Genomic DNA, 114,672 nt, shown 5'->3' with positions numbered 1-114,672 from the left:
TAGACTCTTTGATATATGTTTATTTTATATTTGTATAAGAGTCACGATTTTACTTTTTAAAAAAATTACTCGTTAACATTAGGAATCAAGTTCCCATGAACCTTCTGATACACAGCAAATTACTTTTCATGAGTCAAAACTACGAAGTTAGATTTTCTGCCGTTGAAATTCCAAAGTAAAAGGGGCTGCTGACATTTTCTGAGTAGCAACCAGGTCTGCACACCTGTGCAGGGGGTGGGAGGGCGTGAGAGAGGGCTTTGGCCAGGTCCCTAGTCTCCAACAGCCTTCTCCGGATAGGCAGCCGTGTAACTTGGTCCCGAATCAGGTGAGATGGGGCTCAGGTGTCCTGGAGGCATGAGCAGGGTTCCAGGAGGAGATGGCAACTGAGGAGGATCTGAGGCAGAGAGCGCTTCCCCCGCTAGATCTCGAACTTGGCTTCTGTATTGTGGACAGAAGCCGGTCACTGCAGCTTTGGGACTGGGAAGTGACATGCGGTGAGATCGTCTTCAGGAAGACTGGGAGGCAGGCCCTGAGAGCCTGGGGACCTGGAGAGGCCGGGAGGCCTGGCGGGGCGCTGGGGTCAGAGGAGAGGTCACAGGTCTGCGGGTGGGGTGCACAGACCTGGCCAGACTTCACCCCGGCCTGTGGCTGGGCCTCACCACACCTTGTCCCCTCCTCCTCCTCGGCTCACCAGGAATGGAGTGGGCAGAAAGAGCAGGCAACTTGGGCCGCTGCTGGACAGCAGCACGGGCTGTCCAGAACATCTGTCACCATGGGAACCCCTCCCAGGGCCCAGCCTCCACTGCCCCCGACCACCAAGTGGCGGGATCTGGGACGCTGTGACGACCAGCCTCAGAGGCGGACATTGCTCCCTGGTCAGGCCCTGTCGACCCTGCAGCTGAGATGGGTGGAGCTCTGCGACCTGGAACGCCCTTGAGCCCCGTGCTCTAGTTTCCCCGCTGACCACGCGGCTCCCCCAGACGCCCACCCTACTGGGGCCCAGCTGCTCCCTCTGCTCCACAGCTGGAGGGGCCAACAGGCAGGGCCCACAGGCCAAGTTTTCATCAGAAAACAGGTGTCCCTAGCAGTTAGCAAATCGTCGGCTCCTAGCATGCCAGGACAGCAAGCCCGGAATTCCGCTCATGCCTCTCCAGAAGCCAGGGGTGCTCTGCGTCCCAGGAAATGTGCAGCTGTCAGCAGAGCGAAGAAGTGTCTGCAGACCAAGACGGGCTGCCTGGCCTCCGCAGCTGCATTGTTGGCCCTGGAAGGGACTCACGTCCCGGCGGCCACGCTCTGAGGCCTGGTGGGGAGGGGAGGGGGGCAGTCCAGAGGAGACACAGGAGGGACAGCGACTCAGGACAAGGTGGCCCCCCTTCCTCATGGCCCACAAAGATCAGAGAACGTGAAACCCTCTTAGGGACTTCCCCGCTGGTCCAGAGGGTAAGACTCCATGCTCCCAGCGCAGGGTGCCTGAGTTTGATCCCTGCTCGGGGAACTAGATGCCCCACGCCGCAACGAAAGGTCCTCCACGTGGCAGCGAAGATATCCCAAGTGTTCCCACTGAGACCCAGCGCAGCCAGAAAAAGAAAGAGGCCCCTTACTTCACAGTCAGGGAGACTGATGCCAGCAAGAAGGGGGCCTATGTAACAGCTCTGCTGGCCCCCAGACTTGAGCCCAAACTCTGGCTGGGACAGCTGTGTGACCTCGAGCATGGCCCTCAACCTCTCTGCACCTCCAGTTCTTTTCTGAAGAATACCGGTATTCCCACACCGGTCAGGGATGTTGGAGAACTAAATAATAGGTCCCCATCTCAGAAAGCACCCCCTGCACACTGTGTTTCTCTGCACACGCAGTCACACGGCTAGTGAATAGTAATGTCTGCGGCCCTGGAGACAGAGAGCATCCCACGGGCAGAACCTGGCACACACCAGGGCTCCGAAAATGCTTCCTTTATGCCAGCAAACATGGAAACCTCAGCAGTGGCCACAGGGCTAGGAAAGATCAGTTTTCATTCCAATCCCAGAGAAAGGCAATCCCAAAGAATGCTCAAACTACCGCACAATTGCACTCATCTCACACACTAGCAAAGTAATGCTCCAAATTCTCCAAGTCAGGCTTCAATAGTACACGAACCGAGAACTTCCAGATGTTCAAGCTGGATTTAGAAAAGGCAGACAAACCAGAGATCAAATTGCCAACATCTGCTGGATCTTCAAAAAAGCAAGAGAGTTCCAGAAAAACATCTATTTCTGCTTTATTGACTACACCAAAGTCTTTGACTATGTGGATCACAACAAACTATGGAAAATTCTTAAAGAGATGTCCTCCCTCCTGAGAAATCTGTATGCAGGTTAAGAAGCAACAGTTAGAACTGGACATGGAACAACAGACTGGTTCCAAATAGGAAAAGGAGTACGTCAAGGCTGTATATTGTCACCCTGCTTATTTAACTTATATGCAGAATACGTCATTAGAAACGCTGGGCTGGAAGAAGCACAAGCTGGAATCAAGATTGCCAGGAGAAATAATAACCTCAGATATGCAGATGACACCACCCTTATGGCAGAATGCGAAGAAGAACTAAAGAGCCTCTTGATGAAGGTGAAAAAGGAGAGTGAAAAAGTTGGCTTAAAGCTCAACATTCAGAAAACTAAGATCATGGTATCTGGTCCCATCAATTCATGGCAAATAGATGGGGAAACAATGGAAACAGTGAGAGACTTTATTTGGGGTGCTGCATAATCAATACAGATGGTGACTGCAGCCATGAAATTAAAAGACGCATGCTTGCTTCTTGGGAGAAAAGCTATGACCAACCTAGAGAGCATATTAAAAAGCAGAGACATTACTTTACCAACAAAAGTCCATCTAGTCAAGGCTATGGTTTTTCCAGTAGTCATGTATGGATGTGAGAGTTGGACTATGAAGAAAGTTGAGCGCCAAAGAATTGATACTTTTGCACTGTGGTGTTGGAGAAGACTCTTGAGAGTCCCTTGGACTGCAAGGAGATCCAACCAGTCCATCCTAAAGGAGATCAGTCCTGGGTGTTCACTGAAGGACTGATGCTATGAAGCTCCAATACTTTGGCCACTTGATGTGAAGAACTGGCTCATCGGAAAAGACCCTGATGCTGGGAAAGATTGAAGGTAGGAGAAGAAGGGGACGACAGAGGATGAGATGGCTGGATGGCATCACTGACTCGATGGACTCCGGGAGTCTGAGTGAACTCCGGGAGTTGGTGATGGACAGGGAGGCCTGGCGTGCTGCAGTCCATGGGATCGCAAAGAGCCAGACACGACTGAGCGACTGAACTGAACTGACTGCCCGCAGCTTTGGGTCCCCGTCCACAGGAAGCACTCACTCTGGTCCAGCCTCCCGTTCCACCTCCACGAAGACCCCGAGAAACAACAACATGGAAGGGGCGGAGGGATATTGAACTGCATCAAGGGATTCCGTCGAAATGGGCCTGAGCCTCCACTCCTGTTCCTCCGGCTGAGGCCCTCTCCCGTGCCAAAGTGTCTGATTAAATCCCGATTTTACAGGTGAGGAGGGAGCTCCCTGGCGGTCCAGTGGTCAGGATTCGGCGCGTTCCCTGCGAGGGTCTGGGTTTAACTCCTGGTTGGGGAACTAAGATCCCACAAGCCACCACGCGGCCAAAAAAACCCCAAAACAAATCCGCTTTGCGGGTGAGGAGAGTGGGGCCCAAGGACCTATGTGAGTGGCCCCCGCCGCGGCCTGTGGGCCCCGGAGCCCCTCCCTCAGCCGCCAGGGCCCGCCTTGCAAACTAGCCTCCCAACAAGCCTGTACACACCCCAAGGCTCCCAACACACCCGTGTCTCCTCTTTGAGAATCAATCTCGAGGCTCACAGGCCTTTTTTTGAAAAATTCTCCCTGCGAGGGTAGCTTTCAATTTGGGGAGATGTTAAGCAAAGGGGTGAAGAGGGCGGACCTAAGAGTAAGAGCCCCTTACACCGCGTGGAACCCAAAGCACGGCTCTGTGTAAACACGCCGGGGTTGCAGGAAGCCCTGAAGGTGGTTCCGAGGAGTTCTGGAAAGACCCGGAGGAAGGACCAGCCTGTTGAGGAGACATAAGGCACCCTGGGGGGCTCATTTGACACTGGGTCAGCAGGCCCACCTGTAGCCACAAGAGGGGCCGGGAGTGGGTTGGCTTAGCCGCGGGAGGCCCGGGGTTCCAGCCAGAACCAGGCTGGCCTGGGCCTGGTGAGGGAAGTGGGCCGTGGCGGCGAGGGGCTGGGGGAGCAGCGGGCTTGGCCATGAGGCTCGCTGGCCTGGCCCAGGCCTGGGGTGGGGGTGAGCACTGCCCGAGCTCAGTTCGGTCACTTGCCCACCCTGGGGCCCGGCGAGACGGCCGTGCTCCCGGCGCGGCACGGGGAGAACACGGGTCCCAGGCTTGGGTCCGCAGCCAGGGGTCAGAACAGCCAAAGGCCTCCGGCCGGTGGGCCCGGGCAGACCCGGGCGGCCGTGACAGTGAGAACTGCGGCCAGGGGCTCGCGCAGCCGGCACGGGTGTCCCATGGATCTGGAGCCTAGGGTCAGAGTGCCGTCGAGGTTGGTTCCTCCCCCGGCATCTCTTCCTGGCTTGCGACTTCTCTCGTGTCCTCACACGGCCTTTCCTCTGAGCAGCGGAGAGAGAGCTCTGGTCTCTCACGCTCTTTTTCTCCCCTCGAGCCATGCCTCATGGCTTATGGGGTCTTAGTTCCCCAACCAGGGATCGAACCTGGGCTCTCAGCACTGAAAGTCCCACCAGTGGACGGCCAGGCAGCCCTCTCTCGTCCTCTTCTTATGAAGCCATCAGGCCTGTGGATCAGGGCTTCACCCTTAACCTCTGCTGGGCCTTAGGGCTTCAGCACTTGAAGCTGGGAGCACAGCTCCATCTGTAACCACCTGGAGCGGTGGAGGCTGGAACTCCCGGGGAGGGGTGCAGGGTTGGGGCGGGTGTCGGAGGCGGGGTTACACCAGGTGGCCTGAGACTCAAACGGCCAGAGGCCAGCCTGCCTGGTGGATAGGCTCCTGCGGCTGCCTCCCACCGACCACGAGCCCTCGGAGTCTCTTCCTGGCGGTCACTGTAAAGCACCCTGCGTGGGGAGTGCCCCTCAGGGGTGCATTATCTTAATTGGGGAACACAGACAAAAGTCAGGTGTCACAGCTTCACACCCCCGAGTCCTGGGGAGGCCCCAGGTCTGGGCCGACCACCATCCAGGCACCCCCCCCACCACCCCGTCCCCAGGGGTGGGGGTGGGCTGCTCCTTTGTAAACCCCGCCCCTCAGGCCCCTTCCTCGGCCAGAATCCCATCTGAATCTACCCTTCCCCAGCAGCTGCGCTTCTTAGCTGGTGTTCCTGGTAAAAGAATCCGCCTGCCAACGCAGGAGATGCAAGAGATGCAAGTTCGATCCCTGGGCTGGGAAGAGGCCCTGGAGGAGGATGTGGCAACCCACTGCAGCAGCCTTGCCTGGAAAATCCCCGTGGACGAAGGGACTTGAAAATCCCAAGGAAGAGTTTCCGGTCAGGTCCGCCACAGGAGGGGAACGGAAGGGAGCTGGTGTGCAGATCGAGCTCTCAGTGGTCTGGCTGAACAGGCCAGAGAGGCTCCCAGAAGGTCTGTCCCAAGACACGTGGCCTGTGATACCGGGACACACGGAGGAGCAGCCTTGCCCCCGCCGCCCACAAGCAGTCTCCCTTCCCAGCCTGGGACATCTCAGATGCAGCAGGGCCCCGTCTTATGGGACCATGACTGTGGCCGCCTGCCGGCCACGCTTTACCTGCTGTGGGCTCCCCGCCCCGGGGTGATGCACGGGCCCCATCCTGCCCGCTGACCCAGGGCATTCGCTCCGGGAGGCCGTCTGGGCCTCAAGAGCCGCTGTGTCTGTCGCCCCTCGCTTTTTCTGTTTATCTTTTCAGAGTTGTTGGGAACAGCCCATCATTTGCTCCATCATGGAAATAATTCCTTTTAAGGCCACTGGGGCCTTCTTTTCTTTTTTGGGGGGCTGAGGGGTATACAGGCTCTCCTGAGGTCTCTACACAAAATACTGCCCGTCTTCATCAGCCCGGGGTACGTGCGTGACACCAGGCCTTGGCTCGAGGCCAGCATGGTTGACCACGTCTAGCGTCTAGATGGAGAGAGGGAGCTGGCCTGTGGGGAACATGGAGACCTCGTGTCCCCAGCCTGTCTCTGCTCTTCAAACAGCAGAGACAGCGGCGGGGGGCCTCCGTGCAACCTCCGTTTACCCACCTACCAAGCAAAGGGATCGACTCCGAGGGTCTTTGAGGTCTAAGGCCTCAGACCCCACAGCAGCGAACGGTCCCACTCCCTGGCCATGCCACGGGCCTGGGCCGGGCTGGACAAAGCCCCTGCTCTCAGCAACAATGGGGAACCATCAGCTTGTCCCCAAATCGATTCCTCATGAGAGAGAGGTGTTGGAGCTTTTCATCAAAGGTTTTTGAATAGGACCCGGAAGGCAGGAGTAGAGAGATACAACTAGACTTTCGGGAAGACTCCCCTGAAGGAGGGAATGGCAAACCACTCCAGTATTCTTGCGTGGAGAATCTCACGGACAGAGGGGCTGGGCCTGGCGGGCTACAGGCCAGGGGGTCCCAAAGAGTCAGACACAGCTGAGCATGCACGCACACACAGAACTGCCTTTCGGGGGCCAGGTCCGAGGTGGGGGGCCCGAGGTAGCCCTTTCCTTGTCAGCAGGCGTCAGGAGGGCAGCAGCACAGCGTCAACGCAGCTCTGCAAACGCCAACCCTCACGCCTCAAGGAAGGCGCCCCGGAGGAGCCTCGGGGTGACGTTGGCAGATGTCAAGGATGGCGATGCAGGTCCCCGTGGCTGTGGCCCAGTTTGTCCCCACCTGGCATGCCCATCTCCACGGGGGCACGGCTGCCCTGGACACTGGGTCCCTTTTTCTGAAGGCAAGGCTGGCGGCAGCTAAGGGGCCCCACGCCCCGCGGCCAACAACCCAAAGGCTGGGCCCGGGAGCACCAGTGGAGCCCAGAGGCTGAGGGGCTCGGGCAGGGCTGGGCTGGGCGAGGCTGGATGCCCGCCCCCGGCACTGGGCAATGCCCGTGTCCCTGCAGCTGTTCAGCCCGAACCAAAGGCCCCGCGCTCGGCAGGGGGGCCTCCTGGCTGCCTGCCTGTCCACTCCACCCGCTGCTGCTTCCAGCCCCAACGCCCACCCCGCCCTGGCCCATCGGCCCCGTCGGGGCTGCCTGCCTGTCCACTCCACCCGCTGCTGCTTCCAGCCCCAACGCCCACCCCGCCCTGACCCATCAGCCCGTCGGGGCTGCCTGCCTGTCCACTCCACCCGCTGCTGCTTCCAGCCCCAACGCCCACCCCGCCCTGACCCATCGGCCCGTCGGGGCTGCCTGCCTGTCCACTCCACCCGCTGCTGCTTCCAGCCCCAACGCCCACCCCGCCCTGGCCCATCGGCCCCGTCGGGGCTGCCTGCCTGTCCACTCCACCCGCTGCTGCGGCCCGTCGGGGGGGCTGCCTGCCTGTCCACTCCACCCGCTGCTGCTTCCAGCCCCAACGCCCACCCCGCCCTGACCCATCGGCCCCGTCGGGCTGCCTGCCGGGGCTGCCCCAACGCCCACCCCGCCTGGCCCATCGTCCACTCCACCCGCTGCTGCTTCCAGCCCCAACGCCCACCCCGCCCTGGCCCATCGGCCCCGTCGGGGCTGCCTGCCTGTCCAGTCCACCCGCTGCTGCTTCCAGCCCCAACGCCCACCCCGCCCTGACCCATCGGCCCCGTCGGGGTGCTCCAGGAGCCCCTGGTCCCGGCGTTTCTGTAGCAGGCACCACCACAGACACAAATTGCCTCAAGGAACTTTAATGAAAGTGTCAGCAGTCTTTCCCTCCCCACCCCCAGTGGCGGGAGAGACGGCCGAGCTGGAACTCAGACACGCGGCTGCCTAGAGACCCACCACCAGCCCCAGCGTGTGGCCGGGCTCCAGATGCAGGGCCCGGGCAGCGAGGTGGAGTCCGGCCACTGAGCCTCGTGTAAGGTCACATCCGGCCCCCAGGCGGTCACCCGCCCGCCAGCCGCTGACCGTCAGGGCCGGAACGTCAGACGGGCGACGGGGATGCCTGGGGACTCAGAGCGACCGCCACCACGGTGGGCCGGTGAAGGAACGCCTTGACGGCCGTGGAAGAAACAACAGTCATCCCGCCATGCGACGGCGCGCATCCTAAGTAAAGAAAAAGCTCGAAGAGGGGAAAGAGGTGCAGCAGGGAACCGGAATTGGCACAGACGCTGAGAGACCGCTTTCCAGTTTCAACGCGATGGACGCAGATCACGAAGGCTCCGGGGGAACAGAGACCAGGCCAGGGCTTTCCAGGCAGAGCGCGTCCCCGCCCCCCCCCGCAGGGCTGGACGGGATGGGAAGCCAGGGTAGAAGAGGTCGGGGGCTGGAGGCTGGGAGACCCACCGAGTCCAGGGAACATTCAGGGACAGAGGACACCCCCCCGACATCCGCTACACCCTCATCCCCAGGGGGACCACGGCTCTCCCCACGAGACCAAAGTACAACTAAATAAATACAGCACGAGGACGTAAGACCTTCGAGTGGCTTGTGTTTCCGTCCCCCGTGTCAGCAGGTCCGCGAGCAGACAGGAGGGGCAAGTGGCCCCACGTGCCTGGAGCTCCTGCCCAACAACACGATGGGGGAGAGCCTCCCGCCCCACAGGGCACACGGGACGGGGCCCGGGCAGTGCCCCGCGTGACTGGTCTAATCGCATGACAAGCAAACGCCTTTTCCTGAGTCGTGCCTCCGCTTCCCTCCTCTGGTTCAGCGCATCCTCTCTTCCCACAAGTCCAGCCTGGAAGCTTTGCCTGTTTCTTTTCTCCTTGCCCCCAACCTTCTTAGAAAGGAGCGATGCAATTCTTCACAGACGCGCGTGTTCAAAATACCTAGAGGTGCCCCCAGTTCTGTCTCCTCTAAGTCAGATGGTTGGGAGGGTAACCAGCCACGTGCTGGCTTCAGCACAGGGGCGTGGAGTGTGTGAGCAAGGCGGGGTCGGTCCCTCTACCTGCTCTGGGGCGGGCGCCCCCACCTTCAGCCTGTTCCCAACCTCCCCCCCAATTCCGGGTGCCCAGGAGACTTCCGGAGCAGCTCCCGATGGAAAGAGGGCTGGCGCGTGGAGGAAGACGAGATGCCGCTGTGGACACCGCTTGTCCACAGAGTACATTCTAACATCTTAGTGGGTATCTGAATCTTCTTAGGAAAAAAAAAAATTAGAAACTGTATAAAACTTAAAAATATTCAAGTATCAAAAAGCTATCCGGATCAAAGTTTAAAACAAGCTGTCGGCAAGTTGCCACCGCCACCAAGAGAGGAAAACCTTTACAAGAGTCTGTGGGGCGCGTGTGGCGAGGGGGCGCAGCCGATCTGGGTGTCAGGGGCTTGGGGGGGCCGGGGCGTGATCAGGGGAACGGGAGGGCAGGGGGCAGACGCGCCACGGGTCGGAGGAGGCCGGCCTTCTGAGCCGACGGCGACTGTGCGTCCCACGGGCCGGGGCGGTCTTCTGGACGGTGGGCGGGTCCGCCCTCCCCCGACGAGCGGCGGTGAAGTGCGCAGCCCGGGGGCTCCCCTCCCCTGGTGTCCGGGCCCTGCGCGTGACACGGGTCGGTGGGCGGCTGCCCACGAGATGGGAGGAGACAAAGCAACGGAGGACCGAGCAGGAGGGAGACCCGTGTCTGCCGCAGAGCCTTCTGCAGAGAAACAGAAGCCAGCAGGTGAACGGGGTCAGGCGCTGCACGGTGCAGGCTCGGCTCCGCCAACCCGGTTACAAAACAGGCGTCAGGCGTTCTGATCTGGGAAACCGACACGCTCCCACCGCACCGGAGGGGGCCTGGCCCCCGGGCGTGAAGCGGCGGCGGCGTTTATTCAGGTCGACGACTCGCGGGTCAGGGAGTCCGCTCCTGCCTGCTCACTTCGCCGCGAGATGCGCAGGTGACCCAGGGGAAATCTTTCAACGCTCCCAAGTTAGGTTTCGTAACCACCGCTTCCTCCGCCTGGTCCCGCCCAGGCCCGCGACGGGCGACGCGCTGGCTCGGGGCGCCCTCTGGCGGTGGCGCGGACAGTCTGAGGCCGGCGCGGCGCCCGCGCGGGCGGGGGCGGGACTGCCGCGGCCGCTTCCGCCAGGGGTCGCTGTCTCGCGGCAGCAGCGTGGGCCCGCGGTGGGGGGGCCCAGCGACTCCTCCAGGAGGCGCAGCTCCCGCCCTGTGGCTGGAGGGCCCGTGTCCCTGGCACGGTCCCGGGCCGTCCTCTGCTCTCTCGGGGCGGGCCGGGGGCCTCTAGACTTCGGTGGAGAAGAGGACGCTCTGCCTCCTGCTGTCCGGGGCGGGGATGGCCTCCAGCTGCAGGAAGTACAGCAGCACCTGGACCTGCGGGCGGAGCGGGAGGGGCCGGCGGCTCAGAGCGGGGGAGCCCCCCACCCCGGCGGGACCCGGGGCCCCTCACAGCAGGAGGACCGCCAGGTGGGGCAGGTCCCGGGAGCCCCAGCCAAGAGCAGAGGGCGGAGCCGCGGCCCTGTCCCCAGACCTCGGCCACCTCCCCTGCGCGGCTCGGTGGGAGCCACTGCCAGGACACGGGGGTTCGGGGCCGGCAGGCAGGGGCCACAGGTCCAGGCCAGGTAGGCGAGGCCACCGTACCTGGGACATGACCTCCAGGGACCAGCTGTCGGTCATGGAGATGGCCTGGCTGGGGTTGGCGGGCGGCTTGTTCTCCTTCTCCGAGGGCCGGAGCAGCGTGGGGCCGAACACCGTGGCGAGGTTGTGCAGGGACATCTTATTCACCGTCTCCTTTTCCGCCACCCTGTGGGGGGGTGGGGGGAGAACTGCCGTGACACCGCCTGGGGGATGGGGGCGTGGAGGTGGGCGGGGACTCCTCCCCAGCTGATGCACCCTAGCCGGGATGCTGAGGGCTGGCGGCCCGCAGGGGGAAGGGAGGGTGCGGAGGGGACACCCGAGCCGCGGCTGGCCACGGCGCAGGGGGACGCGGATGACGGTGGTGCTGCTACCCGGAGGGGCACCCACAGATGGGGGAGCACCCCAGAGGGAAGGCCCCGGGTGCCGGGGAGTCTGACGGCGCAGGCGACCCACCAGAGCCCTGAGCACCCCAGAGGGGGGCTACGGGCTACCTTTTCAGGTGTTCCAGGAGGAAGAGGAAGGTGAGCAGATTGGCTTCCGGGAGTGACAGCAGCAGGTTAAGCATGCAGCTCTCCTTCGCCACGGGGTCCGAGAGCGCTGCGGGGGGCGGGGGGTGGGTTACTTCTCACAGTCATGACCCGGGGCTGGAAGGCGCCCCCAGGGCCCGGGCCAGTCACCGTTCCGCCTCCCACGCTGGCCCCCGGTGAGGGCCCTGGGTGCGAGCCTGGCCACCCTGGACGCCTTTTCTGAACCTCAGAGTGGCGGATGGCACCACAGGGACCAGTGGCGGGGGTGCCGGGCACAGCTGCCCTCCCGGCCCCTTGGCCCTTCCCACGTCCTGCTCAGGGGAAGCGGGGGCCACAGACCCCCCATCACATGAGCCTCTGCACCTGGGTGGGGGTGGGTGAGGGCAGGTCCTCTGCTGAGCGGCCCTGGGGCGGGGGGTGGGTGCGGAGGCTGCAGCCACCCCGAGTGCCAGCGCCCCCCACCCTCCAGGTGGGCCTGGGGTCAGGGTGTACTCGAAGGCCCTGACCGAAAAGCCAGCGTCTGGGGCCAGTGAGGAGGACAGCGGCCTCCAGACCCCACACTGGCGTGTCCACAGCGGCAGCCCCCCTCTCGGCGACCTCCAGGGAAGAGTGCGGAGGTCAGCCCGTGGAGGGCTCCCAGGGCGGCTGGGTTCCTGGTCCCCCACCACTCGCAGAGTTTCTGCTGAAACTCGGGTTTCCTCCCACCAAAGGCGGACAGGAAGGGGGACGGGAGACGCCCCGCGCTCACCGATGCCCTCGGCGAAGTTGGGGTAGAACTCGTCGGTGAAGAGGGGCTCGGGCAGCTCGCGGAAGTAGAGCTTGAGCGTCCCGGCGATGGCGTTCACGTCCATCTCGCTCATCATCACCGACACGTCCTTGTTGTCTGGGGAAGAGCGTGGAAGTGGAGCGGACCCCGCCACGAACCCCGAGTCGGCTCCACCCTCTGAGCCCCAGCCGGCCCGTGCGGGTCACCTGACGGCAGCTGTAACTACGGTGGCGGTGACTCCCACCCCGCGCCATACCTCCAGGGCAGCAGGCCCCCGCGGCAGGAGGAGCAATCCACCGAGGACGACCCTGGGGTCCCCCCCCACATCTGGCAATCGGGGCCTTTCCACCAGCTTCTTGGCACCAGACTAGCTGACCCCTGGGCTTGGGTCACACCCACCCCCGGGGCGGGGGTCAAGCTGAGCCTCCGGGGGTAGAGCAGGGGGCCGCCCCACGGAAGCCCCTGGTCCGACTTGGCAGGAGCCACGCGCGTGGTCAGGACAGGTTAGGAACAGGCTTCTGCGGAACCGCCCTCCCCAGCGGCGCACGCACCGCGCCCACCCGCTGAGACACTCACTGACGTCAAAGGCCGCCTTCAGGGCCTGGATGTCCGTGGCCACTCCGGACACGCGGTAGATGCCCACCTCCTCCATGCCCCGGCGCTCGATCTCCTCGACACACTGGCGCACGATGTAGGGTACCTTGGACCGCTCCCTCCTGTGGGGGAGGGGGGGAGGGGGGCCTCAGCGTGCGGCAGCCCCGCCCCCTCGCCCCTCAGCACGGGAGCCTGCCCTGTGTCCCCCTGGGCTCTGCGGTCTCACGATCGGCACTGCCTCCATCTCATCAGGGTCTTTCCAACAGTCCCGGTGGGCTGGACACCCTCCGAGCACACCCGCCCTGGGGGCTTGGTCGGGAGGCCTTTCTGAGCGAGGTCGGCTACCGGAGGTCAGTCCGGACTCCCCGGGCCCTGGGTTAACGGGCAACGGACAGCAAGGGTCCTGGGAAGCGGTCTGGTCTCTGAGTTGGGCGGGGGTGGGGGGACCCCTCCAGGCCTCAGGCAGAGGTGAGCCCAGCGCCCGGCAGGGAGCCGGGCCAGAGGACGGAGTCCACGGGACCGCCTTGCCCCTGCGCTCAGCTTGGAATCCTGTGAAGCTACCCCTCTCTCTTCCGCGTCCTAACGGGACAATTCTAGCCCCTGAAGGCAGGACACCAGAGTAAGAACTCTTTAACTCTTCAGAGTAAGAACTCTGTCTGGAGGGTTGGTTTAGTCTAGTTTAGCAACTGGATCCAGGACCCAGCAGAGTCCTGTCCCCAGCCCCTCTCATGAATGGTACTCATTCGGGGGTCCCTGCTCCCGCCCAGAGCCTCCCGGAGGAGCTGGGGGGACGGCTGGGGTGTAGCCGGGGGCCAGGCTGTAGTCAGGTGTCCTGCCTGACCACCAGTGAGGTCAGGGCCAGGCCAGGCTCCAAACCGGGGAAAGTGGATTCCGGAGGAAGCGGCTGTGTCCCCAAGGCCCGCCCTGAACCTGCACACAAGTGTCTCCTGACGACTGACCCGTGACGCCCGGGGGCAGGACAGGAGCTCGGATCCTGAGAAATTCCAAGGCAGGGAAGGGAACCCTGGCGAGCCCGGCTCTGGGGGCAGCACAGGCAGGGGGCTGGACAGCCCCGAGCTGCTGGGGACTCGTCCGTGGTCAGCTCGGGAGGCAGCCACGCACAGAGTGCTCCACAGGCCTGTGAGGGGCGACCGCGCAGAGAGGGAGACCCATACCAGGTCCGTCCTGCATAGACACGCGGGGAGGGAGCACCCTCCGCCCCCGGGGACGAGACGTGGGCGCCCAGGCCACTCACTTGGTGACCACAGCGATCCTGACTCCGAAGACGCCTGTCTGTTTTCGGGAAGGCATCCTCTTCAAGCTGAGTTCCCTGCTGGTGAACTTGATTGACAGCTTCACTTCGATCTGCAGGGGAGGCAGGGGGCACGACCCTCTCAGCCTTCTGGTCCTCAGAGCCAGCTCCCAGGGCCCCGCAGGCTAGGGTCCAGGTTGGGGGCGGGCCCTGGTCCAACTCAGTGGCAGCCGGGAACAGCTAGGGCCGTCTGAGGACCCGCTTCTGCACAATCTCCCCCCAGGACCCTGTGGCTTCTGCTTCTCATTTAATCCTGATTAAAAAGAACGATGAGACTCCATGTTGCATGGCAGCCTGGATGGGAGGGGAGTTTGGCGGAGAATGGATCCATGTATCCATATATGTATCCACCGACTCAATGGACATGAGTTTGAGCCAACTCCGGGAATTGGTGATGGACAGGGAGGCGTGGCGTGCTGCAGTCCATGGGGTCACAGAGAGTTGGACATGACTGAGCGACTGGACTGAAATGGACATACACATGTGTGTGGCTGAGTCCCTTCTGTGTTCACCTGAAACCATCACAAAACTGTCAGCTGGCTACATCCCCAGACAAAATAAAAAGCCAAAAAAAAGACACTAGAGAAAATGTATAGAGAAGGTAACAAAACGCCACCAATCGCCTATCAAATGTTGGCACTGTGTCCTGCATGCTAACTCGCTTCAGTCATGTCCGACTCTGTGCGACCCCAGGGACTGTGGCCCGCCAGGCTCCTCTGTCCATGGGGCTCTCCAGGCAAGGATATAGGAGTGGGTTGCCACGCCCTCCTCCAGGTATGCCCTACACGCCCAGAGCTTTTCTGGTGAGTGGCAGTGCTTTTTCTTAAGGTCTCAATTCTTACAGGGCACTGGAGTCTAGTCAGGGGTCTCAGTCTCTATGGGCAAACCCCAGGGTCCAGGCCCCCTCCATCCCCATGATGCCCCTGAACCCCCACTTGAGGAGGGACGCCCAGTGCCTGGCAGGTGACCCGCACTCCAGCCACAAGACTCTGGCCTGCGTGGACTCGGGCCCGCACGCTGTGGTTTCTCTGCCTCCTCCAGCCCTGAGGGTCTCAGCAAGGACTGGCACCACCCCAGCCCTCTGCAGGAAGCGGGAGCCAGCACAGCGCGGGGGCACGTACCCCGTTCATGGCGATGGCGGTCCGCTGCCAGTCTCTGTCCTGCAGGGTCTGAGGGTCCAGCTGAAAGCAAGGCGTCGTGATTACCGGGAGCCCTGGGCGTCCGGCAGGGCCTGGCCGGGCAGCGAGCCCAAGCCCGCGACTCCCCCACGTCCAAGCAGAATCAGCGGCAGGCCTCGGCTGGCACTTGTCCAGGGGCCACGAGGGTCCCGACGGAGGGCCCGCTAGAAAAGCCCTGGAGCCTCAGAGCCCTCCTGCCCCCACACCCTCGCGGCCTGCAGCCCAGGCTCAGGTGGGGGCAAGTCAGCGACCACTCAGGCCCTGCACCCTGCTCCCCCGGGAACCCTCCCTTCCCAGTGGCGCTCACGCCCGCCCTGGCAGCCTTGGGGGCTGGGAGCTGTTCTGCTCCCCCACCTCCCAGCATCACAGGGGGCTTCACACAGCTTGGAGAAGACTGGCCAGTCATGTAGGCGACACTTTGGGAAGCCTGGTTTCAACAGCATCTTCTTCTGGGGGGTGGGAAGGTGTGCTGTGTCATCTAAGAGCTGGGGACCCTGTCTTCCCCTTAGTGTGGCCCTCTGGCGTGGGGGCCTGTGCAGGCGGGGTCTTTAGACCAGGCCAGGCCACCCACGGCGGGGCCTCCCCTTTCTGGGAGGTTCTTGGGGCCACGCTCTGGGGCGGTGGGGACCCTGGCCTGTGGGGCGGGTATGCGAGCAGAGAGCCGGCGCAGACCACTGGCCCGTAGGGCTTCCCCGCCCCCAGCTATGGTCACACCTCCTCGGAGGCACCTGCGGGCAGGGGCAGGAGGGCACTCAGGGCCCTCGCAGCTCTGGGGCGAGTGGAGCTCCCGGGTCCCAACCAGGCCAGGTGTGGCGGGAGCAGGGAGGTGCCGGTGTCCTGGCCACCCAGGAAGCCAGGGGGCAGGCTCAGTGCCCCCTGCTCCTAAGGAAAGGGACAGGGTCCCTCCACTGAGGCAGTTTTATTATTTTAATTAAAACAGAAACTTGTCTAGCCATGTTGTGTAGCGTTTGGATCTTAGTTCCTTGCTTAGGATCGAAGCCTTGCCCTCTGCAGTGAAGCGTGGCATCCGAACCACTGGACCTGCCGGGGCATCCCTACGGGCAGCTTTAAAAGGGGAGACAGAGCAGCAGAAAGACGCCCTTTCTGGTTCCCTCCAGAAGCCGGCGACCCCTGGGCCCTTCTCCCCATCCCTCCCTCCCCTCCTCTTCCAGAACTGAGACCAGCACAGCCAGCAGGGGGACAGGGTTGGGAGGCGGGGGGACAGAGCCCGGACCCTGCCTGGTGCCGCCCACCCCAGGGATCCCCGGCCCCCGCAGGCCCACCTTGCCCTTGCGCACGAGGCTTCGGATGTGGGTCCACAGGGCGGTGCCGCAAGCACACACGTGCTCCTCCACCGAGGCCGCCCGGCTGCGGCCCGCCAGGCCAGGGTGGAGGTGCCGCAGGAGGGTCTGCAGGGCAGCCATGCCCGGCGTCTCCCGCATCCTGGGCCCTGCTGCCCGAGGGGCTGGCGGCAAGGCAGCGGCGCGGTGGGTGGGACAGCGGCCGGGCAGCAGCATTGGGCTGGAGTGTGCCGGGCTCCGGCCCCGCAGCCTTTTGACCCGGTTCTCAGGAAGCCCCGCCCCCGCAGGCTTGCCCAGTCCCATCGCGCGGGTTCTCCGTTTTGTTTGCGTGGGAAAAACACCCCCACGGGCGGCCCGTTGGTTACGGGAATCCCGATGCGTCACACTTTCCCTCCAGAGCCCAGAAAAGCCACGCTTCCTTCTCAAGTGGCCGGTTTCCTGCCGGGCAGTTTGGAGACGCTGAGTAACCCGTGTCTGCCCGGCCAGCCCTCCGCACGGCTGGACGGGCCCCCCGCTCCTAGGTCCTGCGAGAGCCACAGCCGCGACCGCATCCATCCCTGCCGGGGCCGGACTCGGGTGGGAGAACGCCCACAGCGCCCAGAACTGGCCGCTTGGCCCAGGGACCGGGGGCTCAGCGCCGCCGTCCACCCCTCCACCTGCCTGCCCTCCGCCCCGGGGGTGGGGGGCAGACAGTCCACAGGCTGGCCCGGCTCCAACAAACACAGCGGGCGGAAGCCACGTGAGGACGCCCCCCGCGGCCGGGCTCCGTCCACAAACAGCGCTCGCGGCGGACGTGCTCCCGCCTGGGCTATTTACAGTACAGGGAGGTAAACAAGCGGGGAGCCCGGGCTGGGAACGGAGCGCTCAGGGGGAGGACCAGGAAAGGGCCAGCGCCTTCGGGAAAGCCCAGGGCGCGTGGGGTCCCGGGAGGAATGCGCCAGCCGCTCAGGACAACGGGGCCGGGCAGGCGGGGTGCCTCCCCAGACGGAGGTCAGCGTCTCCACTCGCCTCCCCCAGGGCTGGGCACGGGGCACCCCCAGGGAACAAGGGTGGGTGGCAGGCCTGGTGGACGGCTGCCCCCAGCGCTGCCTGGAAGGCCGAGGCGGCCTGGCGGTCAGGGATGGACGGCCTGACGGACACTCTCAGAGCATTCTCTTGTTCACCTCCCCGGGCAGCGGCAGGACCAAGACAGGGCAAGTGGCTCCCTCCTCACCCGCCTTCTTAGAGACTGTGGCTTCCTCCGGGATGTGCTCAGCACCCAGGACGGGCCAGCAGGACCTCCCCGGCCCTCCAGACCGAGCCCCACATGTCTCACCCTGTAACCTGCTCCCAGGAGTGGTCCCAAGAGGGGACCAGAGATGCCCCCGCCCCCCAGAAGGGGACACGGCCCTCCAGCCTCTGTCTCTCTAGTGCATTCCTGGAGCTCTGACCTCTGTGTCCTTAACTCCTTCCTACCCTCCCCCGACCTCAACCACACTCCAGCATCACCCCAAGACCCAGAGGACAGCTCTGATCAAAAAAAAGACAGGGGACCTCCCCGGGCGGTACCATGGTTGAGAATCCGCCAGGCAAGGTAGGGGATGCGGGTTCGAGCCCTGGTTTGGGAACTAAGCCCTCAAGCCACACCTAGGGAGTCCACGTGCGGCGATGCAAGAGCCTGCATGACGTGGCGGGGACCCCAAGTGCCACTGCAAAGACCCGACGCACCCCAATAAATAAGAAGCAAACAGTAACGGGCTTGTCGAGGATGCTGAGAAACAGGAGCCCTCGGGCACCTCCACGGGGACGTGAACTGCTGCAGCTGCTCGGGAAGAGCAGGTCAACAGCTCAGAGCGCCAACCTTGGCGGCGACCCAGCGACTCCCCCCCGGCTCTCCACACAGGAAGGAGGAAGCCGTCTGTTATCACGCCGACCATGCCACACTCGCACGGCGCTCACCGTCACGGCCACGAATGGGAAGTGGCCCAGGTGCCCCCCAACTGGAGAACAGACAGAGGAGCTAAACGTGCCGTGTGGACACATGCGTGAGGCAGGGCCCAGCCAAAAAAGGGAGTGTGGTGAACGCACCATGAGCGCGTGACCCTCAGAAATGTTTTGCTAAGTGGGGGAAGCCAGTCACGGAAACCGTGTCACAGAGCGCGTGTGTTTACACAGAACACGCAGCGTGAGCAATCGTTGAGTCAATACGTCGTGTGCGCCTCTTCGAGAGCCCATGGACTGTAGCCCGCCAGGCTCTCTGTCCATGAGATTCTCCAGACAAGAATGCTGCAGTGGGTTGCCATGCCCTCCTCCAGGGCATCTCCCCTCCCCAGGGATCGAACCTGCATGTCCTGCACTGCAGGTTGGTTCTTTAGACTGAGCACATCCATACACAAAAAGCACATCAGCCTGGGCCCGGGGGTGGGAACAGGGAAACCGCTTTGAGAGGACAGAAATATTCTCAAACGCGATTGTTGTTAACGGTCGTAAAACACTGTAAATTACTAAGATCACTGATTATCTCCCTGGTGGCTCAGACAGTAAAGAATCTGCCGGCAATGCAGGAGACCTGGGTTTGATCCCTGGTTCGGGAAGCCTGGCAGGCTACAGTCCAAGGGGCCCCAAAGAGCCGGACACGACTGAGTGAGTAACACTCTCACTTTTCACTGGCTGCTTCTCTACTTGAAAGGGAAGCGGTGGATGTCAGTCAGTGAAGAAAAGATGCAGAGTCCCACACGGGACCGCAACTGGAGCAAGGAGGTCCCAGGCCTCGCCGCACCGCTCCTCGTGGCGGCAGAGGCTCTGGGAAGCTGAGTCCCCGAGGGGCTCTGTGGCTCCACACAACTTCTACAGCCTAAAACTGACCTCAAACGGTTAACAACCATCTGCACCCCTCACGTTCATGGGGCCGGAGACCCCGCGGACCTGCCCACTCCAAGGGGCTGTCACCGTTGATGCCCTGAGACACGTTAGCACCTCATCCATCTCTGACCACCCCCCAGCACCCCCCGACTTCCCAGCACCCACGTGGCCCTGGCACGTGAATGACCATGGGGAACAGATCGTGGCCAGCCCTGAGATAACCCTGATGGCAGGTGGGCCTGGGGACTCTGTGGCACTTATCTGATGCCCACTGACCATCTTCCTCCTGCCCAATCCGTCTCCAGGGCTCCCACCCACACTCTGGCTGGCTGGGGTTAGAGGAGAATGCAAGTGCCCCAAGGACCGAACGACAGCAATGTAAAGTCACCCTCTGAGCAGAAGAGACGGACACTGCACACAGAGGCGAGAGAAGGAAAACGGAAGGAAGGGATTCGCGACGCCTCGAGGCTCCACCTTCCCTGGGCTCTGCCGACCCTGCGACGCCCCCTGCTCCCAGGCCAGTGGTTCCTGAACCCAAGACTCCCCAACACAGTCTGGGGGATCGGGTGGATCCAGAACCCTGACCTGGGGGGTGAGGACCCAGCTCCCCGGACGACTGTGACGCCTCCGGGCCTGACAGCGTGTTCGGTTTCCGCCCCTGGCCCCTTGGGGCCCGCTGACCTGGGCTGGCTCCAGGTTCTCCCCACGCCCCCCTCGGACACTGCGGGGTGCTGTGCCCGCCCTCTGCTCATGGGAAGGGCTCTGCACTCAGCTTCTGAGTTGAGGTGTGTGTGACGGAGGGGGAGAGGACTCGGGGGGTGGGGGTGTGTGGTGTAGCCACCCCTCCCCCACAGCAGGACAGGCAGGGCCACCCGCCCCTCGCACGTGGCCAGGCTGGGAGACCACCTGGAATTGCTGGGAAAGCCCCCATTTAGGCAGGCTGGGCCCGGGAGTCACCGACAGCCTCCCCGAGGTGCCCCCCACAGAGATACGCGTCCACGGGGGAGGGGGGCGGCTGGCTGGGGTCCCGGGCTGTCGTCAGCATGACCGGCCTCCCCTGACTGCCTTCCTTCCTCCTGCTGAGGATCCAGACTCGTAAACAAGCCCGGCCGCCCCCAGCCTGAGTCACAGACCCCCTCCCGCCCCTCCCGGACGTCCCCGGGACTGATGACAGCTCTGAGTCACCCCAGGTCCCAGGAGGGAGCGGGGCTGGGGGACCCGAGTCTGCAGGCCCCTCTGACCCGCTTTCCAGCTGCAGACAAGCCCTCGTTTTCTGTGCTCCGCCATTCGCACTTTCACAAGCTGAAGGTTTGGGGCAACGCTGCGTTGTCAGACGCTGGTTGGCACTTCTGAGGAATGAAGTCTTGTTTTTTTCACTAAGGCACCTACACTGCTTTTTCCAGGCGTGATGCTATTGCACACTCTGACCTCAGAACAGTGTCGACACAGCCTTTACACGCACTGGGAAACCGGAAACCTCACGTGACCTGCTTCCCTGCAGCACCTCTGAGGTATGCCTGCAGGTCTTGTCCCCAAGAGACGGGTTTTAGCAAGAACCCTGCTAAGACAGAGTCGGACGTGACTGAGCGACTGAACTGAACCGCTAAGTCAGTTAAGCAAAAATCCCCTGCCCTGGGGACTTGCCTGGCGGTCCGCTGGTTGAGAGTCCGCCCTGCCGTGCCGGGGGTCGTGGGTTCAAACCCTGGTCGGAGAACTAGGATCCCCAAGGGCCACAACACAAAGTCCAGGCCCTGAATGAGAGCTCTTCTGTGCCGCAACTAAGGCCCCACGCAGCCAAATAAACAGAGGGTAAAAATTTAAGAAAAAATTAAAACAAACAAACAAACAAACAACCCACTGTCAATATTTAACCATCCTCAACCTGTGACCACGCTGGTCGTCCCCGCCTTCCTGGTGACGTCCGAATGACCCGGGCCTGTCTTCAGCAAGAATCCCACTAGAACAGCGCAGCCAGAAACCCCCTCAGTCCCGCTGTTATCTGACTACCACCACTCTCTCCTGGTGGTTCAGACGGTAAAGAATCTGCCCCCACGCGGAGACCCCGGTTCGATCTCTCTTTCCAGAGAGAGCCTGACTCCATAAAGGAGGAAGACGACTGTTCCCTTTCCTGTCTGAGACCCCCGGTTACCCAGCAGCAGTGCTCGGAGGCCGCGGTTCAGATCCCGCCACCCCCGGGACCCCAGTCCCGCAGGAGGACACAGAGGAACCAAAGTCGAGAAAAGGAATCGGGCGCCCAGCCTGCCAGCTCACCATGGGCTGGGCAAGGTGTAGGCAGAGCCTGGGTGTGGGGGCGGACGCTGGGGCAGGGGTACAAAGGAGGCCAGCGGTCCTCGAGCGCGGAGGCGATGACGGAGGCCCCGAGCGATGACCAGCGCGAGGCAGCTGCCTGAACACCGCCGCGCTCAGAGGCGTCCGGCTCGGGACGCCCACGGAACAGCCCTGCCTGGGCAATGCCCTGCCGTCCATCAAGGCCACCGAGGCGGCCTCCTGCCAGGGCGGGAGACACGGGTTCGATCCTTGGTCCGAGAAGACCCCACCTGCTGTGGAGGAGCGTGTTGCGTGCTAGCTGCTCACGGCCACCGAGCTTGTGTTCTAGAGCCCGGGGGGCTGCAGCCGCTGAAGCCCCCGCGAGAGTCCGCGCTGCTCCGAGACGAGAGGAGCTGCGGCGGCGGGGAGTCCGTGCCCTGCAGCCACCGTAGCCCCTGCTCACTGCAACCAGAGAGGAGCCCGAGCTGAGACGGAGACCCAGTGAAGCAAACGATATGTACGTATATATAATAATAACAAATTAAATAAATGTTTTTTAAGTAACCACTTAGAAGAAAACAAAAACGGGATGGTCAGCAGTGAGGTTGGAATCCCTGGGATTCCACGCAGAGTCACAGCCATCCTGGGCTGCCCCTGCCCGAGGAGCACCCAGCCCCAGGCGCCGTCAGCTTCCTGTCCTTGGGTCTCGGCTCGGCGCAGCCAGGACTGTCCGTGCCAACCCCCCACCTCCCCCAGCGCCCTTGCCCCGTGGTGCCAGTCCCAAGGCATAGGGGTCCCTGGAGGCCGCAAGCTGGCCAGTTCCCTAAGCAGCTTCTCAGGCACCGTGCCCCTCCCAGGAAGCCAGCCAGACAGCCGTGGCAGGGACGGAGCCCCCTGCCAGGCGAGGACTCCCCAGGGTCGCAGCAAGACGAGGAACTCGAGGAGTGTGAGTCACCTTCTCTGCCTGGAGGTTTTCACTTCCTGCACCGGGGAAGGGAGCCCTGTCCTCCCACGGCTACCTGGCACGTCCAGCCACTCCCCCAGGAGGCCTCATGGCAGGGGGCTTCCCAGGGCACTGGGGGAGCAGTCAGGGCCCACCTCCAGGGCGGGGCAGGCAGGAGCCCCCTTAGCTGGGTTCGGTCAGCTGCCCCGTAAGGAAAGAGGGTGCTGGGGCTTCCTTCTGGGGTGCAGAGCCGTGCAGGTGAGGCTGTGAGAAGGACAAGGCGGGTGGTTCTGCAAGAGCTGGGGGGCACGTCCTGTCCTTGGAAGGCTGAGGGCCCAGAGGGCTTGGACCTGGGGACCCCTCCCCAGTCCTCTGTGAGACTTCCTCCTGACCCACCAGGGGCTCCTCTGCCAGCTCCGGGGGGCCAGCGGGGGGACCGGCGCCCGCCCACAGAGGGAGGCGGCTGCAGGCCTGGAAGTGGGGTCTACACGCCAAAGAGGGGGTGCCAGGCGGGGAGACTCAGAGTCTCAGGTTTTTCCAATTAGAGGTGGCTCCTGACTGCCAAGGGCAACCCTGCAGGGCGCCACCTCAGGCTCTCCAGAGGCCAGGGTGGCACAAGGCCTCCTGGAAAAACAGGTAGAGCTGGAATTCCTTCGGGGACGAGACACTGAGTGACAGACAGGCTGGGGCGGAAAGGGACCCACGACGGCGCCAGCCCAGGTCTCCCATGCCGACGATTCAGAGCCGGGCCTGCCTCACTGTGTCCCCCACCCCCCGCCTTGGTGTCTCCGGGCGTCAAACAGGAAGAGCACAGAGCACCCGGAGGCGGGGAGCCCACGGGGAGCGGAGGGGCCACCTCACCTGTGCCTGGCCCTTGCCCACGATCCGGTCCGTGCTCTCCCCACCGTCCTCCTTGGCGAGCCTGGTCTTGTGGTAACACTTCTCGTAGCACAGGATCCTCAGGGTCTGCGAGCCTTCCAGCTCGATCTCAAACTCCTGCGCCCCGAGAGAGGAGGAAAGCCCCCAGGTTACTGGGCAGGCCCCGCGGAGGGGCGGCCAGCGCTGCTGGCCAAAGGGGCCTCTGAACAGCAGCCCCTTCCCGCACAGACAGCTCCCCTGAGGCCCCGCGGCGAGACCCTCCCCACTGTCGCCCCACAGTGCAGACCCTCAGCAGCCGGTGCCCCGTGAACATCACACCACCGGCTAGTCTGGGAGCTTCCGGAAGCTCTGGGCGCCTCTCATGCCTAACCCAAGCTCCAGGAGCCGGCATCTCGCACAGGGTGGTCCCCGAACCACCTGCAGCAGAGGCCCCGGGGCGGGGTGTGGGAGTGGGGGGGTGGCTGGTTACAAACGCAGACCTGCTGTGGGCTCTGGGGGCCCACTGATCACGACCAGCGCCCTCCAGGTGGGTTGACACCTGAGGGCCAGGGTCGGCGGGCAGGGGAGCGCTCTGTCCTTTGCGCTCAGCTTTGCTGAGCTGCTCCGAGGACAGTCTATTTGAACGGAAAAAATAAACATCGACCCAGGGAGGCGACCCAGGCGAGGCGAAAGAGGGACCCGGGAGGAGGGCTCTCCTGCAGGCTCTTGGTGTGTCTGCCGTGGGTGCGTGGGGCCTGCTTCCTCCTCCATCATCCCCACGGCACCTTGGGAACTCCAGTGCTTCCCAGCAGGGTTTCACTGGCATGGGTTCTTGGTGGGGAGACGGGGGTCGGGGGTTGGGAGAGCAGGTATTTCTGAGTCTGAATTGGGAACCTGCGAGGACCTAGACAGCCCACACGTGCAGCCAGGGTGGTGGGCCGCCCAGAAGCCCCTCAGCCCAAGCTCGGTCTCTGCAGCCCCTCGGTGGTGTCCAGAGCCCGGCATGCGCTGCCTCTGCAGGGTCACGCCCTCCTGCATGGGTCCGCCTGGCTCCGACACCCCCTGCCCCACCCCGGACAGCCCTGGCGCCCGGTGTTCTCACGACCAGGCAGGTCCGCCGGCTCCCCAGGCCCGCGCTCTGAGGGCGGCGTGTGGCACGTCTAATGATCACAGAGACCAGGGTCCTCTCCAGCCCAGCGAGGCAACCCCCACCCCAGGAGCAGAGCTCCGGCTTCCAGGCCTCGAGTGTCACGGCGCCCAAGGCTCATTCCAATTTCCAAGCAAAAACACCATGGAAACCTTCCAGATAAACACTCGGCAATAATAGGGGCCTTAATGCTAAGAAGCCCTTCGAAGCTCTTTTTCCAGATGCTCTGCCAGCAAAACAAGTGTCTCCGTCACTGGCGGTGGGGGGAAGAGGGGTGTGTGTGTGCAGGCGAATTCTCAGGAACACGGAGATAAAATCTCCTGGCCCGCCTGCTCCCCCGGGAGATTCCGGGAACGGCTGCTGGCACAGAGGCCGGCAGGGAAGCCCTCAGGGTCAGAGCCCGTGGACGGAGCACCTCGTTTGCCGGGAAGTGGGGCCTCACCTCGTTCCAATTGGGCTCGGCTGTGTCCCTGTAGACGCGCGTCTTGGCTTTATTTACAAAGTAGCCGAAGGAATCCACCTCCAGGGTGCAGTACAGACCTAGGGGGCACACGGAGAGCGGGACTGACCACATGGCCCTTTGTCAGCCATCTCTCTCAGAAAAGCAGGTGTTATTTTCTAAATCATAAAGAAAAAAAGTGTCTTGGGTTTTTTGGTAGCGCTCTGACGCCTGCGGGATCTTGGGACCCCAACCCAGGATGGAAGCGGTGCCCCCATGCCCTGCAGTGGGAGCGCGAGACCACCTGGAGAGTTCTCGGTTTTCTTTCTAAAACAAGACACCAAAACGGTGCCATCAAGACAGCCTCACGCCACACGGGTGCAGCCAGAAGCCAGCACCCGTCACGACACTCGCTCCACTGCTCACGGACAGCAGCTCAGCACTGGGAGGGAAGTGGGGTAGGGCCGTGGACGGGGGCTCGGTTCATTGGGGTATTAATGAAGTTCTCCAGGCAAGAGTACTGGCGTGGATAGCCCTTCCCTTCTCCAGCAGATCTTTCCTGACCCAGGGATGGAACCTGGGTCTCCTGCATCGCAGGCAGATTCTTTACCGTCTGAGCCCCAGAGAAGCCCTATTAATAAAGTTACTATAGGGCAAAGCGAAAATGTGTATTTGAATAAGTATTCAGGCTTATTCAAATCTAGTTATAGTTTTAACTTATCCACCAGAAGTTGTGTTGCTTCCTTTAACGAATGGCTCTACTGAGGTATGAACGACTGTACCTTCACACTCACCCACTGTGAGCGTCCAGTGGGTGCTCTTGGGTGAGTTTACGGAGTTCTGCAGGCGTCACCGCCTTCAGTTTTAGTGCACTTCTGTCACTCCTAAAAAGACCTCTTCCCATTTTTCCCATTCAACCACAAATCTATAAATCTGCTTTTTCCGTCTATCCAAATCTTTTGTTCATTTTTAAAAGGCTGGGCTGTCTCAGGCATCGCACTGTAACCCTTCTCGATAGATCCTGGATACAAAGCCCTGATTGTATCCACCCGGCCTGGAAACAGCTTCTCTTCTGGGGCTCGTCAGGCACGTCTGGTTCGGTTTTGTAGTGACGGTGGCACGGTCAGAAGGGTGCCTGCCTCGTGTCCTCCTCCACGGGGCCCTAAGAGCTCGGGGGTCAGGCTGGCAGGCGAGTGTGTGCCGAGCCTGCGCTGCAGCGTGACCAACCCTCACCGCTCCCGAGTGGCTGGGACAGATGGCCCCGAGGGGAGGGATTAAAAGGGTACCCCTTTGGCACATCAGAGCAGCAAAATCTCCCCGGCACCAGGGTCAGGGTGCCAGCCCTCAGCCTCCTGGAGACCTGGGCTGCACTGTGTTGATGTTCAAGTCGCTCAGTCGTGTCCAACTCTTTGCAACCCCATGGACTACAGCACACCAGGCCTCCCTGTCCATCACCGACTGCAGAGTTCACTCAAACTCATGTCCACTGAGTCGGTGATGCCATCCAACCACCTCATCCTCTGTCATCCCCTTCTCCTCCTGCCCTCAATCTTTCCCAGCATCAGAGTCTTTTCCAATGAGTCAGCTCTTCGCATCAGGTGGCCAAAGTATTGGAGTTTCAGCTTCAGCATCAGTCCTTCCGAGGAACACTCAGGACTGATTTCCTTGTCTGTAGCGAAACCTGACCCTACAATTGCACGACCTGCCTGCAGGGGGCAGCTCCCAGCTCCCAGAGTCTGAAGAGACAGAAGCAGGCAGAGGCAAGGTCCACCCTGGAAAGCAACCCCACTCCCAACGGGCGTGAGCGAGCACCACACCTTCGGGCGGTCAGCCACCTCCCGGGTACCCGCGCCCTCCGGCTCAGGGTCCAGCCACCTTACTCCCCACACCAGCCACCTACTTGAACTCTGCTTAAAGCCGCTGGCAGAGTGGACGATGACATTCAGGAACCCGTAGAGCCCAGGAGATTCGTCATCTGTGCAAGAGACCAGAGAGGTGAGCGCCCGTCCTCCTGGCAGGGGCAGGCAGGAGCTGGGCTCTGCTTCAGGGACCCTCTTGGGGCTGGGCGGGGGGCACCGCGTGACTGTCACTCGCTTAGCGGGGGACCAGGCGACAACGTGAGCAGGACCACATCTGCTGTGGCCTCCACTCGGCCTTAGGATCGAGTGCTACGTTCACAACGTGGGCAAACCAGGGGCGGAGACGAGACGTGACGGGCTCTCAGGACAGGAGAGGGGCTGGGGAGCACGTCACGTGGATGAGGCGCAGTGTGCAGAGCACGCTCTTGTGTGCAAGCGCGTGTGCACGAGTGTAAGAGTGAACGCAGGTGTGGCACGACCACACGTGGGGGGATGGGGAGCAGGGCCAGACCAGAGCACAGAGGGTCTGGGGAGCCGCTCGGGACTCAGGACCAAGTCTCCGGTCCCCTGGGTCACCCCAGCTTGTCCCGTCCACTCCAGGGAGAAGCCGACAGGAGCACACACAAGCCCAAGCATGGAGGTCCCCAGCCCCAGGGCAGCCCCAACAGCAGTAAGGAACGGCGGCCTGGAGGGTGCGGGGTGGGGGCGGCCCACCTTCCTTGTTGATGGTCAGCGGGATGCTGTGGACGGTCTGCAGTTTGACACATGAGTTCGTCAGCATCTGCAGCTCCACGGACGTCAGCGAGAAGCTCTTGAAACCTGAGATGGGAGCACAGGGGTGCCAGCCAGTGAGTCCACCCGGCTCCTCAGAACCCCGGGACCCCCTGGAGCATTTTTTCCAGCTACCCTCACAGCGGGCCCTCAGCACACCCTGGTGAGGAGGCCCACAGCGTCCAGGTGCTCCCAGGGAGGAGCCGCTAAGGGATGGGGAGGCGTGGCCCGGGGGGCGTGGAGGGAATCTTAGCAAGATGCTCACACAGGGTCGCCTGCCACCTCGGCTTGGCCGTATGGCGGTCATGAGGGGCGACCCGGGCAGCTTCCTGTGGGGTCTCCCCAGACACCCAGTGCAGCTCTATCCGCTGCGCCCCCATCTCTCCACCAGGTGGGGGAACAGAGCTCACTTCTGAGCAGAGGACAGACGCTGTAAGTGGTCTGGACCTCTGGTTATAACTGGACACCCGTGATGGGAACATGGGCCGGGTCCAGGCACCAGCTGTCAGAGCCGCCAGGAGCACCCCGTCCCCAGAGACGGTGCCCTGTGGGGGACAAGGCAGAGGCATGTGGAGCCCCCCGCCTACCCGGGATGCGGGGCTCAGCCTGGCTGCCCCTGCAAGAGGCACAGGCGGGAAGTTCTCAGCAAGAACAGCTCGGGAGTCCCGAGTCACGGGGTGGGGGGCGGCGGGGAGCAGAGGAGGGAAGCAGGCGGCCGCAGCCCCAGGTCGGGGGCAAGGCCTGCCCTCCAGCCCTGAAGGCAGCCAGGCAGCACGGGACAGCTGTGAGCTGAGCAGAAGAGACCCGCTAATACACAGGGAAGCGCCCAGAGAAGGGCCCGTCCTGGCTCGGGCTGGGTGCCCCGGCCCAACAGCGGTCAAGCACAGGGGAGTAGGGCCAGCAGGGTGTGGCCGCCCAGCCGGCATCTGCGGGGTGGGGGGCAGGTGAGGCGGGGGTGGGGGAGCCCCAGGGGCAGGCAGGGTTCACGGGGGGAGGTCAGAGGGCAGGCTGGTGGTGGGCAGTCACGGAGGGCACGGGGTCCTTTCAGGACAGCCCCTCCTCAACCATCTCGTGTGTCAGGGCTCCAAGGCACACCTCACTTGGATGAGTCCCACAGCCCAGCCCGCTGGGGAAAACGAGGTCAGAGACCACAGTGCCAAAGTCCTGAACCCACACCTGGAGCCCACAGCCCGGCCCGGGGGCCACTCACATTTCTTCTGCTGCTCCCGGATGTTCTCTCTCCACTCGGCCCGCTCGTAGTCGGAGGAGATCAGGAACGTGTAACTCTGGGGGCAGCGGGAGAGCACACCCCAGTTATCGCCACCCCGCTGACCGGGCACCCAGGGGACCGGGCTCCATCCCGGCCATCACGTGCAGCCGGCAGCGAACCCGCTCGGGGCGCCCACAGCCCCGCGCTGCAGGCGTCAGAGCTGGGGGGTAGTGGGGTCTCAGGGCGACGCATCGCAGCACAGGGCCACCGGGTCCCCAGGATGGATGTGCCGAGGGGAGGGCTGATGCCCACCAGCCCGGGCCCTGACGCGGAGGCAGCGGCCCCCGCAGAGCCCCTGGGCAGGTGCGTGACGCTCACAGAGAAAAGCCCTCAGGGTAGAAGTGAAGCAAGCCCTCAGGGTAGAAGTGAAGCGTCCCCTCAGGCCCACGGGCTCCCAGACTGCATCCTTGCGCTGAGAGCCTGTGAGCCCCCAACGCTATGGAGACGCCCCTGGAGCCCCCGCCATCTCCCAGCTGTGGGGGTCCGTGTGCCAGGCCACACAAGCTTCTGGGGCCGAAAAGGGACCACAGGCAACCGGAGGGGTGGGGCGTGGGTGTGGCTGGCGAGTCGGGCGTGGTCTGTGGGTGGGGCGTGGCCTACAGGGTGTGATCGGCAGGTAGGGCTGAGACTGGCGGTAGGGGCTTGGCCTGTGGGCGTGACCGGTAGTGGGGGGGCGCGGCCTGTGGGCGTGACCTGGCTGTCATATGGGCGTGACCTGTGGGCAGGGCGCGGCCTGTGAGGGGCATGGTCCGCAGAGTGTGGCCGGTGGTCACTCACCTTCCCGTTGCGGCTGTGCACGCGGAAGGCCATATTCGGGGACATGAGGAGCAGCAGCGACTCCTGCTCCGAGAGCTTCTTCCTCAGCCTCTCGATGGCCTTGCTGCCCTTGTTCGCTCTCTGCGGGGAGAGGGTGCGGCCACGTGTCCAGCCCCGACCCAGCGCTGCGCGCTCCTGCTCAGCCTGCCCGCGGGCCTGGACCCTCGGTCCGCAGAGGACAGAAGCCCGTGGACAGGGCCTCGGCCGCACTGTCCAGGCCGGGCCCGGGCTGCCAGACGTGCTCAGTGCATGCTCCTTGAGGGTTACAGGCCTTCCCCTCACGGACCTCCCTTCTGTCACTTTGCCCAAACTTAGGGCAATGTCCAGGGGCCCGTTGTGATCCTGAGGGCCCCTCCCTGCTCCCGGGTCTGCACATTTTGACCTCACGTCTCCTGGGAGTGAGGGGCCTGTGCAGGGCGAGACGTGTCCCCAGGACCTGGCAGGGAAAACCCTCTCTTCTCCCAGCCGTGCACCGCCCTCCTGAAGCCTCCGTCCCAGGGGCACAGCCTGGATACACGCAGCAGTGGACGGGGCTCGACAGCCCTTGGGACACTCTGCCCCGGCCAGACAAACAGACAACCCAGAGTTCACGCCAGCCCGGAGCTCCGGGGACCCCCCATCCCCTGGGGTTTGTGGTGCAGCAGGGCGGGCAGGGGCGGGCTGCGAAGGACGCCTGTCCCGCTGCACCCACCGCAGCAGCTGGTGTCCCTGGACATCAACCTTCTGGGGACCCACCCCGTCCTTGGCTGCCACACAGTGCCTATAGACCGACCCTACAGGTTGGGGGCTCACCCTCGCTGTTCCTTCAGAACACTGCTCCTCTCCAGAAACAACCAGGGGTCTGCCGGGTACAGGTCAGACCCTCCGGAGGGGCCGTATCCCGCACCTGGGACTCGCTCCCCATCGGGGCAGTTGTAACAGGGACAGTGGGGCGACCGCCCCCCGCCCCCCACCCGATCCTGGACGGCTCCATGTCTGATGGGATGCCTGGTGCTCTGAATGCTCTCGGGGCCCCAGCAGGTCCCAGAGACCCGCAGTGGGTCAGAGGCCCAGCAGAACTCGCCCGCTGGGAGGTGCTGCTGCCCCTGGAGCTGCAGAGCCAGCCTAGCGCCCACCCCCCGCCCCACGCACCTTCTCTCTCTGGATGTCACTCTTGATCTGGGAGATCTTGACCTTCATGGCATCCAGCTCCTCGTCCAGCACCAGAGGGATGCTGGGTGCAGCCTCCGACTCGTCCACCGTCTGGAAGCTGAGGTCCGTGAGCGGGATGTACCACTTGCAGTCGTACTGCTGGGCTTTGCTGGATGTGGGGCGGGGGCACGTTAACAGGCTGCCCACCTTCCTCCGCTTAAGTCACTGTTTCCAGTCTAGGAGCCCTGAGGTCACGGCCATGACGTCTACCTGACCTTCAAACCCTGCCCGTGGTCCCCGAGACAAGCGGACACTGGCGACCGGGCCCCGGTGCCCCTGTGCTGGGGCACTGCTCGCGTGGGACCCAGGCCCAGGGTCTGCCACGCCTCATCCACTGTATCCTGACGCGGTAGACCTTCCAGGCCCCCAGTGACAGTCAGGACAGGACTGCAGACGCCCCCAGGGCTGCAGTTTGAGGGGCTGCAAATCCACCCAGTATAAGCCCCCTCTTGACAGACAGGGAAGATGAAGCTCTCTTCTGATTGAACCCACCCAGCACGGCGACAGCAGGGGGGCTGAAGAGCCCAGCTGAGTGACTGGTCTCTTCCCCCGTTGCTGCCCCTGCACAGGCCACCGCGTTCTCGGCCATCAGCTGGTGATGTCTGCCAAGGGCCGGGGCGGGGCAGGCACCATGCGTGCCCCACCTACAGCAGACCCTGCACCCCCAGACCTCTCTGGGTCACGACCTGACAGCCCCCCTGAGGTCACAGTCAGGCTCCCCTGTTCCTGTTAAGAGTCAACAGCCCAGTCACTCACGCTGACCCAGGACATCTGCTAATGATGACCTCTGACCATGAGCCTGGCACCGCGTTCCAGGTGGAAACAGACTGTAGCTTAACGACAGTGGCCTGGCCCACAGGGGGATGACCTCTGCAAGCTGACTGGCAAGAACACCCAGTTTCCTTATGTAGAAACCGCCCCGGGTGCCCTGGACCCTCCGCCGGGCCGGGGGGCCACAGGGTCACTCACCCCCCGCTCTGCTTCTTGAGCTTGGTGCAGAGCAGCAGGTCGGTGAAGAGGAAGACGTGCCGCAGCTTGCGGGCCCCCTCCACCAGCTCCACCATGAAGCTGTCCTTGAGCAGCTGCCGGTGCTGTGGGCAGGGCGAGGGGGGCGTGGTCAGGGCGAGGGGGCGTGGTCAGGGCGAGGGGGCGTGGGCAGGGCAGGGGTCGGGGCTTCCGACCCCCACCTCCACCCCCCAGCGCCCCCTCCGCCTGCAAACACCTCAAACCCCTTGCCCTCTGTCCATTAAAGTCCCCAAGTGCCCGGGGCACACGGCCTGTGGGGGAGGGTGCGTGGACAGGGTCTCGGCCGCCGGCGTAGAGGCCGGAGGGCACGGCGCAGCCCGGGGGTTGGAGAGCCCGTCTGAGCAAGGGCGGCCCGGGCCTCCCTCCCCAGGACAGCCCTGGACACCCGGGCGGGAGGCAGGCCAGAAGAGGGGACAATCTCGTGTGGGGGACCAGTAAGAAGGGCCCGTTGCTGAGGGCGGACAGCCGCCTGGTGAGTGGGGTGGGGCAGGGCCGGGAGGACTCAGAGAGGGGGGCGGTCACGCTCAAGGCCAGGCCCGGATTTGCAGGCATCAGAAGGCCAGGCAGGGGTCCCCCAATTGGGACCCTGCATTCCAGTCCTTCTCAGGTCACAGCCCGCTGATGGACAGAAGCCCACACAGGGGTCACGTGTCTAATGCAGGCCCCGAGCCCCAAGGAGGCCTTGAACAGCAGGCGGACTTGAGGCACCGGTGCCCCGGCAAGCCCTGCGCCTCTGTTCCGGCGGCTTCCCTGAAACAGAGGGGCGGGTGTCCCCAGCTCACACAGGTCCAGGGCGTGGGGCGGTAGGTCGGTCGCCAGCCGACAACCAGCGGCCACCACCTCGTCACCTGGATCAATGCTGTGCCGTGCCGAGGACAGGCGGAGAGGCTGCCCCACCACACCCTGGGGGAGGGTCCTTGTGCCCATTTTACAGACCGGGAGCTCCGCCACCCGCCCCCGCCAGTGCAGAAAGCAAGCAGGGACTCAGGGCTCTGTGACCAGGGGGAGAGAGACCCTGCTCACCCAGCCTCAGGGAAGGCCCCTCAGAAAGCGCAACGCCTCCCCCCAAGTCTGCAATGGCTGGGGCGGGTGTGGGGCGGTGCAGAGTGTCAGGCCCGCTCATCATGCAGAACTCCAGAGCCGCCTCACCACAGCCTCCCCAGCAGGTCTGGGCACCCGTACCCTAGATTCTTCTTGGGGAGGCTGTGCCTCTCTGAATCCCCTGCCAACGCTCGGCCAGAGCCCCCCCAGAAGCGAGTGCAGCCTGGGCTGGCCACCCCCCCCCCAACACCCACGTCACCATTACGTTCGGGTGGGCTCACAGCAGCCCGCCAGGCCCTGGCACGGAGCGCGGATGGTTCACACGGGCACTGCCCATGCTGACCGCACCGTACGTGCGAGGGCGGGAGGGCTGCCCGCAAGCCAAGCCACGACATGGGGTCACTGCCCTCCGCCCACCTGTGCCCCCGGGGGGTGTGGGGTCGTGGGCATCTAACGGCGGGGTGTGTGCAGGTCCCGGGATCTGAAGTCCTCGAGGGACAAACGGGGCGATGTCCCCTCGGCAGGGACTCGGCAGAAGGTTCTCCAGCCCAGGAGGCAAGACCGGGGGACCTTCTGTGAGTTGGAGGGGGACCCGAACGGGCTCAGCTACTGGACGTCGCCAGCAGAGGGCGCCCAACCTCCAGCTGAGAGGCGGACCGTCCCCCAGCCGTGGTCCCCGCGGAAGGAGGCCGTGACTAGAGACCCAGGAACAAGGGCCAGACTGCCGACTGCAGGCGACACCTGACCAAAGGCAGCTGCTTCCAGCGATCGAAGGAGCAGGAAGGCTCGTCTCCTCGGGGATGCCCGCTGCAGCGGGAGGCACGGCACAGACTCGACGTACCCTGAAGCCGCTTCCCGGGAGGGGAGACAGCCATGGCAAGGCTGTCTTGGCGGAAGCAACTCTCATGTCTGCTGAGGTCACGTGAACTTGTGACCAGGGAGGCTGGGCACGCATGCACGACTTCCCCCAGAGATTAGGAGCTTCGGGCCGAGAGCCACTTGCCGGCTGCTCAGAGTGCCCGGCGGGTCAGACTGGGCACCACCGAGCCCGGGGGACTCGAAGGAGCAGGAAGGGGAGGAAGCGGCTCCCAGCAGTGGCGACCGTCAGGTTCACCGCCCGGCCCACATGCCCCGTCCCTGCCTGCTCCCGCCCCGGCACACGTCCAGCAAAGGGTGCTCACGCTGGACGCCAGCCCCCTGACTGGCACACCTCTGCCATCTTACTGCAAGCTGCCTGGCACGGGCGGGCCCCTCCCGGGAAGGGTGGAGGCAGCCAGGGCGGCACCTGGCCCCTCTGCGCCACACTCTCGCCTCCAGGGACAACGGAGGGCAAGAGGGGCTCTCGGTGTGGCAGGGGGAGAGGAGGGGAAGGGGAACCCCCCAGGAGGACGTCAACCCCGTTCTCAGCTACGAACATACCACGCCCCGCTCCCTTTCTTGCCCGGGAAGTCCTTAAACCCGCTGTCAACCGTCTTATTGTGAAAGAACACCCAGGGGAGCACGGAGCGGTCTCCAGGCAGACAAATGCCGTCTGCCTTCTGGCCCATCTCTGGGACCCCGATCCGGCAGAAGTGTGGGGGGCTCTGGACACAACCCCCGCAGCAAGGCCACCACATCCCTGCAACCCCACCTGGACGCCCTGCCCGCCGGCCGGGGTCCACCCTGCCAGGGTCAAAGGCCCCCAGGGTCAGGCGTCTCTGCTGTGCTGAGCTGCAGGGACACAGGGGGGCCCGGTGTCCCCCGCCGGGGCAGTGGCCACTGCACTCACCTCTCCCTTCTTCACGGTCATGGACTGCCGGCGGGGCGTGATCTCCTCGTTGATGCTGGACAGGAAGTTCTGCGAGATGCGGAGGGCGTCCTGCAGCAGCGGGTGGTCAGGGTGGCTGGGGGGCGTGTGTTTCAGCAAGTCCTGCATCGGGGGAAGGGTCGAGTCAGAGCCGCTGGGTCCATTGGCCGTGCGAGCTGCAGACACGCTGGGGGGGGGTGGGGGGGACCCGGGGCCACCCTTCTGACAGCCGGGGCCGCGTGGTGCACCACCCCTAGGGGAGGTCCCGAGCGGAGCCCACAAGCCAATGCTGTTTGCACGCTGCTGAGAGAGGCTCCACACTGCGGCTCTGGGGCAGGTTTCTGCAGCCAGGGCCAGGAAACTCTGGGTGGGGGCGGCCCCATGCCCTGCAGGAGACTGGCACCATCACTGGCCTCTGCCCACTCGATGCCAGTGGTGCCCCCTCGTGTGTGGCGGCGTCAAGCGAAACCGCCTCTGGATGTGTTTCGTGTCCACCGAGACCACCCGGGGGGCGCTGGCCTGTGTGAGGTCAGCAGAAAGCCCCCAACCTTCCCGACTCCTGCTCTCTTAGATCAGAGCCTGGGAATTCCTCTCCATGGGGGATGCCCATAATCTGAGCTCAAAAGTCAACGGCTCTCTGGTCCAGAGACACAGAACCCTCTTGGCTCCCAAATCCTATGGCAACAAGAGCCTGGGGAAACGAGACAAGTCAGGGGAGACTCCGGCGTGGGGGTCCCAGGCCAGCCCCTCTGCCAGGCCTGAGCTCATCGCTGCCAGGGGGTCAAAGGAAGGGCCTCCAGGGCTCCAGAGCCAGAGCCTGGCAAACGTGTGCAAACCACCAATCTCAGCTCATCTGCCTCCATCCACGAAGTCTCTGAGACGTAAGACATTACGAAACGAGCAGTGCGTGGGAAACCGCGCAGCTCGGAGAAGAACAAGGCAGAGCGGCCTGGGGCGCCACCGGCCTGACGCAGCACACGGGGGCCGACGGCGGGCACGGAACGGCGGGCCCAGCACGTCTCCGAGTGATTAAAATACGTCACGTGTGTCAGCATTAAGGACCCTCCGGTGGTGGGTTCACTGTGGGCAGGGAGGAGGAAAGGAAACGCACACTTTTATAGGCTTCTGCGAGCTGGTCGTCCGTTTTTTAAAAAATGCGTGCGTAAGACTTGCTCTAAAGACCTATGGATAGGGTCGCCGGGCAGTAGGGCTGGGGGCCTTCTTTCCTCTGCTTTTGTTTCTCGGTATTAAGATGACCAGGCTGCCCAGGCGGCGCGAGTGTTAAAGAGCCCACCTGCCAACACAGGAGATGTAAGAGACGTGGGTTCGATCCCTGGGTCGGGAAGATCCCCTGGAGGAGGGCACGGTAACCCACTCCGGTATCCTTGCCTGGAGAATCCCACGGACAGAGGAGCCTTGCAGGCTACCGTCCAGAGGGTCGAAAAGAGTTGGACATGACTGAGCACGCACACACTGAATGACGGTCACTTAACAACGTGTGACTGACTCCCCGCTGTCCTCAGGAGCAGCCCCGCTGGGCGGGCCCTCGCCGCGCTGTCCATCTGGTGGAGGGTGTGGTCCAACCGCAGCCCAGGCGGGCACCTGGCATCCGTGCCCTGCCCCCTCCCTTGGGAGAGCGTCTCCATTCTCGAGCCCCTCCCCACCTGTGCCTGCTCTGATGAGGCACCGGGAGCCCCAGACCACCCTCACCCCAGGAGCCCGGGAAAGGAGAGGCGCCTCACTCCTGCATGCTCAGTACAGCTGCAGGGCAGAAAAGAGGGCAGGTGAGCAGAGCTGACCAACAGCGGCCCCAGCCCCAAGACAGCAGAAGCCAAGAGCCCCGGGGACTCACGTGCAGGACCAGCGTGCTCCGGGTCACCCGGTCCACGGGCTTGTACAGCAGGGCTGTGGGGAGACAAGGCAGGGGATGAGAGGTCACACGTGCAGGAGGCCGACCGCCCGCCCTGGCTGCAAGGGTGGAGGAGGGGGTGGCCCCCAGCCCACATCCCCAGGGTACCCCACCTCCCCTCTGCCTGGGGACCGGCGGGGAACCCGGAGCCTTGGAAGGCTGGGGATGTCACTGTGGGCTTTCGGTCCGTGACGTCAGCGCCGGGTCTGGGGCTGATCCAGGACCCAAGCCTGCGAGGCTGCCTCGGCAGCAAGCACTCAAAGGCGGGGGTCAGGGAGCCAGCCGGCTCCCTGGGAGGATGGGCCGGCGCAGGTCCCTGGGAGGATGGGCTGGCCTGAGTCCCTGTGGGCAGAACAGCCAGCTGGTCTCCACGCGGACCCAGGCCTGGCGCTGAGACACAGCTCCCGGTTGAACCGGTGGGTCAGCTCATTTGCTTTCTAGTATTCACGCGTGCAGGCTGTGCCGGCCTTGGCCGAGCGAGCAGCATCTTCAGCTGCCTTACGGGCGCTTTTGGACCCCTGGACGCAGCGGCCTGGAGGCCCAGTGGTCGGGCTGCCCCCTCTGCTCCGTGGCTGGCATGGCCCGTTGCGGGCATGGGACTCGCTGTGTTTTCCTGTGTCGGGGGCACCTCTGCCCGTGACCCCCTCGGGCAGCGCAAGCTGTGCACTCACCCCATTTCACAGACGTGGGGGAGACCGGCTCGGAGCGGGGTGGAGCTCTGGCCCGGCTCCTATCACACGTGCTGTGCTCTGTGAGTGAACATCCTCCCGAGACCCTAACAGCCAGGAGTGAGGAGGACCTTCTCATTCCTGAGCCCACTCTGCCCAGAGGGAGGAGGGCAAACACTGGCCTGGGGGCCTTGCCGCTCGGCTCTGACCCCTGCCCAGCCACTCGGGACCCGCCCTCTACACGGGTCCTTCTATCCTAAACCCGCTGCGTCATCTGGAAGAAGGGACAATACAGTCCCCCACAAGGTTGCTGGACGACACCATGGCGCTGAGAGGCCCGGGGGGCGTCCCGCGTGATCCCTGGCGGCGGCCACAGGTCCTGCCCGCTCCCTGCTCCCTTCCTCGTGACTGGAGGTCTGCAGCAGCGCAGGGGGGCCCGGCTGGGCGCCCTGTCCCCTCGCAGCAGCCACCCCCCACAACTCCCCCAGGGAGCACGCAGGGGCCTCGGCACTGAGAACTCACTTTCCAGAGAGTTCTTGGTCGTCTGGTCCTTGGCCTCCTTGTTGCTCCTGGCTCGCAGGTTCTGCAGAGAGAAGAGCGCGTTTTCATGCGGGGTGAACAGAGCGGCCTTGATGGTGGCAGAGAGCTCACCCCCAGGAACCTCGGGCAGAAACCTCAGCATCCTTTCAGCCATAAACCTCAGGGGTGTGTCTGGGTCACAGCATGAGGGGCGAGGCCGACTTCAGCATCGGAAAGTCTCTGTGAGACGCCCTGGAGGCTGAACAGCCCCCTCGTGCTGGGACGTCCCCAGGGGACACAGTCGGCCCTGGCCGAGGCCTCTGGCGCAGAGTGTCTTGCAAACCCAGACCAAAGGCAGCACCTGTCCTGGGGGCGCGGACCGGCTTCCTCGCCCCAGTTAACAGTGTGCTTGGACGCAGGGGCCGGGGCAAGGGCGGTCAGAGCACCCCGCGTCGGGGCAGTCACCAGCAGGCAGGCTGCCTCCATCCCTCTCCGGACTTTGCAAACGTCCTTGCCCAGGATGCAAGCAGAGCTTTTTTAGCGGGTGGGTCATTTTTCAACTTAATTGCGTTCACAGGGGCTGCCAATTCGGTCCGAGGTACCAAGAGAAAGGGAATGAAAGGGCCCTGTGTGCCTGAAATCGTCCCTGAAAAGACGCTGTGGTTAATCCCAGCGCGAGGACTGGGAGCAAGAGAAACCCCAGCTGGAGACTGCGTTCCTAACCTCTCGGGCCACAGGAAACCTCCAGGGCCAGCCGCCCGATAAGCCCTGGTGCCCCTCCTGGGCGTTTAGTTCTCTGCAGGGGCTCCTCCATCACCTGTCTCAGCAGCTCCCAGAGGGCAGGAGAGGGGGAGTGGGGAGCGTGCGTGAGAGCTCAAATCTGCAAAATTCAGGTGCTGCTCCGGTGAGCCGGGGCAGCAGCCCACGCTGGGCGCCCCTGGAAGGCACGATGCATGTGGGCCCCTTCATCGTCTGGGAGCTCGGTGGGGGGAGTGGGGGGAGGGACTGCCTTAAGGAAACTTACAAGTTTGGTTTAACCCCACAGCTCCCAAACCAACTACAGACTCCAGAAGCCCTTTGCACTTGATTCCCGTTACCTATTTATCAGAGGCTTCCCTGGTGGCTCAGATGGTAAATGCAATGCAAGAGACCTGGGTTTCATCCCTGGGTCGGAAGATCCCCCTGGAGAAGGGAATGGCTACTCGCCTGAGGAATTTCACGGACAGAGGAGCCTGGCAGACTACAATCAATCCACGGGGGTCACAAAGAGTTGGACAGGACTGAGTGACTAACGTTTTCACTTTTTCCCCTTGTCACACCGGTTTATTATCCGGGGAGCTCGGGCTCATGGAACCCAGCACGGGCAACTCTGGTCTGACCGGACGATGACGAACACGGATTTCTCAGGCTGGTCCCGGGAGAGATGAAGGACCACTGCTCCATGTCCTTGGAGGTGGAGCTCCCGTCCCCACGGCCGAGCTCTGACCCCCACCCCTGAATGCAACCCCCTACACCTGTGGCCTGCTCCTTCCGTGTCCTTGTGGCTCATTCCACGTTCCGTGTGGTTCTAGTTTCTCTGGGCCTGTTTTTCTGCTGTTTGTTAGTTATCTGGCTCAGTTGCAGCACACAGATCTTCATTGCGGCGTGTGGGATCTAGTTCCCTGGCCAGGGATCGAACCCTGCATTGGGAGCACAGAGTCTCAGCCACTGGACCCCCAGGGAAGTCCCTCTCTGGGTCTTTTTTGAAACAGGGATGGAGAACCCGAGTGGACACCGCCCGATGGTACAAAACTTCACGGCAGCCTGGCCGCTGGCTGCCCCCGAGCACAGTCCTGTTTCCCATGCCCGGGTGGGGCTTGGATCCCCTCCTGCACGTGGTCAGCGGGACCCCGTAAGCCCTGGGTGGTGTCCACCGTCACTTCCTCCTGTTTCTGTAGAAACCTGTCTGGGTGGACGTGAACGCGGCCCCGTTTAAGTGCAGCCGATCTTAAAACGTTACGACTCTTAATTTGTCAAGGTCACCTAGGGACTCAGCGCCCGCACCCCAGCTGTTGGGGGCGTGAGGGCTGCTAGTTTAATGAGTGAACGAGAGAACAGACCCAACGCTCCAGGCCAACTGGGGCAGCTGTGGAGGGCAGCGTGGAGCCAGCCTGCGGCCCTGGGTGCGGGCCGCATCTGCGTGACCAGCAGCACCATGTTTCTGGCTTCCGTTTCTCTTCCTAAAGCTGAGTTCTTGGGGCTTCCTTGGGGGTCCACTGGTTAAGACTCCGCGCTACCAATGCAGGGGACACGGGTTCGATCCCTGGTCGGGGAACTAAGATCCCACAAGCAGGCAAAAGTTAAGAAATTGGAAAAAAAAAAAAAAAAAGGCAGCCGAGTTCTCACTCAGAGGTCTTCCCACGCAGAATCCTTGCTTGGCGGAGCAGGCAGGTCAGGGCTCTGAGGAAGATGAACCCCAGGAAGAGGAAGGTATCCCCCCACTGCAGGGAAGAGCAGGATGGGCAGGGCGGGGAGGACCCAGCACGGTCACCAGCAGCCCCTGGTGACTGGTCTCCTGCCTCCGGGGGCTCTTCCAAGGCCCCTCCTTGTACTGAGACTCCAGGGATTGAGGTTTCAGAGCTGCTGGGCTGGTGAGGCTGGCAGCCTGCAGCTTCCCCCGTCGTGGGTGGGCAGCCCACCCTGCGCTGGCTGTAAGCCCCAGAGGAGCGGAGCATGAGGCCCCCACCTGCTCTCCACCTGCAAGGTGCAATGTCGGCCTCTGGCTCGGGTGTCAAAACCCTCTGTTCCTGGGGACCTCATAGACAAGCGCAAGACAACATCTGTCCAGGCTGCCCAGACGGACCCCCGAGCCGGGCCCTCGCGGCTGGGAGGGCAGGGAGCGTCCGAGGCTGCTCAGGACTGCAACCCCACCCCGGCTGGGGCTGACAGGGCCCACCCGCAGGCATCTGGAAACAGAGGTTCACGACCAGACCTCGGTGTGCAGTGCGTGTTCTCTGGGGTCACGGCATGCCCACGATCGCCCACGGCGCTCCACTCCCCCGGCCCCACCCAGGGAGGTGGAGGGGCACACCTCTCTGAACAGCATCACGCGTACCTCAGAGATTTCTGCAAACTGAGCATTGGCTTGACAGCACTTCTCGGCTGTTTCCATGGCAACTTCATAGTTGTCCACAAAGGCCCGGTACACACCCAGCTGGCTGGCCTGCGGGGAGGAAGGGAGAGACAGTGGGACGGGTGCCGGGCAGGAGCGGGGCAGGTGGTCTCCGACCCTCAGTGCTGGGCTCCCCTAAGCCCAGCTGCAGCAGCTGGCGCAGGGCTGCAGGGACCTCAGCTCCCCGCCCCCCGCCGCCCACCTCTTCCCCTGCCCACGCGCTGAACGCACTTCTGCTTCCAATGTGACATGTGGGGAGGTGACTCACAGCCCCAGGCAGGTAGGGGCTCTCTTCCCAGCAACCTCCTCCTCCCACCCTGTTCGTTTAAAACTGGGCCACCAGCAAATGGCTGGTGTTCCAGGATGTCAGTGAACAAAGATGAGCGTCTCCAGCAGGTGGGAGGGGGCGGCCCCTGCTCGTCCCAGCTGCAGACGCCTCGGCGGGACCCATCCCTGGCCCGACGGGCTGCACTGCTGCTGCTGCCGTTCAGTCGCTCAGTTGTGTCCGACTCTTTGCGACCCCATGGACTGCAGCATGCCAGGCCTCCCTGTCCATCACCAACTCCTGGAGTTTGCTCAAACTCATGTCCATTAAGTCGGTGATGCCATCCAACCACCTCATCCTCTGTCGTCCCCTTCTCCTCCCACCTTCAATCTTTCCCAGCATCAGGGTCTTTTCCAATGAGTCAGCTTTTCTCATCAGGTGGCTAGAGTATTTGAGCTTCAGCTTCAGCATCAGTCCTTCCAATGAATATTCAGAGTTAATTTCCTTTAGGATTGACTGGTTTGATCTCCTTGGGTCATAAAGAAGGCTGAGCACCAAAGAATTGATGCTTTCGAACCGTGGTGCTGGAGAAGACTCTTGAGGGTCCCTTGGACTGCAGGGAGATCCAACCAGCAAGGAGGGGCTACACAGCTCTGCTCCTCTACAACCTCTTCAGACATGTGAGAAATGCGCAGTTTAGCTGCCCACGGAGAAGACGGGCTCCCACTGCCCAGTTATGAGCTCCATCCAGACCTGCGATGGGGCTGAGGTGTCACTCGGCACCCTGGCAGGCGGGAAGCCTCCGCTGCCAGCTGCAAAGCAGGGGCGCTGTCCTGCTCTCGGCCAAAGGCGTTAACAGGAGGTCTCCTGCCCCAGCTCTCAGCTGAGTCAAGACTTCCAAGGTCGGGGCAGGTTTGTCTGCGGCCACCACCATCACCAGGGCCTGGGTCACCTCCAGAGGCAGGAGGGAAAGCCCAGCCTGGGCAGGTGAGGGCAGACCCCATGACCGGCTGGGTGGGTCTCCTCCACTGCAGCCCACTGGGAGCCAGAAGCCCAAGACTTCTGCTGATCCTGGCGTTTGCTCTTCGTCGAACCTAAATTTTATTTCTACGTGCATTTGCATTTGTATTGAATTTTAGGTTTCTTCAGATGGCAAGGCCAGATGCCCTCCGCACTGATCTTCTGGCCCCGCTCCCTGTGGGGGTTGCACCGAGGGTCTGGGGGCACGTGAGAAAAACAGCAGCTGGAGGAGGCCCCGCTCGGCCCTGGCCACAGCGTTCACCTGGACAAGTCGCCGCGTCCAAGACCCCAGGTCCCCCGCCACACGGTGGGACCCAGAGCCCTTTCTCCCCCGACTGCCCCGCTCACTGAGGGTCTCCCACCCAAACAAAGGCCCTGCTTCAGGCACTGTCACCACCAATCATTCAGACAGTGCGTGTGGCCGGCTAGCAGAGCACACGATAAATAAGTCAAGAAACGCGTAATGACAGGTGGCTGAAGGCAGAGCAGGGGAGAAGAGCAGGGCTACAGTAGATACTGTGGCCGGGGTGACCTCTGGGAGAGGCCACGGCTCAGCCTAGTCCTGAGGGGATGTTACTACTGAAGTGTGTCCCCTTGGAATCCCTAAGTCGAAGCCCTGAGCACGGAGAAAGTGACTGTAGCTGGAGATGGGCCTAAAGAGGTGATGGGGAGAAAATGACGCGTTACGGGACTTCCCGGGTGGTCCAGTGGTTAAAACTTCACCTTCCAGGGCAGACGGTTCACCCTCTGGTCAGGGAGCCAAGATCCTACATGCCTCGAGGCCAAAAACCCAAAACATAAAAGCAAGAGTGTAACAAATTCAATAAAGAATGTAAGAATGGTCCACATCAAAAATAATGTTTTAAAAACCATGAGGCTGTTCGAATGGGCCTGATCCAATCTGACAAGGGTCTTTAGACGAAGAAAAGATTAGGACACAGAAACAGCGGGACGACCACGTGAGGACACAGGGAAATAACAGCCATTGACACATCGAGGAGAGGCCGTGGGAGAAACCAGCCCTGCCAGCGCCTGGATCTGACTACCAGCCTCCAGAAATGGGAGGAGATAGACCTCTGTTGTTTGAACCACCTGGGCGGTAGCAACCTAAATACATCAACACAGAACCGCTTGTTGGTTACTTCTGCCCGCTCTTCCAGGAGCTCACATCTCCCACGTGGCTTTAGAGAGGTTTAGGCAACTCATGCACCAATAAGAATCCGAGCTGCACGGATAACCAGACAGATGGAGATCAGGTGCACCAATCAAAACCTGAGCTGCATGTAACCAGGTGCACCAATCAGAACGTGAGCTGCACAGGTAAGGGGACAGATGGAGACCAGCTGCACCAATCAGAACCCGAGCTGCACGGGTAGGGGGACAGATGGAGACCAGCTGCACCAATCAGAACTGGAGGTGCATGGGTAAGAGGACAGATGGAGACCAGGAGCACCAATCAGAACCCGAGCTGCACGGGTAACTGGACAGATGGAGACCAGGTGCCCGCCGTGCACCATGTGAGGCCCCAACAGGACACAGCATCAGTGCAGTGGTTAAACACAGAACCTGAATCTCTTCTGGAAAAAAATCCGACCCAAACTGGTGTACCCTTAAGAAAAATGTCAAGGTTGTGGGAGACCAGCACAGGTCAAGCAAGCGGTGCAGATGGTAAGAAACTACAGAGACCTGACGACCACATCCGGACTCAGAGGAAAACGGCCACAAAGAACAGGGCACCTAACCTGGAAGAGATCCGTAGGATCGCGTATTAATTAGCAGTATCACATCAGCATGAGCTGCCCCTGATGGAGCACTGTCCTGTGGGCTGTGGAGGAGCATGTCCTCAGCAAATACACGATGACGTACTTAGAGATAGAAGGCAGGATCAGCACTTTACTCTCAAACCATTCACCGTGTGTGTGTGTGTGTGTGTGTGTGTGTGTGTGTGTACAAAGGAGAGGGAAAAAGAGAAAGATAAAGCAAAAGAGAAAGAAAGATAAAGCAAAATGTTACAAGTGGTGCAGCCGGCACAGAGACTTCTTTGTGCGATTCTTGCAACAATTCAGGAAGTTTGAAGTGATTAGGAACCAAAAAAACTGAGCTAATAAAAATTCAGCCAGAAACAAAGCCCCAGTTGGGCAGTGATTAACCCACAGGAAGGGAGTCAAGGCAGCGGCAGGAAGGGGCTTCCCAGCAACGAGGTGTGGCTCCTGAGTTCCTGGGGAGCGATGGTACCAGGGCTGGGGCATTGTGGGCTCCTGGGGGGGGTCCCGAGACCCTCCCAGCTGGGGAGCCCAACCCCACTGTGCTAATCTGAAAGCGGTGGGGACAGGGACCCGTCCACCTGTCTGTGGGGATGCCCAGCGCCCGGCCCCGGGGGCACACAGGTGAACACACGGCACAGAGCTCCCCAGCAACCACCTCCCATGGCGGCTCCTCTTCCGTAGGGCCGCGCCTTCCCTGTCTGCCTGTTGCAGCACCTCATGCACGAAGGTAGCTCCAGGACACCAGGGAGACCAGAGCAAATGCTGCAAATTCCCGTGTTTGTCAGACTATTAAACTTTTTTAAGTTTCTGGGTGACTTAAGTGTTATTTGAGGAAGAGAGTGGTTGCGGTTTCTGCCCACAACCTGGGTCTTCAAAGATGGGGGTTTTGAGGATGGGCAGTACCGGTCTCCCTGCTCTCTGGCCCTGGGAAAGGGGTCCCAGGCGGGGAAATCTGAACCAAAGAAGCGTTCCTCCCCTTCCTGAAGCCCCGAGCAGTGGAGGGAGGGAACAGCTCACAGGAAAGCCACGCCCGAGCAGAACGCCAGGGTCTGGCATGAGCTGAGGCAGGCCAGCTGGGCGTCCGGGCGGCCCAGGAGGGCCGGGGACTGGTGCTTGGTCTCCGTGCGCTCTGGGCACTTAGAAGGGGGCCCAGCGACCTCAGCCGCCCCGGCCCACAAGGCCGGGTGCCCTCTCAGGGAAAGGGCACGCATACAGGGGGCCAGGCAACCCGGGAGCTGGGATTTCAGGTCCCTGCAGGGGGAACTCCGGTCACACGGGCCGGCCCGGCACCTGCCTTCGAGGAGTCCCGGGGCGAGGACTCGCAGCGCTGGGAGGCCGCCTCTCTGCCGGGCCGGCCACACACAAACCAGCCCTGCTGCCTCCCCACCCCGTCCACGGGATGTGCTGCGTCTCCAGGGCGCTGCGACCACCGTCCCTAACGGTAAATACGGCTCCAGGTCCTAAAACGGCTGCCACGGGAGCTGGGGCCACACAGGAGCTCTGTCCTCACCACGTCCTCAGTCAGGGATCCCCCTGGGGACCAGAGGGCTCCTCGCCCATGACCAACCTTCCCTCCCCAAACTGCCTTTCTCTCGTTCTTTAAGAAATCCTTGACTAACCCTTTAACTCAAGAGAAGTGCAGACACGCAACGAAGCTCGAGGAGTCCCGCTGTCCCACCTGCAGGGGCGGCTCCCGGCTCCCCGCCCCGTGCCCGTGCCTGGAACCTCAGTCTTGCTGCCCGGTCCGCAGCCTCTTTGTGGTCCAAAGAGGGCCCCGTCTGGAGCCTGGGAACCCTGAGCGGAACTCGGGCGGAGCCGGAAAGGACCAGAGATGTACGCGGGGTGGGCCACGGGGAGAGAGCCTGGCTTGGCGTCCTCGCCTGGGGTTTGCTGCACAGCGCCCACTCCGCGCGGCCCGCCCTGGGCGTCTGGGGCGTAAGATGCGCCTGGACTCCCCCTCCCCACCACGCCTCTGGCAGGGGGTGGGCGTCAGGCTCAGGGAGAGGCCGGGCCCGCCGCCCTCCACCCCGTCACCCCCGAGGCCCCCGGGTTCCTCACCAGCTTCTGGAAGAGGTCGCCCACGCGCTGCTGGCGGCTCCACTGCTGCACGCGGGGCAGGAGCCCGTCGTAGAAGTCCTTGTGGATCTCGTAGAGCTCAGGCACTTTGAAGAAGATGGTCTCGATCTGCTGGCTCGTCAGCACGGGCTGAGAGGTGGTGGCAGCCGCCTTCAGAGGCTTCATGGGCTGGAAGAGGGCACAGGTGGCGGGTGGTGGGGGGGTGGCAGGGGACGGGGCTCGCCACGTGCCAGGTGTGCGGCGGTCACGTGAACGCACACACGCTTCGGTTTTTAAATTTCAGCAGCCACAAAAACGTGAAGCCGGCTCAGCTGGGCACGGTGCCTCACGAGTGCACCCACCGCCCCCTCCCCCGGGGAGGGCCGACCTCTGCGGCCGAGGCCGTGTCCCGCCCTCCTGCGGGTGTTGGCGGGGATTCCAGGGGGCAGGCGGGGCTGCTCCCAGGCCTCCATGGCAGCGCTGCCCGCCGCCCGGCACCCCTCCGCCCCCTCACCAGCAGCAGCGCCTCCAGATGGCTCAGGTAAGTCTCCTCGCTAGCCAGGATGCCAGACAGGACCCATTTTCTCATCTCTGAGCCCTTTTCCAAGTCCAGCTCACTCTGCAGGACAAAAGGACAAACGTCAGGCCCGAGGGGGCGGGTGGGGGTGGCGGGGAGAGCTGTCAAGGTGGAGGAAGCCGGAGAGTGGCCCTGAAGATCAGCTTCCCGAGAAGGTTCTGGGTGGGATGAGACTCGGGAGGCCTGGGGCCCCCCCGCAGGTCAGCCCCCGGTTTCCAGTCCTTGCAACATCTGGCCAGTCATCCAGCAAAGCCGGGGGCCACCCTTGGCCTTGACGCCAGGCAACGGGCAGTGGGGAGCTGGGTGGAGCGGCAGGCGAAGCCCTCCTACGAACCTTGAGCCCGTGAGCAGAGGAGTTGAGCCCAGGGGGTGGGGGGGAGGGGCATCGGGCCCAGCACACGGCCGCCGCGGCCTCTCCGCCACAATACTCCCTGGCCCGGCACCTGCCCAGCCAGCCTCACTGGACCTCTGGACCGGCCAGGGCTGGGCAGCCCGCCTTGTGCCCAGTCACAGGGCGAGGCTGGGCTGACGCCACCTGTCCAAGGGAAACCCCGTCTCCTGGGTCCAGGGCCTTTGTCCCTTAAACCTGCTGTTCTGAGCCTGCTTTCTAGACGCTGGGACCCACATACCTGTAGGCTACAGCAAGGACCCCCTCCTCCCCACTCTGAGGTCTTTGCCTTGAACACAGAGCTGGCAGGGCCCTGGATGCAGACAAGGGGGGCCGGGTTTGGAGGCTGCAAGACGACACCGCCGCACTGGGTGTGACGGTGTTACGCCAGGGATGTGTCCCCGGCGCCCCAGAACGCGACTGTCCTCGGAGATAAGGGTCTTTAGAGACGTAATCAAGTTAACACGAGGTCAGTGGGCTGGGTCCTAGTCCAAAACGGCTGGTACGCCCTTCTAAGAAGAGATCAGGTGATCAAAAGGCACAGACTTCCAGGAACGAGCCAAGCAAGTCTTGGGGATGTACGGAACAGCTCGGTGACCGTGTGTTGCCGCTCGGGTGTGGCCGCCTCTGCGACCCCAGGGACTGCGGCCCACCAGGCTCCTCTGCCCACGGACCTTCCCTCTGAGCGGGTTGCCACAGTCAGTACCATGTCGTACACGTGAAAGTTGCTCAAAGAACAGATCTTAAGAGTTCTTAGCACACAAAACATTTATAACCAGGCGTGGTGATGGATGTTATAACCAGGCGTGGGGATGGATGTTGAGTCATGGCCGGCAATCGTTTTACAATATACACATATACCCAACCACTGCCTCGTACACCTAGGATAAACACCAAGTTATAAATCGACGCCTCGAGAAGACGAGGAGGAGGGGATTAGGACACGGACATACCCGGCCGGAAAGACGCAGGGGGGAGACGGGCATCTCTGAGCTGAGGAGAGAGGTCCCGGGAGAAACCAGCCCCCGACACCTTCACCTCAGACGTCCCGCCTCCAGAACGGGCAGAAATCAGTCTCTCTTGTTTAAGCCACACGGTCTGTAGTGGTTTATTACAGATGCCCGGAAACTGACACGGAGCATGATTCCCAAGGCAACCAAACTGCTTCTTCATCAACTTCCGGGCTGAGGTCCTCTGCCTGCTCCCTGACCGGCAGTGAGGCAGTCTGGGGTCAGGGTGGCTGTGCCCAAGGCCTGCGCCCCACCTGTCTGGGGTTTTCCTCCCTACGTCCAGCCTGTGCTGGCCGGCCCCACTGCAGCCCGAGGGTGGTGCCAGGGGGCTGAGGCCCTGTGTCCCTGTGTCCAGAGAAGAGGACACAGCCCTGCCCTTTCCGCCACTGGCTCCCCAGCCTGCAGGTGAGCAGAGACAGCCCTGTCCTTGGGTGTGCAAGCGGAGCACTGGCCGTTGGTCACTCGGGGGGACGTGACGGATGGGGCAGGTCCTGGCCTTGGCCCCGCTGACATCTGGGGCTGCAGGGTTCTCTGCTGGGTGACATCTGGGGCTGCAGGGTTCTCTGCTGGGTGCCAGGGGGGCACCCTGTGCCACACTGAACGTCAGGCAGCACTTCTGGGCTCCGTTCACTTCACCAGCAGCAAGACCCCTGCCCCCAGTTACGACAGGGCTAACGTCCGTGGGCGTCGTCACCCATCATCCCACGCCAGCGCAGGCCTCCTGGCACTCCCATCGTTGTTCAGGTGTGTCCAGCTCTTTGTGACCCCATGGACTGCAGCACGCCAGGCCTCCCTGTCTGTCACCAACTCCTGGAGCTTACTCAAACTCATGTCCATCGAGTCGGTGATGCCATCCAACCATCTCATCCTCTGTTGTCCCCTTCTCCTCCTGCCCGTAATCTTTCCCAGCATCAGGGTCTTTTCCAGTGAGTCAGTTCTTCACATCAGGTGGCCAAGGTACTAGGGCTTCCGTTTCAGCATCAATCCTTCCAGTGAACATTCAGGGCTGATTTCCTTTTGGATGGATTGGTTTGATCTCCTTTTTCTGTTGTTATAATTCCACTTGTTCATTTATTCCTGGCTGTGCTGGGTCTTCGTTGCTGTGCGGGCTCTGCTCTAGCTGTCGCCAGCAGGGGCTCCGAGTCTCTAGTTGTGCTCGGGCTTCTCACGGCAGTGGCTTCTCTTGTTGCCGAGCAGGGGCTTCAGGAGCCGCAGCCGTGAGCTCAGCAGTTCTGGCTCCCGGGCTCCAGAGCACACGCTCCACACTTGTGGTGCCAGGGCTTAGCTGCTTCGAGGCATGAGGGATCTTCGTGGATCAGGGATGAAACCCACGTCTCCAACACTGGCATGCAGTTCCTTTACCACTGACGTGCCAGGAGAGCCTGGTTTGATCTTCCTGCTGTCCAAGGGACTCTCAAGTCTTCTCCAGTACCACAATTTGAAAGCAGCAATTTTTCAATGCTCAGCCATCTTTAGGATCCAACTCTCACCATCTGTACCTGACTACTGGAAAAACCATAGCTTGGACTATACGGGCCTTTGTTGGCAAAGTAACGTCTCTGCTTTTTAATATGCTGTCTAGGTTGGTCACAGCTTCTCTTCCAAGGAACAAGGGTCTTTTAATTTCATAGCTGCAGTCACCATCTGCAGTGATTTTGGAACCCAAGAAATAAAGTGTCTATTTCCATTGTTTCCCCATTGATTTGCCATGAAGTGATGGGACCACATGCCATGATATTAGTTTTCTGAATGATGAGTTTTGTTTTTTTTTTTTTGAATGATGAGTTTTAAGCCAGCTTTTTCACTCTCCTCTCACCTTCAGCAAGAGGCTCTTTAGTTCCTCTTCACTTTCTGCCAGAGGTGGTGTCATCTACGTATCTGAGATTACTGGTATTTTTCCCAATAGTCTTGATTCCAGCTTGTGCTTCTTCCGGCCCAGGGTTTCCCATGATGTACTCTGCGTATAAGTTTAATAAGCAGGGTGACAATAAATAGCCTTGACGTACTCCTTTCCAATTTGGAACCAGTCTGTTGTTCCATGTCCAGTTCTAATTGTTGCTTCCTGACCTGCATACAGATTTCTCAGGAGGCAGGTCAGGTGGTCTGGTATTCCCATCTCTTTATGAATTTTCCAGTGTGTTGTGATCCACACAGTCAAAGGCTTTAGCGTAGCCCATAAAGTAGTATGTTTTTCTGGAACTCCCTTGCTTTTTCTATGATCCGACGGATGCTGGCAGTTTGATCTCTGGTTCCTCCACCTCTCCTAGATCCAGGCTGAGCATCTGGGAGTTCTCAGTTCACCCACTGTTGGGACTTGAAGGATTTTGAGCATCGTCTTGGTGGCCTGTGAGATGAGCGCCACTGTGTGTTCCCATAATACCTGGAACAGGACCTCCCAGGGCAGCCCCTCTGTACCCCCAGCCCCACTGGCCCTTCCCACCTGCCTGGCCTGGCGGGAGGGAGGTACTTCGTGGTGGAGAAATGGCAGATCTGACAGGAAGCACCGGGGCTGAGCCACGGGGTGGGGGTGCGGCCATCAGCCAGGCCCGCCCGCGAGCCCCACTGTCTCAGGCCCCTGCCCTCCTGCCCTGAGCCTTGGCTGCCCAGGTGCGAACTGGAGAAAAGGAGCCCAGCTCCCACTTGCCCCCGTGTCTGCTTTCTGCATCCTTGGGACTTACAGCGCATCCTGGCTGCCTGCTGGGACCACCCAGAAAGGCTGCCTGGACCACCACTCTGCTCTGGGCATCGCTGTGTGTGCACAAGCCAGGTGCTCGTGTGTGTGTGTCTCGTGCGTACACGCACGTGTGTGCTTGTATATGTACACGTGTGTTCAAGCATGCATGTGCGTGCTTGTGTATGTACACGTGTGCTCAAGCATGCATACGTGTGCTTGTGTGTATACGTACATGTGCGCTCCTGTGTACATGCACGTGTATGTGTGTGCGTGCACTCACGCGTGTGTACACGTCTGCGCTCATGTGTGTGTTCATGCGCGCGCGCACATATACGTCTCCCCCAGGTGCCTCCTGAAAGCCCGCGTGCTCATGCGTGTTCCTGTCTGTGTCTGTGTACACGTATGGGGGGTAGCCATCGGATTCTTGGCTTTCAGCCACTCTGGGGAAAGGACACCCAGGCCCCACACCACAGCCCTGTCCAGGCCATGCTGGGCAGCGGGAGCCTCCGGGCCAGGGCGCCCAGAGCCCCAGGTTCTCCACCAAGATCCACGGAATAAACCGACCAGCGAGAGGACCCAGAACCGCGGGCTGGGCCCTGGCGTGGCCACACCTTCACGAAGGTGCAAAGGTCCCTCCAGGGAACCCTCGTCCATCAGATGAGCAGGTCCCGGGGTCCAGGACCGTCCGGGCAGCCGGCTCCGGGGCCCCCAGCACCATCAGCAGAGATGTGCAGGTGGGGGGGCCCAGCCACCCCCTCTCCTCTCAGACCACGGAGGTCACGTCTCGAATGGAGGCACCCTGGGGAAGCTGCTCCCAGGGGACCCTGCTCGCACCTCCCGCCATGGCTGGGGTGAAGGCTTGTGTGCCCGGGGGAGCTGCTCCCCAGCCCTGCGGCCTGGAGAGCCGGGTGGAAAAGGACGGCGCCCCGTCCTGCTCTCTGCTCCCAGGGGCCTGGCCGGGTAAAGGAACGTGTGAGCGAGGCCCAGGGCTAGACTAGAACCTTCTCCTGAGCCTCAGAGGGGCTGGGGCAGCGGACAGGGGCCTGGGCACCGGCTACCCCACCCAGAGGCGAGAGGGTGGAGGGGACAGGCAGAGGGGGCAAAGGGCAGGGCAGGACTGCGGTGTTCACACCTGCTCTGCACACGCGCAGGCTCTGGGAAGGGTGTGTGCAGGCGCCCGGGACACGGAGAGGGCAGGAGGAAGCTGGAGGAAAGAGGCCTCCACTGCCCGGGAGCGGGAGGGGAAGACAACACAAGCCCTGTGGCCAAGAAAGCAAAAAAAAAAACCACCCCCAGTGTGACAACAAGGTCGGGGAGCGGAGGGAGGGAGCCAGGGGAGCAGAGGGGCAGCCCGCCAGCCAGCTGCCAGGCCCAGAGCTGCAGGGCCCCCACCCCAACCCCGGGGCAGTCACGGCCTGCTGGCCAGCGCGGCTGCAGAACAAAGGCTACCCCCTCCCAGGACGGCAGCTGGGGTGACGCCTGGACGCTCGTCTGCACCCCGGACGCGCTGGCCGGAGGCCCTGGTCCGGGCTCCCCGGGAGCCTGCTCGAGGGGCTGACGAACGTGTAACCTCGCTGTCCCTCGCGGAGACGAGGGACGTGTGTCCACTGGCACTCGCCCGGGACTTGGGTCCCCAGCTGGCACTGCACAGTCGTCGTTCCAGGGAAACGCAGACACGCCCAGCGGCCCCTCTGAGGATGAGCACCGGGAGGGAGGTGCTCACTGATGCTCTGCGCCGGGACAGCCTCCTTGGGTCACAGGACCCACCCTACTGCCCACCTGGCTCCTCCCCCAGTGCCCCGGGCAACTCCCCGGGAACCCCTACTCACCCTGCGGGCATGTGTTCCTGGAGCTGACCTGCACCCCCAGTAGGCCAGCGAACCCCCGCATCGCCATGGGTCCCCAGGAAGGTCCTCCTGACCCCCCACTACCCGCCACCCTGAAAGGGCCCAGGCTTGGCGGCCCCCACCCTGGAGGGGCGGGATTGAGGGGAACGGGCAGGCACCCTGGCCCTGGCAGATGGGGGATCGGGCGACCGCAAGACCACAGCGCTTCCTGTGGGCGCCAGGAAGCCCCAGCCGCATCGTCCTCAGACCCACAATCAGAGACGAAAGAGGGAAGTGTCCCTGCGTGGCCAACAGGGCCCCAGAAAGCCAGAGCTCTCTGCCGGTCTCCAGGGCCTCGAGCCCTGGACCACGGGGCTTCCAGAACAAAACCACGCATGCCTCATCCGGTCCCGTCCCCGTCTCCCCCAGGTGCCACCTGAAAGCCCCCTGGGCCAGGTGCCCGCTTGGGGCTGGAGCCCCCGGGCCCGACAAGCAGGTGCAGCCTTCTCGCCGCGCATGTAAGGCGAGACGAGTCTGAGGGCTCCTGGTCTGGACAGGCTCCCCAGCAGGTGGGCCCCCCAACTGGGGGTAAATGGTGGGGGGCACAACCCCAAGTCAGCATGCTGGGGGCCTGAGGGCAGGGGCCCGGGCAGGGGCGGGAGGTCATGTGCCAGGGGAAGACAGCCCTCAGGGACCACAGACAGACAGGGAGGACCGTCCCGAGTCCAGGGATCGGCCGTTAGGATGCTCGTCTGTCCCAAGTCACACCCGCAAGGCAGGGTGAGAGAGGAGACCTCACGAAGGGCAGGGCAGGGGCCGAATGGCTGAGCTGAGGGCGGGGAAGGCTTCAGAGCCGCCACGGTGTGGCCTCGAGCAAGTCACTCTGCCCCTCTGAACCTCGGTCTCTTCGTCTACGGAACGCCGGGGCTGGCCATGTGGGTAAGCCGCACCAGGCAGGCATGCGTTCACACGGGCGCCCACCTACCGCCCCCGTTTCAGGGGGAGAAGCCTGCCCGGCAGGGGGAAAGCCAAAGTGTCAGTGGTTCAATCACGTCTGGACTCTTTTGCGACCCCACGGACCGCAGTCCGCCAGACTCCCCCACCTGTGGGATTCTCCAGGCAAGAATCCTGGAACGCGTGGCCATTTCCCGTCTCCAGGGGAATCTTCCCGACCCAGGGACTGAACCCAGGTCTCCTGCACTGCAGGCAGATGTTTTTACCGTCTAGACTGGCAGGGAAGCCAGAAATCACAGAAGCCAAAGGAAAACGGCAGTCCTGAGTGAAGGCGCCGGCCCCACAGGGGGGCCGCGTGGTGAGGAGATGTGGTTCCAGCCACGGGGGAAACCTCAGCCCTCGCTCTCATTGCTAAATCCGGGGTGGAGACGCCCCAGAAACAAGCTGAGTGGGAGGAGGGAGGTGTCGGTCATCGGGGGCAACACCCGCGCTCAGCCCAGCAGGGTGGGCCTGGGACGTCAAGCGGGTGCCCGGCTGGGCCCTGACGCCCCTCGGGGGCGCCGGCCTGAGGCGTGAGGCCACGAGGACCGGGAGTCAGGCCTTCACGGCCACTGCCCGCGAGGGAGGGCACTAGGGTGGTGCCAGCTTCCGCTCGCCACGGATCTCGGGGCCTCAGTTCCATCGCAGAGCAGAGGGGATGGCGGGAGGGTCACTAAAGACGGGCAGGCCCCCAGAGAAAGACCCCAGAGAGCGGGTGAGCCATCTCAGCAGCTCCTTGGGCAAGAGGGGGGGCTAGTGTGCTGGGGGGGGGCCTGGACCCGACCCACCATGCACCCTGCCGGCCGAGACAGAGCCCCGGGACCCCCGTGTCCGCCCTCCGCCCCCTGGGACCCCCGCGTCCGCCCTCCACGCCCGCCCCCCCGCCCCATGCACCCAGATCCGGGACGAGGGCCTCAGGGAGACTGGACCCTCGGCGGCCCCCTCTCCCACCCTCCCGCCCCGACTCACCGCTCTGCTGGGCTCCGCCGCATCCCTGCCACCCCGGGCCTTGCTGCTGAGGTGGGGCGAGGAGGCAGGCGAGTCGTCGATGTAGGGCAGCCCGTCCTGGGGCCGGCGCGGCTCCTCCGCCCGATCCGAGGCACAGCTGAACCCCGGTGGCGTCCCGAACAACGCATCTGCAAGTGCAGAGAAGCAGGGGCGTCAGAGGCAGGGAGGGGCCGAGGGCTGTCAGCCTGGGGGGGTGGCACCCCACCCCTCCCCTGCGGGCCTGGAACAGGGTGAGGGGCTGAGGGCGGTTGGCCTGGGGGGCTGGGGGCACCCCACCTGTCCCCTGCGGCCTGGAACAGGGGCCTCGTAGAGCCGGACCTCACCTTCACAGCTGACTCTGCAGGTGGGCGGGGTGGGGCGCCCCCTCCCCACACGTGAGGCTGGGCCTTTGATCCCCGCAGGTGGGGGCAGTGGGGCCTGAAGGGTGGACCCCAAACGCTAGAGTCCTGCTGTCCAGGGACGTCTTTAAGCCCCATCTGGGGGGATCCTAAGTGACCCCACCGACCCAGGTGCAAGGCCAGGAGACAGGCTGTGCCCCCCTGCCCCCCAGCTGAGAGTCCCCACGAGCAGAGCGTGGCTTGTCCTACAGCAAGCTCTCCCCAAATTGGGGAGGGGGCGGTACCTGACCACAGAGCCGACACCCTGTTCCTTCAGGCGCCAGTCAGCGCTCCCCACACCCCGCCCCCATGGATCACAGGCCACATGGGCTCCAGAGCCCGCTTCCCAGAGCCGTTCTTACCGAGCGGACTCCCTGGCTGGGCCATCAGCCCGCAAGGGCCCGGCCCGTTCCAGCCTCACGTCACGGCCGCCCGTCCACTCCTCCTTTCAAAGGGCGCCCGGGCCTTCCAAGAGGTCATCCCAACGGGGCTCGGTCACGTCACCGTGACGCACACACTGGCAGCCCAAGGTGACGGCACAGGCGGCCTCCGGGGCGGTCAGCCCCCAGCTGGCAACACCTTCCGGCACCAAATGTTCTGCGTGCTGGCGGCACCTAGACCGACCCGGCCAGGTGGGGCCCAGTGCCTGGCACCGGCTTTCCAGAGCCTACTAGAGCAGAGGACAGGCCTCACTGCCTTCCACCGGTGCCGTGGGGACGAGCTGCAGGCCGAGACGGGCCACCAAGCTGCGGGCGCCTGCAGGCCAAAGTCCCTACTCCCTGCCCCGCCCCTGCCTCGCCCCACCCCTCCAGCTCTGCTCCCGGAAGGTCACCGTCCTCCAACAGGGGCCCTCAGCCCTGGCTACCCGCCAGCATCACCCAGGGGCTCAGAAAGCGTACCCCAGGCGGGCCCCACACCTACTGACCGAGTCGGGGGTGGCCTGGGCCCCGGTGGCTGCGAAGGACCCCCGGGGGGCTCCAGCCAGGGCAGAGAGCCTGCCCTGCCGCCCCCCGGCCCGGCGCTGCGCCTGGGGCCCTGGGGTCTGCACTCGGGGGCCCGTCACCAAGGCCAGGCTGGGCTCTGCCTGTGGGTCCACAGGAGGGTCCCGGTCGTCAGGCCGCTTCTGGGGCGAGAGCCGCAGAGGACGCTGCAGGCTGCACCAAGGCACCCTGGGCCTCTTAATCCACCATCTGAGGCGCTTAAGGGACCAAGATCACTGCGCTGGGTGTCACCCTCCGGCCCTTGGACTTTAGGGTCTCAATTTTTATTATTTTTGGCCGCACATCACAGCATGTGGGATCGTAGTTCAGCGACCGGGGATGGAACCCACGCCTCCTGCACTGGGAGATGGGAGTCTTAACCACGAGGCCACCAGGGAAGCCCCTGGACGGTGGGTTCTGTACCGTCCTGAGGGGGCAGCCCAAGGCCACAGTCAAGCACTGCCTCCTGAGAAGACCCAAAGGCCCAGCTAGCTCTCACTCAGCGTTCCTGAGGATGGCGGGGTGGGGGGGCACCAAAGGCCCAGCTAGCTCTCACTCAGCGTTCCTGAGGACGGGGGGGGCGGGGGGCACCAAAGGCCCAGCTAGCTCTCAGTCAGCGTTCCTGAGGATGGCGGGGTGGGGGGGCACCAAAGGCCCAGCTAGCTCTCACTCAGCGTTCTTGAGGACGGGGGCGGGGGCACCAAAGGCCCAGCTAGCTCTCACTCAGCGTTCTTGAGGACGGGGCGGGGCAGGGGCAGGGGGCACAGAACCCTGGTCCACACCCACCCCCCAAACAAGTCTGATCCTGCGTTCCTCTTCTTTCTGGAATCACATTTTTTTTTTTTTAAGGAAAATAAATGTCCTCCAGCGGGGGGGCGGGGAGGAAGGTCGCAGACTCGAGAGGCTCCGGTTCCACCCAGGTGGCAACACAGCTGAGACAGCGCCGGTCACCCAAGCCATCCGCGTCTCAGGTTTGCTGACTTGAAACTGGGCCCAGAAACTAGACCACGGACAGAGCCTGCCTGGCGCTGAAACGTCCCTGTCGCCCAGCCCTCCCCGCTAGCGCAGAATGGCCAGCGTCCACACGTCCCAAGAAACCTTCAGCTTTTCTTTTTTTTTTTAACAACCATGTTGTAAAAAGTTACCATATTCCTTCCTTTTGTGGAAGAACATGACCCGAGAGCGTCACCTGATTTCCAGGCCTGTGAACGCATTGAGCTCACGTCCCAGGTCAAGTCAACACCGAATCCCCAGTGAGAACCTCGGGATATCAGGGTCAGGCTTGGGACCCCAGGGCTCACCCTCGAGAACCGCAAGTGTTCACATGTGTGACTTGCTCACGTGCTGGTTCCACAACAGCATCAGGGCTAAAGCCCGGTGTAAACCGAAGTCCTCGGTGAGGGGCCGCTGGCCCGTGTCAAGAGGGGCTGGCTGTCGGCGCTGCCGTGGAAGCTTCGCCCGGCCAGGCCAGTCCGAGGGGCCAGGTCTGCAGCCAGACGCCAGGGGTCACAAGGTGGTGCCCTGGAAACTGAAAACCCAGCCGTCTCCCCACTCTGCACACATCTCCCCAGTGGACACTGGTTAAGGGAAGCAGTGCCATCAAGCCTCGGTCGTGGCCAGCCGGCCACCCCTTGTGTCCTCAGCCAAGGGCTCAGTCTGCCGCCCTGCTCATCTGGACTTGACACCCCTCATTTTGATGACTGCCCCTCCCCACCCCGTCCCAGGCTGTTCTGATGCAAGCGTATCACAGGAGGAAAGCCCCTCGCCCCCGCCTCCTGCTTCTAAGCAACACGCGGGACCTGTCTTCCTCTCGCTCTGCAGCTTCCACACCCGACATCCCCCCGTCTTGAGTGTAAGGCACGATTCGGGATGAGAAAGGCCGCTGTCTGCCCAGAACCACAGCAGAGCGAGACGCAAGGCATGCCCTCCACTCCTCCGACTCCTGCGATCCCCTGGACTGTAACTCGCCAGGCTCCTCTGTTCATGGGGTTTCCAGACAAGAATAACTGCAGTGGGTTGTCATTCCCTCTTCCAGGGGGATCTTCCCGACCCAGGGATCGAACCGAACGAACCGGTGTCTCCTGCATTGACAGGCGGATTCTTTACCACTGAGCCACCAGGCAAGAGAGGAGGCTCAGCTGAACAGCTCACAGTGGGGAGGGGAGGAGGAGGGACGGAGTGGGGCTGAGTCACAGCTCCGGCTGAGTGTGGAAAAGCTGAGTGTGGAAAAGCGTTTACACAGTGAAACCTGAAACCTCCTCTGCAGGCAAGCAGCCCAGCACTCTGCGCATCTACAATCCATTCTGACGCCTGGAGAAAAGGCAGCCTCCCTCCCCACCCCACAGAAAAGGCAAAGGAGTAAGTCCGGGGGGTGCCAAGTTCACGTCCCCTTCTTACACCTGAAGGGCAACACTGGTTTTAAAAAAAAAAAAAAAGTCCTTCAAAACGTCACACACAGAACACCTACAGGATCTAGCAACCCCGCTTCCGGGTATGGACTAGGAGGAATTCAAAGGAGGGTCACGCCCAGGTATCTGCAGGCCCACATTCACAGCGGCCAAATGGGCGGGAGCACATGCCTGCCCGCTGAGGGACGACAGACACAGGATTCAAAGCGGACACCACTCGGCCTTAGAAAGGAAGGCTGTCCAGCGCCGGCAGCAACGCGGCTGAGTGACTCCGGCCAGGCCCGGAAAGGCAGGTTTACCCTCTGACCGCATTGCTCTTGTTCAGTCGCTCAGTCGTGTCTGACTCTTCGGGACCCCGTGAACTGCAGCGTCTGTTAATTTCATGGCTGCCGTCCACGGGGTCGCAAAGAGTCGGACACAACTGAGCGACTGAACTAACGGGCTGAACTGCAGCACACCAGGCCTCCCTGTCCTTCACCATCTCCCAGAGCTTGCTCAAACTCATGTCCATTGAGTCGGTGATGCCATCCAGCCATCTCATCCTCTGTCGTCCCCTTCTCCTCCCGCCTTCAATCTTTCCCAGCATCAGAGTCTTTTCCAATGAGTCAGCTCTCTGCATCAGGTGGCCAAAGTATTGGAGTTTCAGCTTCAGCATCAGTCCTTCCAATGAACACCCAGGACTGATCTCCTTTAGGATGAACTGGTTGGATCTCCTCGCAGTCAAAGGGACTCTCAAGAGTCTTCTCCAACACCACAGTTCAAAAGCATCAATTCTTCAGTGCTCACTCTATGAGGTCCCCAAACAAACTTGTATACACAGAACAAGGAACAGGGGTTACCAGGGCGGCAGTTAGAAGGGAATGGAGCGATATAGTTTAACAGGGTGAAGTCTGGTTCAGGAAGAAGACGACTCCTGGAGCTGGACAGCGGGGACGGCTGCACAGCGATGAGAATGTGCCTCGTGCCTCCGTGCTGGACACGCACAAGGACTCAAACGGCACACTTGACTGTAGGCACGCACTCCTGGGGCTCCCTCCTGCCAGTGGAGGAGACGCGAGACCCGGGTTCCAGCCCCGGGTGGGGAAGATCCCCTGGAGGAGGAAATGGCAACCCACTCCAGTGTTCTTGCCGTGAAAATTCCATGGACAGAGGAGCCTGTGAGGCTACATGCAGTCCACGGGGTGCAAAGAGTCGGACACGACCGAGCGCACACACAGATACACACATGCCTAAGGGCCCTGCCGCCCTGCCCATCCCCCTGGCGATGTCGGGGGAGCGGACCAGAGGGGCCTCATCTCTAGCAGCCCATCGGCAATCACAGCCAAAACTAGCACGGAACGGGGGGTGAAGTCAGTCAGAAAGAGAGAAACAAGTATCGCAGACACATGGAATCTAGAAAAAGGGCACAGATTAAGTTCTTGGCAAAGCAGAAATAAGAGTTACAGACGTTTACAGAACAAACCTGTGGTTACCAAGGGGGCGGGGGGCAGGCTGGGAGACTGGGACTGACATATACACGCCATGGCCTCTTAGACACAAACCCAACAAGGCAGCACAGAGAACCCTACCCAGGAGTCTGTGATGACCTACATGGGGAGAGAATCTAAAAAACAGCGGATATTTATGTATAACTGATTCACTTTGCTGGGCAGCAGGAACCTAACAGTGTAAAGCAGCCGCACTACAGTAGAAACTAAAAAGAAATCAGCAGAAAATGAGCACAGAATCGAAACATCCAAGGGGGTGCTGCCTGAGCGGCGGAGAGAGGCCTGGGTGAGGGACATCGGGGCTCCAGGACACCCCCAACCTGTGAGCTCCTTCAACAATAAAGACGATGAAGGGAAGGCTGGGCCTTCTCTGTAGAGCAGATCCGGGCGTCACACAGCCCCACTGTCTCCACTGGGCTTGCATGCCCCGCGCCCCACGCACACCCCCCACCTGGGCTGGGTGCGATCCCTGCGCGAGGGCAGGACCTGGTCCATCGCAGACCACTCCCGGGAACCGCCCAGCACGTGCCTGCAGCCCTCAGATGCTGCGCCCCCTGGCCTGAGACAGCCCGGCTACAGCTGCCCGGGAAGCACCAGCAGCCCCAGGAACTTCGACATGCCCCTCCCCATTTCCACATGGAGCGAGACCCCTTCTGAAGCCTCTGCCCGGCCCCCTGGGAACCCCACCGCAGAGTTCCGCGGGAACGTGCAAAACGGAGCTCGGACCATGGCCATTCGTGTCCTGGGGGCGGACGAGCAAGGCGGGGGGCCTCCTGGACCCGACGTGCCTGGAGCGTCCCCAGCTCCAGCCTGGGTCGCCTGGCGGCCTCCGGATCCCAGCCTAGGTCCCGCCCTCAGGCCAACGCGCCACCGGGGGCGAGTCCGCGGGTTGGCGGCCCTCGGTTGGGGGAGCAAAGGTCCGTGGCCTTCCTGCCCAGAACACACCAGGGAAGGAGAGAGTGCGGGGAGCGGCCCAGCTGATAAGACACGCCCCCGGGGTCAGGAAGACACAAGGGCTGGGGTGTGCAGCAGGAAGACCCCAGCCAGGACGTGTTTATTTACAAAGGTAAAAGCACCTCAGACGGCCGCTTCCTTCCGGCGGTCAGCTCAGAGAACCGCTCCACCAGGCCCCCTCAGGCTTCCGCCCTCCCTGCCCAGCCCCACACCCCGCGGTCCTGGCCCCTGGCCCAGCCCAGTGCTGGCGGTGCTGGGCTGGGTACTCTCGACGCTCGTATTCCCGGTGGCTAGCGGTGGGGCGGGGGCCCTGCAAGGTCGGCTCGCTCCTCTGAGAGAGGCTCAGAACGCTGGGGTGTGGGGGGTCAGGGGCCCACAGTCCCCACGGGACAGAGCTGGCCCTGGACCCACAGTCATCCTCTGCTTTGAGCCCTCCTGGGGGCTCGGTGGTCAGGAACCCGCCTGCAGTGCAGGAGACTCGGGTTCCATCCCTGGGTGGGGGAGCTCCTCTAGAGGAGGGAATGGCTCCCCTACTCCAGTGTTCTTGCCTGGGAAAGCCCATGGACAGAGGAGCCTGGCGGGCTACAGCAGCCCATGGGGTCGCAGAGTCAGACACGACTGACCGACTCAGCAGCAGCAGCAACCCGCTGTCCCATGCGCTGAGAGCAGATTCGGGGTCCAGGCTGGCTCCTGTATTTGTGGCAGCGCCTGGAGCACAGTCAGGGAATGCCTGTGCTGCTCAGGAAAGTAAGTTTTCCAAACAGTGGAAAACTCTCACATCTTTGATGTAACAAGTGGGTATTTTTGCAAAATTCCCGCTGACCTTTGCCCTACACTGCCTCTGGGCCAAGCACAGGGCTGGCCACTCATATCAGCTCCTTGAATCCCCCCCCACCTCCGTCCCCTTAGGAGGCAGGAACTTCCAGACGCCTGTTTTTCAGACGGGGACACTGAGTCCCAGAGAGAGAGGAACTGCGTCCGGGTCTGTCTGTGTGAGCTGCCCAGTTCAGTCAACTTACAAACACTTCAAAGCAAAGGCATTTTTCAAAAGCCAAAGTGGCAGCCACGTGACTCTGTGATTCTCGTCCTGGGCATGTGTAACGTCCTGGGTATGTGTAACTCAGGTGAAAGCAGGCGCCCAAACCGAAACTTACTACCAGAACATGCACCCGGTCTTTCGCAACATTTCCAGAACAATCAGAATGTAAAACAACACAGGCATCCATCAGCGGATGAATGGGTCAGGAAGGACCAGTCAGAAGCCTGGGGCGTGCGCGCGCACCCTCTGCCTTATGAGATGGAGACCACCGAGACGCTGTAGAGCAGACCCGACTCAATGTTCTGGAGATCACCGAGACCTGCTGTAGAGCACAGACTCGACCCAATGTTCCGTGACAAGGTGGACGAGCAAAGGACCCGAAAGAGTACACAGGGACGTCCCGAGTGGGAAAGAACCCGCCTGCCAACGCAGCAGACGCGGGTTTGAGCCCTGACCCAGGAGAGCCCACAGGCCTCAGAGCAGCCACGCCCGTGGGTCACAACCACAGGGCCGTGCCCTGTGACGAGAAGCTGCCGCAAGGAGAAGGCTGCGCGCCAGAGGAGCCCGGCTCACCCCACCAGAGAAGAGCTCACGCTCGGCAACGAAGCCCCAGCACCGCCAGAGCAAGGGACGGATTCGATTATAAACCAGAATAAACAAGTACAAGCTCAGCCGAGTCGCCTCTGTGGTACGCCCGGGACTGACACGACCTCGTAAATCGACGACGTGAGAGCGCCAGTCGCTCCGTCGCCTCTGACTCTTCCCGACCCCGGGGGCTGCAGCCCGCCAGGCTCCTCTGTCCATGCGATTCTCCAGGCAAGAATTCTGGACTGGGTTGCCATTTTCTTCTCCAGGGGATCTTCCCGACCCAGGGATCAAACCCACATCGCAGGCAGATTCTGTACCGTCTGCCATCTTCACTTTAAATCAATCATACTCTAGTAAAAACAGAACAAAAAAAACCCCGACTTGTTGATAAATACATGGACATACCAAAGTGGTCTATCCACAGAAAGGAAGATTATTGGCTTAGGAAGACCACAGCGTGGATGAACCTCCCCAGCTTTATGGCAGGAAGTGAAGGTCGCTCAGTCGTGTCTGGCTCTTTGGGAGCCTGTGCCCTGTACAGTCCATGGCACTCTCCAGGCCAGACCACTGGAGTGGGTAGCCTCTCCCTTCCCCAGAGGATCCTCCCAACCCAGGGACTGAGCCCAGGTCTCCCGCATTGCAGGCGGATTCTTTACCTGCTGAGCCACCAGGGAAGCCCAAGAATACTGGAGTAGGTAGCCTTTCCCTCCTCCAGGGGATCTTCCCAACCCAGGGATCAAACCGAGGTCTCCCGCACTGCACGCGGATTCACCAGCTGAGCCCCAGTGAGGGCAGCCCCCAAACGCCAGGCAGCGGCCTGACCCCATGTACACGAAACGTCCACAACAGGCCGGTCCACAGAGGCAGAGAGCAGGTGCCCGGGGGGTGTGGGGCTTCCTTGGGGTGATGAAACTGGGAAGTGGACAGGGGAGGCGGCTGGCTGCCCAACACTGCACCCCTGAGCCGTTCACGTGAAAACCTTTCCTCTTCTGTTACATAATCTCATCTCCATCGTACAAAACGGAAAAACTGTTTTTGTCTCTTAAACCAGGAACCTGGGAACATAATCCAGCTGTTTCCTGACGAGCTAGAGCGTTGTTCCGGACACACGTCAGGACGGCCTGGCACCGGGGCCCCAAGCGACCGCGGGCAGAAAGCCGGGGCCGCGCGTTCTGACGCGGCTGGGTGGTTCCTCTGTTTTGCCTTCTTCCACCGGCAGGCTGGCAGCTGTCCCTTCCTGCAGCCACACCACACGGGTCAACATCCTTTTCCAGAGAGATGGCCCCTGTCCAGTCGGCCCCTGCAGCCCGGCGGGGTTCTGTGGGAGGAGGGGCAGAGAGGGCACCCCAGGAGCCAGCCCTGCCAGCCCTCAGGCAGCCACCCAGACTGTGAACCAGCCTGGCAAGTCCCTGCCAGGCACAGAAGGCCCCAGGCTGGCTATGGACCGCCCCCAGGCCAGAAAACGCAGTTGGGAGGGGCCTGAGCTTGCCCCACCCTCCAGGCAGCCCCAGGTGCCCTGAGCCAGGCTGAGCTCTTGAGGGCGAGGCCACAACAGCCTGTCCCACCCAGCTGGGTGGAGACCAAATTATCAGGTCAACTTGGCTGGCCTTCCAGCACCAAAGCCCACATGCCCCGAACAGCACCCACCACATCATCAGAGAACTTTCCTCTGTCTCCGAGGACCCACCCAACTGTGCCTTTGGCTCCCAGATCCCCCGGGGGGTGGGGGGTGGAAGGTCACCAATACTCCGGGCCCAGACAGAGGCTGCAGGACCAGCTGGGAGCAGCCGCAGCCCTTGGCTGCGCCGTGACCCGGACTCTGCATAGCCTGACTCTGTGACACTGCGCAGTCTGGCTCCAGACAATCAAACTAACATTTATTGAGCAGCCCGTCCCTCGGGCCGGCACAGTGCCGGACGCAGGATGGCAGGGGCACCCAGCCCCAGCCCTGAGAGCCGCAGAACCCCAGGAATCGTGTGGCGAGGCCACCGACGAGGGGCGGCCGGACCCCCTAGGCGGGCAGCAGAGAAGGAAGTCTCCCCCAGGAAGTAACCATGGGGTGAGGGAGCAGATGCCAGGTCCCCTGGGAAGGACAGAGGAGGAGGAGGCCAAGTGAAAACAGGGGCTGAGACTGGGAGGGTGAGGCCACAAGCCAAGGGGTGCACAGGGCCACCCGGAGCTGGGCGTGGAGGAAGGACTTTCTCGGAGCCTCCAGAGGGCCTGGCCCTGCCCTGCCTCTGTTCCAGAACTGGAGACGATTCACATCTGTCGTCTGAGCAACAGCCTGCGGTCGTTCTGTTTGGGCACCCACAGGAGGCTGAGCAGACACAGCCTGTGGCCTGGAAGAGGTGCCGCAGAGCCAGCGGAGAGAGGGCTGCCGAGGAGACCGGAGGGCTTTCCAGGGGTGAGGGCCGGGTGGGACAGAGGAACCAGCAGGGACACCCCCACGCAAGGAGGGGTCGGAGCCTCAGGGGACCCACGCTCGGGTAGGGTGACGTGCCGAACACAGCAGGGGGCCGCAGTCCTGCTGGGAGAGCCGGGGGCTGCGGAGGTCGTGAGGGTGGGCCCAGGGGCAGGCGACGCTGGCGGCACGTCTGGGTGAGGAGCTGGACTGCGGCCGGCTTGTGACGGTCACTCCAGGGGAGCGGGTACAGGGCCCGGCTTCAGGGAGAAGTGACACTGACAGGCGACAGGAACTGGCCGACGGCTCGGAAACGGGAGGAAGGGCCAAGAGGACAGCGCATCCCCACTGCCGGCGTCTTGGGCCCGGCCACGGGGAACCAGCCACCGGGCTGTGGTCTGGGGGCGGGGGGCATCACCGACCGGCAGGGCCCCCCTTGGTGGCCTGGGCGCCCAGCCAGGAGCTGCGAACCTGCTTTGAGACCCCGCTGGGTCTGTAGGCCCCGCTGGACCCTCTCCCGCAGCAGCTGCCCAGGGCTCGCCTCCTCTTCCTCCGCGGCCCTGGAGTGGGGCCTGGCCCTGCCTTTCCCAGGGGCAGAGGCTCTGGCGCCTGGCCCCAGGCCGCCCAGAGCGAGTGCCCAGGTGCCCTTATCTCAGCCGCCGGCCCAGTTCAGAGGAAGCCCGTGGCCTGTACGGGCCGCTCGGGCACAGACTGCACAACAGGAAGACACGTGGGTGCGGAGCCCTGGGCACCTGCTGCCTCGCAGTCACTCCTGCGCTGGGCACCACCTGCCCCGGGGTCCCCAGGACGCTCCTACCCAGGCTGCCTCCCAGCGGGCATCAGCCCTGCTGACCTGGTTACCTGTCTGCAGGGCTCTTGGGAGACTGCGGGTGGCGGCTGGCAGCCCATGGGGTGGATGCTGCTCTTCCTGGGCTCAGCTTCACCTCTGGCTCTGGCAGGATTGGGCATCCCTGACTCTGAGCCACCCTGTGATCTGCAGGGTGGGCAGAGGCTGCGAGGGGGCCCACCTGCCCACCTGCCATGGTGCTGGGTCTGCCCAGGGATGACCCTTTCACTCATCGGGGTGGGAGGGTCCCCTCGCCCCGGTGATGAGCCCAGGGCAGGGGGCTGAAGCCCAGCCCTCGCTGGTCCTCTGGGCGTCCGTGCGTGGAGACAGCCTCGGAGACTGGGCATCAGGGGGCCGGCAGCCTGGCTGCCACCACGGGGAGGGCGTGCCTGGCTGCCTGCAGCGGGCCCAAGGTCAGCTCCCCCAAGCCACGTGTGGAGCAGTGAGGGAAAGCAGCTTGGGGCTGTGCCTTCCCCAAGTCTCAGGCACCCTCCCTCCGTGCACAAATGGGGGACACGTGACCGTGAAGGGCCTGGACCAAAGGTGGGCCGGGAGCCCAGGGCAACGCACACGCGTGTTACTCGGGGCTTCTTCTCTGTGCACCTCCGGGCTCCACCCACTCGGTGGACACCCCCCTACCCTGCTTCTCTGACCAGGCCGGCAGCCGGCTGGCCACGACCCCCGCCAGGTCAAAGGTCAGACTCCAGGGCCCCAGCTCCCAGGTCTCACGCCAGGGACTCAGGGGCATGGTCTGAGCGCCTTCCTGCCCGTCTGTGCTGGTGGCTGATCGGGGCTTTCCCTTGGGGGGGGCATCCCTAGGAGTCTGTGAGGCAGCCAGGGGGACCCAGAGTCCTCATTTTCAGCCTCTACGGTCTCCTGCTCCAGCCAATCGGAGGGTTGGGGGAGAACCCTTGTCTCAAGGAGGCCAGGGTGTGCGACTGCCAGCCGCCCGGTCATCCTGCACCCCAGCTGCCCCCGCCCCCGACAGCAGCGGGCATGCGGGTCGCGTCCACCTTCCCAGGCTCTGCCATCAGGAAGCCTGGGGGCCCGTCGGTGCGGCTGGTGCACCCCAAGGGCCTGAGACCCTCCTCGGGCCTTCACGGTTCCCCACCGTGGCCTTGGTTCACGCCACGCCAGTTCTGACAGCTGCCTCAGAGCCCTCTGGAACCAGGCAAGCAAGGCCGACACAAACACAGCCTCCACCCAGGCTGGCAGGCTCCTGGCCCACATCCTGCTCTCCTTCTTTGGGACCTGGAGGCCCCGCTGCAGTGGGGCCCCTCCCCGGGCGGGGCAGGGCAAGGCGTCTCCTGAGAAACCCTGCAAGCCGCCTCCTCAGGCTCCGTGATTCACTTCCTTCAGGCGCCCCGTGTGCTGTTTTCCAGCACAATCTCTCCTTACGTATGAATCAAGATCCTCGATCAGGCCTTGTGCTGCCATGACTGACGTGAATTTTCCCTTTAGAAAACGTTCTTCCCACAGGACCCAGACATTCTCCCATTGAGAGTGAGTGCACGTGAAGGCCGCGGACATCTCTGTCTTATGGCGTGTCACCTGTGTCAGTGCGTTCTTGGCAGAGATGAAGAGGTGACCAAGCCGTGTGACAAATTCCTCGGTCTATGGTGACGGCAAGGAACAGCCAGGTTATGAAACTGAGGAGAGGAAGGTGGCGCCCCTCCTGGTTACTGGGGCCAGGGTCAGCAAGCTACAGCTTGGTCCGGCCCACGGCTTGCTTTTTTGTAAATCAAGTTTTATTGGAACGCGGCACTCTCCGCAAGAGGGACAGGTGCTTTCAATCTGGGCTGGTGAGGCTGAGAAGCTGCAACAGACACCACCTGGCTTGCAGAGCTGAAAATGTTTAACAGCTGGCTCTTTGCAGAAACAAGGTGTCCGACCCCCCCACACACCTGTTCAGGATAAAAAGCAGAGGTGCAGAGGCCCCAGCAGAATGGCTGTACGTACAGGATGGGCAGTTTTATCTTTCGAGTTAGGTTTACCATGAAAATGCCAGCACCCTCACTTCCACCTGAAAGGGGCCAGAAAGAGTGAGTCCGGAGACCCAGGTCTGGCGGAAGTGACGTTAGACCTGCCTGGAGACCAGGCGCAGGTCCGGCGGGTGGTGACCGGAGGCGGCCCTGCATACGCCCGAGCGACAGGACACTCTGAGCAAGGAGCGGCCTGCTGTGTACACATCTTCACCTTGAGCTTGGAAAAGTCCCCTCGAAGCCAAAAGCCACGCAGTCCCAGAGCTGCCTGAACATGCCGAGCGCCTCAAGGGGCAGAGAGCAGGGCCTGGCAGAACGCACTGGAGATGCGGCTTTGGACAGCGTGCGTGCAGACTGGGACTGAAGGTGCCTCTTGCTGCCGGCGTCCACCCGGCAAAGCAACGGGCGCTGTCTTCAGGCGGAGGCGGGGAGGGAGCCGCCGGGGGTGCGTCGCCCTGGGGTCCAGCCTCGCAGAGAGAATGGGGCATGAGCAAGCATCTGAGCTGCCCAGGGGCCAGAAGGAAGGACATCTTGACTGCGGGCTTGCTGAAACGTGGACGAGCTGTCAGGGAGCGGGACACAGTCGCATCCAGGGAGGCTCTGCGAGGAGAAGCCGCTTTCACGTGCGTCCTCAGTGCTGGGTCTTCGGCTGCCTCATCATTAGTGCTGGCCTCGTCGGCTCCCCCACCCAGAAGAAAACCTCTCCCCCTTTTGATTCAGCGTCTCGCTCTCTCCTGAAATGCCCCCAGATCGATGGCTGGTCAAATCCCAGGAGCATGGAGCCCCTTGAGAACGTCCAAGGTCCTGAGTTATTGCAGGTTTGGTCTCTGGGATGGCTTTTATTTTTGGCTGCACTGGGTCTTCACTGCCACACACGGGCTCTCTCCTGGTTGCAGCGAGCGGGGAGTACTCTCTAGTCGCTGGGCATGGGCTTCTAATTGCAGTGGCTTCCCCTGATGCAGAGCAGGGGCTCAGCACAGGCAGGCTTCAGCAGCTGAGGCAAGTGCGCTCAGCGGGTGTGGTTCCGGGGCTTAGCCCTCCGGGGCCTGTGGGATCGTTCTGGATCAGGAATCAAACCCGTCTCCTGCATCGGCAGGTGGATCCTTTACCCCTGCACCACCAAGGAGGCCCCGAACAGTCCTTGAACTGAAGGCTCTCTGCGGAGGCGGAACCATCTCACAGGGTCCAAGAGCTGTGCTGAGACCCTTGCTAGGTCAGCTCAGCCCCTGGGGGCCTTGTCAGCCTGGGAGTGGGGTGGGGGTCCCAGCAGGTCCCGTTGACAGGAAACCAGACTCTGCCCATCGATGGTAACAAATGTCCCACCCGCATGGTGGGGGGCTGTGCCCGTGTAGGGGCATGCGGGAAACCTCCGGACCTTCTTCTCAAAGCGAAGCCGAAACTACTCTAAGAGAAAGTTTAAAAAACAAAAGAAAAAACAGACAGTCCCCAGCCCCACCAAAGAAGTCACTGCCAGGATGTCCCTCGGGTCGTGAGATCCCTATCCCGCCCTCCGGGCCCATCTGCCTTCTGGACCCCTGGACGAGCCCCCTGCATGCGCTCTGTGCAGAAAGCACGGCCGTGGCGAGTGGGGAAGGGCGGCGGGCGTTCACACCTCTGCCGAGGAATCTCCCACATGTGACAGTGCTCCCGGTATTCCCGCCCCACACCTTCCGAGGGTGCTGGTGACTCCGCCGCCCCAACTCTCCAGTGGCTTCTCCTGCGGGAGCCCCCGAGCCTGGCCCAGCTGACTGCTATGGGCCGGCCCTTGGGGAGCCCCAGGGCCCCGACAACTCAGTGTCCAGCTCGCGATGCCGGGGAGCACCTCCCTGCTGCCCTGGGCCATGCCCTCCCCGCTCAGCCTCGTCTTTGCCCCATTGAGGCCTCCTCTATGGATTCTGCCGTCCCAGCAGGGCAGCCACAGCTGCACGTTAAATTCCTGCCCGCATTTCTGGGGTGGGGGGAAGGCTTTGGGCTCCCCAAACGTGGACATCTTTGCCAACACGCGGATTCCTGGGGCTGGAGGATCCCAGAAGCTGCCCCACGTGCCAGACCCGCCTTCCCGGTCGCCTGGAGAGCCCCACCGCCAGCTGTCACCCACCCCGCACAGCAGGAATCCGGCAGGAACGTGCCCCGCGCCCTTCCCTGGATACCAGGGCACATGCCCCTAGTGGTGTGGGGCTCCTGCCTCTCCGCGGTGGGGGCCGTGGGGTGGGTGGGTGGTGGGGGCAGAGGGTCTGGGACCAGCAGACCGGGCAGCGGAGGGCGTCAGGAGCCGACCGTTCCCCTCTGTGTTCTCGTTTGTCAGCTGGGAGTGACTCGAGGAATCTGTAGGGCTGGGCTGGGACCCACAGTTAGGGCCGTAACAGCCGGTACGTGGCAGGCACCTCGCAGAGGAGGGCCTTTGCATCTGACTTGATCCGCCCCTCCCATCCGCAGAAGGCTGGGCCGTGCACCCTGGACAGGGCAGCCGGGTCGGGAGGGGTGTGTGTGTGGGGGGTCCGTCCCGGGGGCTAAGCTAAGCTGACTGTGCCCGCCCTGCCCCGCCCGTGGCCGTGGGAGCAGGCCTGGAATCCAGCACCCTGCGTCCCTCCCTGGACACCGAGGAGCGTGCGGGCTCGCCAGTCACGCCCCGCCTACGCCTGCTCCCACGTCTCTGCTCCGGTTTCAGAAGGGGAGCCGGACACCAGGCCAGAGTGGCGGGAGGAGGGGGCTGGTGGGGGAGGAAGTCCCAGGAGAGGAAGTCTTTGGGGTCTTCCCCGTCCCTCTGGGATGCCCCCAGCCTGTCCGAAGGCCGTTCATCCCCTGCACGCCGCCCTGCCTGTCTCCTCCAGCCTCCTCTCCCGGGGACCTGCTCGCCACCCACCGGCCCAGACCTCAGCGTGACGTGACCCCTAGTTTCCTGTCACTCTCCGGCAGCTAGGAGCCAAGGGAAACAGGGCTCAGCCCAGGCTGGCATCTGCAGATCCCACAGGCCCGGGGCAGGCGCCTTCTGGATGCTGCTTTGCCAAGCATAGGGCCTCGCACCTCCTCCTCAGGACTTGTGGCCAGCAGACCGGCGGAGTCCTCTTTCTAGCAATGAGAAGCCTGGGGCCCAGCGAGACACGATCAACAGCCCAGGTCACCCAGCTGGGCGATGGCGGGGCCTGGCACGTTGAGTTCTGCACCAAGCCAGACGCTCAGGTGCCACTCAGGTGCCATCCTGCCAGCCGGAGAGGCTGGGACCTTGGGGCGGACAGAGCCTGACCTGGCTGGGGGCTGCCAGTCATCTCTGGGACTCTCTGGCTGGTCAGCAGGCCCACCTGATGGGTCCCAGCCTGTCTCGGCCTCAAGGGGAGACACCGGACTAGGGGGACACAGCGCCACCGTACTGCGGGGATGTCTGTGCCTGGATGGCACTGGTACCCAGCCTGTCACCTCCTGCGTCCAGGCGCCCCCATGGGCCGGGGTTCACCCGTGTGGGTGTGGCGTGTTTCTTCTGATCCGGCCCTGGGTTGGAGGGGTGGGATGGTGCCTGCAAGGCCCGTGTCCCACCGGTCGGTGGCCGGAGCGGGGAGAGGACTTGCATGTGGGTTCTGGCGTCCGGAGGCAGGTTGGGAAGCAGGTGGAAGGCCAGGGGGCTCTTAGGCACAGAGGGTGGGAGAAAATCCAGCAGAGGGCCTCCTTTCGGGTTGGGGGCGGGGGTGTCGGATTTTTCAGGGAGGGGCATCTCAGAGTGCCTCCCCCATCAAGGCTGAGGGGTGGTCCTGCAGCTGACTCCCCAGGACCGAAGGGGGCAGTGGCAAGGGGCTGGCACGTCACCCGGCTCTGAGGCGCCCCGTGACACTTCGCTGGACGCTGGCCAGCCCAGGTGCCAGCCAGGTTCTAACCCGTCCCCCCCGAGAAAGGCTGGTCCCATCACACGAGATCCTCAAGCCATTGTCTGGCTCCACGCGGCTCAGGGCCCAGCCGTCTCCCTGCCAGGATGCACCGTGGCCGGGTAGCTAGCAGGCCAGGGGCTGCCCATCTGCACTGCCCATGCAGCCTCTCTGGGGGGGCCTGCTGGCCTGAGTCCAGCCGCTCAGATCGGGCCGCTCCCCCATTAGACCGCCCTGAGGGACGTGCCCTGGTCCCAGCCGGGAGCAGGTGCGTCTCAGGCTGGAGCGAGGTGAGACCCAGAAACGGCTGGGGCTGACTCTGGGCCTTGGAGACGCTTTACAAAGTGTTCGATGTGGGAAGGGTCTTTTTGCTGGCAGGGTACTGGAGAACGTGGTCAGGTTCCTTCCTGGAGGAAGTGGCTGGAATGGGCCTGACACATGGAGGCCTGCGGCGGGTACCAGGCCACTGTGCGGGTGGGTGACCTGGATGGTCTCCACCCCCACTCCTGGCAGGGAGTTGGCAGTGCCCGGTCGGGAGGGACAGAGACCTCGGGGTCGGCAACCTGAGGCCCAGGAATCGGGCTTGTCTTCTCCAGGCCTGTCTGGCAAGTCCGAGCCCAGATCCCGTGGCTTTAAAACAGGACCCTAGGAACTGCGAGCCTGTGCCGTGCGTGATCTGGGTGAGCCGGGCTGGGATTCCACCACGCGGGGCGTTTCTGGAAGACGTCCTAGGCACAGCACTGGGGTCAGGCACCCCTGGGAGCACCTCCAATTGCCGTGTCCTCCTGATTCTTGCGAGAAGGGCCTCCTCCTGGTGGGCCCGGGACCTCCTGTGGCGTGGGGGTCCACTCTGCCCATGTCCATGGGCTGAGTTTCTCTGCAGGACTCGTCTCTCCCCAAACGTGTTCAGAACTGATGCCCCAGACCCCCCTGGGGACCTGCTCTCCAGGCTGGCCTGCAGGTGGGCCCCCCGCCTGGGTCAGGGTCTGGCAGCTGTGCCTGTCGTGGGCATGGCCAGGCGGGCTGCAGAAGCAGGATCAGCGCCCAGCTAGACTGGGGACTGAGCCGCAGGGCCAGGGCAGGCTGGCGCTCGCGATGACAACAGGGATTATCACTGGAGGCAGTAATTCCCACATTGACAGTTTCAAGTTTCAGGTCAAGAGCTGAGGCCAGTCCTCCCATGGCCTTTGGATGAGAGCCTCGCAGCTTGTTTCCCGCCTGCTTCCTCAGCTGCTTTTGAGACCCCGAGCCCCAGGGGGTGGGGAAGCCCCTCTTCGGTCTGGGACAGTGTGTGTGGGAGAGCCACGTCTTCCTGGTGGGAAGCTCTGAGACCAGGGTTGATGGGGGGGGTGCGCGTTCAGCCTTCAGGGTGGACCAGAGGAACGGGATCGCCAGGCCAGGGTCCCCCCCAGACTCATGGAGGCCTGACGGGTGCCACGGGCCTGCGGCCATGTGACCCCAGCCCCCAACACGGGGACGACACTTCCCAGCACTGCCCCACCCCCCACAGCGAGTGGCCCCCACCCTGTCCCCCAGAGCAGAGCCTGCTGCCTGGCATGGACGCGGAGGGCAGCACTGAGGGTCCTGGGCAAGCTGGGCTGGGGCGGGGTGCATGGTGTGGATCTCGGGGACACGGAGCCGGCAGCCGTCATGGGCTGCACCACGTGAACAGCTGAGGTGTCGGATAATTATGAGCAACGATGCCTGTGCTTCTTGACGCTTCCTGCTCCGGCAGGGGAACCCCCACGGCCTGCTAGTCACCCCCAGGGTGTGCGTGTGGGGTGTCATTATCCCCACTTCACTGGTGGGAATGGGGAGATGGGAAGCCAGCCGCCCGGCCCGCGGGGACCCCAGCTTGTCCGCTGTCTCTCTGTTCCGCAGGGATGACTGGAGGAGCCCCCTGGGACGGGAGTGTCAGGGGCTAGGAACGGGGCATCACACTTCCTGCTCTGAATGTGCAGGTCCAGGTGGGTGAGCTCCTGGGCCTCTTGGGACTCAGGGGGCACAGAACGCTTTCCCAAGTGGAGACAAGACTTCAGCCCTGACTTCTGCTCAGGTGGAAAACGCCTCAAATTCTGGTGTCAAATACCAGGTATCAGCACCCCCCCACCCACCCCCAGCCCACTCTGAGTTCAGTCCCAGGGCGTCTGAAACTGGTCCAGCTCAGGGTGTGGCTTTGGACCCGTGAGGCTCTCCAGGAGCTAGCCTCGGCCAGGCAGACCTGCCGGCGTGAACCCCACTTTTGCAACTTGACTTGCCAGCCCTGGGGCTCACGACACGGGGGCTTCCCCTTGGAAACTTTCAGCTTCTAAGAACAAGGTGCCTACAGTTCCGCTGTAGACACGAGGACCAGAGGAAGCACACCTGGCCAGCACCTGCTGCCACTGCTGGGTGCCGCCTCGAGGATGAACCCCCTGCCCCCCAAGGGGCCGGGCATGTGCTGTCTCAGGATTTCAGGGGCCCCAGCCTTTGAGGATGAACCCCCCACGTGCAGGGCCGGGCACGTGCTGTCTCAGGATCTCAGGGGCCCCAGCCCTTGAGGATGAACCCCCGCCATGCGCAGGGCCAGCCACGCGCTGTCTCGGGATCTCAGGAGCCCCAGGCCTCAAGGATGAACCCCCCCCAAGCGCAGGGCCGGGCACGTGCTGTCTTGGGATCTCAGGGGTCCCAACCCTCAAGGATGAACCCCCCCAAACGCGGGGCCAGGCACGCCCTGTCTCGGGATCTCAGGGGCCCCAGGTCTCGAGGATGAATCCCCGCCATGCACAGGGCCGGGCACGTGCTGTCTCAGGATCTCAGGGGCACGGGAGGGAGTCAGCGCCCTCATCTCCGAGATGAGGCTCAGAGACACCCGTGCGGACGGGCTGGGGCAGACACACACGTTCACACGGACGTGCACACGTCAGGACCCGCGCGTGGTCGAGCCCTGCTCCCGCTGCTAGGGGATCCACGTACCCCTGCTCGACACAGACCTGCCGCCCAGAGACCCAGGGGGACCAGGGCGGGGGCGGGAATCCCACCCACCCAGGTCCCCGCCCCACCTCTGCCCAAGGCTCAGGCTCGTGAACCCAGCGTCCCGGCCCAACAACCCGGCTTGGGCCTGTCTGTCCTGCTCACGTGATGTCGCTGGCCCGGTCGGGGACACGAGCAGCCCCCTTCCACCCAGGCCACATGTCCTCGCGCCCTTCACCCTTCCTTCGCCCCATCCCACCTCCCCTACCCTGCTCCAGGAGACCCCCACCCCCGGCCAGCGCCGGAACAAACCCCTGCTCCCAGCTTTCCCGGCACGTGGCAATCTCTGAGCTTTCCGGGCACTCGGCACCCTCCGAGCTTCCGGCACTCAGCACCCGCGCGGTTCACGGCACTCGGCACCCACGCGCTTTACGGCTGTCCACAGGCCCATCCCGCCGTCTGCAGAGAGCCGCCCTGTTACACGTCCTTTTTACCTTCCAGGGTTGGAGTCTCCGCCTCCCCCTCAGGCTGGAGACAGCCCGTCTCAAACTTGCCCAGGGCCTCACTGAGCCGTGGAGGCGGCCTGGGATGAGGTGGGCGGGTCTCCTTTCCTCCAGCAAATGTTAACTGAGCACCTACTATGCGCCCCAAGTCACTCCAGGGGATGGGGACACAGGAGTGACCACGGCAGGCAGTGACCACAGGCCTCAGGGAGCACAGAGTGGACGGACGGGTGCGGGGGACCCTGGACAAGGGTCACTAGTCATCCTAAAGAGGGCTCTACCACCCACGAGGCTGCCACGGACGGCAGAACATGCAGTGATCTCAACCAGGAAGAGGAGGACCCCGTCTGCCACCACCTGGAGGGTGTCTGTCCTGAGTCTGAAGAAATGAAGTGCTCTTCACCTTGGAAGTGAGACCCTCCTTAAGAAGCACTGGGTAGGGGCGTCCCTGGGGGTCCAGTGGTTGAGAACCCGCCTGCCAACGCAGGGGACACAGGTTCGATCCCCGGTCTGGCAGCTAAGCCCGGGAGCCGCAGCTGCTGAAGACTGCATCCTCCGCATGGGGCAAACCCACCGCAGAGAGAAGCCCACAGCCACAGCCAACGGCAACCCCTACTCGTCGCAAGGAGAGGAAGACCACACGGAGACCCAGCCTGGCTAGCGATCAGCACACAGACACCCCGAGCAGCGCGGGAGCCTCAGCCGGCCTCCGTCTGGGGCACGTGGACGGCTGCGAGCGGGTCTCTGCTCCCCGCCCCGCCTACAGCAGCCCCTGGGCCCCTCGCTCTGGACCTGGCACCCAGAACTCCTCCCAGGAGGACCTCACCCACCCGCCCTGGGTGGGGGCGCGGGCAGAAGCAGGAGGCCCCCCGCTCAGAGGGGCTGGGGCCGGGCTCTCCATCCGGCAGGCTCTGGGTGTCCGGCCGCACCCGCCCCGGCCGGCGGGCGGCATGGGAACGCCCTTCCTCCCCACAGCCAAGCACCCCACGTGGAGGTGCAGCGCAGTTTCCCGGGTAGTTATTTGCTTAACTTTTAATTCTGAAACAATTTCAAACTCACAGAAAAAAAAGCCTGTGAGCAAAGTACAGAGAGCCCTGTGTTTAGGACAGCGACGACCTAGAAGAGGGAGCCCGGAGGACAGCCGACCAGACAGCACTGTCCTCAGACACCAGACACCCGCGACAAGTACACGCGGGGCCCACGCCTGCCTCCCAGAGGCGGTCGACCGAAGCCTCCAACGGCCCAGGCCCCTCTGTGCGGTCCATCCACCCTCTGCCAGCTGACACGGCACCCGGCGCCGGAGGGCGGCCACGTGCTTTCTTCTTCCCAGAGTCCAGGCCCCAGCGTGCTGCACCAGCCAAGCCTGTTCACTGAAAAGACAGAAGGGTTGGGCCCCCACCCCGTCAGTCTCAAGTCAGGCGCCCCACGGTCGGCGTGAAGAAAACTTTTATTTTAAACCTATGCCATAAACACGGCAGCGGTGAAACTCTAAAGACGACTTGCCCGTGTCCTCACCTCGGTGACCCATCGCCGAGGTTCATTTCCCCAAGATCCCAGAAGTTCCTCCCTGTGATCACGTCGGGAAAACCCCAGAGAAGGCAGTACCAGTGGGGCACCGGGAGTCACACCCGCCCGGGCCCACAGCCCCTGCCAGGGGGAAGCTGCCTGCCCCTCCCGTCGAAGGACAAGCATCCGGTTCTGGTTCTCCACCACCCTGGGGCCTGCGACCGACGCGGCGGAGGTGACGACTGCGAGCTCCATGGCCCAGACCTCAAGAGGCCTCGCTGCCTCAGCCTGTGTCCGCGGACCCCAGCCTCCCGCCGCGTGAAGGTACCCAGGCTGGACCGCGGAATGAGGGGCTGACCCAGAGGTCCCCACCAAGTGACGGCCGACAGAAGAATCGCCCGCCAACACGGAGTTAGAAGAGAGAAACTGTGCTGTTCTAAACCGCTCAGCGTGGGGACGGCTTGTTACACGGCAAAAGACAGATACCAACCCTAAGACGCTCGGCTCCACGCGTCCCTCCTCCTCACCTAGGAGCCTGGACCCCGCGTCCCTCCTCCTCACCTAGGAGCTTGGACCCCACGTCTACAGAATTTTCACTGTCGCCACGAGCTGATTATATCGCAGTCCAGCCAGCTCATGTAACCCCTTTCCTACTGGGAGACTAGGTTAGTTTCTTTCCAGCTTTCCACTGTTATGGATACAATGAATCAGCTTGTACAATAATATCAAAAGGAAAAGGGAAAAAAAAAGTCCTATTTCCTTAGGAAAATCTAGGGTGGGATTCCTGGGTCTGAGTTTATAAACACTGCTAATGACTCCTGAACAATGTGAACGCTGAGAACTCAAGAGAAAGGGGCTGGGAGTCAACTAGGCTCTGCAGAAACCAGGCGTCCGTGTTCTGAAGCCAGGCCAGGCCGGCCAGACTTCCTGAAGCTGGCAAAACTCAATGGACTCTGGTTAGTCTAGAAAAGGAGCCAGGTTTCCAGGAAAGGGCAGACGCCCGGAGTCTCAGTCTCTGCCTGCTTTCGAGACTCCTGGTCCCTCAGTCCCCTCGCACATCCCTGTCGGCCAGCTCCCACCCCGATTCCCGACCTGCTGACTGAGGGGCAGGACCCCAGTCCACTCCAGGGCCAGGTTCAGCGCCTCCCAGCGCTGGTGGCAGGAGGGCACCCACCCACCCTGCTCCCCTCAGGAAGCAGAGTGTCAAAAACACACAGGCGCCGGAGTGCCGGCCCACCTCGACGCCGGCTTCATCGCTGACTTGAACAGGTGGCTCACCCAGAAAACCACCCCACCACCTCCCGGGGACCTGATCGGAGGTTTGCCACATCCAGGAGCGCCTGGCTCAAGTTTTCCTGGCAGGCAGAGAAGGTGGCTGGCGACACTCACGGGATGCGCCATCGGAAACACGGCTTTCCAAGGACCCCTGCCTCTCATTAGCCCCCTGCTCCACCCCCAGAGGGCTGTGCCCAGCCCCATCTCTCATCCACGGCCGCCGCGTGGTGCTGGGCACTCCCGCAGGGGTACCAGGTCGCAAGGGCTCAAGCGGAAACATGTTCCAGCCGTGCTCACAGCAGCCAAAGCGGGAAACAGCACGCTGATGGACGCATGGGTAAGCAAAACGCGGCCTCTCCACACATCCTTCAGTCCTAAGAAGGAAGGACGTTCTGACGCCTGCCACAGTGTGGACCAACCCCGAAGCCACGATGCTGAGCAAAATAAGCCAACACGAGAGGACAAACGCGGCAGGGTCTGTGCGGCACCTGGAGCGGTCAACCCAGAGACACACAGTGGAGGCGGGGGTTCCAGCGCTGTCAGCATTTCCTGGGGACAGAGTTTAAGGAGGCAGGTGGTGACGACCGCAGGACAGTGTGAATGTACGCGCGCTGCTAAGCTGTCACTTAATTCTTCGTCATAATTTTAAACGAAAAAAAAAAAAAAAAAAAAAGTTTCATGACAACCAGAAACCTTGCCTTTAACCCCTCGCGCATGCAGGTTCGGACCCCGCCCCCCACACACACACGCAGACCCAGGTTCCCAGCCGGTGCGCCCCCTCAGCCCACCCCACGCCTGCCGACAAAGAGCTGGGCGTTCTGGAAGGCAGGTCTGTGTCTCGGCCCCGAGGAGGAAGCTGTACCAGGCTCCCTGCCCGGCTGACTTCTCCCTGGAGAAGACGCAGGAGCCCGACCTCCAGGGATGGCTGCCCCCAGCCTGTCCCCAGGACAGCACACACCTGGATCCTCCATGCTGGTGGGAGGTGGCTGGCCCGGGAGGGCGGGAGGCTGGGCGGGACAGGGCCCTGGACACTCTTCAGCTCTTTCGTGTACCGAGGCGTCACCTAAAATGTCATTTGAAAAGAAGGGCTGTGCTCCTAGAACAAAGCAGACCGTCTGCTGACCCTGCCCGGTGGTCTGGCGGTTAGGACTTTGCCTTCCCATGCCAGAGGTGGTGAGGGGGGAATGCAGGTTCAGTGCCTGGTCCCAGAGGTAAGATCCCACAAGATACCAAAACATGAAACAGAAGCAATATAATAACAAGTTCAATGAAAGGCTTTAAAGATAGTCTCCCTGAACACACACACACCCCAACCCTGAACTATCATAAAAAAAAAGAAAATCACTGCTTGGAAACAGGACCCTGGGTGTTTCCGACTCTGATGGGAAATGGCGGCTTCTCAGCTTCCGCCGTGGCCCCCGTAAAATGTCCAGCCGGCCAACGCGGCCGATGTCCTCCCCGCTGTCCGTCCAGACTGCGACGCGCCCCACCAGAAGAGCCAGGCTTCCGAGGCGCCAGGCGCACATGCCGGCAGGCAGGCCGTGAGCGCATCTTCCCCAGTGCTGCCTCCCCGGGGCTCCACGCCAGCCACCCAGCTCACACACGGGGAGACCCTCCTCCTTGGATTTGCAGGCAGAGGTCTCTTGCCCCTTTCAACAGGACCGAAGGGGGCATCTCTCACTCCTCCCTGACTCGACGATGCTAAGTGGTGCGCAGCCCTCGGTCGCTCCCTCTCTGCGGCTGCCACCACCAAGCAGGTGCGGGGTGAACACAGTGGGTGGTGATGGGTGTCCCCGGCTCTGTGTCTCTCCAGGGAGGGGCTCTCCACACCCCTCAGCCCAGGGCCACATGGGTCGGGGCACAGCCTCCAGGACACCCGGGCCCCACCAGGGCAACAGGCAGATAAGCCCATGCGTGAGAGGGTCCCACGGGGGCCCCTCACCCCGCCCAGGATGCCGCTCCCCGCAAGAGAGCATCCTGCCTCCTCGTACCTTCTGTGGTCCCCAGCCTCCCGGCGACAGAGAGAAAGCGTCTGCCCTCACGTCATCACCAAGTCCCTCTGTAGACATGACTCTGATCTAGGACCCGAGGCTCCATCCTGCGGTCTGGGTAAGGCTCAGCGCAAGGCAGCCAGCCTGCAGCTGGTCCGGCTGAGAGCAGGGGCCTCCACTTTGCTCTTCAAAGGAGGGGATCAGCCAAGGCACGGAGCCATAATCACCCCCCGCGTCCATCAGAATCAGAGCCTGTGGGGGTTGGCAGGGGGCAGGGCGCGCGGATGCTCAGAGGACGGCACGACCCCTGCACGCATGTCTACACTGCCGCCTTGGCTCCGGAAGCCCCTACCCTCCCAGAGGAAGGACGGAGCTGCCGCTGGAGAGAGCGGCGTCGGGGTCTCACCCCAGGCCGGCAGCCCGGGAGGCCTGGAGCACCCGCGGCCACAGCCCTGGCTGGTTTCTGGAAGCTGGATCCTGGACAGTGGGCGTCCCGACAGGCGCCAAATGCCACAGCAGCTCCCAGACACACAGGTCAGCTGTCCAGGCCGAGAGCCGTGGGCAGCAGTGGGATCCGACTGTGGCCACAGCCCACCCGGCCCGTCTTCAGCCTGCCCGGCCGTGCGTCTGCCAAACCCGACCACGGTCGGCCCCCGGCCCGGCCCAGGCTCCGCTGGGGACCTTCCTCCCAGGGCTGGCTATTTCAGCAGCCACAGTGACAAAGGGAGCCGGCGGCCGGACTCACAGAGGAGGGGGCACTGCAGGGCCCGGGCCCCTTGAGGAGGCCACAGAGTCCGGCCTCTCAGGCGCCCGCCCCCCGCCGCCTTGGGAGGCAGGACAGCAGGGCCCCCGTCATGGAGAGGGGGCCAGGAAAGGGGCTTGCTGCCTGGTCCCGGCGGGGAGCGGCCCCCAACCCAGGGAGCAGGGCGCCGGGTGGGGAGGAGCTGGGGACACACGACAAGGAGAAGCTCCTCACCCTCACCCCCACCCCCGGCCAGGAAGCGGGGTGGCCTGGCGACAGGCCTTCCAGAAGAAACCAGGAAACGGGGCCGCGTCCACCCGGAGCCACAAAACCGCGGGCCTCACTCGTGCGAAGGGTCCAGAAGAGGCCCGTCCACACAGAGAAAGCGTGCGGACGAGCCGCGCCCGGCTGGGGGCGGGGCGGGGCCGCCGGGGCTGCGGGGTCGAGGCTGTGGGGTGAGCGCACGCTGGACGCTGGTTCCCTCGGTCGGTGGACCTAGAAAGGCCACGGGACACGGGCAACGTGGGGACCGGGCGGAACGCAAGGGTCTCGGGAGAGCGGCAGAGCAGAACGGGAGGGGAGACGACCGCGTCCCCCGCCCACGACGGGCCGAGACGAGCGGTGACAGACACAACCGCTCCACTGGACGCGCTGCCCGCCACCCGCCCCGCGCCCCAGCCCGGAGCGCAAGGAGCTGGACCCAGCAGGCCCCGCGCTGCAGGCTTCCAGCTACTGCACGCCCGGGAAGGAGGAGACCCAGCACGCGCGGCAGTGCGGCCGGGGCTGCAGGCTGCGGCGGGGACACGGGACGGAAGCCTGGGGGTGGGATGGCGGTTTATGGGACGACAGGCCTGCTGCACACCTCAACTGTGGCAAGGCCACCCTCATCACTCCCGGAGCAGGGCCCGAGGGGCGCCTTCCATGCCTCTGAAACCACATTTCAACGCACACGCACCTCTGCTGAATCTTTAAAGGGATAACTTACACGTACTTTTCTTAACCTCTGACTCAAAGCTTCACTTTCCTAACGTGGACAAAAATTCCTCTAATTGGAAATCTGTTAAAAGAGAATAGGGAATTGGTTGGAAACCAGAGGCAAAAATAAATAAACACATGTTAACGACGTGTGGAGAGGATGTTAAGAAAACTTTACTGCAGTGACCATTATGCAATCATACATATTAACAAACTGTTAACTCAGGGCAGCTGGAAACGAATACAATGTTAAATATCAACTGGGTCGCTGTTCAGTCACTAAGTCATGTCACACTCTTGCCGCCTCACAGACTGTAGCCTGCCAGGCTCCTCTGTCCACGGGGATTCTCCAGGCAAGAAGACGGGAGTGGGTTACCATTCCCTTCTCCAGGGGATCGTCCCAAGCCAGGGATCGAACCCAGGTCTCCCGCATTGCAGGCAGATTCTTTACCAGCTGAGCCACCAGGGGAAACCCTAAATGTAAATTACATTCTGATAAAAATGAGTAAGGGCTACAGTTCACAGGGTCGTTGACAGTTGAAAACAACTCAGCAACTAAACCACCACCAAAAATGAATAAACAAATCAGACAGCTGAGGGAGGAGGCAAACAAGGTAGGATTCAGATGTTACAATAAAAAGACTGCTGAGCTGGGAGGCTCGTTCACGGCGGCAAAAGCGGAGCCAACCCAAGTGTCCAGCCACAGATAACGGATGAACAGAAGGTGATCCATCCACACAAGGGAACACACGAAATTCTGCCTTAAAAAGGAAGGGCATCCTGACACCCACTGCGACACAGACGAGCCCTCGGGACACAAAGACAAATACCGCAGGAGTCCACTTACAAGAGGCCCCTGGAGGCGCCAGAGGCACAGACCCTGAGAGGGGCCGGGCCGGGCCAGGGTACAGGGGAGGCGGGCGCTGGGGTTTAGCGGGGCCAGAGCTTCCATGCGGGAAGATGCAAAGTTCTGGAGGCGGACGGCGGAGTCGACGGCTCAACGCTGAATGCACTCGATGCCCGAGTCGTGCGCTCAGAAATTTAAAGATGGTCAATTTTATGCAGCGTGTATGTTACCACAGCTAAACAAACAACCCCCGGGACTCTTTCCCACAGTCCTAAGTGACCACGCACCCTGGGGCAGGCGGGGTGCTGACATCGTGGCCCGGGTCCCGGGCTTCACGCAGCCACAGACCCGCCGCATCATGGGAACACACGCTGCATGGACTCGGCCCCCAACAGGGAAGGGGCCTGGAGGGGCAAGGGCTGCTGTCTCTGCCCTTCCAGCCACGGATCTGTGGACAGCCACTCCACCGGGGCCCGGAAGAACCAAGGAAAGCACTGAAGTCCACCCACGCCGACGCGCAGCATGTCTGTCCTGCAGGCAGGACACCACCCCATCCAGACAGATGCTTGCCAACAGGGGTCCCTGAGTCAAGAAGCCAGAGCCAAGGTCAGCGCCAGGAGGCCACATGCTGAGGCCGAGCCAGGCTGGCAGCCACCCAGTGGGGAGGAGTTCTGTGCAGAAGGGGCCCCAGAACCCATAGAAGCCTGGCTGGGACACCAAGCAGGGCCGAGAGCTGCAGCCTCGCTCTCCCACCCCCTCGCGCCCCCCACCCCCGCCCTCCATTCAGGCATCGCCGGGGCTTCCTCTGGCTGGGGGAGGGGGGCACACCAGACCTCCCTGCTCCAGCTGTCCTGAGCCCCACTGCTCCACCTGGAACATCCTCGGCCGCCACAGTGGCCTGACACGCTCCGTCTCTGTGGGGTCCATTCAAGACCCGGCCAGGGGGCCGTCCTCCTCCCTGCGAGCTTCCTCGAGCTAACCTGGCAGTCACCGCTTCTTGGTGCCCACCTGGTACTGACTCCACTTATCAATGTCTGTGGGCTCCTTGGGGTCAAGGACTGTGTCGAGGCCTAAGCACAGAGCTTGGACCCCAGCAGGTAAGTGTTACATAAACCTCAGATGAATAGATAGCCAGGTGGCTGAATCACGAAGGGATGGAGGGATGGAGGAGGGCTGAAGGGACAGAGGATGATGGAGGGATGAACAGACGGTGCATGGATGGGTGGATGGATGGATGGAGGGGTGCATGGTGGATGGATGGATGGAGGGGTGCATGGTGGATGGCGTGGCTCAAGTGCGGCTTGGCTTTCCCAGAACATCTGCTACCAAGGAACAGATGAGTAAGACTTGACTCACACATATTTGGAGCTTGAGAAAGAGTCAGGATTCCAACATCCTGCTCTCCCAAGGTGAAGGGATTCTCTCTGATAACTGTGAGCGATAAGTGACTATTTTCTTAACTTTTTATTAGGGGAAATTTCAAGCACACACGAAATCCACAGCACAGTGTCACATTCCGGTCGCCCCACTTCAGCCACTGTGAGCCCGCAGGCAGCCTGGCTCCAGGGGACAGACATCTGGGAGCAGGAAGATGGGCGGGGGGAGACAGGAGCTGTTGGCGACCACTCCCCACCCCTGCGACATTCTGGGGGAAGCAGGCCTCCCAGGGACAGGAGGACCAACCCTACCTGCCTCCCGGGTTCTGTGAGGAAAGCTCACAAGGGCTCCCGAGCACGGAGGAGGGACACCCACACGCGGCGCCGTCATCTTATTTCGCATCGGCAGCCAGGACCTGGACACACCGCAGTGGGAGACGGCCCGCCAACAAGGGGGCCTCTCGCCCTCTCCTTTCCGCCTGGAGCCTGTCACACCTCGCTGCCCGACTCCCAGAGGTGGCCTTGGGGCACATATCTTCTCCGACCTGGCCTACAGGACCACACGACCTACACACTCTTAAGTCCTCAGAGGTGTTTGACCCGACAACCCCAGCAGCATCCTGCTGCCTGAGCGGAGCCCTGTAAAGTGGGGAAGAAAAGAAAACTTCCCTTAACACTTGCTTTCCTGAAAAGTGAAAGTGAAGGTTGCTCAGTCGCGTCTGACTCTTTGCAACCCCATGGACTATACAGTCCATGGGATTCTCCAGGCCAGAATACTGGTATGGGTAGCCTTTCCCTTCTCTAGAGGATCTTCCTAACTCAGGGATCAAACCCAGGTCTCGCACACTGCGGGCAGATTCTTTAGCAGCTAAGCCACCAGGGAAACCCAAGAACACTGGAGTGGGTAGCCTACCCCTGCTCCAGAGGATCTTCCCAACCCAGGGAGCCAACCCAGGGCTCCTGCACTGCAGGTGGATTCTTCACCAGCTGAGCCACCAGGAAGCCCTGTTTCCCTGAAGCTTCCAACAATTAATATCAGATCAGCCTCCCAGCTATGACCCTAAAGAAACCCATTCCCCCTTCCACACAGCAACCGTTCAAGACCCACAGCCAGGGCTCGTGGATTCTGCAGGTGGACAGTTCTCGGGCTGCATAGGAGACGGCTCAAGGAGACCTCCAGAAAGCCAGGCTGGCTCGGAGGAGATCAGTCTTCTGTGCGGAAAGTGCTTTATGAAGGCGGGAGGCCTCTGGGAGCCGCCGACGGACAGCAAGAAAACAGGGGTGTTCTCCTACAAACCACCAGAAACTGATTCTGCCAACAAGCTGGGCTGTGCAGTCCCAGAAGGGGACGACCCTCTGGGACACCCTGAGCAGAAGACCCGGCTGAGTCAGTCAGCCCCGGACAGCTGACCCGCGGAAACTGATACAGATTACAAACAGGAAGGACCTCAGAAAGCAGACTCGCCGGGAGTGACGAGGCAGGGGCGGCTGTGTGATTTTCCCAACCACGGTAGAGGCGGTCCCCGAGGCAGCCGGGACACAGGGGCAGCCTCCAGTCTCCGCCAGGCCCGAAGCCCCGGTTCTGGCTGAGTCCTCGGGCCCAGTGGCACCACACCGAATAAAAGCTAAAGCCTGGACGTGTCTGCGGACGCCAGGCAGGACTTGGACAACTAGATGTCACGTGCCACCCTGCTGACCCACAAGAGGCCCCAGTCAGATGAACCCGCAGACCCTCCCCACCTGAAGCCTAGCCCCGCCCAGCCTTCAGAAAGCCCCCCTGGAAGCAGCCGTCAAAGGGGACCTCCGAGGGACCATACGTGGGTCCTGACCCTCTGGTCCCACCTGGTCTGCACACCCGGAGCCCCGTGGGGACAGCGTGGGCGTCAGTGCACCCCACTGACAAAGGGCGCGCCCAAGGAAAGCCCTGCCTAGCCCTGTGATGCCCAAGGTCTTTTTACAGTCATGCCCCGTCACGCTCGCCTTAGAACTCAGTGGACAGAGAGTGACCCTCCTCCCTTAGGACAGGCTCTGATCCACTCATGGGCTCAGGGAGCACAGTGCTCTGGGGCCAGGGAGGCAGGAGAGGGATGGGGAGACAGAGGAAAAGAGGGTGGAGAAACAGCCATGGCCTGCTCTTCTCCCAGAGGTCCCGCTCGCTCTCAGGGAGACCGGCGAGGCACTGGGGCTCTGGCAGCCACGCCCTTCCTGCTGCCCCCCATCAGCCCACTGGGATGGCCCCCTGCCCGCTGCCTGGGGGAGCTGCATCCCAGCCCAGCGCCTGGGACGGGCTGCCTCTCCCAGGCGGCCGAGTCTCAGCCCGCTGACCTCCCTGCTTCCCTGCTGGGGTTCCTGCACCCAAAACCGCACATGTGGCAGAGATGAGCAGCCGCACGGGGCCCGTGGGCCGGGAGAAGCCGGGCGGTGGCGGGCAGGGCTGGGACTGGGTCTCCCAGGCCCCCCCGGGGTCTCAGGGGCCCTTCTGCAGAGAAGAGTCGGTTCTGCCGCAGGGAGTCGCGCCATGTGGCTGCTGACAAAGACCGCAGGAGGGCAACCCGCACCGACGTGCGTCATCACAGCCCGGCTGCTTCAGAGCCGAAGGGGACCAGGGGGCTGTCGGGCAGCCCCCTCGACAAGATGCTGGCCCTCCTGGCGGCTGCCCAGAGGCTTGAGGGTCCTGGATCCAGACCCTCCCCGCCACGCGCCAGAGCCCCAAAGCAGACAGTTTACCCTTTCGTGATCTTAGGGGAGAAAGTGCAAAGCTTTCTGCAGTGGACATTCATGAAGGAGTTACACTTTCCGTTTTGAGATCGGAGCAGACACGAACCCGGCTGTTTGCACACACTAGGCCCAGAGGCTGAGCCGCCGTGCTGAGCGCCACCAAAGACGGTTCACAGGTTGGGTCACCGGGGCTTCCGGCCAAGAGGACAGCAGCAGGGCTCTGAGGCCAGCTCAGGGACCCCGCACCTCGGGGTGGACGGGCGACAGGGGCACGGGCCTGGCTGGCCCACCGGTGCGTCCCCACCCACAGCCACAGCTACCCCGTGACACTGGGGAGGGGGGGCGAACGTCACCCCATCTCTTCCACCAGGAGTCTGAGGGTACCCCCCAGCGCCTCCTCAGGGGCAACAGGGGGCAGATAAAACGAGTGCATGGCCCCGAGTGCCCTGGGCGGAGGGAACAGCCCAGCAAATACAGCAGCTGGCTTTCCTCTGAGGCCACAGGGCAGAAAAATACACACAGGTGGCACCTTTCACACCTGGAACGGCTGAGCCCAGGACACAGTGAGAGAGATGGGGGGCCCGCAGGCCCCGGCCCCGGAGCTGCGCCCAAGGGGTGAAAAGGCCTGTACCAGCCTTAAAATCGCTCACCACGGGGCGTTCAATCGACTGACGCCAGCTGCCTGAGGGGGCGGCTCTGTGAGACCACAGAGGGGGCCACTGTCCTGGGCACTCAGAACCCCCCCAGGCCCCAAGACGGGGGCATCCTCGCCGGCCGACAGAGCCCAGTTCCTGCACCACAGGCCACACGGAGGGCCTCGGGCGCGTCCAGGTCTCCAGCCTTCAGGGTCTGCGTTCTTCCCGCGGACCAGGTGGACATCCATTCCAGAAGGCTGCCCTTGCTCCACGCAAGGGTGCGTCACGTACGTCACCTGCAGAGCGACTCTCTCCCCCCCCCGGCAGACCAGCTGACCTGGCAGCATTCTTTCAAGGGAGGTCAGGCCTGTAAAAACGAACCTTCAAAGGCCCTTCTGACGCCAACAGAGGCACCTGTGAGGAGCACCCCCCGGGCTGCCCGTCCCCCGCCCTTGTGGAAGCGGCAAGGACACAACAGAGCGCCCCGCTCCCTGCAGAGTCCACATGCCAGTCTCTCGGCCAGAGACGGGGCCTTCCTGGCGCCCCCTGGGCCGTGTGCTGACCCTGCCTGTGCACACGGCCGAGCGCCTTGGTCACCTCCTCCCAGCCAGGCCCTGCCCAGAGCCGGCCAGCGTCACGACCCCTCCCCAGCTGGATGGACAGGGTGGATGGGCGGGCAGCGTCGCCCCAACACGCCTGTCCTCTCGGGCCCTCTGCTGCCCAACCTGCGGCGGAATCTGAGCCGGGTGCCCCAGGAGGACGGACGGTTTCAGGATATTTTGCAGCAGATGTTTTGTTTGTTTGCTTCCGTCATGACTCATCGGGTCCCCCCAACCCTAGTGGAAGGGTCCTTCACTCGGGGCCCACTCTCATGAGCCAGGAACACTCACCAGCCAAGGAGAGTGCCCGGCGCCAGGCCCCTGCACCGACCACGTGATCTTGGGCAGGGGTGTGGGTCCCACGCCCCCGCAGAGCCAGCCTGACGAACAGCATGTAATTACGATAGTAACTGCACTCCAGCTGCTGCACAAGAATGTTCCAAGGGCACATGAAACAGCCTCCTCCAAAGCCAGGTTTTCACTTCCCAGGTTGGGCCTCGCGGTCCCTGCCCGCACCCCAGGCACCAGCCACCGCCCCATCCACGCTGGGGGGATTTGGGAAGCTCTTAGGATTGAGCAAGACGAGCCCCAGCGTCAGCAAAGAAGCAGAAAAGACCTCGGAGGTCACCTTCAAAGCCAACAAGCTCCCTTGCTGGGGTACCTGTGCTGTCGGGCCCCCCAAATCAGTGCCAATTATCAGAAGGGGGGGTGGTGAGCCCGGTGGGGTCAGAACACGGAGGGCCTGAGCAAACAGGATCCTCAGAGACGGAGGGGCAGGGTCGCGCTCCACCCGGGACCCCCAGACACCGCGGCACCTGCGGTACAGACGCCACAGCAGGTCTCTGTCCTAAGGACGCGCCACGCGGAAGGAGGAAGCCACGCAGATGCAGGACTGGTGGGAAACCGCGGCGAGTGCACGGGTTAGGGAAGACTCGTGGCCGCGGAAGGCGAGGAAGGGTCACAAGGTTCTGTCTGCCCCGCTTCTCAAAGACAAGGTGCAGCGGGAGCAGCCTTCCCACAAACCTGCGGATACAACACCAGAGGCTTTCCGGGGGGCGGGGGCGGGCAGATGCCCAACAAACCCCTCTGTGGGTCCAACTGGGGAGAGGTGGCTGCTGTGGTAGAGGGAACGCAGGTGCAAACGGGCATAAACAAGGAAGACCTACAATGCTGTGTTCATCAATTTAGAGGAAAAAAATCTCAAGCGACCTCTCTGGTGGTCCAGTGGTTAGGAGTTGGTGCTTTTTTTTTTTACTGCCGTGGACACCCAGGTTCAATCCCTGGTTGGGGAACTAAGATCCTGCAAGCAGCAAGGCCAAAAAAACAAAAGAAAAAAAAAAGAATGGAAGGAAAAGATCTTTTAGCAAAGACAGGGTCCAACCCCTAACTTCTAGATGAGGAAAGAGATGCGGCCAGCCCACGGTCCCAGCCTCAGTGGGCCGCTCAACGCCTCACCATGAATTCCTCCTAAAACCCGGGGGCGAGGCTGCTCACGCACCAACTCTCTGCTGTCTGATCAGGGACTCGCTGAGTGCTGGGGACCAACCTGAGTCCCTCCGCCCCCAAAACTCACACACCGAGGGCCTAGCCTCCAGCATCTCAGCAAGTGGGAGGCAGGCTTCTCGTGAGGTGATTAAGTTCAGGGTCATCAGGGTGGGGCCCTAAGCCAATTAAGCCAATGTGGCTGTGTCCTTATAAGCAGGTTTCAGAGATACACAGAGCCATCGGGGTCCATGGGCACAGAGGGCCCACCCTGTGGAAGGGCATCAAGGGCGGCCCAGCTGCCAGCCAAGGAGAGGTCCCGAGGAAGCTGTGCCCACTGGCAGCTTCATCCTGGACTTGCAGACTCCAGGGGTGAAGGGAAAATAGATCTCTGCTGTTGAAGGACCCCAGTCCGTGGCAGTCTGCCCGAGGACACGAACACACGTGGGGGTGAAAGTCAAGGAAACACGGCCATCACCCCCCGGGGTTCCCTGAAGAGACACGCCCATGAAGGAGCAGAGCTGGCGCGTGCAGGGCGAGGGCACTACGTGGCAACATCAAGACCCCACTGAGGGAGACCAGGGAGACCCCAGGACGAGCATTCCGTGATTCCACTCGCAGGAGGCACCGGGACAAGTAAATCCACAGAAACGGCCGGGGAGCCCCGTGGCGGGGCCAGGGGCTGGGGGTGGGGGCGCGGTGAGCGCCTGCGCCGGGAGCGGCTTCCGGCTGGAATGACGGGAGCGCTAGAGACACGGACGGTTACACGACAGCGTGAGCCGCCGAGTGCCACCGAGCTGGACGCTGGAAAAGGAAACACGCCAGATTCTCTTACGTAGATTTTGCCAGGATGGGCTTCCGAGGTGGTGGCTCAGTGGTAAAGAATCTGCCTGCAAGGCAGGAGATGCGGGTTCCGTCCCTGGGTCAGAAGATCCCCTGGAGAAGGAAATGGCAACCCACTCCAGTATTCTCGCCTGGAGAATCCCATGACAGAGGAGCCTGGCGGGCTACAGTCCATGGGGTCGCAAGAGAGTCAGACACCACTTAAAGACTAAACAATGTTTTCTAGGAGAAAGAAAAACCTGTCCGGTGTCACATAAGTAACTCATTTTAATTAAAGTTACTACTTTTTTTTTTTGTCAGAAAGAAGGAAAAAAAAAAATCCAACGTGAACCACAGGAGTTCTAATTCTAGTCGGCGTCCAGACCCCCAAAGGGCTCCTAGTTTATTAAATCCTCCACCACCTCTTGAGCCTTCATCTAAAAAGCAGACTCAGCCAAAACTCAGTCCTATTGTCCGGCAACTTGAGAAGAGGCCTGTCCATTCGCCGTGAACCTGGAACCTTCTAAAAGCAGGGGGTGGGCTGGACCACAGGACTCGTGGCCAGGGAGGGGAGGCCACACTGAAGCCATAACAGGGAGGAATGAGGGGCGCTGAGTCCTGGACCCACAGGGTCTACACATTTGTAGACCCACAAATCTACACCTCAGCTCCTTCCCCCTGGGGAAAGGTCCAGAATGCTGCCTTCTGTTCCCCAAACCAGAAGGCCATCCTTTCCGAGCTAGAGAACCCTGGTACAAGTCCATCGAGACCTCCTTTCCAGCCTGTCGATCAATGACTTCAATGGTCTCAGACTCTGCCTCCGTCCCCGGGAAGAAGGCCGCACTCAGGCTCAACTTGGAGGCGCACACAGGCTCTGTCTGGTCTGTGAAGCTGGTGGAGGCCTGGCCAGGCCCGAGACCCTTTTCTGCCCGACAGTTACTCAGGCAGGTCACCAGTTCACTCAACAACCCAAGTGAACAACAAAGCCATGATCGCTCTGACGATAACATGTCACCAGGATCCAAAGGGCAAATTCACCGCTTAGTAGAAACAGGAGAAAACAGAGCAGCTGCCGGCCGGAGCCCAGGGAGAAACACAGACCTGGGCTCCCTGCTCATGGGGGACGCGCGGGGCAGGGGCGCCTCGGATCTCCGGAGGAAAGGCCCTGGCTGAGCGGCCTTTCTCAGGAAGGGGCGGCCGGAGTCCCCGAGAGGAATTTAAAGGACGAGGGTGGGCACAGCCGCCTTCCCACCCTCCCGACCCTGCCCTGGGCTGTGTGCGTTCCTGTCTCCCGCTGCCTTTTTAAGCTCCCAAGCGGGGGCAAGGACCGCGCTCCCTCCTTCCACTCAGCTTGCACGGTGGGAGGGGCGGGCTTGCACACAGTGGGGCTCACAGCCCGAAGGACCCCGGGACACCCGGCCCCGTTTCTCGGGGGTGTGAAGGGCAGCAGAAAGCACCGGGGGTCTGCGTCCCGAGGCCCGAGGCCCCTCTGCCACTTCCTGGCGGGATCCTTATCTGCAGATTGGGGGGGCGGGGGGAGTGAGGCCGAGCTCCCGGGGGACACACGTGTCAGGGCATGGTCACCGTTCCAGCTGCTTCCCTCCCCTCAGACACAGAAGCTGCTGCAGCAGGGAATGAGGTGAGGTCCCCTCCGTCCACACTGGGACCTTCCCCACTGTCCCACGTCAGAGGCTCGGGCCCTGGCTGGGGGCGTCCAGGGAACGCGGGCAAACTGTTGGGAAGGAGACACATGGCCTGGCCCCGGCGGTCCCACCGTCGCCTCCAGCCACACGCCTCAGAGAGCCCTGAGAAGCGGGCTGGGCAGGCTCCCAGAGCTGAAACTGCCAGGAGCTTCAAAGCCCAACAGGAGACACAAGGTGGGACCCTGGAGGGCTTTCAGAGCAGGATTCACCGAGGGCCAAAGGGGCGGGGGTGGGCCAAGATGTCAGATGACCTCCTTGGCTGGGAGCCCACCCTGTGTCACCCACAGAGCAGAGGCTGAAGGCAGGCGAGGGGCTGCGAGCTCCGGAGACAGCCTGCGGGGAAGCCCCCCAAACACAACCAACGGGGCCCTTCTCGCTGGAAACTCCCACCTCCCCCAGCAAGAGAACACAGTTTCAGACGACAGGTCTCCACGAGAAGCTCTCCTTTTCTCCTTTGTTGACAATGTTCACACGCTCCCTTGCGGGTGCTGAGGGCCAATCCAAGCTGGCTCGCCTGGCTGACAGCTGGCCAGACGGGACTGGTGCCTGGCGACCACAGGGCAATCCTCCAGAGCCCAGAGGAGCTGACCTGCCTGCAAAGCGGTCTTCTCAATAGTACCGGCTTCCCCGCACACGAGGGGCCTGGGGGATGGAGGCTGGGCCCCGCCACAGGTCCCAGCAACACAACACAGACAGAACCAACAACGAAGTGAGCCCAAAACAAACAGGAGGGAACGCGGATGGCAGAGAGGCCCCTCCACAGAGCCAAAAATAGCCTCCCTTGTCTCAAGAGGGCTCTGACCAACCAAGAACACACAACTCCATCGGCAGAAAAAGTCAATGGAGCGGAAAACCACATCAGCTCAGCAGGGCCCAGGACTCTGAGAGGCTCCCAATTGCCTCACCTGCTACAACCCCAAATCCCTGTCCTGACTGCCATCACAAACTGCGCCCGGCTCTCGAAACACAGTCCTGTTAGCCCGGCGCCACAGGGCGTCTGTCCATAGATGTGCATACACATTACACCCATGGTCCCGCGGGCTTAATCTCGGGGCCAGGAGCCGGACCGTGTGACTAGGAGCCGAACATAAGCGTGGGTGGGCAAGGGGGACGATGGAGCAGGGTGAGATGCCCAGCAGTGAGGTCTCCCATCCAAACCGGACAGATCAGCACGGGTGTGGCCCTCCTTCAGCCCCGGACAGAGCTTCTCAGCCCCGGCTCTTCGGTGGCCCACTGAGTCAGAACTGCCTGTGGCCTCCCTTCCTCCCGGTTTGTATTTTTCACCTGCTCTGACTTGCGCTGGGGCTGCCGGCCAGAGAGCGAACCCGACACTCCTCCGGCCTGGGAGCAGCTGGCATCCCGTGGATGCCCCGGATGTGTCAGGCACTCTCCCAGTGCAGGTGGCGGCGACTGCCCAAGACATGGATCAATCAGTCCCTGCTGAAGCATCCACCCAGAGAGCAGAGGTGACCAAGGCAGCCAAGGCGCTCCTGGCCCCGACCCACAGAGAGGAAGCACTCTCGCGAGAAAGCACAGGCTCCAGACCCAAAGGAAGGAGCCACCTCCACCATCCCGACACACCACCCCTCCCACCCGAATCCCACTCCAGACGCTGGGAATCTGCATTCAGGAGGAAAGCAGGGATGGAATTTGTTCAGCTGGGGGAACGGGCGCGAATCGTTCCAGCCCACCACTGGCGCTTGAGAACCACTCCACAAAGTACCTACCTGGCCCTGCACCCCCAACCTCGCAGGCGTCCCCACCAGGCTGGCAGAGGCACTTACCTGCGTCCGCGTGGAAGGCGCCATCCTGAGACAGTTTGCCGGACAAGCTGTCCCCATCGCTAGGCCAGATCTGCCCCGTCTTGCGGACGCCCACGATGGTGGCCTCGGACACCACGACGGGGCCCTGGCGGTGCCGCTTCTGGCACTGGGGCGTCGGGGGGCTACTGCTGTCGAAGGACTGCTGGGAGTTCTGCGAGGGCGAGCGGCTCTTGTCCCGGAAGGGCCGGTAGGTGGTGGGGCTCGGGGACACGCGGCTGGACTGGCCGGAGGAGAAGTCCTCCTCGCTGGATGTGAGGTTCTCGTTGGAGCTGCAGTCCGGCGTGTAGCCGCCTCCGCTGTCCTCGAAGCTCCGCGGGGAATAGGACCTCCGCGGCCAGGTAAGGCGCTTCTCCTGCTCCGAGGTGCTCTGGCTGCGCTGCAGCGAGCCCTTGGCCTCCCCTTCCACCATCATGCCCCCGACGTAGATGCTCTGGTAGGGCTGGTACTCCAGGGGCGGCCAGGGGGGCCTGCCGCTGCCGTTGGCGTTGATCAGGTTGTCCTTCAGGAAGCGCGGGTTCAGCTCAACGTCCTCATAGTCGCCATCGAGGCCGCCGCAGCCGCTGCCCTCGGAGGCGCGCCCGCGATATGAAGGCCTAGGAGTGTCTGCGGGGCCCGGCCCGGCGCCCTGCTGCTGCGACTTCTTGCGCTCCATCTGCATGGCCTGGCTGCCCAGGGAGCTGATGCGGTCCGACACGTCTTTGTCGTTGACCTTCACCAGGCCACGCTCGTGGTGGAACTCGACGTTCACGTAGAAGGGCTTCTCGGCGTCCGCCGCCGCCGCAGGCTGGCCGGGGCCCTTGCGGATCCTCTCGAAGTTGGAGCGCAGCGCCGCCACGCTGGTGGGGGGCCCGCGGTCGTCTCGCTCGGCGGCGGCGGCGGCTGCGGGCCCGGGCCTGCGCGCGGCCGCGGGCCTGGCCTTGCCGGGGGAGCCCTCCCCGTCGGGCCGGGCCTCGGGCTCGTCGGCGGCCGGCAGGTCGGCGCCCTCAGCGGGCGCGGGCTGCGCGCGCGGCGCACGGGGCTCGGCCGCGCCGTCGGGGGGCTGTGCGGCGCGCCGGAAGCCCCAGCGCTGCCGGTCGTAGCTCTTCTTCTCCTTGGCCAGCAGAGTCTGCAGGTAAATCATGCGGAAGCGCTCCTGGTTCACCTCCTGCTCCAGGCGCCGGATGGAGGCCTTGCAGCGCTCCAGCTCCTGCTCGATGTCGCCCACCGAGCGCAGCTCCATGCGCGGAGGCTCCGAGTCCGGGAACTGCGCCTTCCACGCCTCGGCGAAGCCCACTGGGTCCACCATGGCGCGGCCGCGGCTCCTCACCTGCGCAGCCTGGCTGCGCGCGCCAGCGGGGCCGGCTTCAGCGACGGCGCGGCGGCCTCACCAGGCCCGGCCCGGGACGCCGGGCGGCCCCCATGCCCACGGCGGGGCGGCGGCGGCGGCGGCGCGCGAACAATGCCCGCCCCCTCCCGGGCGGCAGGTGAGGCCGCGGCCGGGCGGCCGGCGCGCGGGGCGGGGCGCGGGGCGGGGCGCGCGCGGGGAAGGGCGCGGGGCCGCGCGCCCGCTGTGTGTGTGCGGGGCTCCGTCGCGCGCCCGCGCGCGCGGGGCGGGGCAGGCGCTGCCTCCGCTCGGCCGGCCGGCTAGCCCATGGCCGCCGCCCGCGCGCCGCTGTCCTCGGGCTCCCGCGCCGCCGTCCGGCTCCCCGCGCTGCGCTCAGCCCGCCCGCTCCCGCCGCTCTGCCGCGCGCCGCCCGCGCTCGGCGCCGCAGGAAGGGGCGGGGCGGGGCGGTGGGCGGGGCCTCGGCGCGGCTGATGGAGCGGTGGGGGGGCGTCTTAAAGAGGCCTCTCCCCGCGCGGCGGTCGGACCGCCCGCTCCCGCCGCTCTCTTGTGCGCCGCCCGCGGTCAGCGCCGCAGGAAGGGGCGGGGTGGAGGGCGGGGCCGCGGCGCTGATGGAGCGGGGCGGGGCCTCTTAAAGGGGCCGCCACGACCCCCCCCCCCCCCCCCGTCCCCCCCCGCCCCCTCCGCTGCGGCCCTGCGGGCGGCCCCCACGCCTGGGGAAACTGAGGCCGAGACGGCGACTTCTGCACTCCCGGGAACAGGTGCCCTGGATCCCGGCGAGCCGGATGGCCCCTCGCTCCCGTCACTGGCTGAGCGCGCTCCCCAGCGGACAGGTCGCCCGGCGGTCGCCAACGGGCCTCCGGGCGCTGGGGTCCCGGCGTGACGGCTGAAGCATCACGTAGAGGGTCCAGAGGAATGTCTCCCCGCCGGGCCGCTCAGCACACACGTCTCCCTTCCTGCAGCCCTGACTGGGAACTTATCTGTCATCTGCCTCCGAGGGGGGCCCCGGCCTCCACGGCCGGGGGGACAGTGAAACGGAGTCTGTTTTTGGTCCGCCGGAGAAGCCCGGAGATCTCAGACGCACAGCGGAGTGGACCCCGGGGGTGCGGTGGGGGTGGGGGGACCCGAGGGCCGAGAAGACCCCGACCAGCCTGCTGGGTGGCGCGAAAGGAAATGGGATGTGTCAGCCGGAGACCCCGGCTAGAAGCCAGGCGCCTCTGGGTCGCTCGCGCCTGCTTCCCCGGGCGTTAACAGGAGAACCAGAATGCACACACACGCCGGCCCCCGCCTCGTGAGGGTTCTCTTACCCGCCCACCCCCCAGCTCCGGTGCCGCCCTAAGCGGATGCCCGGGCGTCTCATCTAGAGGGAACGGAGCCCAGGGCGGCCTGGCTGGGCTTCAGGTCTCTCCCCCGGCGGCTTGTGTGACCTTGGCAGTTCCCTTTCCCTCCTCTCTGAGCCGGCTTTTCGTCCTCACGTGGAACAGTGTTGGGAGCACCGTGGGAAGCTGCCCCGAGGGGGCAACCATAAAACCTGTGCTGTTCTTCCCGTGGTCGCCTTTCACGCTGGTGCCCTGGGAGCCTGGCAGGAAAAGCCCTGGGGCTGTGGGGGGTGGGGAGGGGGACTGGCAGACGCTTCCAGGCACGGCTCCCTGCAGGCGCTCCGCTGTGTCCACCCTCGCACTCCTCTGCCAGCGGACAAGGCCCCGACAGTAAAAAAAAAAAAAAAAGCCTGTTTTGTATCTGAGGAAGGAGAGCTTGAGGTCCTGACTTGGCGGCGGGCAGAGCTAGGCAGGAACCCCAGCAGCGTTTACATCCTGAACACCTCTTCAAGTCGGGAGTAACAAACCCTGACCTCCCAGCCTATGGCACACGGCAGCTCACCATCTGCATTAGTGCCTTCCTCCGGCAACCCTACCAGTGGATCTGGCAGAACCAGAACCCAGTGCCTCTGGAGCCCCATTCCCTGGCCGTCAGCAGGGAGAATCCCAAAAGCATAAACTGGTTTTTTCCCCCTTGCTAACAAGGGTCCCTGAGTTTCCAGCGGGTACTTGTGGGTTCATCTGGGACAGTATCATTAAGCACCCGGAGGAGAATACTTTGGGGGGCGGGGAGCTGCTGCATCTATCAGTGAGGTGTTTCTCCCTGGTTTGCAGGCCCCCAACTTGGCCCCACCTTCAATTTGTGTGCATTGGAAACTGACACTGCAGTTTGGGTTTGTACGCCCTGTTCTCTTGGCAGAGCAAGTGGCTTGCTGGGCACAAGGACACTGCAAGATAGTGGCTATCTCCCCGTGGGACAGTTTCTTCTGGCCCCAAGGACATTCCTCTCCTCCCCGGAGTCTCCCCCGGAAGCACCCTCGCCCTGGGTCTCTGCTCCTTCCCCATGAGCTTTCTTATCATCCCTCCCTCCAGAGAAAGGGAGGGCTGAGGAGGAATGTGGGATCCATATCCATTAACAGTCTGCGCTCCCCACTCAGTGTGTGTTCCCAGCTAGATCTAAACTTCCGAGGACAGAAATCTGTCTGTCTTTTTCCCCAGTGAACTCTGAGTGCTTAGGACAAAACAGGTGCTCAGTCAGTCCCGCCCGGGGGGAAGAGGCAGTGGTGAGCACACAGGAGGGAGGAAGCGGTGAGGCAGGCAGAGCCAGGCCGCGGCAGGCACAGGAGCTGTGTGAGTGGGCATCCCAGAGGATGCAGAGGTCTGGGGAAGGCTGGCTGGCGGGGGCGATGTCTGAGCTGGTCCTGGAGATGTGGAAATGCGGACGGACAGGCAACGATGGGGAGAGTTCAGAGGTCCAGGTGTGTTTGAGGAACAGCTGGGTTAGGGGCCAGGCTGGTGTGGACTGCAGGTCAGATCTGGGGTTTCACTCACGAAAACCATCACCACCATCAGTTAACAAGCATTTCCATCGCTCCTGACAGATTTTTTTCCACCCCAAAACTAAAATGGGACAGCAAAGTGGGATTGTCGGTGATATTTCCCTGTTACCACTTCCATCATTTTCCGGGGCAAGGCTCTGTAATTCATTTCAAAATCTCAAAATCTCTCTCTCACACACACACACACACACACACACCCTCGTGTACCCTCAGCAGCAGCCCTAGGGGTTCTTGAACCCAGGACCTCGTTCGGGCAAGCCCCTCCCCAAAGGCTACCTGGTCCCTTTGCTGCAATGAGCCGCTGGGACTCAACAGCCCCCTCTGCTGGACAGAACTCAGAACTTCCGATGCCTCAGAACCCGGGGGGATGGAAACACGACGCTGGAATATTATTTGACCATCAAAGAAAATGCAGTCCCAGTGCATGCTGAATATCCACGAACCTTGAAAGCATTATGCCAAGTGGAAGAAACCAGGCATAACAGACCACATATTGTGTGACTCTGTTTACATGAAATGTCCAGAACAGACCAAGCCTATGGGGACAGAAAGTTGGCTGGTGGTCGCCTGGGGACGGGGATGGGAGGCGTGGGGAGTGACTGCTGATGGTCTCACACAGCAAGAAGGGGGACTGTGTTTCGCTGCTTCTCTGCTGTGTGCACCTTCATCCCCACCAGCTTTGGGGGCCAGAGGAGGGCTCCCTTCACGTGGGGATGTGGCCTCATGACCCCCCAGCTGTCATCCATCATCCTTCAACCCCAGAGAGCTGCAGGCAAAACTGGAAAACGGGGGTGATCGATACAGCTGTGCTGTAGCCCTGCCCGTGGCGCTGTGCCGGAGGGCGCCTGGCGGGGCGCCTGCTGCAGGCCCCCAGCCCCAGCCCACAGTGGGGAGCAGGGCCTCTGCAGGGCTTCGCTGGCCCCGGGCTCCGAGTGAGCGAGCCGTGGACCTTTTCTCCTCTCTTGGCTGGATTCCCCCGCCTTCTGCAGAATCAATTATTGATGAGGCCCTGCAGTGGGGGGTGGGGGTACAGATCCCTATGAGTGCCTCAGCTGCGTTTTCAGCCTCACAGAGAGTGCAGGGGCCTGGACAAGATGGGCTGGGTCCTGAAGGCCTGGCCAGCGACACGGTGCGGGCTGTGGCTTCCTGTGGTCAGAGACTCAGGGCAACCTCAGGCAGGGGTGGGGGGATGCCACCCTTCCGTTGGGGACCAGGGGGCGGCGGGAAGGGCCTGTGAAGAGCAGCCTGTGGACAGGAGCCCCCGCCCTGCTTCCTCCTGGGGGTGCAGGCTCAGACAGGTGGCCAGGGGCCCAGAATGCCAGGGTGGGGGTGTGTCTGGATGAGGGATGGAGGCCTGGAAGGAGGCCACGGGACCCCATGCTACTCCCCATCGGCTTGACACACGGGCAGTGGGAGGGAGGCCGCAGCAGATGGCAGGGGAGCCCGGGGCTGCTGGGCAGGTGTCGTGTCATCTTGGGGCCCCCAGGTCCTCTGCCCCGTCTCCAGGAAAACGGAAGGCTCAGAGGACGAGGGTCCTCTCTGAGCCGTGGCTGCTTCTGAAAGCTCCCGTGCTCCATACCCGCTCTTGTCTCTGCCCCAGGCCTCCTGGGTCCCGAGCACCCTCAGCTGCTCACAGGCCAGGAAGGCCCGTCCCCGCTCCCCACTGGGCCCGCTCAGATTTCTATCTGCATGACTGTGAGCAGAGCGGGCCCCCCGCCCATCGCCACGTCCCCTTACCTCCATCTCAGGCGACCTCAGGCGTCCGGCTCACGCACCCAAGGCCCTCAGGAGCCTGTGGCCCCTCGGGAGAGGCCTGTGTCCCGTCGCCAGGCTGAAGGGGGCTCTGGATGCGTCCGAGGCCCCCGTTTCCTCCAGACGCCTCGGAAGTGCTTGCACACGGCCCTGCGTCGGCCCCCAGACACATCACTGTCTCTGTGGACTTGTGGGATCAGTGGGCCCACGGCCGCTTCAGGAGAGATGCCGTAACAGCCGGACACACACGGGGGGCCACAGGAGGGGAGTTTCCCACAGGGCAGCTTACAGGGCTGGGTGCACACGAGACAATGGTCCTGGCTCAGGGGCCAGTGACAGCCGGACACAGTCCCCAGAGCGGGGCAGGGAGCCGGGAGGGTGCCAGCCCACCTGAGCAGACTCACCCGTCCCGACGCTGTCTCTCGTGTGCCCCAAACCCGGGCCTGGCGCAGCCGAGGCTGGGTCTGGTGGGCCAGCCCACCGGAGGCCCAGCTAGATCTCTGCAGGGAATCCCGAGTGCGGAAAACTGCCGCTGTGAGGACCGTCATCTCAGTGAAAAGAAGTAAAAAGCCGACTGTCCCAGGTCCGGGCGGCCTGAACGGACTCTGGCCCATCTGCAGGAAGTCAAATCTGCAGCCCTGAAGGGACACGCAGGCTCGCCCAGCCTGGGAGGAAGAAGGCCGCCTGGTGGGCCAGGGAGAGGTCATGCTGGTTTCACAGCAAACAAGGAGCAGGAGGCCTGCGCTGTTTATGTCGGCCCATGGGGGGCGCCTCCCTCCCGTGCAGGAGTGCTTTATTCAAAGGAGTACCCTCCATCTACGAAAAGGAGAGCTGAAGACATGGGGAAGGCGGGCCAAACAGAAGACGTGGCATCCCCCGGCCGCTGCCCACCGGCTTCCCGAGAAACGCTCGCGGTCCCCAGGGACGGAGGCTAGACATGCGCCCGCCCGTGGCCGTGGGGTGGGGGCTCAGGAGGCCCCATGGAGGAGCCCCACGGCAGCCTGGACTGGGCCAAGCACTCTGGGCGGGAGCTGGGGTGGGGAGGCCGGGGCACCCGCCTGTTCCAGGGGTCAGGAGGGCCATGGAGCCGGGGAGCCTGCCTGCAGGTGCTGGAGCACCTCCGATGTGCTGCAGACACGTGGGCCATCACGGGGGTTCCCGGAGACCTGCACGCGGCACCTTCTCATCCCCAGGGGTGGGTGGGGGTGTCCGTGGCCTGTTCTGCCCATCCTCAGCCCGACCCAGGGGGCAGGATGTCACGGGTCACGATGGAGCCAGAGGTGGCCCCTCGGTGGCCAGAGAGGGGACACACAAGTCCGTGGTGGAGGGACGGTGGACGGTGAGGCCCAGCCCTGCTCATAGAAGAGTCAGGGCTGGGAGAGAAACCCGGCTTTCCTTGGGCTTCTGCTGACGTCGGCGAGTCCCACTCGCCTGGGCCCCTGAGATGAGGGGGACTCCAAGGCCAACCCAGGAAGGCTGGGGAGGGGCCTGGGGAGCCCTGACTGTGCCCGGGGTCTGGGACCCGGGAGACAGGTGCCATGCCTGCAGTCACGAGCCTCTGTGGCTGGGCTGATGGGCAACTCTGTAGGTGCGACTGGCCTTCCAGCATGGGGCCCTGGGTGGCAGTGGGGGCCTCCTCTGGCTCCCGCCCCGCTACGGAGAAGAGGAGGCGGGGGGCCCTGGAGCTCAGCACAGTGGGTGCTCCGCGTCCCCCTCCATGTCACGGAGGCACCACCGGCATGCCTCGTGGAGGGTGGGGAGGCCTCTGCCGCAGGCCTGGCTAACAACAACTCGGGCCGGAGGGCCTCCTGCTGTCCGGGGTCTCGGGTCGACGTCCCTCCATCCCTGCAGCAAGGGGAGAAGTCACCTGGCGTCAACTGGGCACCTGAGCTGGCCGGCAGGCAGGGGGCCTGCAGCCGGAGGTCAGCGGGATGGGAGAGGGGCCCAGACAAGCCTGGCAGACGGTCGAGTCCCAGCAGAGGGTGGTGGATGCAGATGTTGGGCGTGAGTCCCTCCCCAGCCCGGGGGCCCTGCACTTACGGATGACGTCCCCGCCGCCGACCTGCAGCAGGCTGCTGCTCCTCCGCTCCAAGTCCTGCAGTACCGAGCGCTCGAAAGCCAGGGCGGCCACGCGGCTGAAAAACGCCTTCACATTCTCTCCTGCGGGCAAGGGACAGTCGTGACCCCCGCCTGCAGGCATCCTGTCGGGGGCGGGGGGAGCCGGTGGGGCAGGAGGCAGGACGCTCCCCTCCCTGTGCAGGGGACAGGCTCCCAGCCCGGCCATTAGCCCTGGCCACTCCTGACAACCTCTGAGCCTTGGTTTCCAGGCATCTAGTCTTTCAGTTGGGTTTTCCAGGTGGCGCTAGAAGTAAAGAACCTGCCTGCCAGTGCAGAGACTTGAGTCCTGGGTTCAGTCCCTGGGTCGGGAAGATCCCCTGGAGGAGGGGCAGACAACATACTCCAGTATTCTTGTCTGGAGAATCCCATGGACAGAGGAGCCTGGTGGGCTGCAGTCCATGGGGTCACAAAGAGTCAGACGTGCCTGAAGCGACTTAGCATGCACTGTTTCAATCAATCGCAGCTGAACGCCCGCAGGCCAGGTGCTGGGCTGCACAGAGATCACAAGTGAGCCTGCTTTCTTGTCACCTTTTTGCATCTGTGCAGCGGGCAGCCACCAGGGTTAGCGCCCCTGGCGCCCACGTGGAGCCTTTTGTGCCTCCTCCTCCAGGAGGACAAGGCCACCCATCGGGCACAGGGCCAGGTGAAGCCCTCGACACACACACTGCATTTGTGCAGTTAACAACCTATACAACCGCACAAGGCGGTCCTGCTTGGTCCATAAGAAGCTCTCTGGGAATGGGCTGTTACTCCAACAAGAGGGTGGGTTCTCACAGACTTGGGGGTGCCCTCAGGAAGGGGCAGAGGGAACTGGGCACGGCGACCACTTTGTGCTGGGCCAGAGGAGGTGGTGCTTCCACCTGCACCCCGGGCAGGCATCCGCAGCGGCCCCTCCCCTGGGGTGAGGACTCCGAGGTGTATTCCTGAGTCCCCACAGCCTTGGCGCCCGCGGTGCGCCAGCCACTGCGAGTTATTTCATTCCATCCCAACAACCTGTTTGCAAAGTCTGTTCTTTGCTTCTGTGCGTCTGCTCGTTTTTCTTCAGTGAATCCTGTGTCTTTTATCATAAAAAGCGTGTTTTGTATTAAAAATAAAAGACTGACGGCATCGCCCCACTTCCCGGGTGAGGATGCCGAGGCTCAGAGATGTTGGGAGCTGCGGTAAGCGGTGCCCGTGGGTGCGGTCAGCTCGGGGGCCGGGGACCCAGTGAGGCCGGGCAGACTGGGAGGGGTGTGGGTGAGAGCCGGCGGGGGCGTGGCCGCTGTCTCCGCCTTCCTGAAGACGGCTGGGGAAGGGAGGGACCTTCCAGTGCGCATCTGTCCAGCGGGCAGAGCTTGGCCTGCGGACGCTCAGCCGCGATTGGTTGAGACCGTGCGTGCTACGCCCGCCTCGGGTAGGGGGCGGGACGACGCTGCGGCTGCCCCTGCCTCCCTGAGACTCCGGCCAGGACCGCGGGGACCTGCCCCCACGCGCAGGAGTAGGGGTCTCAGTCCTCCCACCCACGGGCCGGCCCCCCGCCCCCGATCGCCAGCCGCGGCGGCAGCCCCGCACCCACTCACCGGTCTTGGCCGACACGGACCAGTACTCAGCGCGCATCTCGTTGGCCAGGCGCACAGCCTCCGCCTCCGCCTGCTCGCACGCGGCCCCTGACTGGGGGAAGCGGCCCTGCTGACCCAGCACCCTCGTCCTCCCCGGCCCCCCGCGGGGACACCCAGCCTGGGCACCCGCCTGGAGGTGATCCTGGGCGGGTCTGAACTCCAGCGTCCCTCCCTGACTTGACGGGGATCGGGGACCCGAGAGCTCCTGCCTAGGCCCTGGGGGTCACCCTCTGCTCCGCGTCCCCCGAGGCCGCCTGGCCCGCCTGGCTCCGCTCACCAGCAGGTCCTTCTTGGTCCCCACGAGGAACACGAAGCAGGCGCCTGGCTCGTTCTCCCTCAGCGCGTCCTCCAGCCACTGCCTGGAAGGCGGGCGACAGGCTGGGATGGACCCACCCCACCCCCAGCGGTCGAGGGAGCCCAGGGCCCCCCAGGGCCGGGGGTGCCAGGAGGGGATGTGGGCCGGGGGTGCCAGGAGGGGATGTGGACCGTGCTGCCCACGGGCGTCTCCAGTGGGCGGGGACGCAGGAGCGTCAGGGAGTCAGGGAGCCCCGAGGCGTCCCGCACCCTGGGTCCATCCCACGCTGCCACCAAAGGGACTGACCAGCCCGGCTCCCCTCACGGGGCTGCAGACGCGGCTGTGAACGCCCCAAACCAAAGTCAGGGGCGGGGGGCTCTGGCCCATCAGCCAACGACCCCCGGCTCTCGCCCAGATCTCTGCCCGAGAGAGCGGGTGCCCAGTGGTGTCCCCACGCCTGGGGCCCAGGAGTGGTGAGGACGCCAGGCCCTTCCCCCCAAAACTAGTAAGGCTTTCAAGCTGAGCCCTGAAGTCAATGCAGGCCGCTCTGAACTGGCCGAGGGATAGAACGGCAGCCGCACCGCCACTGGCCCGTGGGCAGCTGGTGCTGACCGGCCAGCCTGGTCTCCTGCACGCACCGTCGGGCTCCAGCTCGTGGCCCAGGGTCAGGGAGTCCTTCAGGCAGCCTCCCAGCCCAGGGAGCCCACGGTGGCCACTGAACCCAGACTTGCCTGCTGTGCTCCAGGGTTTGCACGTCAGTGAGGTCAAAAGCCGTGATGATCACTGCGGGCACGGGGGAAGCCAGGGGAAGCTGGTGAGCAACAGGGAGGCAAAGACAACGAGACAAGGGGGCTCCCACACAGCTGTCCCAGGGGCCCCTCAGGCATGCAGCCCTGGACCGGTGACATGGGGACCCAGTCCCCACCCCTCTGATCCGCACCCAGCAGCCCAGCCGCAGTGGGGTCCAGGGAGGCAAGGTGAGCTCCCTGCCTCAAAGTTTCTCTGCCTCTGACGGCTGTGGGGCGCACGGGGGAGGCTGGACCGCTGAGAGATCAAGCGGCCTCCCCAGCCGTGACCCGGTGGGGACCGACCACGGCCACCTTGGGCCCTCAGGGTGGCCGAGGGGATTAAGCTGGAGCAGCGGTGGGAGAGCTCTGGGACCGACTTCCCACACTGGCGGCTGGGGCCCAGCGGCCACGAGCACCAAGCAGCTTCAGGGCCCGTTGCGGAGAGGCAGGCTCGGGGCGTGGGGGACCTGGCAGTGCAGCTCCCTGCCCTCGACTCCTCCATCACTGCCCTGCCTGCTCCCTCGTGCCCTGGGTGGCCGCACACGGAGATCAATCCAGAAGGGCAGGACACAGGCCGCCCCCTGCCCAACCCCGGCTAGGGGCCAGCGTGAAGGAGCACGCTGGTGATGGTAGTAACCAAGGCCGGGCGGCTGCCTGACGGGCTTATTCCTGGGGGGAGGGCGCACACCAGCCCCCCACCCCGAGAAGAGGCCACAGTGGGCGTGGCAGAGCTGTTACTCCAGGCCACGGCTTCCTGGTTTTGCTCTTCTCCAGCCTTCGTGAAAACGCGACTTCTGACAGCAGCAGAGTGGACGCGGCTGTGCCTCATCGCCTGAGTCTAGACAGGACGCCTGCGACCCGGGGCCCCCACCTCCCACGGGAACCCCTCTCCCTTGTCTTCCTGGTCTCGGTAGGGGGCTATGCTGCCACCGTCTGCCACCCAGGAGGCCTGCCCAGTGCTGGGGTGCCCTCAGCATGGAGGCAGTGGGCAAGGAGTCTGGTCTCCACGGTGTGCGTGGGGGTGACGGGCACCCCCTCTCCTCCCCTCCGGCCAAGCCCTGGCCCCTGCTTTTGAGCCGACCCGCTCTTCTCTGTGGGGTCTCTGCCCAAACACTCCCCACCCTGAGCATCTTTCTGAGCTGAAACGGGCTGAGACCTTCAGTGGCGGAGCACATGCCACCCAGGGCCCCCTAGAGTGTGTGGCGGGTGAGGCCCACCCAGGCCCGGCTGGAAGGCCAGGACTGGGCGCCCCGTGCTTTCTCCGTGTCTCTTGGAGGACTCGGCTTCTCAGGGTAAGCCTGTGGGGAATTCACGGGGGACCCCCAGCTGCACATGGTTGAGGCCCCGCCGGTGGCATCAGCCGGCCACTCACCCTGGGCACCCCGGTAGTAGGCAGATGCGATGCACTTGAACTTCTCCTGCCCTGCTGTGTCCCAGCTGTGCCGTGGCCAAAAGAGACAGGAGACCAAGAGGTGGCAGGTTTAGCTATGCTCGTGGGGTCTCAGCCAGCAGGCTCGTGGGACCCCCTGGTGGGAGACCCAGAGCCCTTCCCAGCGGCATGGGCATCGGGAAGTGCCTGCTGCCAGCCCCCACCTGCTCCTGATCCCTTCCTAGGGTGTGCCCCCGGTGGGGCAGGGAGAAGACAGACAGACAGACAGATGGAGAGAGGCAGGGGGAGGTGAGCAAGGGCGGGAGTAGGGGGATGTCCAGCCCCAGGAAGGCCTGGGGGCCACGTGACCTCTGCTTGAGCCTCGCACGCAGAGACTAGTTTTGGCCCCGTTTTCCAGGTGCGAACAGCGGCTCAGAGGCCTGAACTGACTTGCTGGAAGCCATGCCCAGACCCGGTGCATGGGATCAGAGGGACACGAGGCGCATGGGGTAGGGGGTGTGGGTGTGCCTGGGGCCTGGGTCTGCAGAAACGGGGAGCCCAGCCTCACACAGCTGGCCAAGGCCCCCTGCTCCCTTGCTGGGACCTTCCCCGGGGTCTCCACAAAGCCCGTCCATGACCATCGGGAGACGCTCAGGCGGCCGCCAGCAACTTACATCTGGAGACTGAAGGGGGTCCCAGCGACCTCAAACCGCTCAATCTCGAAGTCCACCCCGATGGTGGCCTTGTAGTCATGGTCGAAGACATTCTTGCAGAACCTGTGGGACCCGGGAAGCTGTCAGAGGCCACGTGTGGGGCTGCAGGCCACGGGAAGTCCGCCCGCGTGGGGAGGCCACGTGGCAGTGGCCACGGAACCGGGCCATGGGGACAGGCCACAGGCGGACGGAGCCTCCAGCGAGAGCTCCATGGGCAGAGGCCGCCGCAGCCAGAGGCCACAAGTGGGGGTCAGGGCAGGGAGAGGCCCCGTGCCCACCAGCAGGGGGGCGGTGGGGACCACCTGACCATCGCCAGGCTCCCGGGAGGCCACACTCTCTGCACGCCTGCCACCTCCCTGATTTCCTGCATCCCCTCCCAGTGGCCACATGGTCTCCGCTGTGACCTGGGACTGGGCCTCCCGGGCGGGCCTGACAGCGCTGCTGGGAGGGGCGGCCGGCCGCCCACCTGTGGATGAGGCTGGTCTTGCCCACGTAGAGATCGCCGACCACCACCACCTTGGAGAGTCTGAGCCTGAGAGGGGCAAGGCGTGGTCTTGCAGGCGTGGTCACGAGGGCATCCTCACGCACACAGGCCCCTCCTCCCCTGTGGTCCCCACTCGTGACGGGGACAGGCCACCTGTGAGACGCTCTGTGGTGTGTGACCCCGTCGCTGGCCCAGGGGAGGGGCAGAGGGCCTGCCTTTGTTCTGGGGCCATCGTACCCCTGACCCCACCAGGCCCTCGTCCCTGTGGTGAGAATCAGAAATGTGCACCACGGGAAGCAGAGTCTTGGGCTGAGGGGCAGGCGTGGTGGGGACTCAGAGGCGGCCCCAGGGCCCGACACTAAGGCTGAAGCCCGAGGGAGCAGCCGCACTCAGACCTCAGGCACCGGCCTCCCCAAGGGCAGAGATGTTCCTGCGGCAGGTGAGGCGGGATGACTGGCCCAATGGTCCCCGGGCCGGCTGGGGTGGCACCCTCGCGGTCTGCTGTCCGAGGCGCGCATCTGCCTCCATACACTCAGGCGTGCGCTGGGCTCTCCCCACCCTCCCCCGCGGAGACAGCGCTCACCCCACAGTCCCCGTGTTCCCGCGCTGGCAGGCAGTGCTGACCTGCCCGTGGAAGTGCTCCCGGAGCTGCAGGCAGGCGGCGGGTGTGTACCACTGCAGAAAGACAGACAGGCGGGCGTGTCCCCCTGCGGAACTCCCGGGCAGGAGCTGGTGGCTTACTTCCCAGGGTCCCCTCCCTCCCCTTCCAAGCCTCCCTCCTTGTCAGCACCTCACAGGCTCCAAGGCTCTAACGTGCCAGGAAGCCCAGGCGGGGACCCAGAGAGCTGGGTCTTGTTGGGGGAGGGAAGCTGGGCCCTTGCTGTGGGTGCGCCACACCTCTGTCCCCTCTGGTGAGAGGAGGGGTGGGCTGTAAGGACACTTTTAGCACCAAGACCCTCCTATGCTTTCTACTACGAATCTCTGATGCTGCTTTCGTTTTTTAAAAATATGTATATTAGTGCATGGAAAATGTCCTAGAAAGCACTTGCTTCGTCCACATTTTTCGCAAGGCAGGACCGCATAGTGGCCCGAGAGCACGGACCCTCAGGTGCTGTGTGACCCTGGGCAGTTGCCTCACGTCTCTGAACTTCAGTTTCTGCATCTGGAAACCCTTCGAGACTTGGGGGCGTGAATGAGGTCGTGTTTGTAAAACCGCCAGCGCAGAGCCGGCCTGGCATATGCATGCTGGGTGCTCAGCAAAGACGCCCTGACACTCGGGGAATGCAAGTTTGTTCTATAGGCTGAAAAAAAATAATCATATTCAACAAACAAAGTGAAAGTCGCTCAGTCGTCTCCGACCCTTTGCGACCCCATGGACTGTAGTCCCCCAGGCTCCTCTGTCCGTGGAATTCTCCAGGCAAGAATAGCCATTCCTTTCCTCCAGGAGATCTTCCTGATCCAGGGATCGAAGCCGGTTTCCCGCATTGCAGATTGCCTACCCGCTAAGCCACTCGGGAAGCCCAAACAAACGCAACGTGACTATTAGGGTTTGCGGTCAGATTGGCCGAGGTTAAGCGTGGGGCGTGGCCGGGGCATGGGAGGAGCCTCGCTGCAGACGGCGGCTGCGCTTTGCGGTCCGATTGGCCGAGGCTACGTGGGGCGTGGCCGGGGCATGGGCGGAGCCTCGCCGCGTTCCGCAGCTGCGCTCTGCCGTGTCCCCAGCCACCTTCTTGGCCTGTGCCCGGAGGCTCTCTGCCCTGGCCCACCTGCCCTTTCGGCCCCGTGTGACTGCACCAGGGCAGCGAGGAGAGTGAAGCAGCTTTGCAGAGGGCGAATGCGGGGCCTCATGGCGCCCATGTCCCCAGCTGTGAGGTGGGGGCACTCTCACCGCGCCTCTTGGTCTGCGGGCTGCAGGGGCAAACGGGCAGCTCAGGCAGGCGCTCAGCCCAGGGCCACGGTCACGCGGCCGTGGGTGGGCCCTCTTTTCGGGAAGGCTGGCTGCTTTTCTGTCCGCTTCTCTCCCTGTCGGCATCAAGTCGCGGGAGGAGCGGGGTGAGGGATGCGGCGCGACCGAGACACGGCGGTCAGGAGACGGAGCCCACCACTAGTCCAAAAGCATCAGGAATCTGGCCGTGCAGTGCGGCAGGAAGGAAGGCAGCCAAAACCCGACACAAAAAGTGTAGTTCAACTGGTGACGGTAATAAGCCAATGGAAGGACACAGCCTGGTGCCGGCCAAGAAGAGGAAAATGGCAGAAATGTTGGGGACAGAAAGAAGAGGGGAAAAGAACAAAATAAGAACGATGCAGTGGATCCCAGATTCTTCCTAAGAGAAAAACTTTCAAATGTACTGTTTCTGTTGTCCTGAGTAAAAGCTAGGAATTTCTTCTTTTCAAGAAAACGTACAGCTTAAAAATCACTTTCATGTGTTTCTTTTTTAAAACAGTGGTAAAACTTTCTGATAGGCAATATTAATTCTATATCACGTTGATATATAGTAGGTTGATGCATAATATGGGCTTCCTAGATGGCTCAGTGCTAAAAAATACACCTGTCAATGCAGGCGATGCAGGTTTGATCCCTGGGTCGGAAAGATCCCCTGGAATAGGAAATGGCAACCCACTCCAGTATTCTTGCCTGGAAAATTACATGGATGGAGGAGCCTGGCAGGCTACAGTCCATGAGGCCTCATAAAGTTAGACATGACTGAGCGACTGAGCACACACTGCACCACTTGGGATACAGATTAGAGAAGTGTGCTAAAGGAGGCTGGTGGGCTGCACATGGAGACCGGACATGTGGGATGAAGGAAGGACCTGCCCGCCTGACTGCAAACTGCTCAGGCCTGAAGTGCTGCGGCCCCCAGGGTGCAGGATAAACCTGGCCACAAGCAGATGGCAGAGAATCTCACCTTCTGTGGGAGCAGGGGTGACCCAGGCTGCCTCCCAGGGCGGGGGACAGTCAGAGCTCGGAGTCAACCATGGTCGGTTCAAGTCTGGGCTCCCCCACGCACAGCTGTGTGACCTCCCGCAGGCAGCCCTCCCTACCTCTCTGAGCCTTGCTGTCATGCTCTGTAATTGAGGTCCTTCGTCCCATGAGACCTGTGCCAGTCACCCCTCCCTTCCTTCAGCTCTTCAACCCCTTCATCCCCGGTCACCACTGACAAGGGAAGCAGTTGCTGGGCCTCTGATGAGATGGAAAGTCTTTCGGGGACCATCCACCAGTCAGAGGCACTGAGGCTTTCTCTGTGCGAGCTGGAGACAGAACTCAGAAGGGAGGAAGCAGAAGACAGGGAGGAAGAATCACTGCAGACTCCAAACACCCACAGTCTACCCTCCTTCGCCCCCTGGCCTGAGCACAGATTTCAAGACTTTAAAAGGGAGGCTTCCTCCCGCACACAGGGCAGCGACCACAGATGGCAGGGTCTCAAGCGTGCTTCCAGATACTCTGCATGTAGAAGCAAACACGCGTGTGGAAGTGTTTCTTTTCTGCACCTTTTCTCACATCTGGCGCTCAAGCACTTACTTTGGCCCTCATCATCACGCATCAGCCCGAGAGGTGCTCGTTTCTCCTGCGCCTGTGTCGGGAAGCAGCATCTGCTGTCTAAGTGGTCCCCTCTCGAGGACATCGTGTTGTGTCTGACCTTCTGTGTTACAAATTGCTGCAGAACCTGGCCCTGAGCGGCGGCGAGCAGAGGGTAGGTGGAGCTTCTGCAGGGCTGGGAGACACTGGTCCTCCCACCCACTTCAGGTAGTATGGATTTGTGTCCCCTGCTGTGATTAAGGATGGATTTTAAGACAGCTGTGAGTTTTTAGTAAGGACAGAAGGGTAAGGGGTGAGAACCTTCGATTTGGTCCCAGGAAACTGGAGGTACTGTTTGATAATGTAATAATAATTTTACAATATTGATTGATTTTTGGCTGGGTTGGGTCTTAGGTGCAGGCAGGATCATTGTGGCTTCACAAGGGGCTTAGTTGCCCCAAGGCATATGGGATCTTAGTTCCCGGGCCAGGGATCAAACCCATGTACCCCTGCATTGGAAGGTGGATTCTTAACTACTGGATCACCAGGGAAGCCCTGATAATGTAATAATTGTAATGAGAAAAGCAGCAACCACCACCTGGGCAAGGGAGCTCCCGCTCACCATGAACCAGGCGTCCAGCGTGAGCAGAGCTATCCTTGTGGGCCAGCAGCTCTGAGAGGTCGAGTACCTTGTCCAGGGTCACACAGCTTAATGGCACGCAGGACTCACACCGCCGTCTGACTACAAAGTCTGTGCCCTTAACCTCCACGTCACACTGCCTTCCAGTGTCACCTTTTGCCTGCCAGCCCACCCTGGGCAAGTCAATGCCAAGCTTCTCAACAAGTCTGCTGAGTCCCTGGGGTCTCTCTGAGAGGGACTGGCCTCCCGATTCACCTGCCTTGTTTCCGGTGGTGAGCGAGGTGGGGAAGGCTGGATGTGGGCATGCTGTCCCTGGAGCAGTGCACACATCAAGGGTTGGCCTAAGGCCTCCCTACCTTAGGGAAGCTGCTGATGACGCGGTCCCGGCTCACAGAGGGCCCCAAAGGTGTCAGGGAGGACCTCATCCTTCCAGGAATCCTGTGCCCCCAACAGGGGAAAAAGAGGGTTAGGGAGTCCCTGGGGATTCCCCAGAGTTGACGCTGAACATGGCTTTTGCTCTGAAAACAGTCCAAGCCTCCTTCTCCGTGGGGAATGTCAGGGGCCATCTCCCCCGTCTGCAGGCAGTGTGTGCAGGGCTGCGGGTGCAGGCCTGCGGCCCGGCCTGGGAGAGCTGGAGAGCGGGGTCTCCTGCCGGGTGTCCTGCCAGGAGTGGCCCCTCCCTGAGCTCAGCGCTGGGCTCTGAGTGACTGTGGCACAGCAGGGACCCAGAGTCCTGGCAGAGGAAGTGGAGTAGCGAGGGGGACCCTGCTCCTGGCCTCAAGGGATGAAGGCTCTGGGTGCGCCGGCCCTTAGGGTGCACCCACAACCCTTTCCCAGAAGCACCCCACCCGGCGCTGGGCCCCTCCCGCCGATATCCACAGGCCCGGGTCTCCTCCTCCCAGTCAGCGCCCTCCCCACTGAGTGCCCTCGATCGAGGCCTGTGGTCCTCCGCATCGGATCTTCCCTCTCCGGACCAGCACCTGGGGGCCGGGGTGGGCGGTCAGGAAATGGGGAGGCCCGGGGGCCCTGGCCGCGTTCAGATCGTGAGGTGGGAGGGTATCACGCGGGCTGGCGAGGGTGACACCCAAGGGGAGTCTGACTGACCTGCGGCCGCTGACACAGTTCCTGGCGCTGCCTAGTCCCGGAGGGTCGAGGCCGCGATCACCATGGCAACGAGCACCCCGCGGGACCCGCCTGCTTCCGACGAATCCTGTACGCTGGGGGCGGGGCTCACGGCCGAAAGAGTCCCGCCGGCGCCCTGCGCGGCCATCACCATAGCAACCAGAGCCTCGCGGGAGACTCCGGGACGCCGACCCAAAGCGGCAATCACCATGGCAACGAGGGCGGGGGAGCTGATGGGCGTGGTCAGGACAGCCAGGGGTGGGGCCTGGGCGGGGCTGACCGTGGAGAGACTTGCGCACCTGACTTCCTGACGTCACCATGGTAGGGGAGAGGATTAAGTGTTTATTTTCATAGTATGTCAAATATGAATTGTTTATGGTTATCTAAATATTTCGTGTTTTGCTTTATATCTGGTATGAGATCCCTTGACTCCTTCCAGTCACATCCCATGTCTGATCTATCAGTAAATCCTGTAGGTTCTACCCTGAAAAATTGACCAGTATCTTCTCTCTCCGTCTCACTTTCATTGAGCTCGCGGTGGTCCCAACCATCATCGTCTTCTCTCCCCTTAACTGGCCTCCCCACCTTCCATCCTTGCTCCTACCCTCTTCCTAGTTCAGCAGTCCCCAGGGACCCCTCGTTAAGACACAGATCAGATTATGTCAGTCCTCGGCTGCAAACCCTCCAGCGCCTTCTCATCGTCCTCAGAGTAATAAAGTCTTTCCAGTAGCCCAAGAGGCCCCACGTGATTTGCCCCGTTTCTTCTCTTAGCTCGCCCCCTACTGCTTCCCGCCCCCCCACCCCACCCCTCACAGGCTCCATTGGCGTCCTTGCTGTTCAACACGCCAAGCACCGGGGATGCTTGCTCTGCCTGTCTCCTCGGCCTGGAATGCCCTGCCCCAGACAGCCACGTTGCTCAGATGTCACCTCTAGATGAGACATCCTATTTACAAAAGCTGCATCCTTCCAGCCCCTTCTTCTGCTCTATTTCTCCCAGGGACTTCCTATTTTCTAAGAGATTATATAACTTCCTGTTCGTGCGGACTGTCTGTGTCCCTCCACTGAGCGCAGTGAGAGCAGGGGTTCAGCCCCTCAATTGACTGCATCGGCAAAATGCCTGCACAGAAGCAGCATGGAGTGAGTGTTACATGAGTGAAGGAATATTGCACTTAAAAAAGGAAGGTGGAGAACACTGTTTGAAGTATGCTGCCATTACCTTAAAAGGCAAATAAATTGTATTTACTTGTATCAGTGTAGTGCATCGCTGGAAAGACTCCAGTGGGTCGTACAGATGAGGACAATCCATTGGCTGGGGGCCAAGGAGGGAAGGAGACATACTCTCATACTTTCGGGATTTTACTCTGCGTGCATATACCATCTATTTGGGAAATAAATGAAAAGAAACATTTGGAACTCAGAGAATACAGTAACAGCCTCCATCTGGGCCCTTCGGGGTCAGCCGCCTTTCCCAGACACCTCCTCCTCGATGTAATCGTGGCTAAGACAGGACTCTCGCTGTAGCGCTGCAGCCGACTGCCCTGCAGTCACAAGGGGGTGGACACGCCTCCCATTTCCTGACCTTCATCTGCACAGCTCTGAATCTAATGATGCCTGAATATCATAGGCTGCCTTCCAGAGCTCATGCTACAAAATTAATTTCCATAATTAATGGCTGTGTAAAGGCTGACCTGAGTCACGGAGCTTCTGTGAGCTAGTTTCTGTTTGCAGAGAGAGGCAGGCGCGGCTCGATGCCTGGCGCGATGGCCTGCAGAGGCGTGTGTGAGATGCTAATCACAGAAACGAGACGGTAGCTTTGGAGAGAAGCACAAAGGAGGGGACGAGGGCACTGACGATGTTCTCACAGTAAATTCACAGGCACCTGTTATACTTTTGGTCTCATAGGTGAACATACATGCTACATAGAATGCTGTGTATGCTTTCAAAGATAAGAAAAAGGAGATTGGAAAACAGAAAATGGAAGGACAATTTTACAAAAAGAGTCTGTAACGGAGCCCTGAGAGATGTGGAGTTCCCAGCTTTGAGAACCTACTTGATTCAGCTCCCTGATTTCACAGGGAAATGAAGGCTCACATGTTCCAAGGATTTGCCTAGGGAGTCAGAACTAGACCTGGAACCCAGATCTCCCAACTCCCAGCCCAGGGCTCTCCACACCACCTTCATAAAAAAGCTCCGATGCTCTGGGTTAGAGAGACCTTCACGACTCGGTCCTTTGAAAGACAGCAGTAGGGATGATCTCCGTGGCACAATACCGGGTCCACGGCACAGAGATGGAGGCCAATTACCTTCGTGTCAGAGCGAAATGTGCTGGAGGCTGTTGCTTGGTGCCTTGATTAGTGGGTTTCCCTGCGAAGGGCCCAGGCCTTGGGGTGAACTTCCCTGAGTTGCTTAGTGCCTCAGTTTACCCCACTGTAAAATGGACTATATACTTCAAGGGGCTTTTGTGAGGATCACATGAGATGGTGGAAGTACTTTGATTACAAAACTTGACTCAAACCCATGAACCATGCACTTCTTCTACACTTACTGAAACCTCCCGGTATATTCCTGGAACTGGCGGGGCTGGGGGGGGGGTGGGGGCTGTGCTGTGGAGCAGGGGGATGGAACCAGGCCCGACGTGGGCTCCAGCCTCAGGGAAATCTGCCGGGGAAACAGACGCAAGCAGACAATCAGAAGAGGGACGCGGGCACTGGGGCAACTGAGTCCTAGCATCACTTGCTAATTTGGAGCTGGGGAGACGCTGGGGCTTCCCGGAGGAA

At 62.7% G+C, this 114,672-nt stretch overlaps 3 protein-coding genes and 1 non-coding gene across 6 annotated transcripts; 1 reads left to right on the top strand and 3 right to left on the bottom strand.

The window, feature by feature from the left end:
- Positions 1–7,832: 7,832 nt before the first annotated feature.
- BCR (BCR activator of RhoGEF and GTPase) lies at positions 7,833–95,049 on the bottom strand. The gene is made up of 23 exons (XM_070385749.1): positions 93,259–95,049; positions 54,393–54,559; positions 46,470–46,574; positions 45,959–46,144; positions 40,793–40,900; positions 37,702–37,762; positions 36,455–36,507; positions 34,585–34,725; positions 31,719–31,840; positions 30,690–30,858; positions 29,520–29,639; positions 28,683–28,758; positions 27,416–27,520; positions 26,743–26,817; positions 24,846–24,943; positions 23,260–23,394; positions 14,989–15,048; positions 13,811–13,920; positions 12,538–12,677; positions 11,944–12,078; positions 11,160–11,265; positions 10,672–10,834; positions 7,833–10,404 (listed from the first exon to the last, which is right to left on the bottom strand). The coding sequence occupies exons 1-23, from the start codon at positions 94,580–94,582 to the stop codon at positions 10,315–10,317; spliced, it is 3,849 nt and encodes a 1,282-aa protein (XP_070241850.1). The 5' UTR covers positions 94,583–95,049; the 3' UTR covers positions 7,833–10,314.
- LOC138991513 (basic salivary proline-rich protein 1-like) lies at positions 94,581–95,501 on the top strand. Its single transcript, XM_070386705.1, has one exon. It carries the CDS (start codon positions 94,581–94,583, stop codon positions 95,499–95,501), a length of 921 nt encoding a protein of 306 aa, XP_070242806.1.
- A 2,300-nt stretch (positions 95,502–97,801) lies between these two features.
- VPREB1 (V-set pre-B cell surrogate light chain 1) lies at positions 97,802–100,608 on the bottom strand. Of its 2 annotated transcripts, none has more exons than XR_011467402.1 (3): positions 99,653–100,608; positions 99,234–99,541; positions 97,802–98,642 (listed from the first exon to the last, which is right to left on the bottom strand). It is a non-coding gene; the product is annotated as a V-set pre-B cell surrogate light chain 1 (transcript). The 2 variants fall into 2 exon arrangements; XR_011467401.1 differs by having other exon boundaries at positions 97,802–98,505.
- Positions 100,609–100,895: 287 nt separating this feature from the next.
- On the bottom strand, positions 100,896–112,072 carry RAB36 (RAB36, member RAS oncogene family). Of its 2 annotated transcripts, XM_070385747.1 has the most exons (11): positions 111,878–112,072; positions 111,130–111,211; positions 107,197–107,288; positions 106,596–106,661; positions 106,091–106,192; positions 105,420–105,484; positions 103,987–104,042; positions 103,242–103,319; positions 102,926–103,016; positions 101,289–101,408; positions 100,896–101,093 (listed from the first exon to the last, which is right to left on the bottom strand). In XM_070385747.1, exons 2-11 carry the CDS (start codon positions 111,196–111,198, stop codon positions 101,029–101,031), a joined length of 804 nt encoding a protein of 267 aa, XP_070241848.1. In that variant the 5' UTR covers positions 111,199–111,211; positions 111,878–112,072; the 3' UTR covers positions 100,896–101,028. The 2 variants fall into 2 exon arrangements, with proteins under 2 accessions (XP_070241848.1, XP_070241847.1); XM_070385746.1 differs by lacking the exon at positions 106,596–106,661 and having other exon boundaries at positions 111,878–112,006.
- Positions 112,073–114,672: the final 2,600 nt, after the last annotated feature.

This window comes from Bos mutus, chromosome 17, assembly GCF_027580195.1.
Source record: "Bos mutus isolate GX-2022 chromosome 17, NWIPB_WYAK_1.1, whole genome shotgun sequence".
Taxonomy (NCBI): Eukaryota; Metazoa; Chordata; class Mammalia; order Artiodactyla; family Bovidae; genus Bos; species Bos mutus.
Note: the sequence above shows the minus strand (reverse complement) of the source record. Positions and strands in the feature narration are given on the sequence as shown.

Coding starts and splice junctions, on each gene's coding strand:
- LOC138991513 (XM_070386705.1), top strand. CDS start 94,581: ATGGCGCGGCCGCGGCTCCTCACCTGCGCAGCCTGGCTGCGCGCGCCA.
- BCR (XM_070385749.1), bottom strand. CDS start 94,582: ATGGTGGACCCAGTGGGCTTCGCCGAGGCGTGGAAGGCGCAGTTCCCG. Junction 12,678..13,810: donor AGGATCGCTGTGGTCACCAA/GTGAGTGGCCTG, acceptor CCTCCCCCACAG/GAGGGAGCGGTCCAAGGTAC. Junction 11,266..11,943: donor CAACTTCGCCGAGGGCATCG/GTGAGCGCGGGG, acceptor CGCCCCCCGCAG/CGCTCTCGGACCCCGTGGCG.
- RAB36 (XM_070385747.1), bottom strand. CDS start 111,198: ATGAGGTCCTCCCTGACACCTTTGGGGCCCTCTGTGAGCCGGGACCGC. Junction 106,193..106,595: donor AAGACCAGCCTCATCCACAG/GTGGGCGGCCGG, acceptor CGGGTCCCACAG/GTTCTGCAAGAATGTCTTCG. Junction 103,017..103,241: donor GGACCAAGAAGGACCTGCTG/GTGAGCGGAGCC, acceptor CGCTTCCCCCAG/TCAGGGGCCGCGTGCGAGCA.